Genomic DNA, 144,179 nt, shown 5'->3' on the forward strand with positions numbered 1-144,179 from the left:
CTCTATCATATCGCGCAAGCAGTGCTTGTGTGTTTGCAATGCGCCACATGTTTGCAGCTTGGGAGGCGGTGCGTTTACCAGACGCGTCCAGAAGTTTAGATTCTTTGTCTGGCGGTGGGGCATCTCCTGAGGATTGGGAGTTAGCCCGCTTTCTAGCTGTGGAGACAACTAGGGAATCTAGGGGAGCAGGGCCCTTGATGTAAGCAGGGTCTGTGGGTGCCGCCTTGTACTTCTTCTCTATTCTAGGGTTCAGTACTCTGGCTCTGACAGGGTCTTTGAACACCTCTGTAGCGCGCTTGGTGACACCCTTAAGCATGGGTAAAATGGAAGTAGATTTGTCTTGTATATCAAATGTATCCAGTAGGAAGTCTTCTTCTACTGGTTCACTGTGCATGTCCACCCCATGGTAGTGTGCTGCTCTCTGCACTAAATGATGAAACCCTAAGGAGTCCTCTGGAGGAGACGGCCTTGATGGGTATAGGTCGTCCTGAGGTACATTGGGTATATCAGGGTTATTGTAATCCTCCCATGGATCTGGGGTCCCTGGTGGAGTGGGATCCATTGGGGCGTCCGCCGGGTAATTGTCCGGGTCCCCATCATCCGGATCTGGGGATGGGGCCGGATCGTAGTGAGGTAAAGTTGGCGGAGACCTGTGAGGTGGAGGGGGTGGAGGAGGTGGAGGGGGTAGGGGAGGCGGTGGTGGGGAGGGCACTCTGAGGGGAGAAGTAGCAGAGTCCTTCCTTTTGGGTGGAGGAGGAGGAGCCGGAGCATCAAGGCGTCTTTTCTTGGTAGTTAAAGTCAAAAGTCCAGTCTTTGGATCTTTGGACAAAGTCTTTTGTAAAGGGTCTGGTGTAAACAGAGCCAATGGTGCCGAGTCGTCTGTCAGCACCGGTGATTTCGGAACCGGGGGTTTCGATGGTCTGTGTGTGCCATGCTTTTTTGAGGTCTCCGGGTGTTTCGGCGTCGAATGATGTTTCGGCGCCGGAGCGTCGGTGCCGACAGATTTGTGTTTGTGTTTGGTCGGCACCGAGTGTCCAGGCTTCGGCACCGGTGGTTTCGGAGTCGAGCTGGATTTTGCTGTCTTCGGTGCCGGATGCTGTTTTTCGGCACCGGGTGTCGGCTGGCTCGATCCCGAGCTGCCATGAGACTTTGGGGGCTTCGACACCGGGCCCGAAGGTGGGGTGATCGAAGTTTTGGTTTTGGTTTTGCCCAGGCCGGCAGGCGAGGGAGTAACCTGAGTCTCTTTGGTTTTCGGCGCGGGGGTGGGAGGGGGCATAGTACTCACGGCCCGCTGCGCTGGTGTAACGTCCTCCACGTCGGAGTCGTCGGCCTCGGAAGCGCGGACGTCTTCCTCCTGCTCGGTGTGTGTTTGCCCCGAAGCTTCGGCGTCGTCTCCGAAGATGTCCGGTGGAGCTGCAGAGGATGAGTGCGCCATGGTGCGTCGAGCTCTTCGATCTCGGATGGTCTTCTTCGATCGAAAAGACTTGCAGGCGGGGCAGTCTCTAGCCTCGTGTTCCGGAGAGAGGCAAAGGTTACACACCTGATGGAGGTCGGTGTGGGGAAATTTAGACCCACATTTTGGGCACTTTTTGAACGGAGTCCTTTCCATCGGCCGGGACCGGAGTCGCGGAGGGCCCGAAGGCCGGTGTCGATGTACGGGATGGAGAAAGTGCCGCTTCGAGAGATGAAGATGATGAAGGAACTCGAAGAATCGAGGATTTTCCGTCGAGGCTGGAACCGTAGAAGTTCGAAGCCGGAGCACGAAGTATCACATCCGAGCCCGATGGCGGAAAAAAACAATCTGAGGATGGAGCCGAAGCCCATGCGCAGTACGGACCGAAGGAGGAGTCACCAAACTCGTGACTTCCAAAGACTGTCCAAGAAGAAAAACAAACTGCAAACATCCGGGCCCAACACCAGATGGCGACCTATGCTAAGTGTACAATCTGCAGCTCATATGCCTCGAACAAAGTTTTCCAAATAGGTTAGTAATTATTCCACAAGATCATTACGAAAGTGCTCAGCAGTACTAGGTAATTTAAAAGCGGATTATTCATATATATATATATATATATATATATATATATATATATATATATCTTTTTTTTAATGGGATGTTATAGTTGGGTTCAGATTTTACATACAGAAAACCATAGAAATTGAGCAGTAATGGTTCTCAAGTGAACATAACTTGTGCCCTAACATAATTATTACTCGTGCCCCCGCCAAGTACAGTTTGCTCATCAATAATTGTACAGCAAATGTTGAAGTGCTATTATCAATGATGTCATAGAAGATGTCATGACTGATGTAATATGTGGTGTAATTAGCAGTTCATGTCGATGGTGCGAGTTCTAGTTCCCATTTTGACCTTACCATCACAGTGATGTCATTCATCTGAAATGAATGGGTTGGCAGGAAAAAGGAATTTTATCACCAATTGTTATTCTTCATCGAGCTAATCCAAAACAGCCTATCCAGTATCTGCACATATATAGCTGCAGGTTGAAGCAAATTCTTGTAAAGGATTTTGATTGTATGAAAAAAAAATAACCTCACCTCGTCACATTTTCAGACTGTTTGTATATTTGGTTGTAACCTGTCTAGGTAAATGATTCTGGGTGGGTTCCTGGGTAGACTACCAAAATCTAGAACACTTGCAGAAATGTACGCATTATAAAAGGTGAGGTAAATCTCAATCGTCCCTTTACAAAGCTCTATGTTAAGATCGAATGGTGCTAACTTTGGGTTTCAAAGCAAAGAGGAAATAAAGACACGAGTACTGATATAGAAAAAGTAATATTAGAAGTTACTCAGTTAAAATAAATTAGTGACCAGCAATGCTAGCATTGGACATACCCGTTATTAGTTTATACATGGCATACCTCAGCTGAGAATCCTCAATATGATTAATTTCACAAACACTGGTATTGCCCATGAAGCTCGACAAAACACAGGCAGCTGTTGTCCATATAGTTTGAAATTTCCGGGGGTGAATGACAACTAGAACAAGGTTGTGTTGCATACGTAGAGAGCAGTAATGAGCTGTGGACCACTCAAGGATGACCGGGTGTAGAAAGACCTAATGTTAACTAGAGAAATTTACAGTATTGTGCGACAGGGGCCTGTACAAGAAGAATTTGAGGAGGATTAGAAAGCCACAGCTGATTTGGAATTGGAACTAATTCAGGTGACTGCTGTTTGTCTACATGTTTTTGTGATGTGTACTGTATTTTATGATAGTGGTACTTGGCAACTGCTAAAAAAATTGGCCACTTTATGTTTATTTTTGCCTTTTTCCTCTGTCCTGTATGCGGTCTATAAAATCTATAAAATAGTTTTAGGAAAAATGTTTAGATGAGAAACTAAATAGTCACATCTGAGAAAAAAGGTACATTATGCAAAACCCAAAATATATAAATACAACAAATAATCGCATATTAGATGGCCTAAATAGACACAATCACAAAAAAATATATACATAACTTTGTTACCAGGATACTTATCGATACACAATGAACGTTGTCCAGTGTTTTTACAGGGTAAGCCCTATACATATTCACGCTCTAACTCAGGCAGAATACACAAACTAGTCCAGCTACCTTATTTCCAGAACCAGGTCACAGGAAATGTTCAATCCCTGCCTCCACAAAATCCATTAGACAAAACCAGGAGAAGGGAAGGAGATTTTGGTCAATTAAACACCACATCGTGGGGACAAGCCATTTGGCTAGCAAATAGAATACAGGTCAAAGGAAATTAATGCAAGTAATGTACTTAAGGAATGTGACTAGGTACAGAAAGTTAAATCATACACGTTACTTAAACACAGTTTGAATATTCTTCCTGTGGATTTGGGCGGTTGAAATCCTGTAGGGATAAAACCTGTCCAAATGATTTCAATTTTACTGGAACAGCTAAATGCTTTAATGGTGTGCAATAGGTCTCTAAATGTGTAGGAAAGTAATATTATATATGACTTAGGAACGTTTAGTCACAAGAAACCTGCTTCATGCTCTTAACATTGATAGTGCTTGACATTGTCTTACATTCCTAAATACAAAATTGTTAGATCTGTCACTTGATAGTGTAACTGAGGTACACTATATAGTTCCAGTCTCACCTCAAAAGCTCTTTTTAACATGCACACTAAATTTAACTTGAACTTTAAAACTCATTTATATGGCGCACGGATCATCCCTAAAGGGATCTCTCGGCACCTGAGAAAGAAAGACCCCATGTAAAGTAAGACCTTAGAATAGCCAGGTCGTAAGCATTTTTTTTTTTAATCGAGGCAGGTTAGGGCAGGCACGGATTTGGTCGGGGAGGCCATTTCAATGTTTGAGGGCCAGATAAGAAAAGGCACGACCACCCATTTTAACTCTCCTTATTCTTCGGCTGCAGAGCAAGCTGCGATTACTAGATCTAAGTTGACGTACAGGTTGATACAGCTCAGTTTTATTGGTCAAGTAAGCCGGTCCCGTTCCATGCAGGGACTTGAAGACCAAACATAGCAACTTGAAAATGGGTTGTTTCCTGAAGTGCTGGTTTATTCAGGGCAAGACGGGCTGCCGTATTTTGCATGACCTGTTGCTTGGAAAACAGATCCTGCCTAATTCCTACCAGCAAAGAGTTGCCCTAATCAAGGCGGCTGATTAGGAGCGACTGAATGAGGGCCTTCCAGGCGTTAAGCGGGATCCATGGGAAGATCTTTCTAAGCATCCGCATGGTCCCAAAGCAGGTACCTGCGAGAGTCTTCACCTGTTCCTCCATCAATAGCTTATTGTCTATTCTGACCCCTAAGTTCTTCGCCCAACCTCTAGGGGAGGGAGCTTCTCCTAGTTCTGATGGCCACCAGTCAGAAGCCCACAGTTCTTCTGCCTTGCCAAACAGCAGTATCTCCGTTTTGGAGGAGTTAATTTGCAGAAAGTTCTTCCTCATCCAGCTTGCTATGCTAGTCATACAGTTTATGAACTTAGCTTTAGTTACAGCAGGATCATTCTCTAAGTGCACTATCAGCTGCGTATCATCAGCGTAAGATATGGTTTCAAACCCACAATTCCCGATGATTGAGGCCAAGGGGACGACATATAGATTGAATAATGTAGGGCTCAATATAGAGCCTTGTGGGACCCCCTTATCCTCCGCAGCTGTATGTGACACATAGGAGTCCAACAGGACACATTGTGTTCTGTCGGAGAGATAGTTCTGGATCCATTTAAAGGCCAGACCTCCGACACCAATCTCTCGAAGCCTGTTCAGCAGGATACGATGAGAGATGGTGTCGAAGGCTGCCGACAGGTCCAGCAGCACTAACATAACTAGAGAGTCCTTATCCAGTGACATCCTGAGCGTGTCAGTAACCTCTAATAAGGCGGCCTCATTGCTGTAAGAAGCACGGAAGCCGGACTGAGATGGATCCAATATCTTGTTCTGTTCTAAATAACTGGAAAGATGTCAGTTGATTAAGGTCTCCATGATTTTAGAACAGCAAGGGAGAAGGGAAATAGGCCTGTAATTCTGTAGGTCCGTAGGGTCTGCTAGAGCTTTTTTAAGCAGGGGCTTAATACGTGCATTTTTTCCATTTACATGGAAAGGTGGCCGTTTCTAATGAGAAATTACAGATATCTGCCAGGGTGTCCGCTAGGACTGGGGCTAGCTCAGACATAACCATAGGTGGTACCGGGTCTAAAGCCGAACCCGATTTTGCCTGCGACAGTAGGACACCCACCCGTTTCCCCGTAATGATGGGGAACCGGGGATTGGCTCGAGGGAATTTCTCTCGTGGGTATCCTCTTCCGGGCCAAAGGAGCGATCTATTGTATCGATCTTAATAGTGAAATGGGTCGCTAAATGATCACAAAGCTCCTGTGTGGCTGGGGGGAGAGGATAATTCGCCCGTGGATTTGTGAACTCCTTCAAGATGGTAAAGAGCTCCCGTGACGAGTCCTTGGCTCCTATAATGCGGGAGCCTAAATAGGCTCTCCTAGTTGCATTGCAGCTATTTAAATAAATTCTATGGGCCTCTCGATAACACCGCTCGGATTTTCCCCATTTTCTATCATTTATCCTACATAAGGCTTTCTCCTTTATTAATGCATCTGTATACCACGGGGTAGGAGCTGCTCTAGCCTGGATTTTTACCATCTTCAATGGTGCAATCGAGTTGAGGACCTGTTATAGAGGCCTCAAATAGTTCTAAAGCCAGGTCACAGTCATTACAGTTAAACAATGCAGGGGGGGTATAGATCCTGCTAAAGGCAGAGGCTGTTACCTTTTCCCAAACTTTACGAAGTTCTTTACGGGGTTGCAGAAGACCATGCGGTTTCAAGGGGGCCCAGGAAAAATGTAATACTGAGTGATCTGTCCAGTCTACCCCTAGCGGGGGATCTACTCTTAAATCCGAGATGTTGGAGAAGATGGTATCCAGTACATGACCTGCCAGATGAGTTGGACTAGCTCCTCTAGATAAAAGCTCAAGGGACTCTATGGCTGCAAGCAAGCTGGCCGACTCTACATTAGCGAGAGCCTCCAGATGGTGATTGAAGTCCCCTACAAGTAGGAACTTGTTTGATTGCAGCATAACTGGAGCAAGCCTCTCCAATAGTGCTGTACAGAATTCTCTCTGGTTTCCTCCAAGAGGGTGATTCACTAGATCTAATGTCCATTCAATCGTATGTGCTCGCTGCACTCTGAAAATCAATAGCTCTGAATTGGGGGTAGAGACAGTGTCAAGGGTCATAATATGATATGGGGGGGGGGGGGGGGGGGGGGGGGGTGGAAGGACTACACAAGGACCCGGTTAGAAGAATTACCAAAAATGCACTTCATTATAGGATTACAAGGACATAAACTAGTTGAATTCCACCTAAGAAAAGTGAAAGAACCCTCAAAGATGCTAAAGGGATAAAAATAACCTACATTTATGGAAAGGTTTTCCATGCCAAGTTTAGAAAGCAACTTACTGAAATTTTGGAACGGCTGAAACTTTTCCTATAAAGAAAATACATTTACTCTTGAACCACAGTAAAAAAAAAAAAAACTAAAAAACATAAGATGCTGTGTTGTGAAGTAAAAACATTAGACTTTTTCAATACAAATAAATGCTTGATAGATCCATTATTGATACTGACAGAGTCCACATTTAAAGCGGAGACCTCTTCATCACTAGTCCAGATGCACTCTCTCATTTGGCTTTTCCCTTAAAATGTTTAAGCTGATCTAGGTTTCATCGCCCATCTACAAATGACCTACTACACTATTCACAAAAGTAATTAGTTCATATGGGTTTTCGGTCTTTTCAAGTATGTTGAGCTAGTATGTACATGTGAAATATAGAATTACTCTTTACCTTTTAAGGTACATGTAATATACTTTCTAAAGTACACATCTCTTGCATTTTTCTAGATCGAGAACGCTGCAACTCATGGATTGATTTGGAATAGCACACATCAATGTTATACATCTGGTTTACTTAGTTATACATATCATCTTTAAGAACTGTCTTTACATTCCTAGACAAACAAAGAACACAAATAAATAAACAGACTCATTGTACAATCTTGGTGCAGAAGGAGTAATGACAAAAGGGAAAACAATCCTAAGGTCCATGAAAAGAGAGAAGTGGCTCACCAAGACTGTTTACCTTTTCTGAATATTTAGCAAGCACAAAACTACAGCATCCACCTTTTTCTCTGGAATGAGACCAATGCACAATGTGGAAACTTTCTCCCACCTTCCAAACATTGATCCAGTCTATGGTTGTTAGCTACACGTTTCAGCATATCTTTCTCACCAGGAGCATGCCTAGAGATGTACAGTGAATCCAGGAAGTTTTCAGCAGGGACATTCCACCAACATCTGCTCTGCACTGCCCCATTTTGCACAAGCTTCACACAATATGAGGAATGGATAGGGAGCTAGGCATGCCCTATCCCAGCTTCTTCTTGCCCACTTGCACAAGTATCCTTGCCAAGGGGTTTGTGTGCAGATTTGTTTTCCCCTTCAGAGTTCAGCTTTTCTCTGTCACTTCAAGAAGAAGCCTTGAATTCCAGTCATACCCTTACAGGGCCTCACTTGTCTTCTGAAGGGTATGTGAAACAATATACATTTCATAGTAACATCCAGCAAAAGTCACATGGTTCAGTGCTTTGTTCGGTTGTGAGAGAGAGGAGGAAGATTTCTAGAGAGTGAGAGAAGGACAGCGAGAGAAAGAAATAGAAAGAGAGAGAGGTACTGAGGGCAAGAGAACGCAGGAGCAAAGTTGACTCGAGACATACTGGATGTTGGAAGATGAATTCTAATATGAAAGGAATGCTTAAGGAATTTCAACCACAAACCAATTACGGCAGGCCTTTCTATGCAAGAATGTGGCCAAGTGAAACAGATGCAGTCCAACGTGGCATCACTACTGTAGTGTGCTGCATCTTATTTAATTCAACCTTGTGGCATCTGGAGCCATAGGTACGATGTTAGCCTAATATCTGAGGTAGATAGTAAGTGCAACTATTGTTAACCTGCTGCAGTACTATACCAACGATGTAGAGAAGACAACCTTTCCAGACATAGACGACAGCATCCACCAGGGTAAAACACCAAACCTGTCACACAACCAGAGGCCCCATTACCCTGTGGAAGGGAATCGTTGCCTTAGTCGTGGAGGTGTCAAATCTACTTTCTAGGTGAACCATTTCATTCCCAGCCAACATCCAAGAAGTGCTATCATAAGCTCTGGCATAGAGGCACAGTCATACAAGTACAGTGACTCAACCAAATACCAAGCTCAAGAAGCAGACATAAACCCCCAAAGTTAGAGAAACAACCCTTAAGCCCAATTTCTCAACCAAGACAAGGATCCAGATTTGCTATGAGTAGCCAACCAACAAAGGGATGGTCTTAAAGGTACACGCACTGAATCCCAACCAACCTTGAGAGGCACTGCTAGAAGCCTCTTCTCTGGAGGGAGAGAAACAGCCCTAAAGGTACACTATTCCAGATCTGTTGAGCCTCCAGGAGCACAAATAGTTGCAATGAAGGAACCCTGCACTAGTCAAGAGGCAAAAGTGCTGTTAACTAGGTACAAGGAAATTCAGCACTATTTTAAATCATGCCATGTTTTCAAAGACACTTTCTTAAGCTTCAGTTGTGGAGGTGATGTAAAGGTACACAAAGTACACCATTTCAACCTTGGCCAGCCTCCAAAGGCACTGCCTGAAAGCCTATCCCTAGAGGCAGAGATAAAGTCCTATATTTTTACTATTATAGTCCCCAAGCCTTCAGAAGCACTATCTGAAGCCTCTGCCCCCCTCCAAGCAGTGCTGCTCTCCACAAGGTACATTACATCAACACCAAGCTAGCTTTCAGAAACACTGCAGTAACCTCTGTAAGAAGCTTCAGTCCTGCATGAGGTGCCACTGTCCTGAAGATCCCTCATGCCCCGCCACACCTCCAGAAGCACTGCAGTCCTAGAGGGAGAGAAACCGTCCAAAAGGTACACAATCCAAGCCACAAACAAGGCCCCAATTGGATTTTCAGTAGCCTTCACCCCACCAGTAGTGTTCCATTTCTTAAGGTATTCTCTCAGCCCAAGCCTAGCCTTCAAAAGCAATGGAAGAAGCCTCATCCTTGTAGGCGGTGTTACTGCCATGAAGGTATAGTTTCATGCCCTGCCAAATCCTCCAGAAAACCCACACCCGATGGGAGGGAATTGCCATAAAGGTACACTAATCCAGCATAAGCCAAGGCTCCAGAAGCATTGTCTAACCTAGACGCAGATGCCCAAGTACTAACCACAAGATATATGGAAAAGAAACACAATTTCAAACCCACCCTAATCGTCAGAAGCATTGTCAGACTGAGATTAGGGAAATTTACCCTAGTTGTAGAGGCACTACCCACATGCTACAGATACGTGTGCCACCTCGCCACACAACTTTGGCTGCACTATCTGCCAGTGGCAGAGAGAACCTACCCCAGTCTCAGAGGCAATGTCCACATGGTACACAGGCATGCCTTAAGAAGCACAGTAAGAGGTTATTGGCAGAGACTTGTTTCAGCCACGAAGGCATGAGTACAATTCTCCTGGTACGTACAGTACATACAGAACAAGTGCTATCCCAGCTTCAGCCAAGCACCCAGAAGCACGGCCAGCAGGGAACAGCATTACAATAGCCCAAAAAGCTATTAGCGAAGTACATAAGGAGTAAGGCCCATACTTGATCAAGCAGTGGACACCAGAAAATCACACGTGGATACATAGCAGTAACGTTAGCACAGTTAAGTCAAGAGATCCTACACCAAATGCATACATTGGATATATAGTTGCAGGATTAGGAAGGTAAACCCAGAACATCAGCTCTAATCCACGGGTGGCTACATAGTTGCCAAGTTAGGATGGTAAACCAAGAAAACCATTTCTAATGCAGAAGTGGGTGCACTGTTTTGAGATTAGGAAAATGTGCTACGTTCCCCATTGCAAACTCAATTAAATATGCAGCAGTCCAGTTAGGACGGTTAATCAATGAACACCTCACAAATCCATAAGTAAATACAGAGCCATAAATTTGGGAAATAAATCATCTCTATTTCTGGAGTTGATAAAGAATGGTCAAGGTAGGAAGGTAAATACTAGTTCCAACCTAAGAGCGGGTACAAAATGTCTGGTCAGAACAGTAAACTAAGGAACACCACCCCAAACCGATATGAGATATGAAGACTAGGGCAGAAAACTTATGAATCCCCACCCATGAGTAGTTATGTGGCACTAATAGCAGCAGAGTATAAAAGAGGGCAAGCGATGAATAGCGTTCCTATCAGTAAAATAAACAGAGGAATACCACACTTGTCTTACCACTTAATGCACAGAAACAATGTCAGCAGGATAGTTCACGAAAACCATAACAGACTGACAACTGGATGCACTGCAGTACCGTCAGCACTGGAAACTAAGGAACACCATTCCAGAGGTATGAATAAGTAATAAATGCTTACATGTAATGTGAGCATTGTGCACCAAGAGGAACCACTGTAGTCCTACTTGTTTCCAGTAAAGGAAAGCCAGTACACTATTCCAACCCCATTAACGGATAGATAAGGAATGCCACCATGGTACACATATAAAGACTGTCCCAGAAGCTCCGAACATGATGGTCAGCGTGATACCCCAACAATCGCCTGAGTCTATAAACTGGGGCATAGCAGTGCTGCTAACCAACTTAAATGGTAACCTCCAATTAATGTTTTCTAAGCAACAGTAACAACTTAATATTGAGAAGCCTTGTCCTGCTGTCATTAATTAAAGTTCATTCAGCAAGGTGATCTATCGATCATTCTCTCTGGCCCAACAAAGGAAACACAATGGTCTTGATCATCTGGTACACACAGAGGATCTCTTGGTCAATACCCAGGCATGAATTGCAAATGAAGGCACAGAAACCGGATTACCAGGATTAAGAACTAAATTAGAGCTGCAGTAAGGTATAGACACAGTATCATCCCTTCACACTAGTGTCATAACTAGTGGCAGGTGGCCGTTACGTACCTGAGAATATTTGAGATCATGAGAAAGAAGCCACACACACACACACACAACAATACTCTTTTGCAATAAATTAAAATTGGAAGTAAAGTGCTAAATATACTTGTGTTTAAATACATAAAACAAACACTCGTCTCAAACATCCCCAGCTACAGCCTAATGAAACTTTCTCTTGCAGAAAGCTATCCACAACAACACAGGTCCGCGCCCATGACCGATCAGCTGCTATGCCACTCAATAGTAATTCATTCAAAACAGCAGCTTCATCACACAAAATCAGAACACCCCTTCACCTATCATTAAGAAATAACTCTGGACCAATCCATGACCAACAGTCTTGGAAACAGGGAAACCTGCACCTGGACTCAATCGCCCAAATGGTATGAGAATCTATCACAAGTACATAAGCCTCCACTCTACTCTGCTATCAATCTGCCGAATACCTGCTTACATTTAGGTCACCCATATACCTTCACAGAGATGTCCAGTGTCAAATATATAGACACTCTCTTGTGAGTTTGAGTGAAGATTTGAAATCTGTCCAATTCAGTCTGTAGATCCCTTCTGGGAGTCTGTCAATTGAATCCTGCTAGTGATAAGCTCACCCTAACTCCCTTTTAAGCAGTATCCTTGAATTCCTTTTAAAAATTCTCATTTAACCAAAAGGTAATGATTTAGAGGGAGTATCTTACTGAATGAGATGAAGAACTTGGTGCTCGGATTTGTAATGAACAACACTGCAAACAATCGACAAAGCTGGTTCTAGGACAGCTAAAACCAAATAAAATACTAAGGCATGGCAAGGTGAAAAGGAAATGCACAAATTCTTCTGCCTTGACTCTCAAAGTACCTACTTGGTACATATACTGCTCATCACCCTCTGCGCGGCTTTACACCAAAGCTACCTTCCTTTCTTGATCCTAAATTTCTGCACGCACTGAAGTCTTGTGTTATGCAATCTTGCTCTGCCTGCCCCCTGGCTCTATCTGCAGTCCTCCAGAATCGTCTCCCTTTCTCCTGATTATTCTGTAGTATATTCCACCATCTCAGTCTTTACTGTCCCTCCCATTTTTTACTGTCTCCACATGGAGTTTCAGTTCTTCCCTACATTCCCCTGAGGTGTACACTTCCAGATGGAAATAGCTAAGGTGCAGTCTGTGGAGGGAGCACCAGAGGCAAGGTCTCCATTCTGAAAAGATATACAGTGAGCCCAAGAATTCCAGATTGATGTCACAGTTTCTGTTGGACTTTCAGGCAGAATTAATATATGCAAAACAAGTCCAAACTTGTAACTACAGCATTTAGGAGACCAAAAAGAAGTTCAACTGCAAAAAGCCTCTGACTGGTTAGGAGTTCTTCGGTCAGAGGCACACTGCAGATGAATGCCCTTGCTCTATGTTGCTGTTGGTTAGTCCCTGGCCTGCATAAATGAGCACACAACATGCTCGACAAAGTGTCATGGCTTTACTTTGGAACTAATCCACGTGACTGCGGATAGAGCTGAGAGCTAGAAGTGCTGGTTGATGATGATGAAGATGTTGCCGAACGTCTCCCAGTCTTAGGCCTGCAGAGAAAGAAACTGATGTCACTAATGATAAACAGAACAATACAGTCCCATAGGGACACTGACATGAGCTTACAGATGATGATCCTACCTAGACTTTGACTTCTTGTTAGCGATGCTCTCGAAAGTCGACGCGTCCACATGAAGGTCATCCTCTTCCTGTAGTGCTGCTTCCAGGGCTGCCTGCACTTTAGGGGCAACCGCCGGACCCTCATAGTCCCGAGTCGTACGACTGGGCATATCTAGCTCCAGCAGCACAATGTTCTCGGCCTAGAAAAGTAATGAACATCACTAGTTATAGGTTTACTATTTGGTCTACCAGCAATGATTGCTTAGTTCAACTATTAACACTTCTAAGGGATCAATATCACAAATCCTCATCCCTCTAACAGAATTCAATTCAATTATAAATTTTATTCGATATGTAAAAAACAATATCACAAAAGTACACGTATATTAAAAGAAATGAAGTAGAATAATAAAATACCGTGAAGGCACATATAAAAACGTTAAAAACATTCAGAAGAGTACAAGTAGGCATAATTACAATAATTTAACACCCATCATGCAGTCATTTAAGTAAGAAATACACAAGCGTTGAATCTTGTGTCATCTAAGGTTGCATTGAAGCCCTCACTCTCACGATCACTTTTAGGTAAGAGGAAACAACAGCAATGGCTAAGGGATTGTCCAATGTTTTTAATTTATAATAGGCCGCTCTACAAGATTGTAATCCCCATGATTTAAAGTAAGGATTTCAGGTAGGTTGCCCTCGGCAATTGATAAAACCTACAAAACAAAATGCAATGGATGTTAGATTGTGTTGAGAGGCCATCGCAAGGGCATTTCTCTAGGTTGCTGGACCAACAGTTTTGATTAGGGAATGTTAATAGTCTGAAGAAAGTGTCAGTGGGAAAACGAGGTACAAGCATGCGAATAAAAGGAGATGGTATTAAAAATAAATACTGCTGGGTCCCTTGTGTAGTGGTAGAATGTTGATGATCAACTACCGTGCTCTTATGTTTTTCAGATGACCATCGTCGGCTAATCAGGTGGCTTAGGACTAGTTGTTTTAGTGTAACTCTAGATATTTTATTTAAAGTGGATGGATCAGAAAAAAATTCAGGATGCCCTAAGTCAAATGACTGGTTTCTTACATATTTCAACCACTTGCTATTATCAGCCTCGTTCAGGCTAAGGCAATCTGTGATGATTTCCCTATTTAGATTGGTCTCCTGGTTGGTCCAGACTTTATGCCATAGGATGATGGGGGAAGAATTTATGATGTCCGTGATGTATGTAAGACCAAGTTCATCATGTACCACGTATGTAGATTTACCGCGTGGGACAGCCAGGAGGTAACGTAAAAAAGAGTTCTCAAGAGCGTTGAATATGGTCGGCATGCTCAATTCCCCAAATCCCAGATCCATAAATGCCAGTCGAAATGCACTTGGCCTTGTAGATCTGTAATAAGGGATTAATCGGACGTCCCCCTAGCTTTTTTGAGAAGTTAGTCAACGCACCTATAGCTTTAGAAAACAATTCCCCTAGCTTGGGCGGCAGCCAGCCAGGAGCCCCTCTTGTCGAAGATAATGCCCAGATAGGGGAACCTATCAGTGCTTTCCAACTTTCTGCCGTTTAAAAAAATGGAGCGTTGTTTCTTTCTAATCCCTGAGCCACAAGACATGGTAAAGGTTTTGGAGGCGTTAACGTTTAAGCCTCTTTGTGACATAAAGTCGGTGAATTCTCCTACTGCCCTTTGTAGCCCCATACAAGTCTGTGACATGATTGCTGCATCGTCCAAGTAGAGGAGTATCTGTATCGGTTTCCCGTTTATGGTGGGGTAGTCATGGTAAGTTTTATTAAGATTGTGACCAACAGAGTTTATATATAGAGTGTAAAAAGTAAAGGGGCTAGTATACAGCCCTGTCTTACACCTCTCCGAATATAAAACTTATCAGAGCATTCTCCGCATCTACCATATCTAACGCGGGCTGATGCTCCCCTATAGAGTTCCTTGATGAATGAAAGGATAGGGGGCTCTAGGCCGATCTCTGCGAGAGCTTCCCAGAGCAGCTCATGATCAACGCAGAACTGAGATCTACGAAAGTCACAAAGAGATTTCCCTTTTTAGCCTGAGTGAATTTGGCAATTATAAGGGCCAAGTTCAAGCCTTGTTCAATAGTGCCTTTGCCGTGTCTAAAGCCATATTGTAGATTGGAAATAATATTTCCCTCACTTATCAGGTCCTGGATTCTATTTAAAATGATTCTCCCTGCAACTTTCATCAGGGAGTCGAGCAGCGAAATTGGGCGGTAATTGGAGGGATTGTTCCTGTCACCTTTTTTAAAAAAAATCGGCACTACGACCGCCTCAGGCCAGGTGGGTATGAAACCCGTGACATTCAAGGAATTTAGGACGTTGGTAAGCAAGGGAGCCCAGAGGTCCAGCTGTGATTTAAATACATCTATTGGTACACAGTCCGGACCGGGAGCCTTCCCAGAGGGGCTTTCCTTCAATGCCACAAGTACCTCTTCACATTCGAAAAGGATGTCTAGAGGAAAAAAGACTAGAAATGTTTGACTCTTGCTGAGGGTTGAGATAACTCATCAATACACCCGCCGGTTCCTTGGGGTCTGATATATTATATAAGGTGCCAAAATGTCTAACCCAGGTTTCTTCAGGTATGGCTGAATCAATCTTGGGGGGCTGGGTGCACTGCAAGAAAGGGGCATTTACTGCCTTCCAAAAGGCAGTATTGTCCCTTTTGTTGGAAGCCTCCTGTAAGACTAGCCAGGCCTCTGTTTTCAACTGGTTTTTCCTAGCTAGTCGAGCTGCACGATAGTTTTGTCTAGCTTGCCGTATTTCTGTCTGGTTTCTTGGGTTAGTATGTAGGGCCGTTTTTAAAAGTTTCAGAGCTTTAGTACAGGTCCTATTAAACCTGCCTTGCCTACACGGTAGAACTTTCCTTGGGGCCCGTGCGAGTAATCTTTTGATCTCCAGCGTGATTATAGAGAAGGAATGACTAATTGCCTGGGGGTTTTCTGTTGTTGAAAGACATGTCTGAATATGGGCATATGTGTTTTTAACCAGTGATTGGAGGAAAACTATGGGGACTACTTTATCCCATTTTAAATGAAACCCATTTATAGTTGCCAACTTATGTGGCGGGGTATGAGGAGGATTCTTCCTTACGTTGGAGATAACATATGGATTTAATTTTAAGGTCACCACAATAGGGTAATGGTCACTGAGAGCAATATCGAGGGTCTCCCAGTTGAGTATAATCCCTGAATACCTAGAAGATAATAAGGTATAATCAATTGTAGAGTGGCAACCTCTCCCGTTATAAGTCGGTTTAAAACACTTCGGTGGGCAACACAACTCATTCGCATATGATAAGTTAAAATGATATATTAAACCATTTAATAAGTCCCCTAATTTAGTATGCGAAAAATGGGTAAGTGGGTCATCCCTGCCGATATCCAGGCCACAAGTGCCCTTGTTGCTCTGTGTGCACAGGGGGCAATTAAAATCCCCCACCCAGAAAAGCAGCATGTCTGTTTTGAGCTGATCCTCTATTTTTATTAAATCAGCCTTTAAGCTATTGAGGACCGATTCATAAAGGGGGCTTGGGATGTTATTATAAAAATTAACCAGGATGATGTTTTTAAAAGCGCCCCTTGTAAGGGCAATAATTTGATAATTTTCAGTCCAAGTATAATTTACGTGTCAGCCCACATTCGACAGAAATACATGTCGAAAGCCCCCCCTTATTTCTGCCATGTGGGCTAGGAAAAGCTGGGGTATGTAAGGTCTTATACCCCAAAAGGTGAAGCTCATTAATGGACCAAGTTTCCTGTAGGCAGATAATACTATGACGAGACACAATTTGGACCCATAAAGGATTGGTCAATTTGTCAAGAAGACCTGCCACATTCCAGGATAATAAACTGTCCCCCAGTGTGGACTTTTTTTTACAGGTATTACCATTCTTGGTGTCCTCCTGAATCTTATTAGTTTCTTGAGATAAAGGGGGGGTTAAAGAAAGCGAGATATCGCTATATGGTTGTTGGATCAAAAGAGTGTTGGCTATTAATGGACCAGATGGTCTATCAATTTCAAGAGTTGGAAGAAGACAATCAGAGGCAGAGTTTAACTTCGTCTCTAGATTGCTAGGGTTCGTGGGGTTTATCTTCTGATTAACATAATCAGGGTCTAATATGGCTTGCGAAGGTCTCGTTTTAGGGGGGGTGGTCGCCAGCCTCATTCTCAAGGTTTGAAAGTCATCCAGACCGGAAAAAGTGGCAAATCGATTTGAAACAGGAAAATTAAGATGGTGGCCCTCTGTGTTATCCGTGTGTTGTAAATAGGGTTTTGGGGGGTTTGACAAAAGGGAGCGGGGATAAAAATAACTTAGGACATGCGTCAAGATCCCCGCACCCCTTCTCACGGTGTACCAATCCACTATGTCAGGTAATACCCTGCGATCCCTGAAGTTGATGATGATAACATCTCCCTGAATGTCCTTTGGTCTGGATCCCAACCAACCTAATCTTCTCACATGGAGTATTTCGCCGTCAATATCGGGGGGAAGTGGCCTATTTTGACTTAGCCAATATACTACCTTGTTTTTAAGTTCCTGATGTCTTTCTGTTTTGCCAGGGGCAAGTTCCGGGACACCTGTAAGTATCACTACGTAAGGAGCTGCTTCCGGGGGTAGATTAGATCGATGTGATGAATCGTTCCCTTCCTATTATTCAAGGGTAACTGCATATTAGCATTATTGCGATGGGAGTCTACTGGCTTATAGGGTTGGTCGCCTCTTCTATCCCTTTCACAAGTAGTTCTCTCCTCTGTTGTAAGCGTGACAGCGTGTGTATTCTCCAAGCGGGCGGGTAGCAAGGCCGGACTGGCTGTTTGGTTGAGTGTGGGGGGCCCTGCATCAGTGGTAAGGGTAGACTTTTTCAGCAAGCAAGTATTCAATTCCCTATTTAGTGCAATGTTTATAGCAGTTGAAGCTTCTAAGGACGTTAACTGGGCTGCAATGTTTTTGACCCTCTCCACTAAAGGCAGAAGTAGTGATTTTACTAAATGCTCTATGTCGCCCATTAGGTTGGAGGGAAACGATGTTGGTGGCTGTGAACAGTCTTTTGGGGACTTCGCAGGTATTGAAGTCAGCGGAATATGGGGTGCAACTTTGGAGGTCTCAGGGTGACTATCTTTCCTCACTTTTTTCTGATGCAATCTTTTTTTAACGAAGGGCTCTGAGACGGTGGTTTTGTTTCTTACAGCCTTTCTCTTGTTGTTTTTGGCGGTTTTTGTTGGAATCGGATCCTCCGAAGAGATATCTAATGTGGATTGTGTGTTAAGGGTGTGTATGTTAATAGCCCTTGGTGTTTCAGATATGTCTGTTAAATCTTGCAGTTGCGGAGGGGAGCCAATGTCATGTGCGAGGTCGGTGCCCATGTTAGGCGTTGGGGGCTGAAAGTACATGCTGTATGTGGCCTAAAGACGAGCGCTAATGGTACAAGGGGTCCAAAGACAAACGGCGCTCTGTAATAGCCATCTCTTGCTCCAGCACTGTGGCGGCCCTAGTAATAAAATGATCTAGTGTCCCCCTAACAGAACCCCCCATCAAGGAATTCCTGGCTTTGCTAAGGCGAGAAGGCATAATGCAACTATGTTATCGATGCACTATCGCCTCATACGCAATACACAAAAATAAGCAGCTACTAATGTGTAGCAAATAAAGATAAAAAGGTATTTACATCAAATAGGTCCAACCAGGTGTCCGCATAAATAGTCCAGAACTAGCTCCCACAAGCGAATCTTCCAGAGACCTCTATAACGAAGCTAAGGGGTGGTGGCCCAGACCAGCCTCGATCGGCCGTAGCCGGTCCCACCCTTGACCCGGGCTTGTCCCGCGCACGTCCCCGCGGGACAAGGGACCAAGCAAAGCCTTAAAGCGCCTCCTGGCGCGCGAAGATGACGAGGCGGCAGCATTGCCTGAGAGGAAGCTGCGGGGCTGCTGGGAGTTGTGTTCCCAGGCCGGCGGAGCCAAGCCCGGCCGGCACAGGACTCTGGAGGAAACAACGTCCGTGCACCTCAGCGGAGCTCAGCCCAGCAACAAGCAGGTACCCCAGGCAGGAAAGAGACACCAGGGACTCAGCACCAAGCAAAGCCTTAAAGCGCCTCCTGGCGCGCGAAGATGACGAGGCGGCAGCGTCGCCTGAGAGGAAGCTGCGGGCTGCTGGGAGTTGTGGTCCCAGGCCGGCGGAGCCAAGCCCGGCCGGCACAGGACTCGGAAGGAAACGACGTCCGTGCACCTCAGCGGAGCTCAGCCCAGCAACAAGCAGGTACCCCAGGCAGGAAAGAGACACCATCCTATGCTCCTAAGACAACAAAAAAACAAGACCTCATCCTACGGGGAAAGAAAGGGCACAAACCTCATCGTTCCCGAGAGAGAAGGCAACGGGACACAAGCCATGATAAAGAGGACTCATCCCACTGAAAACAGCCAGCATGGGACCTCATCCCATGGGAAAGAGAATGCACGTGACCTCATCCTTGGGAAAGAGAATGCGCAGGAGCTTCACCTCATGAGCAAGATACGGCACAGTGCCTCCTACCATGGGAAAGAGAAAGTATGGGATCTCCTTCTCTGACAAAAGGCAGCATGGGACCTTGCTGTATGACAAGAGGTGGCACAGGACTGTAGGAGGAGGCAGGAGCTCATCCTCTGATGAGGAGACTCAGGACCTTGAGTACCTAAGAGGAGTGCAGTCAAATGGCAGCATACATAAAGGAGAAAGAAAATCGTGAACAGAGCAGTAGATCATAATTTCCCCAGTAGAAATAGAGCATATACGTCCCACCTTTAGTTCAAATTATTAAAGCAGTATCAAAAGACTCATTTCTAAATGGTGTGTGGCTACTCGATAGGGTGATGGCACCCCTCGGGGAAGTTCACAATCTCTTTGTATTGAGCTGTATATACGGTGCTGAAGGATAGTGAGCACCACCCTTCTCTCTGGTAAGTTGCCTAGGCTAACCGAACAATACTATTGCTGTCTCCAGCACACGCTCATTACAGTCCACATTAAGAGTGACAAATAAGTATTCAAATTGCATTCACTTCATTATTGTTCTTCTCATTGGATGTTCTCAAATCTTAGCCAACACGTGTTTCGTCGCATGTCTCGTGACTTCTTCAAATACCGTCAAATATCAAGCCCTTGTATTATAAAGAGATACAGAGCGGACTGGCAACAGAGGAGTATAAACACGAATTGACGGGATGCAACCACATAGAAGTTCCCCATACTCCGGGGAATCAAGGTATTGATATTTAACAGATGTCACTCATTCAAGATTTAAGGCCTTCTACTCCGGCTTTCGGGGACACAAGACATCCAAGAAGACTAGAGACTGTTATCCGGGTTGGAATTATCACCAGATGCAAGGGACTACTGACAGATTGAAGCCCTGAAGAAGTCGCGGGACATGCGACGAAACACTTTTTGGCTGAGATTTGAGAACATCCAATGAGTAGAACAATAAAGAAGTGGATACGATTTGAATACTTATTTGTGACTCTTAATGTGGACTGTAATGAGTGTGTGCTGGAGACAGCAATAGTACAGTATCAACATACATTAGAAGGGTCCTTTGATATGCTGGGGAAGGCTGTAACCTTTGTGAACAATTCAAATATGAGAAAAATACTGTCCTTGGAAAACATCTTGTAAGAAAATAATTAAGCAGAGATAAAACAAAAGCAATTTCTTTTGATGGATTTTCTTTTTTACATAAGCATTGTCTTTTTTTACATAATGACGAAAATAGTCTCTCATTTGCATTAATCATGTAATCAAAGCAGCCAAGGTGAATACTTGTCACTATATGTACTTTGGGATGTATTAGTGATATGAGTACTTCCACCCGTTCAAAAAAAACCCCAACAAACAGCATTTAAACTTGTGTGTGAATACGGTGTGACAATGGAGCATTGTTAATGGATAAAATCATGAGTGATTGAAGGGAATGGCAGTACTCTTACTTGATTTCAGATCCAAAATCAGTTAATAAAGAATCAAGGGATTAGGACCAAAGTAATCCAATAGAAGGGCAGAGCTTTGAAAATTAATTCCATTGCATAAGTGCAGGAAGGTCACATTCCTTTGAGTGGTGATGTGGACTATAATCATGAAGAAAAAGTGATGATTGCGGCACCAGTGTGAAAAGGAAACTGGAATTCGGGAATAACCTCAAGAGTTTTGTAACCATTTCCTGCAAAAAAACAAGAAGTAATGGTAAAACTCCAGAGCTGAATTATTACAGTCTATGTCATGAGCCCACAAGAGGATATACCTTAAGGGAGGGACCAATCCACACAGAAAATTCAAGGGAGGCAGCCCCACTATTTGCCACTGTTGGTGTCTGACCATTCAGGAGTGGCGAGACTATCATCCAGTGTATGCTAATCTCTGAGCAGAGCGTTAACTTGCGGCCACCAGAACTGAAGAAGCCGCCTAGATCAGTATCTGCTGACTGTGTTGCATTATCTCGATCAACATCCGCTCACCTCTCCGGGAGGAGCAGTGCAGTTGCTTGCCGGTCCAGAGTTGAGGAGCCTTCTGGATTGATTCCTACTGGCCATATTTTATTGTATCTACAGCTATAAAATAAGGAAGCAGCTTGAATCGGCATTTCTAAATGAAGTGCAACCTAGTTATCAGTTTCATGACATGGTGGATCTCTAAAGGATCTTGAGTGATGCAGTTTAGGACAGTGAAGTTCCTTTTTTGGGAATGTAGTCTCAGATTATACAGGGTGGGAGGGAGGTGTCAGGGGCACATTTGTTTTGTGATCTATTTGTGACATACCATCGAGCAAAAGTCAGGATCATAAGAGTGGAGTCAAATTGTGCTCAAGGGCATAAGATTCCTGTAAACGTCAACAGGGACTTGAAGGTTTCCATGTGTTGCAGTATCAAAAGAATCTTGGGCCTTGTGGTTAAAGGGTCTGTTGAGCTCCTAATGGACTGTGTTTTAGGAGGAGAATTATTTTGAGGGGAGAAAAATGTAACTAACTTGAAAGAATAGTCACAATTAGCTATTTGTCCTTGATGCTTTCATTACGTTTTTTTGTCAGTACATAAGAGACAATGGATTTCTAAATAATGACAAACCATTTTTTCTGTGCTGAAAAATTTCCCTATAAAGTGTTTACAGTGTTTGGCTGGGATTATATTTTTCTGATATTGGATGCATTTTCAAGTTATATAAGGAACATGTCCTCAGCCTCGTTCTTGAGAAAATATAAACATGAAACCCTTAAAGCTTTTGCTTACAATGAATGGAACTGAGGATGTTGGTAATGGAAAGAAAAGAAATGTTCGGCCCATCTTACCCGGTATCGCACTTCTGGTCGAATCATCATGGACATCCTTGCATGCTGACTCAGGGGCCTCTTGTATCCCACGGCTGACACTGGTCGCTTCATCATCTGCTGGTTACTGCAGAGCAAGAGGAACCCAATAATTATTCATGAGGTTTACTTAAATGTTTTCTGTATTTGGTTCCTCCGGTTCAAATCCATTTTCACACTACAAGCACGTCTTAAATACATCAACAGTGATTGGTTGATGTTCAGAGAACAACAGTGCTTGTGTGAATAGTGCAAATAAAATTACATCACACAGCACATCATACCATATACAACGCAAACTGAGCATCTCTGGGCCCTGGTCTTTCCAATGCTCCCTACACCTGACAGACAGTTTGAGAAGCTGACTTAGTATACGGTGCACACTTATGTAAGTGGGCATCCTGCACTAATCCAGACAATTCTTATAGCGATTTTAGTTGTCTTAGACAAGCTCTTTAAGTGGTAGCTGTGGAAAGCAGCCTTCAGGCTTAGTCCAGAAGGAGTGTAAAGCAGCTTATTTTACCAGAGCATAATCTTATTAGTTTAGATGAAAGTGCATTTATAAATATGTATTTATTATAAGACACTCACTAACGCATACAGATATCTCCTAACCAGAGATATACACAATGCACAAAATACTTTGCAATAAAAACAGGTAAGTAGAACAAATCACAGTGGTCGCCAGGGGGAGACTAAACCATATACTAAAATAGTGGTATGCAAACCACGACTTAAGTTGAGACTATACCCAGAAGATGTAGAAATGCCGGGGACCCAAGGAACCCCCCGATGTAAGTAACCAGGAACTCCACGGCGCCGTGTGCAGAGTGGGAACACAACTGCGGGCTCAATACAAGTTAATGAGTAAGTCGCTGTTGCAATTTTAAAGAAGAGGGACCCTTCCTAGTATTCCTGAAGAAACCCAGTGGAAGACAGAAGGTTGGAGAGCCACTCCACCCTTGGATACCCTAGGAACCAGGATACCTACACCAGGGAAGTCGGGTGCATAGGTGAGAAGAGGCGCCGGAAACCGCTGTCGAACTCCATGGAGGACTTCAGGAAGATGCCGCTGCTGGAGAAGGTGATAGTGTCTGGTGGAACCCAAAGGTGGATTCAAGATGAGAAGTACCTGCAAGCAGATGGGACAGAGTCTATGTCACTTGGGAGTGACCCGGAGGCCCAGAAGACGAATGCCCACCGAAGTCAGGTGTTGCAGGAGAGCTGACGGCATTGGAGCTGCAGCTGTGCGGACCAGGCGATGCTGTGGAAGACCAGGAGCCGTTTACGAGCTGTCCCACATCGGATGTTGAGAGTTGAGGGGTCGGTGTCCGTCGGGAGCACCAACAAGCCTTGGCAACTGCAAACAATGAGGAAAGTGAAAAAGGTGCAGTGTCTGGATCAGCAAAGTCCGGGGGACTCATCACAAGCAGGAGAGTTGAAGCAGGCTCGAGCAATCAGGGGAGCCTGCTGAATTCGAAGACGACCCTCAAGAGGACCCACAGGCCGAAGGCACTGGAGTAGCAAGAGGACCTCGAGCAGCTCACTAAAGATGCAGGCCTATGATGCAAGTAATGTGGTGAGGTCAAAGATATTGGTCACAGGAGAAGCTTGAGGTTGGGGCTAATTGGAGCTCGAAGATCTTGGAGGAAGGAAGCCAACAAGCCTTTGGCTCCGACAAGGGATACTGGCCTCAAACTTGGTGAGAGGACAGGGCAAGCCTTATGAGATGTGAAGAACCACCACCTGTGTTGCTGAGCCTTTCGGAGTCTGTGGGAGCTCAAGATCATCAGACAGGTCAGCCTCGCTGCGCAGCCTGCTGATGCAGGGAAGTGACTCCTTCACTTTAAGGGAGATTCCTTCAGGTGTCTTGGATGTCCACAGGCCTTGGAAGGTTCCTATTTGGAGCACAGACACAGACGTTGCAGCAGATGAGCAGGGCGACGAGACAAGGAGCAGCAGGAGCCTTCTCAGTTGCAGTCTTGATATCCAGAGTCAAGTCCAGCGAAGTCCAGAGTGCCCAGATGGTCGAAGAAGAAGTGGTGTCTTGATATGAATCTTGTCCCACGACGAATCTAGGGACCCACCTACAGGTAAGCCCTTAAGCACCCTAAGGAAAGGGTTGGGATGATTCAGGGTTCCCTCCCAGGGGAGGGGTTGAACAGTGGGGAGGATATTCCCATGTCCTTTGTCCAGTTTTGAGCCAGAGCGGGAGCCAATGGCTCCCTGAGCTAGTTTGAACTGGACTATGCAAGGAGGGCACCAAATGTGCCCCACAAGCAGACTGAGTGGCGCTGACAAGCACTCCCACAAATACACTTAACCCTGTCTGGGAGGTGGTTACACCTCCCTGTGACAGGATACCTATTGTTCTGCCTTCCCCTGCTCGAGGGCAGAATCGTGTCTCTGGTCGGCAGCAGCCATGTTGTGCTGTCCGGGTCTAGAAGACCGGTATGGGGAGCACTGAGGGCCTCTCGGAGGAGCTTTACAGTGAATGGAATCATACCTCCCACACAGTTTACGGTGTGCGGGTATGATTCCAACATGTTTGCTACCAACCATGACAGAGTTCGTTACAGCCAGTTTAGAGATGGTCATTGCATAAGGACGCATGGCCACTCTACGTATCGTAGTGGCTGATGCACTTACAACCCGGGAGAATAGACTCCGAAGGTTGTAGGGGTGTCCTGCTCATGCAGGAGCACCCTCACACTTAGAAAAAGGCCTGCTTTAGGGGTGACTTGTAGGTTTTAAGTGCAGTGACCTTAGATATAAGGAAACCTCTATCTTTTGTAACTGGTGCTAGCTCCAGCTTACACAAGCTGCAATGGCAGGCCTGTAGTTACAGTTAGAGTGATCTCCCATGGGTGGCATAATGCATGCTGCAGCCCATGGGGGACCCCTAGTGTACATATGCCCTGGGTACCTCAGTACTATATAATAGGGACTTATAAGGGTACACCAGTATCCAGTCTGGGAGGTATCCAAGTACTTACCATATCCAATTAAGGGGAGAAAGCACAGAGACTAGGGTCCTGGTTAGCAGGATCCCAGTCAGACTACTCAGAAACAGTATAGTACCAGGCAAAAAGTCGGGATAACCATAAAAGTAGATCCTACTTTCCTACACAGAGTATCTCTGGGCTTTTTGACTCCGCACACCAAATGCCACAGACAGAGTAACTCCAGTTTCAGTCTAACAATACATCAGCTGAAACACTGGCAACATGAAGAACATTTAGGTGGCTCTTACAACTCAACTTATTCCATAAGTTTATGGTCCACTTTAAACCTTTTTCCCCTAGATTCTGTACAACATGCCAGTACCAGTAATGACGCAGCTGAGAAGGCATTATGCTGCTTTTTTGGGACCGTGGCAGACCTCTCCAACATGAAAGCATATTTCTGTCAAAGACTTCCAATATAATTAAGGGTTTGAACCCAGCAGTGTTAAAAAGCTAGAATAATTTGTTACAGTGCCGACGTTTGGTGTGTTATGGGCTGGTCCTTGCTGCCAGTTTCATCTTTAATCAAGATCCACTTAACTAGATTGCATATATTGGGCCATGCCTCTACCTCTCCTCCCAACCCTTGAGATGGTTTAATCTGGCCTTCCTGCTCCAGACCCTTCTTAACCTTTCTTCCAGGTTGTCCAGACAAGGCGTATAGATAAAGGGCAGAGAGGTTAATGGCGTGTTTGGGTTGTCTCTTCCTTGTAGGGCCAGAAACCTTGGCCACTTTCGTTCTGGTCCTTTCCTGATCTGCTCTTATGCCACCCCTCCTCTTCTTACTAAAGCTAACCACATTCCTCCTGCAGGATCGAATACTAATGCGGACCAAAATAGCCCCCCTGCTAGACCAAGCCCATGTACTCTGCTTCTATACCTTGGTTGTCTAAGAGTGTCCCTGGGGAGAATGCATATGCACAGCAATGATCCCTGCACCATGACTGAAGCAGGTCTGTGAACCTCATGCATCTCACTGAACACTGTGGGCAATAAGAATCAGCCTAGTTAGTTTGAAGATTACTGATAGAACAAGTGGGATCGGACCTACTGATAAAAAGAGTGTTCCCCAGTGTGCCTGGTTGGTAATACTGGTAATACCTGGATACATAGCTGGGCATTTCTTATTTTTTGTGTTTGAGTAAGTTTATTTCTTGAAATCCCCAGTCACAAAACACGTTGCACAGCACCATTGACACACGATTTTCTTGAATTTCTACCAAGAGAATCTGCTTTCACATGTTGATAAGGAGGAAGAGAAACTGCTGTGATAAGCAGATTCCGCTCAATCAAGTATTTCCGAAATATCTGGGCTTCTACAGACTGAGCTCTTGATATTGTACCTCTCTTAAAACACTTGTGTTGGTCCACAGGGCACTTCACCACTCAGGTGCATGCTATCTCAGGACAAGAATTAGCTTCTATGTCTCCCCAAGAAACCAGTGATCAACCTGTGATCAGCCAATACCCTTCTGGCCAGAATTTCGAGGATTCACTGTATCAGAGTTTGGGGAAAGTCCTTCTCTTTTCTAGGGCCGTCAGCATGGAACAATCTCCCAATATAGCTGTGGTCAATTGATGCAATTCACTGTTCAGAAAAAATGTAAAACATGGCTCCTTAAACAGGAATAGCTGGCTTATTTGCACTCTGTATTTGTGGCCTGTGTGCAGAGTGCCAGGACCATCCTCGGAGTAACTGTGCACTATAAAAGTCATTTTTCATACATTCATTCATCCCTGCCTGTTAATGTAATGCATCACTGTATTGTCAATTTGAACAAGCAAGAATGTTGTTTTGAATCGTGGTAGAAAATACTTGAGGGGTAAATGAACTACTCTGAACTCCAGTAGGTTGTGGTAGCAAGTCTTCTTTCTTCCAACGACATTCGCTGAGCGTAAAGCAGAGTCACATGTGACCCCCAATCTAAAAGGAAAGCATCAGTTACAATGGTTTGGGACAGAGCGTTAATATGGAAACAAACACTCTTCAGGGGATTGGTGTATCGTTACCACCAAGGAGGAGTTGATGACAACCTGAGAGAGAATTAACATGTCTTCTCAAGTGCCTCAGATCTGGCTCAATTAGTCTTCCAGGCATAGTTGCAATGGTCTTATCTGTAAGCGGGGCTTGGGACAAGAAAGATGAAGAATGCCATGGAGCCCAGTAGTCATCAAATGTGACTGGCCATCAGGTATCATTTGAAGCATTTGATACTTCAGATGGATATGACAGGGTCTTTTCCGCAGCACACACTAGCCAATTGCATATCTATGATCGCTCCTAGGTAATGATTTGCCTTAACTGAGATTGTCTGAGACTTTGTATGATTCACTCTGCGGCCAAATCATTGAACTACAGATCCTGCTATGTTGTAAAGAGGCTGAGTTTCCTGAAATGTTGAATTCTTTCAAGCCATTGTCCAAGTAGTGGTAGATGAAAGTTCTCATCTTCCTGAGATGTGTAGCAACTACTGCCATGCACTTCAAGAATGTCTGTGGTGCACACTTGAGAACGAAAGCTAGGACTCTGTATGGATAGTGCACATTGGCCACCAGAAATCTTAGAAATTTGCAATGTTTTTGTTGGGCAGGAATGTGATAATGGGAATCTTAAAGATCTCAAAGAATAGCCTGTTCCACAATATTCAGCACCCATCTCGCTTTTGTCATTTTAGTCTACTCTTCCCAGATCAATGCTGGTGCTTCCACCCCGGTTGGAGTGATGAACAGAATAGGGGGGAAATGGGCATTCACTGCTTGGATGGGATGCCTGCAACAGCTAGTTTTTGATTATTGCCTCTTCCTTTTGTGAATGTTGGAGGCTGGAAGGCCTTTTGATGTTGCGATTTGTCAGTAAAGCTGACGCCATGAAGGGGCTTATACCCTCTGTTGCGGATCACTCTTGTAGTAGTGTTTGTAGTGGAATTTCCTGTACTATTTTCGGTCCACAGCCATGAGTATCACCAACTCTTCCTTCATGAGCTGCATTTTTTGGCCGCTTGTACTCCAAACAGGGCGGTTTCAGAGAGTTTAGAATTCTCTATTGCGCCTCTGGTTTCAAACCGTTAAGCAGAGCAATGAAAAGCAATATAGGTAAGCCCATGACAATAAGGTATAGTTTCTTATCTGTAACTCCAGTTCTCTTGTAGGGGTATTTCCATGATAGTCATAAGTGTTGAATAGTCCCGCCCATCTGCGTGGAACCCGGAGCACTTTATCCAATATAAATTCTTAAGTGCTGAAGTTCACCTTTCTTCGGGAAGGCCTTGAAAAGTCACTTAAGAAATTCATAATGCAGCCCAAGGACAAGGTTACAGTGGCCAGAATTCTTCATCTCGGAGTTGCAAAAGAATAGGCTGTAATGAAATATGCCCCTAGTACATGAATAATTTTGTAAGGGCACAGAAAATGAACCTTTTGCTATGATAGAAACAGAGATGAAGAATGCAAGGCTATGTAGCCCATAGGCTGCCATTTTCACGTAAGAAAAAGGAGGCTGTGCTTTTAAAAGCAGAGAGACCTGCAATATCCCATCATGCTCAGCCAGAGGCAGTTACCTCAGTTCTTTTTGAAGGCTGTACTAGAAGAGTAATAGAGCATGAAATTGTTGGTCTACTCCAATGGAGAGGTGGGGGGGTTGCTTATGACTTATGGAGATACCACTACGAGAGAAATGGAGTTACAGGTAAGTAACTAGGCCTTCTCTCATAGGGGGTTTCCATGTATAGTCATAAGCGTTGAATAGAATAGCAAGCTCATCCCCCCTTAAGCGGGGGAGTACACAGAACCACAAAGGTTTGTACACAGCTAGGCAAAAAGATTTCTGAGGGATCCTTGTCCTACTTCAGCATCTGCTCTAGCATCTGTGTCAAGGCAGGTGCGTCTAGTGAATGTGTTTATTGATCTCCAAGTAGCTGCATTGCAGATATCCGCCAACGGAATATTCCTCATCAAAGCCATAGTAGCTGCCTTACCTCTAGTGGAGTGAGCCTTTGGCCTACCAGTAAGAGATTTATTAGCTAGCTGATAACAGAGGATGCAAGAGACGATTCACCTGGAGACAGACTGTATGGAGGTAGCTAGACCTGTGTGAACTGGGCCATAATTGATAAATAGGTGTGGTGATTTGCGAATAGATTTGGTTTTATCCAGTTAGAATTTTAACACTCTTTGCAGCCAGTGAGTGGAGAGCTCTCTCCACAGAAGAAGGGTTTTGAAAGAACTTGGTTAGAGAGATAGTCTTATTTACATGAAAAACGGAGACCACTTCAGGAAGGAACCTGGGATGGGTACGCAACACTACCTTGGAAGAGTGGAAGACTGTGCATGGCTCATGAGCACAAAGGGCCTGTATCTCACTAACTCTCCTAGCTGGAGTTATTGCCACACAGAAAGCAGTTTTCCAAGTGAGATACTGAAGTGAAGCCTTATGAATAGGCTCAAAAGGAGGAAGCATGAGGTGAGAAAGCACTACATTTAGCTCCTATGGAGGAGAGGGACGTCTAATCAGAGAAAAAACCTTGTTTAACCCCTCCAGAAAAACTTTAATAACTGGAATCTTAAAGAAAGAGGTTTGTGAAGGACTTCTCCTGTATGCCGTGAGTGCAGACAGGTGGACACTGATCAAAGAGTATTGGAGGCCAGATTTAGCAAGGTGTAACAAATGCGGAAGAATGATATCCTCCTGGCAAGAAGTGGGATCGATCTGCCTGGAAGATCACCAAATGCAAAATATTCTCCATTTAAAAGACACAAGCCGATTGTGTAGATGGTCGCTTTTATTCCTTTAGAATGTCCAGACAGACCTGAGGTAGGTTTAGATGACCATACTGCACTATCTCAGGAGCCATGCTGCCAAACTTAAGGAGGAGAGTTTGGGGTGTATTGTATTGTAATTACTTTTATACAGGGCTTACTACCCCCGACGAGTCGCCGAAACGCTTTTATGGCGAGTAGCACACTATTTCGGAACCCATAAAGGATTAGTGTTGAATTAGTATAGTGAAATATGAAAGCAATTTGAGTGGTGGATAGGTTAGTCAGTTATTTGGATTCAGAAGGATAGCGGAGGGAAAAAAGGTTTGCATTTATTTAGTGCCTGCTACCCCTGATGAGGTGTTGAAGCGCTTTTTCGGCGAGTAGCACGCTACTCTGGAACCTATAAAGGATTAGTATAGTGAAATATTAGCAGACATGTTAGTCTGTTATTTGGACTGAAAGGATAGTGGAGTGATAGAAGAGGGAAGGATTTGGAGTTTTTTTAATTTTTATATTTGTTTTGGAGGTCATAGCAGTAGGAGGAGGCTTGGGATGAGTAAAAGGGATGTGGAGGAGAAGAGTCAGAGGGAAGGGTTTAGAAAGGCTTGTTTTGGGGGATCGGTATAGTAAAAGAGGTATGAGCTGATGCAAGGAGGGGTAGAGTAGGGAAGAGTCTAGAAAGGCTTATTTTGGCAATCATAGCAGTGGTATAGGGTTTAGGATGAATGAGAGGGTGGAGCTAGAGGATATACTTTTAGGGGTATAGGGTGAGAAATAGGGTAGTGCATTTAATATGCTAAATTAGAAGAAAAGTAGTAAATATATAGATCCATAAGTACATGGAAAATATATAAAAGCATAAAGGAAGTAAGTATATGTAGATTAAAGATATTGATAGAGGTAAAGGGTGAGAAACTGTAGTGCATTGAAAAGAGCAGTAGAAAGAGGTTGGAAATGTAACAGAGTGTTGAGGTAGAGGATATATTGAGAGAGGTATAGGGTGAGAAATAGGGAAGTGCATTGGATATGCTGAATTAGCAGAAAAGTGATAAATATATAGATCCAAGTACATGGTATTGAAATGAGTAAGAGTTGAAGTAGAGGGTATACTGAGAGAGGTATAGGGTGAGAAATAGGGAGGTGCATTGGATATGCTGAATTAGCAGAAAAGTAATAAATATATAGATCCATGGACATGGAAGGTATGTAGATGCATAAAGGAAGTATATATTTATTAAAGATGCATTAAATAAATTCCGGCTTTCAAATGTTGTACTTAAAAATGTATTTTATTTGTTTTAAAACAATTATTCTTCATGTTCACACAAAGTAATATGCATTTATAGGTACATATCTATAGTACAAATAAATGCTTATATACAGAGGGATATGCTGTACATTTCTGCTGCGTATGATGCTTATGTGGGGAAGAGCCAATTATTGAGTAGTTTTCTGAAGATAAGGTGGTTGTCCGTGGATCTTATGTTGGGGGGAGGGGGGGGCGTAAAGAGTTCCATAGTCTGGCTGCTTGAACAGAGAAGGATGTGCCACCCATGTTTTTTTTCTTGCATCTTTGGTGTAGTAGTTGACGTCTGAACTTCGTGAGAAGGTCCGGACTGCACGACAGCCTGAGATGTGGACGGATACACCAGTGAAGCAGGTCTGGGAACCACAGTTGTCTCGCCCATTCTGGAGTTATGAGGATCATCTTGGCTGTCGTGGTGCACAGTTTGCGCAGGACATCCAGTATCAGAGGAAAAGCGTACACACATTTTTTGGACCATTCGATCCATGACCTTGGATGGCAAAATCTGGCTGTGAAATCACGTCATTGGTTGTTTTCCGCTGTGGCGAAAAGGTCTGTAGAGGGTGTGCCCCAGAAGTTGAAGGTGTCTTGCACGACTTCTGCGTTCAGTACATGCTCGTGGTTTTCATCGAGAACCTTGCTGAGCACTTCTGCCAGGATGTTCTGCACACCTAGGCGGTGAACAGCAATCAGATTCAAGTCCCTGGCGAGAAACCAGTGCCAGATCGTTTGAGCTTCTCATGACAGGGCTCTGGACTGTGTTCCTACCTGCCTGTTCAGGTAGTACATGGTGAGGGTATTGTCTGTCTGAATAAGAAGGTGTTGGTCATGAACGAAGGATGAAACGCCTTGAGTGCCAGGTGAACTGCACAGAGTTCCAGGAGGTTGATATGTTATGTCTGTTCTTTCAAGGACCATGTTCCTTGTATTTGCAGGTGATCCATGTGGGCTCCCCACCCCAGCAGCGAGGCATTCATCACTATGATCTGTGCTGTGTCCTGCTGGTGAAAAGGCATTCCCCACAGGAGATTTTTCAGGGAACACCAACACTGGAGGGATTCCACAGCATGAGCGGATAGGCTGATCTTGTCCTCCCTGAGAACTGGTTCCACTGATCCTACCAGCACTCCTGGTGAGCATACGGAATCAGAAAAATGCATGAGGCTTTCGAGCCATGGAGAGAGCAGACTATGCGGACTGTTGGACGGGCCATCCTCTGGAGGGTGTGGCATTTCTAGAGATGGAAAAACGTTGTTCCTCTGAAGGACAAACCTTTTACTGAAGCATATCGATGGTAGCACCTAAGTAATGCAACCTCTGGACTGGTGTTGAAGTGTACTTTTGAAAATTGATGTGAAGACCCAAGCGATGAAGCAGATCGCAAGTCCATTGGAAATACTCTAGAGCTTCTTTGAAGGTGGACGCCTTGATCAGCCGGTCATCCAGATAAGGATAGACAAAGATTCTGTGTTTTTGTAGATGAGCTGTCACCACAGCCATGCATTCGGAAAATGTCCTGGGTGCCGATTTGAGGCAGAATGGTAGAACCGCGTATTGGTAGTGACTCTGCCCCAGGACGAATCTGAGAAAATTACGATGGGACTTTGCGATGGGAATGTGGAAAGAAGCGTTGTCAAGGTCTATTGTGCAAAGCCAGTCACCCCCGTTGAAGTTGAGAGTAAATTTGATGTAACAGCATCCTGAACTTTTCCTTTTGGATCCACTTGTTTGCGATTCCGAGGTCAAGAATAGGCATGAACTCGTTTGCCCTTCTTTGGCACGAGGAAGTACCTGGAGTAAATACCTTCACCTCGTTGGTTTCGAGGGACCGATTTCACCGCTTTCTTTTGGAACAGTGTGTTGACTTCCTCTTGTAGAAGCTCGAGGCGAGACGTGGACAGCCTTGGTGGAATGGATGATAGCCACGTTTGACAATATTCAAGACCCAGGTATCTGTTGTAATGCATTGCCACTCTGCCAGGTAATTTGCAATGCCTCCCCTGGAATGGGTAACGGAAGGTGCGGTGTGAGCAGATTCAAGGTTATGATGCCGCGGCTTGTCGGCCCCTCTGTTGCTTACGTGGAGACTGGTAGGGCCGATGATACTGGTGTGATCTTCCAGACTGCCATTGAGGGGTATGAACCTTCTGTGACAGGAAACTACTGTGGTCGGGTTGGAATGGACGTTGCTGGTCTATAGGTTTCTATAAACCTACAGCTTTCAAAGTATCCATCTCCATCTTCATTCTCGCCATTGGCGTGCAAGCCAGAGTGTGGAGTCTGATGGTGCGATACATTAGAGGAATGTGAGTGTCCATCGCGAGAGTGATGGCGAGTCCTTGAACGAGATCTCCTAGATGTTGGTGTAACAGGAACCTGAGGCACCCCAGGAGAGGGAATGACCGGTGTCGGTAGAGATGGAAGCTGAGGTGCCAGCTTAGGAGGAGGAGCAGGTAGTACCGGAAGCAGGGTCACTGGTGAAGCCGGTGAGTCCGGTTGAGGAGATACCAGGATGGGAGAATAGTGTACTTCTACCAGTGATGGTGATCTAGAGTGAGAATCAGATGAAGAGTAGATTCTCCTTCTTTTGGTGGGTTGTCGCGGTCTCCTCGACATCGATGAACTTCGACGTTGACCTCCGTCATCGCCAACTAGTTTTCGATGACGATCTGCTCCTATTTCAACATAGGCTCGCTCATGATGTCGACCGGCTTCTCGACATCGACCACTCTCGCCATTGCATGGCTCTCGCCGTCGATCGCCCACTTCTCAGTGACAGCGAGTCGAAATACCTCTACGTCTAAGCAGGTCTCGCCGTCTGTTGTCGGTGCAAGGTGGTTCTGGACATCGAGCGTCGACGTTTGTGTGAGCCAGTCAATGACGGTGAGCATGTTGGTGCCATACCTCCTCTCGACGTCGACTGGGACAGAGATTTTCTGTCTAAAAAATGCCTCTCAGACCTCCCACGACCACTGGAGGCTGAGGAAAGAGCTCTGGTGGAAGAGTTACCACCCCCCCGATCAGAGGTCCCACTGGCTTCTTGCTGTCTTCTTTCTTCCCTTCCGGCGAATCTTCTCCCTGTCACGCAAGGTTCGTCTGGAGAAGGTCTTGTAGATTTCACAGGAGGCAGGAAGGTGAGAGGATGGTAGACAAATAATACAGACCTCGTGGGGGTCTGTTTTTGCCATTTTTCTGCCACAGCGAGGGCATTTGTCAAAGAGAGATGGAATTTTAACTAGGAAAAAAAGTATTTATCCTGTCAGGAAAATACTTCCCTGAACAAAGAAAGACAAAAGACGTCAAGAGAAGCAAAAAAACACAGAACTTTAAATTTCTATACTGAAGAAAATATCTAGAAAGGTTGAGATCAACTCCACGGGTCCTGTCAGAAGGAGCGGGGAAAAAAAACTGAGGTAAATGCCTCTGGCTGAGCAGGATGGGATATTGGAGGTATTTCTGCTCTTAAAGGCACAACTACCTTTTTCTTCAGTTACAATGGCCGCCTATGGGCTACATTGCCTTGCACTTCTTCATCTCGGTTTCTCTCATATCAAAAGAGTTTGTGAAGGTTCTTTTTCTGTGCCCTTACAAAGTATTCAGGTACAAGAGGCATATTTAATTACAGACTATTCTTTTGCCACTCCAAGATGAAGAATGCTGGCCCCTGTAGCTTTGTCATTGGGCTGCATTATGACTAAGTGACTTTTCAAGGCTTTCCCAAAGAAGCTATATGGATAAAGTGCTCCGGGGTCCACGCAGATGAGCGGGACTATTCGTCGCTTATGACTATACAGGAAATCCCCTACGAGAGAACCATGGATGGCTAAATAGGTTAAGTCAGCAGCAGCACATATCACTTGGTTGAATACAATCACCCCATTTGTGTAGTATCTTTGAAAAGTCATCTGCGGCGTACCACAAGGATCTTCACTCAGCCCCACCCTCTTCAACATCTACATGAGCCCCCTCGCGGCCATCGCACGCCAACACAACCTCAATATCATCTCCTACGCCGACGACTCTCAGCTGATCCTCTCCCTCACCAACGACCCAGCCACCGCCAGAACCAACCTACACGAAGGGATGAAAGACGTAGCCAAGTGGATGAAGAACAGCCGCCTGAAACTCAACTCAGACAAGACGGAAGTCCTCATCCTAGGACCAGCTTCCTCCGCCTGGGCCGACTCCTGGTGGCACCCTGCCCTGGGCAGCGCACCCAAACCAACGGACAACGCACGCAACCTGGGCTTCATCCTGGACTCCTCCCTCTCGATGACTAGACAAGTCAACGCCGTCTCATCTTCATGCTTCAACATCCTACGCATGCTCCGCAAGATCTTCCGATGGATCCCCACCGAAACTAGGAAGACGGTCACCCAGGCACTCGTCACCAGCCGACTGGACTACGGAAACACCCTCTACACCGGGACCACAGCCAAACTACAGAAGAGACTCCAACGCATCCAGAACGCCTCCGCACGACTCATCCTGGACATCCCCGGCACAGCCACATCTCCAGACACCTGAGAGACCTGCACTGGCTCCCCGTCAACAAGAGAATCACCTTCCGACTCCTCACCCACGCACACAAGGCTCTCCACGACCTGGGCCCCAGGTACTTCAACAACCGCCTGACCTTCTACACTCCCACCCGCCAGCTTCGATCGACCAACCACGCCCTCGCCGCCGTTCCACGCATCCGAAGAGCCACCAAGGGAGGAAGATCCTTCTCCTACCTGGTACCCAAGACATGGAGCTCCCTCCCCATCCACCTCTGTCAGACCCAAGGCCACCTCTCCTTCAGGAAGCAACTCAAGACCTGGCTGTTTGAGCAGTAGCAGACCCCCCCCCCCCCCCCCCCCCTCCTCCCCAAGCGCCTTGAGACCCTCCGGGCGAGTAGCACGCTATATACATTTCTTGATTGATTGATTGAAAAATCTTTTCTGCATTCAACAGGTAGTTTCACCCGAAAGCATCAGAGTCTCTCAAAGAATTGACCATAATGCCAGAGTAGGGCAGTAGGACTCCCCATCTTTATGGCAGTTACAGAAGTGCAACAGACTTTCCTACCAACAGTGCCTCACTCTTCTCTTCAGAAGGTACTGAGGAGGATAGAGAAGTGAGATAAGTGCTTGCAGCAGACATTATGTTAGAATCAGGAGGTGGTGTGCCCATAGCTAGAAGGGGTCTTGTTCAGGTGGCTTATATTTTTATATGCAAGTGTGCTGGAGCAGACTTTGTTGATGCTGGAGTTAGAATCTGCTTCATGGCAGTTTCTAACAGAACTGGAAATAAGGGAACTAAGGGAAGCAACAGACTTGCATAGGAACTATAGTGCAGAGCCTCAACGATAACTGAAGTCTTAGGCTAACATGTTGGTATTGGTATGTCAATGTTTTGCAGCACCTTTTACAAAACCTTATGAAAGTCGCAATTTCACTGAATGGAGTTAATTCTGGCAGCTAGTGAATCAGACTGAGTCTGGTAATACAGACTCAATGATGAAAAAAACAAATGTTAAGAGTTTGTATGGTGAGATCTTGAGCAACAAGAAGATCTAAATAGTTGTATAGATTTTGACTGATGAGTAGAACTTGAGTGGTGAGATCTTGAATGCTGGTGAGAGGAAGAGTCATGTATCGAGGTTCCTGACTGATGAGGTCTTGAATGGTAAGGACTTCTTGAATGCCTCCTTGGAGTTCTGGATCTTATTCAGCCTAAAATGAATCAGCACCACATGTGTTTGAGCAGCAGCTGACAGAACCAGAAATACCTCTGCTCTGGAGATGGGGACCTGTAAGCCAAGGCAGAGGACAGTGTTAACATGGGCAAGATTGCTCAGAGTGGTGTGTAAGTCCTTGAATAGTTAAAGTCCAGCATACTTGATACCATGCTTCTCCTCATTGTTAGAATAGGGGGTTTCTGGTTGGCGCAGGTATGCACTTGCGACAAGCAGGGACCCTCTCCTCCAAGTCAGGGCAAAGGATTACTCTCAGAAAATAACCCCTGCTCACCCTCTAGGTAGTGTGGCGCGAGCAGTCAGGCTAAACTCCAGAATACATATAGTTAAGCATTTGCAATGTCCCACAACAATCACTAACCCACCAAACAGAGGCACAAGACTGTATTTGTAAAAAATATATTTCTTTATATATGATTCTCAAGCAGGCTTCAATTACAGTCTTTTAGGCTTTAAGGAAAAACGGTTCCAGGTACTGTCAAAATGTTCCAATGCTTTCGAAGGATGCCACAGTTCTTCTAAATGCAAGGCTTTGTTATTTACTGCCCTTCTTTTAGATCTGTGCGCTTCGTAGCGTTCTTGGTACGCTTCGTACTGCTTTACAGGAAGAGCCCCACTATACCTCACGCTTCCCGCGTGAGCAAGCGTATGGTGCGGTCAATTTCACTGAAGTACGCAGGGTACTGTTCGTTTAGGATGAAGCGCACAGTTCTCTACAACGCAACCGTACGCTGCGTGTATGCCACAGTACCTTGCTTTCTCCTTGCGGTTCGAGGTGAATCAGCAGGCGTAAAGGGGGCGTCCCACGTCGCGGTGCGGTCCTGCTTCTCTGAGGACAGCGATGCGTTGTGGGGCGGCTCTTGACCTCGATGTCCGTCTCGATTTTGAAGAGGGAGGGGGCGGCGGCTTGAGGTGATTCCAGCGGCGAGGCGCTGTCAGCAGGGCGTCGTCCTGGAGAGGCAAGCTCAGGTGCAGGCTGTCTTCACGGTGTGCTCTACAGCTCGGGGGCCACAGACTCACGTTGTTTGGACCGGACGGTCCGTTCTTGCGGTGCGAGCTCCGGCTCGAGGGGGCAGCAGTTCGCGGTGCTCAGGCCAGGTGGGGCAGGCCGTTATGATGCCAACTGCGGCACAGTCGTTCCGAGGTCACTTTGCTCGGCGGGATGGGGCGCACAGGCTCTCAGAGTGCGAGACAGATTCCCAGTCGCACTCAGGTCTCCGGGGGTCAGCGCTGAAGGGGGGAATACACTAGCAGCAGCTTCCTTCTTCAAGGGAGGGGTAGCGCCCACTGTTCCTGGGGCGCAGTTCAGGGGGCAAGTTCACAAGCAAGCCCTTGGAGATTGTTAAGATGCACAAGTGAATAAAAGTCTTTCAGACTTTTCCTCCTCTCTCCTTCTTGCAGCACGGCACCCACCACAGGCCAGTCTCACAGGCTAGAGACAGTACTCCTCCATGTAGCTTTCCCAGGTCCTGCTCTTCAGGCAGAGTTTCTTCTTGGCGTCAACAGGATCTAATTTCTTAGGAGCAGGGCTCCTTCTTTTATACACAGTCTCTTTTGTTCTTTGTGGCCAGGGGGCCTGTGCCTGGCTCAGTCCGGTTTTGGAGCACTATGTTGTGGTGACTCTGCTCTTTCCTTTCAGTGCACAGGGCAGAGACATCAGACGCTCCACAGGGGGCGGAGCCAGCATTGTGGTGGCAGAGCACAGCCCTATTCAGAGTCAAGGTGTACTTCTCCCACCCATCCTGGGGTAATCTCTCTACCCACCACCTGGCAGCCAGCCTGTCTCCTGGAATTCCCCAGCCCTGCCCCTCACTGAAACTAGACAGCACACACACACACAGCAGAGGCGGATTGAAATGGTTAGGCAAGTAAATACTAACTTTCTAAAAGTAGTATTTACAAACACAGGATATTAAAATAAACTTTACTAAAAGAAGTATTTTATTATTCTGAGTTCAGGCATACTAAACTTGACTTTCTACCATGCTCTCTGAGTCCGCTGGGATTATAGAGTGTAATAATTCCAGCAGCCCATTCTGGCCTATTTCAATAGTGAAAAACGAAAATGGCTGTAATTCACTATTAGGACATGCCTCACACATCAGGGCAGGTCCTACCTTATGCTTACAATGCACCCTGCCCTTGGGCCTACCATAGGGGTGATTAATATGTAGTTAAGGGAAGGTTTAGGGACTGGCAAGTAGGTGCACTTGCGCAGTCAGCATGACAGTACCAGACTGCACGCAGGTTCTGCAATGGCAGACCTTAGACACATTTTACTAGGCCTCTTCTGTGGGTGGCACAACCAGTGCTGCAAGCCCACCAGCAGCATTTGTATTTACAAGCCCTGGCACTCCTGGTGCACTTTACTAGGGGCTGATAGTAAACCAAATAAGCCAAACATGGAAACCAATCAATGTATACACTTTTCATAGGGAGCACTTGCACTGTGGCACTGTTTGGCAGTGGCACAGTGCCCTGAGCAGCTAACACCAACAAAACACATGAGGCACATCAGCAAAAAGTGGAAGGGAGACTCACGCCAAGGTGCCAGGTCTAACACTCATCTTTTGTACCATTCTGCAGATACCGGGAAGGACCTGCTTGGTGGCTCCGGATAGCGGCTGATTGTGTGGCACCGGAAAAATGGTCAACAGTCAGGAGACCTAAGCCTTCGTCATCCTGGTATAGCTCGGAATTGAAGGGCTTAAAAGTAAAGTTTAGAAGAGCAGAGCGTCTGTGGAGGCAAGATTATAGTAAAGATAAGAAAATAGTCTATAATCTTGCTCTCCAACAGTATAAAGAGGTAATTATTGCCGCAAAAAGATCATTCTACACTACCAAAATTGAGTAAGCTGGTAACTCTAAGGAGGTTTTTAAAACGGTTAGTCTGCTCTCTAAATCTCAGCAGGCAAGCAACTTCCAACCAGATCAAAGTATGTGCAACATTGTTAGACCTGTCAGCCCTTTGGGTGGTCCCTCCTCATCATTATTTATTTTGTCCCACTTTTGCCTCAAACCCTGTTAGTATTTTTCCTTTTTGGGAACCACCAGACTTTTTAGTGTTGATGCAGGGTCAGGGAGCCATTTTCCCTACCCCTGGAACTTCTGTCGGAGGGCCTGAAACACAAAATGGTGGCCACCCATTGTCACCTGAGACATAGCTGGAACCTACTAGTACCTTCCAGAACATTCTAGAACCCTGTGACAGTGTGAGGCAGGTTTAGAATGTTGGGAAGCCAGCTCAGAGTTTGCAGTTGGAGTAGGCAGTTGGCACCTGACTGGAGAGGAGAGAGGACAGAGAAACAGAAGGAGGAAGGAGTAAGGCAGCAGGGGTGGAAACTTGTGCCTGGAGTGGGGTCCAGAAACCCACCCTTGATACTAGTCCCTACTGACCAAGCCCAGCCTGAAGCCCTGTGTGGGATAAGGACCAGTAAATCATCTTAAGGACCTGAACAGCCGGAACAGGCCTTAAAGGAGAAGAACAGCAAGTTCCTAACCTGTTTGGTGGAATCCTCCTGAAGACCCGACGTCGAGAAGCCTGGAGACCGAGGTGGAGAAGCGGCGCTGACAGAAGGCAGACGTCGTACCCGGAGCCGCTAGAGGTCGAGTGAGGGCGCCGACGGAGGTCGTGGAGAGACACCGGAGGTCGAGTAGAAGTCACCTGAGGTCGAGGTGAGGCGTCGACGGGGGAGTTAAGTCCGCCCTCCGGAGTCGCTGGAAGCTGAAGTAAAGCGCGCAGGAGATCGGGAGTGGAGGTCGCACTCCGGAGTCGCCGGAGGTCGAGGCGAAGCGCGCAGGAGGTTGGGAGTGGAGATCGCACTCCGGAGTCGCCGGAACCCGAAGTGGAGCCGACGGAGGTCGGGAGTGGAGGTCGCACTCCGGAGTCGCCCGGAAGCGGGGGAACCGTGACCCTGTGACGCCGGAACACGACATCGAGCCAAGGCCGCCCAGCGACATCGATCCGGAGCCGCCTCACGGCACCGACCCGGCATCAGGTAAAGCAGATCGACGCGACATCGAACCGAGGCCGCCCAGCGACATCGAACCAGAACCGCCAGACGGCATCGACACGGCGTCAAGTGGAACAGATCGACGCGACATCGAACCGGAACCGTCTCACGGCGTCGACCCGGAGCAGAGCGGAGCCGATCATCGTGAAAAGGGCAGTAAGTGGTAAAAAGGGCATCTGAGGCCCTGTGGAGCCCTAAAAGACCATTCTAGGGGCTAGAGGGGTGTTAGAACCAGCCTGGGAGTGCCAGGGGTGAACTGAGACTGGTGCAGTGACCTCTGTGAGGGGTTGTGTATTTTGGGAGAGCCAGAACCTTAGGTTTCCCTCATTCTACCTCAGCTTAGGCCCCAGCCTTGACCACTCTAGGTGGGACAACCCCAGGCCACCCCAGTGACCATAAGCTGTACTTGGGCATGGTAAAATCAATCTACCTCATAAATGTGATCTGATTTGCAATTGTTTGATGGCTATATAATGTATTGAAGGTGTTTTATTTATTGTCTGACCGTATTTATTCCTGCCTTGTATTTATTGTCTGACAGTATTTATTTGCCCTATGTATTTATCGCACCTCTATTTATTCCTTGTGTATTTATGACCTAATCCTATTTATTGCACCTGCAAAGTGTTATTATTTAATTGACCTGCTATTTCTGAAGAAAATCCTTTTGTATTGTATTTGTGTCATAAACCTGCAACTAAGAGAAAATTAAGATAAACACAAAGAGATTCTTTCATAAATTTTTACGGTGTAGAGTCGTTTTTGGAACGGATGAACGCATGGTTATTGTGAGGGTGTGACGTAAGCTTAACACGGTGCCTGACCCTCGACCGCTCGAGCCAAGCTACCCCTTGTGTTGGGAAAAACCGGGTGACTGCTAACTCGGTTGCCCGGGGTTTTCTAACATAATTGGTGTTCAGCGGTGGGATCGAGCTGTGCTTGCGTCCACTCGACAATAACTGTGGGTAGTCCATAGGCCTACACCGGGAGTTTTCTCAAAGCGGACTTCCTAATTCTGAGTTTTGTTTTTTCCAAATTTACTTCAGGTGGTGGGAGGAGGTATTACAAAAGGTACCCCCCTGCATAGCTTCTGTAAACACCTGTCTTCTATTCTGAGTGGGCAAAATGGAGTTTGTGTTGGAAGATGTGGAAACTTACACTGTGGCCCAACTCAGAGAGTTTTGTCAGCGAGAGGGGGTGTATTGTCCCCCAGGTGCCAAGAAGGCTGAACTCCAGACCAGCTTGAGGGCTTGGGGGGAGGCACGACGGGAAAGTAAGGCTGAGCAGGAGGACAGGGATGGAGAGCCTGTTAGCGAGGGGGCTGGTTTGTACCAACCTGAGGTGGGGAACCTGTTAGCGGGCCCAGAACACTTTCCAGGAAGGGCAGTACTGTCTCTAGCGGTGGCTTATCTGAAGCAGAGTTAACGGACCGGAGGGAGAAAAGACAGCTCACATGGGAGTTGGCAAAGCTGGAGAAAGAGAAGGAGGGACAGAGGATGGCTCACGAGTTGAGGCTGAGGGAAATAGATCTCCAGATCCTACAAGTCGGGGCACACACTGTTCCTAATGGTGGCAGCAAAGACAAAGAAATCACCAGGGAACCCAAACCCTATCTGCTAAAAGACATAGTAGCTAGCTATAGTGCAGGGGATGATATTGCCAAGTGGCTAGCGGCCTATGAGGTCTCTTTAAGGGCCCATGGGGTGCCAGAGAAGTACTGGGGAGGGGGATTGTACAAATACATGCCTCCAGCTGGTAGGGATGCATTATTGGCCCTAGAGCAGGATGAGCAGACCCACTACCCCACCATGAAAGTGGCGCTTGTGAGAAAGTTTGGACTAACACCCAAGAAGTACAGACAGAAGTTCCGGGGTAGCCACAAACTGGGCACACAGAATTGGGTGGATTTCCTGGACTATGCAAAGAAGGCATTAGAGGGTTGGATTCAAGGCAGTGAGGTGAGGGACTACAAGGGGTTGTTTGATTTAATGTTGAAGGAACACCTGCTCGAAAAATGTTTCCCTGAACTGCGTCAACACCTGGTGGATAGCAAGCTGACCAATCCCCGGAAGCTTGCTGAGGAGGCGGACATTTGGGCTAGTACCCGGGTGTCCACAAGGGGGACTGGAGGAGATACTCAAAAGGCCGGACAGGGCGCCCCCCAGAAGAAAGAGGGAGGGGAAAAGAAAAAGGAGTTCTCTAAAGGCCCCCAAAATAACTTCCAAGGAAAGGGAACAGGATTCACCCCTAGGGCTAACCCACCCAGAAACCCTAATCCTGGCCAGAGTCAGCAGCTAAGGGTTGTCCATTGCTTCGAGTGCAGTGGCGTCGGACACTATAAGGGAGATGTGAAGTGCCCGAAAAGACCACCCCCTCCCATTGGAGGAAAGGCCCCCGGAGTAGCTAGTGTAGTGCTCGGGGAGGAGATGCCCTTAACTAAGGGAAGGGAGTGGGCGGGTGTCACTTTAGTGTCCCTGGGAGAACGGGGGATGGTTCCTAAGATCCAAGTGCCCGCAAATACCATAAAGTATGGGCAGTGGGTCACCATCAACGGCCAAAGAGGGGAGGCTCTGAGAGACACAGGAGCCAGTATGACTATGGTATGTAGTCAACTGGTGTCTCCAGAGCAGGTAATTCCCGATGTACTCCACCCAGCCGCGATTGCTGACGGCAGAACCGGCCACTATCCGGTGGCCGAGGTTCCCTTTGAATGGGAGGGGGTTGCAGGTTCACTTCGAGTTGCCGTAAGCCCTGCCGTGCCGGTCGATTGTCTACTGGGGAATGACATGGAGCACAATGCTTGGAAGGAGGTGGAATACCGGACTCATGCTGAGATGCTGGGTACACCTGACTGGGCCTGTGTTAGCACAGGGTCCGCGACTACCCGGAGAGGGAGTTTGTTTCGACTGGAGCCTGGAACAAAGGCACAGCCGGCTGCCGACCAAGGGAAGAACCGAGGACAGGAGGAGCCTGCCTCGGCATCCGCGCCCCGTGTGACTGATAGGCCACCGGAGGTGGTGGACCAGGAGTCCGCGGTGGGGGATGTTACCAAACTGGAGGACCTACCCATCCCGGCCGAGTGGCACGTGGAGGGAGGGCCGACCAGGGAGGAATTCTGCAAGGGCCAGAGGCAGTGCCCTACCCTTGAGGGACTGAGGCGACAGGCCGAAGCCCAGGCAGCAGGGAACGTTGAGGGGAACTACAACCTTTACTGGGAGGATGGCCTCCTCTACAGTGAACCCAAGGCACCCCTACATGGATCGTCACGAGCCTTAGTAGTCCCTCAACGTTACCGAGCCTTCCTACTGGAGTTGGCTCATGAGATCCCCTTGGCAGGACACCTGGGGCAAGACAAAACCTTTGCCCGTCTTGTCCCACACTTTTATTGGCCTCAAATGAAAGTGTCGTCCGACACCTACTGCCGGACATGTGTGTCTTGCCAAGCCAGTGGGAAAACAGGGGTGAAGCTGAAAGCTCCCCTGGAACCACTTCCTGTCGTTAGCACCCCCTTTGAAAGGGTGGGCATCGACATTGTGGGTCCGTTAGATCCGCCTACTACAGCTGGTCACAGGTTTATCCTGGTTCTGGTGGATCATGCCACACGGTACCCAGAGGCCATACCTCTGAGGACCATTACAGCACCTGTGGTGGCTAGGGCCCTGATGGGAATCTTTACCCGAGTGGGTTTTCCCAAGGAAGTTGTGTCCGACAGGGGGACCAACTTCATGTCAGCATACATGCGGGCCATGTGGAAGGAGTGTGGAGTGACCTACCGGTTCACCACTCCTTACCACCCCCAGACCAATGGTCTGGTGGAGAGGTTCAATAAGACCTTGAAAGGCATGATCAGAAGTCTGCCTGAAAGCCTGCGGAGGAAATGGGACGTCCTCCTACCCTGTCTATTGTTTTCCTACAGGGAAGTGCCACAGAAGGGAGTGGGCTTCAGCCCCTTCGAGCTTTTGTATGGGCACCCTGTGCGTGGACCTCTCAGCCTGGTGAGAGACGGATGGGAAAGAACTCCCAGAAAGCTTCCCCAGGACGTGGTGAGCTACATGCTGGCCTTCCGGAGCCAAATGGCTAAGTTGTGGAAGCAAGCTTCTGACAACTTGGAAGCCAGCCAAGCAGTGATGAAGGCGTGGTATGACCACAATGCTCACCCGGTGGAGTTGGAGCCTGGCCAGAAGGTGTGGGTGATCGAACCAGGAGAGCTTAGCGCCCTCCAGGATCGCTGGTCAGGACCCTTTGAGGTGTTGGAGAAGAAGGGTAAGGCTACCTACTTGGTGGACCTAAAGACCCCTCGTCAGCCCCTACGGGTGCTGCATGCCAACCGCCTCAAACCCCACCATGAGAGGCCCGAAGTCATATTGCTGATGGTGACTGACGGAGCAGAGGACATGGAAAGCGAGCCTCTCCCCGACTTATTTGCGTCTCAAGAGAAGGATGGGTTGGTGGAGGGAGTGATTCTCTCCCCGTCCCTAACTTCTGAACAGCAGGAGGACTGCCGCCAGGTCCTGGGGCAGTACTCTTCGTTGTTCTCCCTTGTACCGGGTAGGACTCACCTGTGCGTCCATGACGGGGACACAGGAGACAGCCCACCTGTGAAGTCCAAGATCTACCGGATGACAGACAAGGTGAAGGCCAGCATTCACAGTGAAGTCACTAAGATGCTGGAGCTAGGAGTGATTGAACCTTCTAGCAGCCCCTGGTCCAGTCCGGTGGTATTAGTACCAAAAGCTGTACCATCGGGTGCCCAACCGGAACTGAGGTTCTGTGTGGACTACCGGGGACTGAATTCAGTAACCAAGACTGATGCTCATCCGATCCCGAGGGCGGATGAACTGATTGACCGGCTGGGAGCTGCCCAATATTTGAGTACCTTTGACCTTACATCCGGGTACTGGCAGATCTCTCTGACTGATGGAGCTAAGGAAAGGTCAGCCTTCTCCACGCCCAAGGGCCACTACCAGTTCTGCGTGATGCCCTTTGGGCTCAAGAACGCCCCTGCCACGTTTCAGCGTCTGGTGAACCAGATCCTCGCCGGAATGGAGAGTTTCTCTGCTGCTTATCTGGACGACATTGCCGTCTTCAGTAACAGCTGGGAGGATCACTTGCGTCACCTGCAAGCTGTTCTCCAGGCCCTGAAACAAGCTGGATTAACGATCAAGGCCAGTAAATGCCAGATCGGGCAGGGGTCGGTAGTGTACCTTGGACACTTGGTGGGTAGGGGAGCGGTGCAACCCCTCCAGGCGAAAATCGAGGCTATCATGGCCTGGGAACCCCCCAAGACTCAGACTGAGGTCCGAGCTTTTCTGGGCCTCACCGGATATTACCGCCGCTTCGTGAAGGGGTATGGGACCATTGTGGCCCCCCTCACGGAGCTTACGTCCAAGAAACAACCTCGACGGGTAGTCTGGACGGAGGCTTGCCAGCAGGCCTTTGTGAGACTGAAGCAAGCCATGTGCGAGGCCCCGGTCTTACGGGCCCCAGATTTTTCCAAGGAGTTCATTGTCCAGACGGATGCATCAGAACATGGCATTGGGGCAGTGTTATCGCAACTCAATGAAGAGGGTCTGGATCAACCCGTGGTCTTCCTATCCCGGAGACTACTTCCCAGGGAACAGAAGTGGAGTGCAATAGAGCGTGAAGCCTTTGCAGTGGTATGGGCTCTGAAGAAGTTGCGGCCATACCTGTTTGGCTCGCACTTCCTAGTTCAGACCGACCACAGACCCCTTCGTTGGCTGATGCAGATGAAGGGGGAGAATCCCAAGTTGCTAAGGTGGTCTATCTCCCTACAGGGAATGGACTTTCAGGTGGAACATCGGCCTGGAGTGGACCACGCCAATGCAGACGGTCTCTCAAGGTATTTCAGCCTTAGTGATGAGAACTCCCAAGGGGTTGGGTAGCTCTCCCCACTTTCAGCTGGGGGGGGGGGACGCGTGTTAGACCTGTCAGCCCTTTGGGTGGTCCCTCCTCATCATTATTTATTTTGTCCCACTTTTGCCTCAAACCCTGTTAGTATTTTTCCTTTTTGGGAACCACCAGACTTTTTAGTGTTGATGCAGGGTCAGGGAGCCATTTTCCCTACCCCTGGAACTTCTGTCTGAGGGCCTGAAACACAAAATGGTGGCCACCCATTGTCACCTGAGACATAGCTGGAACCTACTAGTACCTTCCAGAACATTCTAGAACCCTGTGACAGTGTGAGGCAGGTTTAGAATGTTGGGAAGCCAGCTCAGAGTTGGCAGTTGGAGTAGGCAGTTGGCACCTGACTGGAGAGGAGAGAGGACAGAGAAACAGAAGGAGGAAGGAGTAAGGCAGCAGGGGTGGAAACTTGTGCCTGGAGTGGGGTCCAGAAACCCACCCTTGATACTAGTCCCTACTGACCAAGCCCAGCCTGAAGCCCTGAGTGGGATAAGGACCAGAAAATCATCTTAAGGACCTGAACAGCCGGAACAGGCCTTAAAGGAGAAGAACAGCAAGTTCCTAACTTGTTTGGTGGAATCCTCCTGGAGACCCGACGTCGAGAAGCCTGGAGACCTGGAGGTGGAGAAGCGGCGCTGACAGAAGGCAGACGTCGTACCCGGAGCCGCTAGAGGTCGAGTGAGGGCGCCGACGGAGGTCGTGGAGAGACACCGGAGGTCGAGTAGAAGTCACCTGAGGTCGAGGTGAGGAGTCGACGGGGGAGTGAAGTCCGCCCTCCGGAGTCGCCGGAAGCTGAAGTAAAGCGCGCAGGAGGTCGGGAGTGGAGGTCGCACTCCGGAGTCGCCGGAACCCGAAGTGGAGCCGACGGAGGTCGGGAGTGGAGGTCGCACTCCGGAGTCGCCCGGAAGCGGGGGAACCGTGACCCTGTGACGCCGGAACACGACATCGAGCCAAGGCCGCCCAGCGACATCGATCCGGAGCCGCCTCACGGCACCGACCCGGCGTCAGGTAAAGCAGATCGACGCGACATCGAACCGAGGCCGCCCAGCGACATCGAACCGGAACCGCCAGACGGCATCGACACGGCGTCAAGTGGAACAGATCGACGCGACATCGAACCGGAACCGTCTCACGGCGTCGACCCGGAGCCGAGCGGAGCCGATCATCGTGAAAAGGGCAGTAAGTGGTAAAAAGGGCATCTGAGGCCCTGTGGAGCCCTAAAAGACCATTCTAGGGGCTAGAGGGGTGTTAGAACCAGCCTGGGAGTGCCAGGGGTGAACTGAGACTGGTGCAGTGACCTCTGTGAGGGGTTGTGTATTTTGGCAGAGCCAGAACCTTAGGTTTCCCTCATTCTACCTCAGCTTAGGCCCCAGCCTTGACCACTCTAGGTGGGACATCCCCAGGCCACCCCAGTGACCATAAGCTGTACTTGGGCATGGTAAAATCAATCTACCTCATAAATGTGATCTGATTTGCAATTGTTTGATGGCTATATAATGTATTGAAGGTGTTTTATTTATTGTCTGACCGTATTTATTCCTGCCTTGTATTTATTGTCTGACAGTATTTATTTGCCCTATGTATTTATCGCACCTCTATTTATTCCTTGTGTATTTTTGACCTAATCCTATTTATTGCACCTGCAAAGTGTTATTATTTAATTGACCTGCTATTTCTGAAGAAAATCCTTTTGTATTGTATTTGTGTCATAAACCTGCAACTAAGAGAAAATTAAGATAAACACAAAGAGATTCTTTCATAAATTTTTACGGTGTAGAGTCGTTTTTGGAACGGATGAACGCATGGCTATTGTGAGGGTGTGACGTACGCTTAACGCGGTGCCTGACCCCCGACCGCTCGAGCCAAGCTACCCCTTGTGTTGGGAAAAACCGGGTGACTGCTAACTCGGTTGCCCGGGGTTTTCTAACAAACATACTAGCCAAATGTTTCCAGAACAAGGTTCAAATAATATACGATATCCTCCTGAATGTTCGAATGGGCCCATATAAGCCAGATCTACCACACGTGGAGGCAGACCTACTAAATGTGAGGCTAACTAGTTTACCAGCAATCACAAAAGAGGAGGTTCATAAACTCCTCCTCTCTATAAAATCTGGCTCACCTAATGATCCCTGCCCTGCCACGGTGATGCATCTGGCCGCTAGTATAATCGGAGACGAACTGACCCCGCTAATAAATCAAGTGTTGGAGTCAGGTAGCTAACCAGTTTGCTGGAAGAACGCCACGATTAGGCCTATTCTGAAAAGCCTACCTTAGATCCTATGATCCCAGCTCATAATCTCGATAGCCAAACAGCCTGAAGATACAGCTATCAGGTTTCATACGTGTCTTGAAGAGATTACGACTTGGATGAACCATAGCTTCCTAAAAATTAATACTGATAAGACGGAGGTCATTGAGTTTGGTCAGGGGCGACCCCTGTGGAATGATTCCTGGTGGCCAATGAGAGCAGGAGAATGCCCCAGTCCGGTCTCTTAAGTTAGAAACCTTGGAGTTATTTTCGATTGCCAACTAAATTTCTCCGCTCAGGTAAATAGCCTTACCTCTTCCTGCTTCTTCTTAATCAAAACTTTGAAAAAGATCTTTCCTTTCATTGGGCAGGAAATACAAAAGACAGTGGTAGTGGCTCTCCTACTATCCAAGCTGGATTACTGAAATGGCTTGCTGCTGGGGATTAACAAACTCCAGATGAGTAGGTTGCAGTCATTGCAGAATGCCGCCGCGAGGTTACTATTAAACATACCGAGAGGTCAACCAACCTCTGCTGGAATCAGAGCTTGGTTATGCCTGGTCCACAAAGCATTTTATGGTGGGGAGCTAAAGATATTCAAAAAATGTTTAGGCCCTATACCCCAGTCCGTTCCTTAAGATCTAGCACGTTGGGTCTTCTCCACATTGATAGGATTAGGAGAGTGAGATGGGGTGGAAGAACCTTTTCTAACTGTGCAGCAAAGCTGTGGAATAAATTGCCAACAGCCATGCGATTTCAATCAAATAGACAATCCTTTAGGAAAGAACTAAAGACCTGGCTCTTCGCCCTAACATAGGCTCATGATACAGGCTGCTACACTTCCATTTACACCAGCGCCAAGACGCCTCGGCATTCGAGCGCTTTATAAACACATATCCTATCCTATCCTATCCTGAGTTATCCCTCAACATTGATGCGCTCACCAACATTTACCTCAGACTTAAACAGGTCTTCATCAATGGGGAGTATGTAGTCAGTGGCTCTACCTTTGACATTATGGGTCTTGAGGTTGAACAGATGGGTTTTGTTTCGCACTCTTGGATCTTTGTCTAGATTTCCCCTCAAGAGATCCTGAGAGGAGCGGTGGTATAGGGAGCTTCCCCTCACCACATCCATCTACTTGTTAAGATACTGCCTCTTCACATGTACTTTGGTCTTTGAGTAGTCCATGCAACCCAATCTTTTCTCGGTCATTCAGCGTCCTCCTGGACGTCTTCAAACAGAGTTAGTAGGAGTTTGCATGTCCAATGACATCATTGATGACATCAGTATCCGTACCTTAAAAGGGTAGGGGGGATTTTACTCTGCCCCAACCTTATATTTGCCTCAAATATAATTCTGGATTACTTTTACTAGAGAAAAGTCTCAGGTTTTTTTAAACATATGTGTACATGCCTGTTTAAAAGGTACTCAATGTAACTAAAAATAACAGACTAAAGCTCTAATTGTAACTGCTGCATCCTATTTTTTTTTACCAACTAAAAGGGAATTGCATCTTCTCCATCCGATATTCATTCACACAACATGCAGTGGCAAGCTCATGTAATTTATTTTAATGAAACTCCAACATAATACAGGAAGAATAACAAGCATTTACAATGCAATGGTCTCGCCATTTGCATAAGTTGGAGCTATTGGTATTGTAAAAGACAAACTTTTTTTTATTTATGGGTTGGTTTTGAAAACAGATAAATAAATGGCATAGTCATTTACAATGCCAATAGCTTTAGCAAAGGCGAGACCTATTGCATTCATTCATTCTCTCTCTCTCTCTCTCTCTCTCTCTCTCTCTCTCTCTCTCTCTCCCTCCCCCTCCCTCCCTCCCTCCCTCCCTCCTTTGGTGAATATGTAGTGTTGGAAGGGGTCCACAGGGGGCACAGCGGTGGGGAAACGAGTGGGACAGAGGGCAAAAGGGGCACAAAAGGGAAAAAAACGAGTGGCGCAGAAGGGCACAGAAAAACGAGAGGAACAGAGGGCAGAAAGGCACAAAAAACGAGGAAAAACGAGTGGCACAGAGGGCAGAAGGGCACAAAAAAACGAGTGGCACAGAGGGCACAAACAACGAGAGGAGCAGAGGGCAGAAAGGCACAAAAGAAAAAAAAGAGGGAAACGAGTGAAACAGAGGACAGAAAGGCACAAAACAAGAGTGGAAAACGAGTGGCACAGAGGGCAGAAAGGCACAAAAACGAGTGGCACAGAGGGCAGAAGGGCACAAAAAAACGAGTGGAACAGAGGGTACAAACAACGAGAGGAGCAGAGGGCAGAAAGGCACAAAAACGAGAGGGGCAGAAAGGAACAAAAAAAAAGAGGGAAAACGAGTGTAACAGTGATCAGAAAGGCACAAAAACAAGGGAAAAACGAGTGGCACAGAGGGCAGAAAGGCACAAAAACGAGTGGCACAGAGGGCAGAAGGGCACAAAAACGAGAGGAGCAGAGGGCAGAAAGGAACAAAAAGAGAGGGAAAACGAGTGGAACAGAGGACAGAAATGCACACAAAAAAAGAGGGAAAAACGAGTGGCACAGAGGGCAGAAAGGCACAAAAACGAGTGACACAGAGGGCAGAAGGGCACAAAAGAGCCACACACCGACCCACACACACACACAATCCTTTGGTGAATATGTAGTGTTGGAAGGGGTCCACAGCGGCGGGGAAACCAGTGGGACAGAGGGCAAAAGGGGCACGAAAGGGGGAAAAACGAGGGGAACAAAAAAAACGAGGGGAACAGAGGGCAGAAAGGCACAAAACACGAGGGAAAAACGAGCGGTGCAGAGGGCAGAAGGTCACAAAAATACGAGTGGAACAGAGGGCAGAAAAAACGAGAGGAGCAGAGGGCAGAAAGGCACAAAATAAGAGGGAAACGAGTGGAACAGAGGACAGAAAGGCACAAAACAAAAGAGAAACGAATGGAACAGAGTACTGAAAGGCACAAAAATGAGTGGCGCAGAAGGGCACAAAAGACGAGAGGAGCAGAGGGCAGAAAGGCACAAATAACCTGCCTCGGTGAGGAATCTAGCTGGGCGTGCGGGGGATGGTCCTCTCGTTCTCCAGATGAAGCTGAAGCGCCAGTTACAGGACATGCAGCCGGACCCCTACTCCGCGGCCCTGTAGAAAACAGCGCGTGCAAGAGATGCCATGAGCGAAAGACTCGCCACGGCGTGTGCGCAACACTCACCCAGTCTGTCTGTGATTGGCTGCCCATGTAGCACGTGACCAGGGGGAATCACGCGCTTTCTGGGAACCCGCCAGGTAGGACAACAAAACAAACCCAAGGAAAGAAGCATGGAGGGTCCGGGGCAGCGGAAGCAGCAGCGGAGGGGGTGAAGAGCATCACCGGAGGGTAGACCAACAGCAAGTGAGTGCAAGGGAAACAGGAAATGATATTTTGGGAGGGTGAAAGGGACCTGCCGCCAACGAGACTATTGTTGCCGGGAGACAGACCTGGGCACGAGCAGATTCTGGTCCGGGCACACTGTGAAGCGCGTTCACGGACCAGAATCGGCTCGTGCCCAAGTCTGTCTCCCTTGAGAGGCATCACGGCAACAATAGTTTCTCGTTGGCGGCAGCGCTTCGCGCTGCAACGCCAGCGAGACCTAAAAAGGGAGGGCAAAATATTAGAAGATTCATTGTAAAGGTTTTGCAGAGACATTGGACCCAATTGGGCATTTGGCATTGACGTATCACCTAGTCAGAAATGTATTAAAATTGTACACTGAACTATAAATAGCTGCTTTGAAGATTCCAGATATTATGATACTCCTAATAGAGGATGCGTTAGCTGATTTCACTTGATTTGCATGAGCTCTAGGTCATCCAGAAAAGACTACAATTGGCTTCTGGTAACAGAGAATGATAGAGGGGTCAACCCAAAAAGCAATGGTCTGGTTGGAATTTGCCATGAGCAGTCCGTAATTTGGCCAATAGTCGGTTACATTTCCTAATGTCCTTGGTTTTGTTAAGATAGTATGTCAGTGCTCTTTCAACATCTACTATATGAAAAACTTTATTCTGGCATGGAATTGTTTGTAGAAAAAGTAGTCAAAAATGTAGGTTAACATGGATATCTAAAATTGTTTTACAGCAGAAGGTTGCATGGCTTCTTTACCCAACCTCACTTGACACTTTGGTATATAGTTAATTGTAACAGCGCCCAAATCAAACAAACCCTAGGTGCAGAGATAATAGCTACTAGAAACATCACCTTTCATGGAAGGCGTAATAATATGGCTTTGTGTGGGATAAAAGAAGTGGAGGGCTTATTAGTTTAGACAGTACTATGGTAAATGCCCATTTAACAGTAAAAAAACAAGCATTGGAAATGCAATAGGTCTCGCCTTTGTTTAAGTTAAAGCCATTTGCTTTGCTAATGGTATTGTATTTTAGCTATGTGTTATTGAGTGTTTGTATGTGATATGTTGTGCCTTTATGTTGGTTGAATTGTAATTGTTATGTGTGTGGTATTTTAAATGCATAGTGTTAGAAGGAGAAGAGCAGTGTTTAAGATTTGGGACAGAGAGTGAGTAGAAGAATAGCATGAGGGTTAATGAAGTATAGTGATGAGGAGAATAGCATGAAGCAGAAGAAAGTGTAGTGGGGAGAGTAGTATGAGGGAGAAGGAAAAAAGCGTGGAGGAGATTAGCGTGATTTTGAAGTAAGGAAAGTGTGGAGAGCAGTATGAGGCAGAAGGAGAGAGGAGTAGAAGAGTAGTAGGAGAGATATGAAAGGAGTGTGAGAAGTAGAAGAGTAGTGTGAAGTAGCAGGAAGGTAAGATGCTTAGTATTAGGCATAAGGAAGTAGATGGGTGTAGAAGAGCAGTGTGAGGGAGATTGTAGGAGAAGGAGGAGAAGAGCAGTGTGATGCAGAAGGACAGAGTGATGAGAATAAGAGCAGTGTTAGTGAGAAGGATGGATTTACAGAGCACAAACTTTGTTTCAAGGCTACAGAGAGTTGTACAGGAGCAAGGAATGGTGCACTGCACCCTGTGCCCGCTGTATAGCACCAAGAGACCACTTTGATGTTGAGGGCTAGCGCTTAAAAAATACCTTAAAATAGCATCAAGTGACCTCGGATGTGACATGGATGTGCCCTTGCCTTGGTTTAGCTGCAGCAACCCAAATGGCTAGGATTGGAAATGGAAAACGAAACACACCCAGTTACAATATTGAGAAGTCAAAAACTAGTCACTGATGTGGGTCGGGGGGGGGGGGGGGGGGGGATATAATGACCTGTCAGGGTCCTGTGAGGTCTCGGTCAGTGCGTATATGTCAGATAATAGCCCTAACCAACACTGTACAGTGTGGTCTGCGTAGGGGCACGTGTTCAAGTGCGTCCCCCCAAACAGGAAGACAACTCTCTTCTATAGAACGTGTAATTGCAGTCACAGCGTAGCTGCTTTGTAGAAGCTCCCTAACTTAATTTAAGTAACACCGACTGCACTGATGAGGGCCAGGCCTGCGATGACATCACCACCAAGCTGCAATTGGGAAAGTTACTTACTTTCCAAACCAGGAAGCCTTATTTATAAAATAACAACTTCCAAAAGACAGTCTGAAACACAAACTAAAAGCGCAGGTTCAAAACAGAGGCGACTAGGAAAACTTGCCAAAGATTAGAGGGTCCAGGTTGTATTTTAAGGCCACTGATTTTAGTATTAATAAAATAAACTGGTAATTGGCATCTAATCCAAAAAGAGGATTTATTAAAAGTACTGAAACGCCGCTGCAATTTTAAAAACTCCCTTGTACTGAAATAATGTTTTAAATAAAACGCTATAAACGTATTAAAAGTACCAACACATGCTTACATAGTTGTACTATTTGCCCGCTCTGCTGCCTTCCTTTTCTTTCCCAGTAACAGGCATGCAGGGCAGTCCATTCAATGCCCTCATCCGCTCAGAGCGTCGAGGAGGATGGGCCAGATGGCGCTGCCGAGGGGAGGTACGTGAAGTGCTGCAGGCTGCTGCTGCTGGGCCAGACAAGTGTGGCTGCCGCGCCGCTGCTGCATCCCTCCCTCACTTTTTGGCCGGGCCGCAGTGGCTTCTTCTAAAAACACTACCAGGCCTGCCAAGTATCACGCATCAGGTGCGACGCTAAGGCATTTCAGTGTGGTGTTCCACATCACCGCACTAAAATGCATTGTCACGCATTTCTGCCACTCTGAAACTATGGCTAGGAGGGTGCCAGCGCGCGCCACCGGCGCCTGCCAGCTGCTCCCCGCAGACTTGCTGCAGGCACTGGGCAGTAAATTAATAGTTAATCTTGTCTGCTCTCAGCTCTGGAGTGGCTGAGAGTGCTACAATTTATTGTTACAAATTAAATCTGCTCTGCAGCTGACTCGTGCTGGCAACATAATTATATTTCCAGCGCCGCGCTGCTTTCAGACACACCACACGCACCAGACACACTAAGTGACACTCACACTCTGGGAATTGCAGAGCCCTGGGAGCGGTGCCTGCCCAAGCAGGCTCAGCAGTGGTTGCTAACGCTGTGGCATACCAGGGGGCCCAATCTCCGGATGTGACCGTAGTGCGAAACGTTCTGGGCTGGAGGAAGAGGAAGTGAGGTCAAAAGTGGCGGGGGACTCAAACTGAGAGTAGAGTCCTCCGTGCGCTGCGCCGCAATTTAAATTCAATAAATCCCGGCAATGTTGCCGGACCGAGCAGTGAGCGAGTGACTGATTTAGTCACTCATGACCGACAGGACAGATGGCCGCGCATCAGAGGCATCGCAGACATCGCGGACGCAAAGTGTGGCCGGGCGGGGGACGACTCAGTGAGTCACTCTGCTGGGAGAAGAAGAGTGCATGATGCAGTGTGCTGTGTGGCTGCGGGTCCCTGTGCGGTTCACACCGCGGCTGCTGGACGGACTGGGACGCAGAGACAGCAGTAGTCCGAACTCTAATGAATAAGTGTTTACTTTGGCCAACGTTATGCGCTGCGCGCCAGGCAGACTTTAGTGTACACAGTTTAATTAGTGCATGTGACATTAGCGCCGCCGCGGAGCGGCACGCACAGTCTGATCATCTCTGATAAATTATTTCAGTCTGACAGACAATCAATTTAGTTTAAAATCTATGGGCAGGACTGCTCTGTCTCATCATCCTTCTGAGTGAGCCTGGCTTATCTGCAGATCTGATTTAATCACACTAAATCTGCAGGCCCGGCCGCAGGGCTGCTCTGTCTCCGATCCTTATCATGGGCGCCCTGACTAATTGGGTTTATCTTCACAGACTACGGGTCAGTGCGTGACAGTTTTACCAGCAGGCTCTCGCTGCTCTCTCGGCACTGGGGCCCGGCGGGCAAGGGAGGCGTCATCATTCCTCAGAGGCCCCCTGTCCACTGTCATCAGTTATAACATGATTACTTCACAGCGCGGAGCGTACCACTTGTTGCAGATGATTGAGATGAGATGATCTGATAATTGAGACACAATATCTGCAGGCACAGGGCTGCTCTGTCTCGTCATCCTTCAGGTTTACATCTGCAAGAGATCTCAGATTTCATTTAATTCTGCAGACAGTAATCTCAGCAGGCCGCAGGGCTGCTCTGTCTGGTCATCCTTCTTGGATGCCAGAGTACTTCACTTGAGACTGAGGTATTATCTTTAGACTACGGGTGCTGGTGCGTGTTTTGCCACTAGTGTCCTTCCATTTCTGGTGCTCTGCAGCAGTTTCAAGAAGTTCTAGGAGTTTCTTGTTGCTCAAATGGCTGTAATTTCTGATATTTATACGTTTCCCCAGTCTTCATTGCATAATTTTTGCTCGCGAGAAAGTGTCACTCATAGTCGATGGAATGTCACTCATAATTTCACTGAAATTTAAAAAAATGTCACACATGGCAATCTGAAACCTTGGCAGCTATGCACTACTGTGTATGATAAGTTACGGAAAGACAGTGGTATTAAAATATAAACATAGTGCTCCGATTCCTTCACATTTAAATGTGTTCTGTGTAGAACAAAACAGATGCGTTTGTACTAATCCCTGTAATTTATTTGCTCTACTGTTTTTTTACACGTTTGACCGATAATCTATAGTGAATAAACCAGATTTAGTTTACCCAGCAAGTTTACCAAAATATCTTCTTATATGCTAGCAGTTACATTTATTATGTGATTTGTACACTTAGCCAAGACTGTGTTATTCAACGTTCTGAACATTGTGTTGAAATATAGCTCTTGGATTACAGTGCTTGTTCTTTCCTGTCCAACAATAGGTCGTAGGAGATAACTCCATGGCAGATTATCGGTGCATGTGACCGGAAATCCCTTGTTCCACGCTAGATCGGCGTAATCCAGCACAAACCTATTCTATGCTATACCATTTATAGCAAATCAGTCTAATCAGACCAATCCAAACACAACTAATCTAGTGTGTGTGTGTGTGTGTGATGCAGTTCAATAAGTGTTATTAACTACGTATATACTGCACACTAAAGTTAACATTGTCCATTGTTGACACTTTTTAAGGCTTTATATATTGTGCAATGTATTTGATCAATCTTTCGTTGGCTCGATTGTTCTCCTCCTCCTAGTGTAAACTAGTTTAGCTCTTTCAGCGAACTTGCTGGGTTGCTCATCTCGAGCTAAATATAAATGTAGACATATTCTCAGCCTCTTCCCGTTGATGGCAACCAGCTTCTTGTTCATGGATTGCTCGGGACCCTTCGCTTTTAAAGAGCGGACTGCTGTGGCAATGATTTCATGAAGGGAATGCGGGTTTTGCTCCAGGGCGGGGCGAGGGGTCTCTGCTAGTTTTGCAGTACTAGAGTGAACTGGTCACTGGTGTCAGATGTTATAGACTCATTCATTTCCTGCCAGGGGCAGCGGCCTTTTAAGTCTCCCTGAAGGTAAAGCATTACTGGCAGCTGGGAACTTTCAATGGGGAGGGGCACAAATTTTTCACTGAGGCGGAGTGTGGCGAGGTAGGCGCTAGAGGCTTCAGACGGCCTAAAAGGCACGTGTGATTCAATAAGCAATGCCGCGAGAAGCGTTTTTTCCCAGCTGAGATTCCCGTTTTAGTCTAGTATAAATGTAAACGCGAGAGTTGTTCTCTATTTTCTTTTTTTTTAGACTGTTGTGACCGGACTTCTTAAGAGTAAAAATTATGCAGTCATTTCCCCTCCAGTCGTATTAGTCAGAGCTGATGTCTCTTGGAGTTGCAGGGTGAGTACGGGTGTGTATCTGCCCCGTTCAAGGGCGGTGCCTATTTTAAGCCCCTCCTGACATTTTGAATAAGCCGGCAGGAGGTCACACATCTCAGTTTATGTTTTTGGAGCAGATGAGAGATTATTAATATAAACGAAGATGAAGCGTTTGTAACACGACCAGTTGTGTGGCTGTGCACTGAAAAGGGCGTGTCGCTGGGTCCTATGAATTTAGCAAACACTTTATTTTTATTTATTTATTTATTTATTATTTATTTGAGTTTTATATAGCGCTGGCTAGACCCGGAGGTATCAGAGCGCTTTACATAAGGTTCCACAAAGTTACAAAATTACATCAGTTATTAGAAAAACATTTCAAGAGCGGAAAGACGAGACAAAAGGAGCTTAGAAGGGAGAGGAGGTAGGGTAAAGGGGTAGGAGGGAAATAGGATGGAGAGACGAGGGAGAGTCTGCCCAAAGTCCGGCTGGGTAGGTGATGGCCGAGGGGGAAGTCCACAGCCCATCTCGTCTATAGCTATCATGTAGCTCCACCGGGCATCGACCAAATAGCTAGGTCTCAACGGAAGAACAAGAAGAAGGGGAGGAGAAAATGGAGCGAAGAGGGGGAAAGGGGGTAGGGTAAATGGGTGGGAGGGAGAATGCGAAGGCGAGACGAAGGAAAATCTGCCCAAAGTCCGGCTGGGTAGGTGACAGCCAAGGAGGCCATTACCCCAGAAGAGCAGCCCCTGCTCACCGAAAGAGAGAGAACAGAGGCAGGACACCTAAACGCTTCCTATGTAGAATCACAAGTTAAAACAAAAAAAACAAAAAAAAAAAAAAAAAGAAACATGTGCCCCCCCCCCCCCACCCCCCCCCCCGGGGGCGTAACCAGCTACGTGCCCAAAAATGTTTTCTGCATCACATATGGGGGGGGGGGAATGTCTTTCTCTCTCCTCATCTTTCTCGGGAGATGCAAATCGTCTCCAAGCTGGAAGCGCCCTGCAGCGAGACACTGGCAGCCCCTCCGGGTGCGCACAGATTAATTATTTATGTGAAGTAACGGCGACACGTTGGGGTCGGAAGACTAGGTAGAGAGCCCGCCCGAGGCACATTTTCCAAAAAGCTGTCGGCATTGTGAAAAGAAATAGTGTGTGTTGACTAATGGAGGAGACTGTCACGCCGCCCATAAAAGACCCAGTCCACGCGGGCGGGGAAAAAAGTGGACAGGGTGGTAACCAGGAGGGAATAAAAAGCCTCTGGGACAATCATAACACCCCGTTTAGTATAATTGGTGACACAAAATGACGGGCACCAATGGAAAACACGGGCGGAGCACAAAGCGAACTTCTGGAACCGTATTGATTCCAAGAACCTCTCGTATGGCGAGAGCAGCGCATGTGTGCTGCTAACACCAGGCGAGACCTAAAAACCTTCTTAAAATCTACCAAAAAGGTCCTTAATAACTTGTACAGAGAAGAATGAAGTCTGCATGCACATCAGTATAAGCAGTTATCGGCGCTTGATGCTGGTTTATGGATGCACTGCCAATTTTGCTAAGAGACAAAACAGTACACTTTGTTTTCTTGGCACTTCATTTGACTGAGGTTCTTCTCGACACACCACATACAGAATATATACAGTTTAAAAGGAACAGAATGACCTGGTAAACGGTCACTTTGTTTCTTGCCCGTATATATGTGCAGACTAGTTTGAGGCCAAGTGCAAAGCTTCAAGCGTTCATCTAATGCATTTTAGAACGTGTCCCTGCATCGCCGCATTAAACCTGTCACGCATTTATAGCTCCTATAGATTGGTTGAGGTGCTTTGCTCTCAGTGTAGCATGTGCACTGTGTAAGAAAGTGGGTTTCTGTTGCAGTAACCCCCCCCCCCTTTTTGCCTGATAACTGATGCACTTTTCCTTGTTGTGCCCTGGGCTCCTGCCAATCAGGTGCCCAGGGCCTGTGTTCCTTCCCTAAAAACTGCCTAACAGCCAAAACCCAATTGGCATCTCTGGTCAGTTGTCAGACCCTGGTAAATGGTACCCTAGGTGCCCAGGGCCTGGTGACCAAAGAAGGCCCCTAAGGGCAGCAGCACTTATTGTGCCACCCTTAGAGGCCCTGTACCCTGACACACGCACACTGCCTTTGCAGGCTGAGTGTCTGGGTGCAGAACAAAACAAATAGTCGACATTGCACACATCCCTGTGTGCCATGCCCACAACACACACTGCCCTGGCATACCTCAGTCACCCCTCTAGGTGGGTGCCCTATGCCAGAGGTGTGGGCACGGGTGCATGAGGCCTGTGCCCCTACAGTACCCAGGTCCATTACTGGGAAGTGTAAGTGCAGTGCTGCCATTAAGAGTATATGGTGCTGGGAGGTCGTCAACACGAACTCCTCAGCACCATGATGGCTGCACTGAAGACTGAGAAGTTTGGTATCAAACTTCTCAGCACAGTAAACCCACACTGATGCCAGTGTGGGATTGTTAGACCTGTCAGCCCTTTGGGTGGTCCCTCCTCTTCATTATTTATTTTGTCCCACTTCTGCCTCAAACCCGGTTATAATTTTGCCTTTTTGGGAACCACCAGACTTTTTAGTGTTGATGCAGGGTCAGGGAGCCATTTTCTCTACCCCTGGAACTTCTGTCTGAGGGCCTGAGACACAAAATGGTGGCCACCCATTGTCACCTGTGACATAACCAGAACCCACTGGAGATTTCTAGAACCTTCTGTAACATTCTGGAACCCTGTGACAGTGGGAGGCAGTTTAGAATGTTGGGAGGCCATCTCAGAGTGGCAGTTGGCATCTGACTAGAGAGGAGAGAGGACAGAGATAGAAGGAGGTCGGAGTAAGGCAGCAGGGGTGGAAACCAGTGCTTGGAGTGGGGTCCAGAAACCCACCCTTGATGCTAGTCCCTACTGACCAAGCCCAGCCTAGAGCCCTGTGTGGGACAAAGACCAGAAGAACCATCTTAAGGAACTGGACATTTGGAACAGGCCTTAAAGAAGAACAGCAAGCTACTGACCTGTTCAGCAATGTCCTCCTGGAGTCCTGACGTCGAGAAGCCTAGAGACCTGGGGCCTGAGGTGGAGAAGCGGCGCTGACAGAAGGCAGACGTCGTACCCGGAGCCGCCAGAGGTCGAGTGAGGGCGCCGACGGAGGTCGTGGAGAGGCACCGGAGGTCGAGTAAAGAGTCACCCGAGGTCGAGTGAGGGCGCCGACGGAGGTCGTGGAGAGGTGCCGGAGGTCGAGTCGGGAGTCACCTGAGGTCGAGGTGAAGCGCGCCGGAGGTCGGGAGTGGAGATCGCACTCCGGAGACACCAGGAAGTGGGGAGTCTGAGTCCCTGCGACGCCGGAAGGAGACATCGAGACGAGGCCGTCCAGCGACATCGAGTCGAGACCGCCCAGCGACATCGAGCCGAGGCCGCCCAGCGACATCGAGCCGAGACCGCCCAGCGACATCGAGCCGAGACCGCCCAGCGACATCGAGTCGAGACCGCCCAGCGACATCGAGTCGAGGCCGCCCAGCGACATCGAGTCGAGGCCGCCCAGCGACATCGAGTCGAGACCGCCCAGCGACATCGAGTCGAGGCCGCCCAGCGACATCGAGCCGAGGCCGCCCAGCGACATCGAGCCGAGACCGCCCAGCGACATCGAGCCGAGACCGCCCAGCGACATCGAGTCGAGACCGCCCAGCGACATCGATCCGGAGCTGCCTCACGGCGTCGACACGGTGCCGAGCGGAGCCGATCATCGTGAAAAGGGCAGTAAGTGGTAGAGGGGGTGTTTAAGGCCCCGTGGAGCACAAAAAGACCATTCTAGGGGCTAGAGGGGTGTTAGAACCAGCCTGGGAGTGCCAGGGGTGAACTAAGACTGGTGCAGTGACATCTGTGAGGGGCTGTGTAGTTTGGAGGGCCAGATCTTTAGGTTACCCTTGTTCTGCCTCAGCTTAGGTCCCAGCCTCGACCAATCTAGGTGGGACACCCCCATGCCATCCAGGTGTCCTTAAGTTGTGTATGGGCAAAGTAAGACCAAGTGACCTCATGAAAATGTTTTGAACTATAACTGTCATTGATAGTTTTACCTTATTTATTGGAGGTGCTTTATTTATTGTCATCCACTAATTTATCCTGCACTATATTTATTGTCTGACTGTATTTATTTGCCATGTGTATTTATTGCACAACTATTTATTCTATGCTTAATGAGGTCCTGAACCTATTTCTTGAAATTCCAAAGTAGCATTATTTATTTGACCTGCTCTTGTAAGGGAAAATCTTATTGTATTGTATTTATGTAATGAAACCTGCAACTAAGAGAAAATAAGATAAAGACATATATATTTTCAACTTGACTTGCATTATTTTTACGGTGTAGTGTCGTTTTTGGAACGGATGAACGCATGGTTATTGTGAGGGTGTGACGTACGCTTAACACGGTGCCTGACCCCCAACCGCTCGAGCCAAGCTACCACTGTGCTGGGAACCTGGTGACTGCTAACCCGGTTGCCCGGTTTCCAACAGGGATTTACTGTAAGATGCACGACAGAGGGCATCTTAGAGATGCCCCTGAACCTAACATACAATCCACGTCTTGTCTGAGGGGCTGCCTAGGCTGCCACACAGCAGACAGGTTGCTGGACCCCTGGGTAGAGAGCCATCTGCTCTCCTGGGCCTACAACAATGCACATCCTGGGTGAGGTGCGAAGTCTCCTCTCCCAGGATGGGCAGGGGAAGCTTCAAAGGCATTCCGCCTTTGTGAGCTTCTCCAGACCACTTGCTGTACCCAGCAACTGACCCCTACCGGTTCTCAACCCCCTCTCTGGCGGGAAGAGTGGCCGGAAACCCCAAGGAAGTACAGGGGGTGTGCCAGCCTCTGCCAACCCCACCCCTCAGGTGGGGGAGGCGAGGTGAAGCACGTCCCCGGGCTCTCGTCATCTTGAAGATGGGGAGCCCTGCCCAATTAGGACTAGGCCACTGCCCCCCTCCCACAGGAGAGTGGCAGGATAGGGGGTGTACCCACCCCAGGGCAGGGACCCCCTTACCTACCTGTAACGCCCCTAAATTTAGTATTTAGGGGCACCCTGAACCTTCCTTCCTCAGATCCAGATTCAACAACAAGCAAGAAGATCAAGAAACCAGAAGACCCGCCGCGCAGCTGCTTACACATGAAGCCGGCTTCTTCAAACTGAGCCTATCCCCTACGGAGACCTGGAATGGAGCTCTGATCTATCGCCCTCCAGGCCCAAGGACCAATTTTGTTAATGAACTAATAGAATTGATCGCGCCTCACACATTAGCAGCCAGTAGTTTTATCCTGCTCGGAGATTTTAACTTTCACGGAGAGGCCTCAGATAACCCAGACACCGACAATCTACTAACAAGTCTAAAACAAATTGGCCTTTCCCTCCTTTCAACCGCCCCCACGCATAGAGAAGGACATGCTCTTGATCTGATCTTCTCTTCGGTGGCAGGGCTCTTTGCTCTCCCCCCCTCCCCCTAACATGGACGGACCATTTCTTGGTCCCTTTCACTCTTCGGCAACAGAATCCCACTAATTCAATCAAAATTGAACCTCGCTCTTCTCAATGTCGAAGACCATGGAATAACTTATCATTAGAAGCCTTTTCAGCCGCTTATAACGCCCTACCCCCGGCCCCCCCAACCCCAGACGCAGACACGTCAGAGCTGTTGGAATCCTTTTTAACCAAACTCACCACAGTATTCGACACGCTAATTCCTATAAAAAAAGTTTGGTCCTCCCAAACAACGAAAATCTGCCCCGTGGTACACTGAAGAACTTAGGCTAGAAAAATCGAGATGCAAAGGTTTGGAGAGGTCCTGGCGAAGGAGTCACTCTCCTGCAGACCGCAAGAAGTACAAACTCTCTCTGACAAATTACCACCAGAACATAAAATCAGCTAGAAAAGCATTTATTCTAAAACAAATTGACCTTGCGTCCAATTCCGCTAAAACTCCGTTTACAATTGTTAAAGACTTCGTTAATGCCCAGGCGTGTAAACTGCCTCAAATTGAGTCACAATCCTTATGCGACTCATTAGCATCCTATTTTGAGGAAAAAATTAACCTGATCTACTCCAACCTTGCCCCCACACAATCTAACTCCAATTCTCTTCCTACAAGCTATACTGAATCAGAATCTCAGCCTACAAGTAGGCTCAGACAATTTACACCATTAACGCATTCAGATGTATACTCCCTTCTCACATCGGCAAAGTCTGGGTCACCCGTTGATCTTTGCCCTCCTAGGGTTATGGCCCTTATTGCACCATGTTGTGCCTCGGAAGTCAGAACGATTTTTAATAGCTCCATCGAATCAGGCAGTATCCCTCCGAGTTGGAAGGAAGCCTTCGTCCGCCCCTTATTGAAACCCACAGCAGATCCCATGACGTTCGCAAACTACCGACCTGTATCTCTACTCCCGCTGCTGGCAAAATCCTTAGAAGCAGCCATAAACAAACAGCTGAGTCATTATCTTGAAGTGAATGAACATCTAGATCCTTCGCAATCCGGCTTCAGACCGGGTTTCAGCACTGAAACGGCAATCCTTGCAGTCACAGATTCCTTGAGGCTAGAAATGGATGCAGGAGGATCAGCCATTCTGGTTCTCCTAGATCTCTCCGCTGCATTTGACACGGTATCACATTCCAAGCTGATAGAAAGACTGAGACACTGTGGCATTCAAGGACAAGCTTTGAATTGGCTCCAAAACTACCTGGTAGAAAGAAACCAAACAACCATGCTAGGGCCATTCAGATCAAGCAAACATGGGCTTGATAAAGGGGTCCCTCAAGGGTCTTGCCTAATCCCTACTCTGTTTAATCTCGATATGTCTCCGCTGGCCAAAATTGTTGAAGCCTGTGGATTCGAGATTATATCATACGCGGACGTCACACAACTTATTTTCAAAATCAACCCCAACGCACCTACGGGAAACCTACGTTTCGCAGCAGGAATGTCTGCCATTTCTAAATGGATGACAGAGAACCTCTTCCAGTTGAACCCTAGTAAGATGGAGATCCTGCTAGTAGGCAAAGCCTCTCTCTCAATCTACAGAATGGTGGCCTGAGGACCTGGGCCCGGCCCCGATCCCGAAGGAAAGCTTGAAGAACTTGGGGTTCATACTCGACAAAGCACTTTCTATGAAAGACCATATTGCCACAATCACTAGCTCTTGCTACTACAGCCTGCGATTGTTGAGAAAGATGCTTCCGTATCTACCCACTAAGCACCGAAAAACGTTAGTCCAGGCTATGGTAATAAGCCGCCTTGATTACGGAAACGCAATGCTGGCCGACTCAACTCTTCCTTGTTAAGGAAATTACAAGTCATCCAGAACACGGCGGCCCGAATGATCCTTCATCGCCCGGCCGGCTCACCGTCAGCCCCCATCTTAGCAGAACTACATTGGCTTCCTATTAGGAAGCGGTCCCAATTCAAGACCGGTTATCTCACGTACAAAGCCCTAAAAGGCTTGGGCCCGAAATATTTGGCTAATAAACTAATCAATAAGACCCCGATCTTCAATTTACGCTCCAACGCCATGGAATTGCTGAAAACCCCTAGAATTCGCCGGGCCCGTTCAGGGGCTAAGTCGTTCTCTTGTCTTGCACCGCGGTACTGGAATTCGCTTTCAATCGCCATCCGGAAATGCCCATCCTTTGCTGCATTCAAGAAAAAACTGAAAACCTTTCTATTCCTTGCCCCGTAATGATAACGTGGATGCCCTCCTCCTCCTGGTTTTCCGTCCTCAGTAACGATCAAAGCAAGCGCCGAGATGCCCCCGGGTGATTCGCGCGCTATAGAAAATTTCGTAACATAACAAAAGGACGACATCAACTGACTTGGCCCCAGCCCTGCCGGCCTGTTGATCCTTGAACCTGCTCCTGTGGAACTCCGGTGCCTTCAGTGGTCAGCAACCTCAAAAACCCCGGAGGACCTGACCACCTTGAGACTCAACCAAGACAGACTCCCACGAGCAGTGGCTCTGCTCAAAGCAAATTGCTAACCCCTGGCATCAGCCCGGAACCGCGAACCCTGCACACTCTGCACCCGCAAAAGCCTGGCCAGTGCCGGAGTGAACAAAGACCCCGAGGACGTCCCCCCGGCGACTGTGACCCCGAATCCGGCACCCAAGGACTCACCTCGACGCTCCCGACGACGCCTGCAGCCTCAGAACCAGGTACCCCCCCAACCGCGATCAACAGAGGGTAAGATTTCCTGACATCAAAAGGCACCCCTGCACCCGGCGCCCTGCGGCCCCCTGTGCCCAACTCCTGGGTACCTACCTATCCTCCAACTACCCAACTTACCTCTCGAAGTGGTGGTGGCACCTGAAGAATCTTCGTCCCCAAGCTTGCAGCCTTTGTTCGACCTGGAGCTTTCCCATTGAAACCCATTGAGCGCCCGAAGGCTCAAAAGCACCCTGCACCCAGCCGCCCGAGTGGCCCTGGCAGTGTAACCTCTACAACTATCTACTTCCCCATTTGCCCTGAGCAAGTGACCAGGAGCCCAGCTCCCACAGCCGCGTGACCTGCTAGTCAGCAGCCACCAACCAAGGCCCCCCTGCCTCCCATAGGATAACATTGGGCCTAACTCACACTGCACACGGCTGCCCCTGTGCCGCTGGGGGTGAAACAACTGTACCTACCTGACCCTGGGAGACACCAGAGTCTGTGACCAGAACCTTAACTCTGCCAGTCGAGTACTTACCCAATACTCACCTGCTATTAGGAGAGATCCCAGTGCTGGATCTTGGTGCCCAGCACTGACCCTGAAAAACATTCACAACCGTACTTACCAGTAACACAATTTTATTCCATAGGAAATCATTGACTGTTTTTCTGTGAAATTTGTTCTGTGTCGATTTTTGCAAACTTCAAATATTCTTTAAAAATCGTACCAATTGTGAAAACGTAATTACTTACCTGTTTTAGACAGATGTTCCAGTACTGAGCCTAGGAGCCCAGCACTGGATTACAAAAGTAACGATAACATACTTTACCTGTAACTTGAATTTTCTTCCATGGGGAACCATTGACTGTTTTTCTATTAAATTTATTCTAAGTGTCGGTTTTGCAAACTTATAAATATTCCTTAAAAATCGCCTGTATAACTTAAACGCAGTTTCTCAACTGCTTACAGGTGGTACACTAGTGCTGGATCTAGGATCCAACACTGACCTAGAGAAATTAACCATAACCCCACTTACCTGCTTAGTGAATTACCTTCCATAGGATAACATTGGTAATTTGATCAGAAAAAGCTTCTGTCAATTTTTAAAATAGCAAAATATTGCTTAAAAATCACAACAGCAACTTAAACGAATTTACTCACTTGTTTCCAAGAACTGTCCCAGGACTAAATCTAGGATCCAGTCCCGGAGTTAGAAAAGTAATCTTGAAAGTAATCAATTGCATATAACTTAAAATTCCCATTGAGCTCAATGTATTATTGTATTTAAAATTGTGTTGCCTATTGCAACACACTCTAACTATTACCTGCACAAGTCAATGGCCTATTGCAAAGTATTCAACTAAAGCATCTCATTCTGAGAAAGTACATTTTAATACCTATTGTTGGTTCTAAAATAAAACAAACATTTTTTTATATACCATTGGCCTTGAGTTCAGTTCTTGAGTGCGTGAGACAATATGCTGACCGAGTGTGTACAACAAATGCTTTACACTGTTCTCTGATACTGCCTTACTGCTCGACCAAGCTACCACTTTAGATAGTAAGGTTATATCTAACTTTAGCCTCTGCCAAACCTCTGGGGACTGTGGACTCTGTAAACACTGTACCTATTTGGGAACAGTATATACAGAGCCACTTTCTCACACACTGCCAGTGTTAAACTTACTAATCTTTGTCTTTTTCAGGCATTGCACCGGGCCCTGAGAAGAGGTGACAGGTTGCAGTGGAAACTGACTCTCTGGGCTGGGCGTGTTACAATTTACTGTACTCTCTGGCTCCTCGTTGCGATTGGTCCCACTGCACATGCAGTGGTCATGGGTGTGGACTCTTACCTGCCCAGACAGAATGGTGCCATAAGACCCCGGAAACGTGATCACCCCAATGGTTCGGAACAGTACTATTAGCTGCATGCAGTACCACTAAGAGTACTATTTGGAGGTACGCTCTACAGGACTCAGGACCAGCCGGAGCCCAGCCAAGATCCAACACTACCAGGCCTGAGAAGTTGGAGGGGCTCAGTGCTATCTATTCTAAGCCCTCTTTCCTGCAGGTCGGATGATTGCTCAGACAGAGCAGTCATAGCCGGTACACCTAACTGCAGCAGGGACTGTGGGCCAATGCAGTACCTTGAGAGGAAATCCGCAACAGGGTTAATCCCGTTTACATATCACGTTTAAAATAATATTACATTCCCTAGCATGCTGGCCGCAGCATTCACCATTCTATGTGTGGCCCACCTGTGATATTGTCCGACACTTAAATCCACAATATGCTTCTAAAAAGGAGTCTTCCTGCATATTCCCTGGCCTGTACTTCTAATACATGACCCTAAATTACAAAATAAAGTTATATGAAAACATCCAAGGAAGCGTCAGTCGGGGGAGGTGGGGAGATTACATGAAAAATGGGAACACTGCTTTCCGAAGAGAGGGGGTAGAGATTCTTAGTTGCTACACCATGTACGATTTAGTGGAGTATATCCAATTTACCCCAACCAAGCTTGAGTTAAGGAACTATGAATGATGCTAATATTACACATAAGGTTGGCGTTTAACCAACAGGCACTTGTTTTTGAGGTGCTTAAGGACTGTAGTGCACTAACTTTACACCAGTGCAAAAACAATGTAGCACATTAATTTGCACCACTTGTGTTTTTGTGTGTAGTGATGAATCTGGCAAAAAGTGTGTGCACAAGGGCTAATATGACAATAAAAACACTGCATATGATGGTTTTCTCTAATCACTTTTCATCATGTTGGCGCTAGAGGAATATTCTTTCTCTGACATAGATAAAAGCAAAACATATTTTCACCATTTCTATCTCAGACAAGTACTAAAAATTGTACCAATGCCTTTGCACTTGTATGTTCTTTTTCAGACCAGCGTACATTTTCTGGGTTGGCACTTATTTTAAAAGTGAAACAAACGAACAAGCAGCCCTGACTATATGTATTCGCTCTTCTTATGAGTATTAAAACTGGTATTTCAGGATGTAAAACTGAATACTCACAGACAGGCAGGATGAACAGCTGAGTCAGCCCACCATCACAGGGCTGGAGAAACAACAGGCATGGGATCAGGCAGCAGGCACGTAGGTAACCTGCCTGGAAGAGTTTGTGGCTGCCCTGGAACGACTGGCAGAACTAGTGGCTGAGCTGTTGTCCTGGCCAGCCCATCGCACCTAATGACTGTCCAAGGGGACACTTGGTACATCTGCAAAAAAGTACTAAGACCCAGGTGTGACTGGCAGAGCTGGTGCCTCCTCTGGGGCTGCCTGGGACAGATCGTGATATATCTCCAGGGACTGCTTGGCACAGGTGTGCCCTTCTTGTGGAGGACTGGCAGAACTGATGACTCTCCCACTATTTTTTGGCAGCACTGCGGTCTCACCCACAGATTTCTGGTGGAGCTGGTGTCTCTTTCAGCACAGTTTATGCCACTCCAAACGATGCACCCAGAAGGGCCGCATTCTCTTGCAGCTTTGCCTGGAGGGGGAATTTCCATTCTCCAGAGCTGCCTGCACAAAACTGAAGCCTGATGAGCGGATACTCCTTACAGGTTAAAGATGGATTGATCAAGGCACACCTAGAGTGTCCATTTTCTTCTGTTCAACTGAGAGTTTCTGTAGTTTTAGCCCACAACGTATCTGACTCTTATATTGAGACTACTGGAAAAAGATTAATATCCCTGCTGCAAAGAACATGAACCACACATATCTGCAGAACTTTATATTATATGAGGATAGCTGTGAGTCACTGCTTTTCTCACAGATGAGATCCATTTTGTCAACTTGTGGAACTTCTGTTGCACACTGCACCTGCCGTTCACCTGAGGGGTGAAGGGCGCTTTGTTTATAATGGGTTTAAAATCAACTGGCAGTGGGTTGACTGGTTTGTGTGTCCAGGAGTTTTCATGCAGCAATACAAATGTCAAGTTAACTCTGGTGAATAAAGGAGTGTTGCAGGAAGATCAGAGTTTTGTCTAGCGTTTTCACAAGAGAACATAAACCACGCTTACATTTGCAAAACTATTTTATGAGGATTAGCTGCGACTTCTTTCCATTTCTGGTGCTTTGCAGAACTTTTAAGACCTTCTGAAAGTATCTCGTTGCTCAAATGGGTGTCATTTCTGATATTTACATGTTTTAGTAGCATTCATTGCTTGATTGTGCCCGCTAGAAAGTGTCACACAGTCAGTGAATGTCACTCATAATTACACTAAAATTATGAAAATGTCACACATAAGCAATCTGAAACTTAGGCAGCTATGAGCGGGGTCCTTAGAGACAGAGGCTGTTGAAGCATATCATCCGATACAATTGACACATCTGTCTTTTTCTTGGAGGCGATTGTGCCCTGGAGTAATTAGGGAGACATTTGAGCACAAGACCCTACTGCTGCCAGAAATGCCTTGGGTGGAATAAAAAAAAGAAGTGTCTCTTTGGAAAAAGGTTTAAAGGACTGCATGCTGTTAAGGGCCAAGAGACTATGTAAGACACGATTATCACAAGTTCAGAACTAGGCGTGTTCATTTAGCCTTTGATTCTTTGGAGGACAATACAATAAGTCCCACAAGTAGAGCAACAATACACATCTGTTATTCGGTACTAAGAAGCTCCAAGGGGTGAACGATAGTTTGGGGCAGAATCTGTGTCCCAAAGTCTGAGGGACATGACACTGCGGAGTTTTTGGCATCCTGGGAGGTGAAAGCTAAGGATTTACTTAGGTAATACTTGGTGTACTGTCCAATGAAAGATATCAGTGAGCAGCGAGCTCCCAAATGCGGGTTAGCCCAATCCAATGACACCTATGATCCTCTTCAAGGTTACAAGTAGCTGGTATAGTACAAGAAGTAGATGTCTGCAGTTTTCATTGCCTGGCAACTATTCATGTTGGCAGGCATTCACTCTCCAGTCAGTTTGCATTCTGCTTCAATTCATTGACAGTTTTTGTTTTCATCATGCCTTTCCATGTAGTTTCCTCTTAGGCAGATTATGTTGTTACTGTGACTATTTCAGTCTGTCTTCTCTTTACCAGTTCTGCTTCCCTGCAACCCTAGATTCACCCTGAAGATGTTACTACCCTATCGGTACATAGACCCGAATTAGATTACTATGAAGGATTCAGTCTCGATAAATTGATGAATAGATTACAAAGGAAAATTTTATCCTTCTCAAAGGATAGAAGGAAAACAATACATTAAAAGGGCAGCTCACACGATGGAAATCTACAATAAAAAATAAAAAAGGGAGCAGACCGATGAGATTTGACTCTTTAAAGGTTTGGCGTATAATATCCACTTCTTGCGGGAGCAGCATTAAGCCCAAAACGAGTCCCAACTCAAGCACAGACTGGACTTCTTATATTTCGAAACTCTGTGCAACAAACTCCTCTGACATAGTGAATTTCTCTTCCCCGGTTGCATTTACTCTGAAGGCAGGTGATTTAGTGGGTCATTTGAGGGCTCAGATTAAGGGTATTATATATCGAGCAAGAGCTTCAGAAGCTAGGGGGTCCAGATCGAATCCAATGTCGATTATAAAGCTGGAAAAAGACCTTTGGTTTGGCTATTTTGCACCCCTCTTTAATTATTGTGATCAGTCTAGAACAATTCCCTCTTAGTGGCAGGCAGCATTATTTTACCACTATATAAGAAGGGGCCAGGTACTTTTCCTTGCGATTATAGGCAAATAATGCTGTTTTTTCTATTGGATTTTTTTTTGCTAAGAGCCTGTTCAATCATTTACAAGACTGGTTGGATGCCAATAACATTATTAAGTGGGAGCAGGCAGGTTTCAAACCAAACAGTTCTACCTTAGATAAAAAAGATCACAACCCTACAAGTGATTTTGTAAAAATGCGTGATCTCTCAGAATATGCCTCTATGTGCGCATATATTGAATTTTCCACAGTTTTTGACTGTGTAGATAGACCTACTCTGTGGCGTAACCTCAGGAATTTAAAAATGCCTGATCATTTGCTCAATCTTATAACAGCACTTCATTCTTCTACCTGCTGCCATGTATTACTTTCGGGTGACTGTGGGCTATCACCAGAAATTTAACCGAATAATGGTTTTTAACAAGGATGTCTTTCAGCTCCTTTACTAGTTTCCTTACATATTTATGATTTATCTATGGCTTTGTATGAACCCTGTCCCCCGCCTCCCCTCAAATTAGGTCACCGTAATATAGATTCTCTGCTTTATGCGGATGGTATTGTGATCCTGGACCTAACTCCCACAGGTTTACAGAAAAGCCTGGATTGTGTACTTAGGTATGCTGAAAGTCATTATTTAAAGATCAACATCAATAAAAGTAACGTTATGGTCTTTAAAGAAACGCGATGTAGGTTGCAAAGAAAATGTTAATGTTTTTAATAAGAGAAGAGCTGGGTAAAAATGTCTCCCCTAACCTCTCTGGAAAAGCGATGACCCAGACAAATGCACTTTTATCGCTTTATAGAGCTTTAGGACAAAGACATTTTATGAATTTAATTTCCATATACAGTGCAAAGATACCCCCTACTTTGCTCTACGCTATTGAAGTCATTGATTTGAAATATTGGATTTTTTTGCATACAATGGGGGAGCATATATTTCAAAAAATTTGTAATTTAAATAATCTTGCACCAGCAAACGTTTTACGCCTCGAACAGGGTCTTTTGAGTATTTACATTCGGGGGCAGGCCAGTGTCCTCCGCTGGGGTCATAGGCTTCTGCTTAGTAAAGAACTTTCTTTTAGAGGCCTAGTTTGTTTAGAAGCATTAGGCCAAAACTTTATTCAAGCACTTCGCCACTTTAATCTGAGAAGGTCTGAGCTAATGACAATGTCTAGTCCTGCATTTGAAATATTTCTAAAGCAAAGTATGAAGACTAGTTCAATGAAACAAGATATGATGATGTAGTGAAAAAGGGAGGATGATGGTAATAATAGCCACTTGTCCTAAGGTGCAATTAAAACCGTTGAATTTGGAGAAGGGAGTTTACTGGTTTCTCCTAATGTTTCGCATGAAGATCTGGCCAATAAAAACCATTACCGGTGACTTAGGAGAACATTATTTGTGATTTATGCCGGGACTTCATACAAACTTTAGAACATGTACTCTATGTTTGCTCCCACTATGTTTTATTCGTGGCAGTTTATTGAAACCTTTATTTCTGAAATATGATGTTCGATCCTCACAAGAAGCACTGCATTAACTACTTGAGCCGGTGAATAAAATTATGCGCTTTAAAATATTGCTCTTTTCAAGAGTTTTTTTAAAAATATATCTTTGTGCATTTTTTTTAAAGTGGATATCATTGTACATCTGTATCTTATAATAAATTGATTGGTATACTGTAATTGATTGATTGCTGATGTATAACCTCTATGTGATAACTTAAACTTTCATTCACCTGCCACACACACAAGAATTGCATGTTTTCCATTGTCTGAATGTGTTGATGGCTTCTGTTTTGAGGAAGCAGTCTGGAGTTGCACAGCCATAAATCTGGGTTTCTCCCTTTCCTGCCTCAACTCGCCCCTCCTCTTTGTTCCCAGGACCTAGCTCAAGGTGCTAGAATATCCTGAACAGTACCTATAATGTGAGGCTTCAGAACTCTGCAGGACCGCCTGCTAGGATTCACCCATCCGTTGGTCTTGAAACATATAACCCTTATAAAGGAACAGTTATCTGAGAGAAAAGGTTTTCAAGCCTGGCTGTTGGCACAGTCATTTCAGAACCTGCTGGGAGGGAATGAGAAGAGGCTAACAGAGCACAAGCTAAGAACTGGTATTGGAAGTCAGATCTAGTAGGGTTATAAAGAAACAAGTTTACAAAGAGTGCAGCCATCTAAAAAGGAACACTGTAATGTATGAATTTATACAGCAAAGTGATTAATATATAACAATGCGTAAGGACAGTAACTTACTCAAGCCGAGTTATAGGGTGCAATTTCCACTGGTCTCCTTCTTCATCATAGAACGACCGGTTTGTGATCTTGTTCTTCTCCTCCAGAGGAATAAAGTTCTCAATGATAAGGTGCCTAAAGAAAGAGAAAAGGGGGAATCAATGTGGTTTGTGTCCTCCATCAACCCATTTTATACTCTTCTACAGTACATAATATAGTCTCCCAAACTGACATTAGACCCCAATTCCTTTAATAAAAAAAAAAGATCAGCCCCACTCCAATTGCCAAAGCTTTAAGCGCACATACACCTACTTGAGCTTTAGTTCCCGGGTGAGCTCGTTCTGCGTTTGCTCCAGCTCCTGGCGCTCCTTGATGTGTTCTTCCTGGAGGTCATGGATTTCTGCCTTCACTGCCTGCAGCTTGGAGAATAGCTGGACCGAGCAGAAGACGAAATATAACAGAGTAAGGCACTAACAAAGGAGGCTGAGATACAGAGAAGATATGAGTTCAAGGGGCTTGGAACAGATATACCTGCCAATGCCCCTGATATTTAAAGCAAACATTTGGTTCATTACATGCGCCAATTCCGCCTTCCAAGTAAATGAGTCATACCTTTTTCAGCTTTTTAGTTTTGATGTCCACTTCCTGCTGCAGTGAGCTGTAGGTTTCCTTTAGCTCCAAGGTCTCCTCATCTCGGCTTTCCATCTGCTGCTGCATCTCTCGTTCTCTACGTTTCTACGGAACACAAGTTTGGTCAGATTCAAGTATGACCATTACAATGCTTTGCAAGCCAAGACTCCTTACAAGAAGCCATGGGATCGTACAATTATTTTATTTAACATACAACTAGGATCCTTAACTATCATTTGAAGACCAATTGCTCAACAAGGCGTTTTCTTGGCTTGCTCTACCATTTTCATTATCTTACTTGGATCCCTAACATACAACAATTACACAATTGCCACAGGTTATGGCCAAAAACAAAGGATTTCCTTCTTACCTGCTCTGCAATTTCATGCCTTTTCTGTTCTAGAATTTTCTGTTGCTCGTTTGTGTGATCCACTATGTTCTTTCCTCCAACAAGAAGCTTGCTCTCCATGGCCTGGAAAATAAGTAGCCAAAAAGAGAAGCAAATGTAATCTCTAAATATCCACAAAATTTTACTGATCATAGGTACACACACACACACACACACACAAAAGAAAGTAGAGCGCCAAGGCTGAGTTACTACACAACACTTATCAGAACTGTTGTCTCTTGTGTCGATCAAGTCAAAGAACAATTATGGAGTCAGACTGAGCACAAGACCATACCCCAGGATACTTTTTGTAGCCATTACATCTTACAGTAAACCTGCTGTATCCAGTGAAGCATCACCATTTATCCAATTTCCCACCCTATTTCATCAGCAACCCAAACTATTGCTCATACAGACTATGCTCTGCAGGGCTCACCATTTTGAAACTTTTTATACTGCATCGATACTGAAAACACTGCATAACAGTAAAAGCAAAAGAAAAGACAGAAGATTTGGTCAGAGACAGTTCCAGCAACTTTAGTCAGTAATCTTTGACAGAACCAAACATTATGGGCAGTTTTGAAGCGGTGACCGGCCACACCACAAACCGCCCCTTCCTCTAGGACCCACAACCCTTCCCAGAGTCTCCCTTCATAGGTCGGTGGAAATGTAGTCTGGCTTCAGTCCATATCACGGTAACCCCTCTAGTGTTCCCAAACCTTCTAGACCTTACATGGGCATCCGCATGCTGTATAAAATTATTCTTCTGCCCTCATACATCAGTCCATGTTAGAGATCCAGTCTTCTTGGCGCCGCCGGATTACCCCCCATAATCCAATTATCTCTATTTTGGCTATGACTAAGGCTATGTTGCAGAACAATAATGTATATCTAGACAGTATCTGCTCAATTTTCTCCTTCAGTGCCGACGTGTGTGTGTGTGTGTGTGACCGGATGTCTGTGTGTGCCGGATGCGTGCGCTTATGTAGCTCCGTCCGATCAATCTTCCTCCTTTTTCGCTAACTGTACTGATGCACTTGCCTGAGTTGCTCATGTTTCCTCTTGTTATGAAACAAATTCATCTTGTTTACTGTTGCATCGCTATTGCACAAGTCAATTTCATGCACGTCAAGGCGACAGCACCATTTTCAAAATGCTTAATAAAAAGAAGTTAAAAAAAAAAAAAAGGTTGTCAGGTTCTGATCGCCTCATATTCCCAGGGAGACCAGTGCTGGAAAAGGTCAACATTCTCTCAAGCCACCTGCATATTCACTTCTCCAACTTGCATTCAGAAGGAGCGTAAACACTAGCAATCCCATATAGTGTGGATCAATGTTCCCACTTGACAGCCTCTCAAGCCCTCTAGCTGTCAATCCTCCCCATACGTAGCAGCCTAGTTCTAGTGAAATATGCTCTGTGGGGAATCTTAAACTGCATTAGGTGGAACCCGGCCCTGATGGCCATCTCACGTGGGTTTCAGCACGCTTTGTCCCAGCACCCCTCCTCTATGGTATCTAGATCCTTTGCGCACTATTACTTTAGGGCCTACGGCAGAAGTGTGGTGTTAGCAATTAATGTTTTGTAAATCTGGGATACTGCATGTGTCCTCAGCAGGACTGCGAGCAGGATATATTTTATAAGGATCTCCTCAGCTGCATCTTGCGGGCTGGCCCTATACCTCGCGAGTGCGTGGCACACTTGTACACTGAAGTATTGGCTGTCAGCGACTTCATATTGTCCCCAGAGTTCTCTGAACATGAGTAATCACTTGGAGCCCCACATGTCCCCAACCTTCGAAATACCTAGTAGCTCTCATGATCTCTGTCCCTCCAAGAATTGAACTCCATCAACTCATCCGAGTCCCAAAGGGGAGGCTCCAGTGTCGCCCTCCCATCCCATGAGGTGGGTCGCTGTCCTCCATGTAGCAATAACTAATGTTGTTGGGGATAGAGGTCTGGCCAGTTTACTCGCACTGTACAAACTGTGAACATACATCTCCCCCTCCCACCGATTCATTTCTCTTTGCTGGCACTGCAGGCTCTTGCTTGAACGGACCCAGTAGTAAAGCAGTAGGTCCAGGAGTGCTATACTTTTGTCGTATTTGCCCTCTGTCAGGGCCACCAACGCCCTTCTGGGAACCCCGCCCTCTCCATTCCAGAGCAGTGAACGTGTCACAGTGTCCACCAAACTAAAGAAGGTCTTGGGGACCTCAAATGTCATGGTCTGTAAACCACAGAACAACTTGGGAAACATCACCATTTTCTAAAGAGCGGCCCTGCCCAGCAGCTAATTAGAGAGGCTCCCGCCAATGTTTCGTGTCTCTACCGTATACCTCCAGGATACGCCACAGGTTCCACCTGTAGAACTCGTCGGGTGTTACGTGGATGCCCAGATACCGGAACCCTCTCTGCACCCACACTAGGGGGAACCTGCCAGACTTCTAGGGGGGCTGTCCCCCAGGCATAGTGCTCAGGCACAGCTTCGGTCACTTCATTGGCTTCCCGTGGAATCACGACTCAAATTCAAAATGCTGTCTATCGTGCAACAGGCCCTTTATGGTTTAGGCCCCTTGTATTTGCAGGACAGATTCTCCTTTTACATGCCTAGGAGACAGTTGAGGTCGTCCTCTTTGCTGTTGATGCAGGTCCCCAAATTTAAGCGTCAACGGTTGGGGGGCAACTCGTTTGCCCGTAAAGCCTGCCTTGCCTGGAATTCACTTCCTCTGACTTTGAGGGCTATCTGTGATCCTCGTCTGTTTAGGAAGTCCCTGAAGACTCTGCTGTTTTAATGGACTTCTGTGTTTTTAGGCCGCCTTTCTGTTGTTAGCGCCGGGACACTTCCGAGTAGCTGTGCGCTGAATAAATTAAAATAACATAACCTCCCAATCAGATTGCAATTGCCACAGGGTGACCAATACCACCCCAGACTTGTGCCAGTTGATGCGGATAACTAAGTGTGTCCTGAAGATCTCTAGAACTCGAGGTATAGATTTCCAGGGGTCGGCCAGGTAGAGCAGTATATCATCTGCGTAAAGGGAGATCATATCTCCAGTTTGGGTCCCATCAAAAGCCCCTCATCTGAGCATCTATCCTCACCCAGAATGCCAATGGCTTCAGCACAAACTGCTGGTTCACCCTACCCCAAATGTAGCATGCTGTTATCCTGCCCTCTGGCCACAGGGTTTGTAAATAGTATCCATAACCAGAGAATTATTCTGCAAGATTGTGACTAGATATGCCCAGTCCATTGAATCAAAGGCTTATTCAGCATCTAGGGACAGGATGACCACCGCCTCTTGCATTAAGAGGTGTCTAGTTAAGCAGCTGAAAAGTAGTCATAGATTGTGGCGTGTCGACTTTAGGGCCATAAGAAAACAAGTTATTTACTTGTAACTGTAGTTCTCCAGTATTGGAAGCTTTCATAGATTCACATGCCTGAATCATTCCCCGTCGTCGAGACGGGAGTTTCCAGTATATATAAAAAAGCAATGCTTAGATGGATAGCAAACTGAAAAGAGGCCTAGGCCCATTTCCCTTTTGCAACCCATAACTTTCGTTATGTAAAAGAGACCAAATTTGTCCCTGACCAATCAGAGCCTCTCACCCTCTAGAACATTCCTGAGAGAACCTTTTGTCCCTCAGATTTTCCTGCACTTGTGTCGTAGACACCGTTTGTGCTAAATCCGAGGTGAGCCTCTCAGGGGAGGAGGGTGGGTCGCATGTGAATCTATGAAAGCTTCCAATACTGGAGAACTACAGTTAGAAAACAAGTTTCTTACCTGTAACTGTAGTTCTCCAGTATTGGAAGCTTTCATAGATTCACAAGCCTGAATCAGAATAGCGAGCAGTAAATCATGGGATATATATATATATATTATCTACTGGCGGTCGCCAGTAGATAGTTATAGTTAGGACCGTGTTTCCATAGGAAATCCGCAACATTCTATTTGGAATAACTTTGGCGCCGGTTGACGAATCCTCGCGATTTTTTCAAAACTAATGGGGCGCTACGCTCCGCTCCTACCCTGAAAGTCTCGGGGGGATTCGTCAAGCGGGGGCTGAGAAAAAGGGGGGTCCCAAAACGCGTTTTCCCCATGCATTTTCCCATAGGACCTTTAGTCCGAGCTACAGCCCGAACGGCTGAACAGAATTACTTGAAATTGGGCAGAGAGGTAGTCCTCAGGTCAGGGATGTGCCTTTTGCAGGTCTGGTGTAAATCTGTTCAGTAGGTCCTGAGAAAATAGCATTTAAATCAATATATATATCTATAGGCGCGCTCCGTGCGCTTACGGTAAGCTTACCGTACGCGTACGGTGCCGTGCGCGAGCTCAATTCTGATTGGTGGTTACATGACTGTAAACATTCGAATCGGTCGAAATCAGAAAGTATCGGCCGCCATTTTCTGTCTCTCGCACTGAAAAACAAAGGTTGATAACATGAAAAGGGGGCAACAAAGAGAGTTGCAGACCCCCTAGCGTTCGTCAGGGGGTTCACGAAGGACCAAAAAGTATGAAAAATAAATTTAATAATAATTTTTTTTTTTTTTAAATCGCGGAGTGCGCGTACGGTAAGCTTACCGTACGCGTACGGTAAAAAAAAAAAAAAAAAAAAAAAAAGAACAATCACATTTAATATATAAATCTAAGGACCCCCCCAAGGGAGAAAAAAACAATTGATATTTTGTCAAAAATGGCGAGGTGTGCACGGTACGAAATGCGGGCAAAAATTAAAAAATTCATAACTTAGCATTTAAAAAAACGTACAAATTCACTGAAAAAACCATAGGTTTCACACACGTTATAGTTAGGAATTAGCATTTAAAAAACCTTGCAAATTCACTTAAAAAACCATAGGTTTCACACAAGTTATAGTTAGCTGTACATTTCACTCGTAAAAAACCAATGAAATTCCACGTTATAGTTAGATCAGGTAACTATAACTTGCGCGACCGCAATGCACAATGTGTCATTTCAGATGTCATCATTGATGTCATGAGTGATGTCACTGACCAGGTCATAAGTGATGTAATATGCGACGTCATCAGCAGTTTATTGTGGGCGCGCAAGTTATAGTTACCTGATCTAACTATAACGTGGAATTTCATTGGTTTTTTACGAGTGAAATGTACAGCTAACTATAACTTGTGTGAAACCTATGGTTTTTTAAGTGAATTTGCAAGGTTTTTTAAATGCTAATTCCTAACTATAACGTGTGTGAAACCTATGGTTTTTTCAGTGAATATATATATATATATATATATATATATATATATATATATATATATATATATATATTGTATATATATTTATATATTCACTGAAAAAACCGTAGGTTTCATGTACATTATAGTTAGGAATTGGCATTCAAAAAACCTTAGAAGTTCACTGAAAAAACCATAGGTTTTAGGGGCGTTATAGTTCGCTGGACATTTCCCTCGTACAAACGTACAAAACCCTAGAAATTCCCCCGTTATAGTTAGTTCAGCTAACTATAACTCGCGTCCCCGCAATGCACTGCTGATGACGTCACATATTACATCACTCATGAAATGGTCAGTGACATCACTGATGACATCACTGATGACATCTCAAATTACATTACTGATGACATCACTGATGACATCATCCAGTGAGTCTGTGTTTCTGTAAAGTTTTAATATGTTTAATATATATAGGGAAAGGCCTGTTGAAGAATGAGTGAGTGTACAAGTGTGTGAATGGATGATTTTCTAGGTGCGTGACTAACTCTATAAGTGAGTCATTAAATGTATCTTACTGCAGACTAGTGACTAAACTGTGTGAATGTCTGTATCTGTCTGTCTGTTGGTGTATAAGTGGCTGCATGGTTTTGTGAATAGCTATACGAGTGTCTATATGGGTTATTGATTGGTTGTCTGAGTATCTGTATGGGTGCCTGAGTGTTTGTGTGGGTAGGGTCTGTGTGACTCTGTGAATAGATGTGTGAGTGGGTGATTCTATGGGTGCATGGTTTTAAGATTGCATCTGTGATGGACTGTATAGTTGGGTCAGTGTATGTATGGGTGTGTTAGTGATTGAATTTATATCTCAGTTGTACATGCGTCAGTAACTACATATGTGAAATGCAGTGTATATGAATGTAAGAGTATATAACTGGCTATATTTGAGAGTTTGTGATTGTGAGAGTGGCTGTATGGATGAGTGTGTGCTTGTATCAGTAATTGTATGAGAGTGTAAGAATGTGGTAGTATTTTTATGAGTAAGTGAACTTGTGTGTGTATAACTGTATAGGTGAGTAAATTGGAGTGTGATTAATTATTTGCATGACTGACTAGGTGTGTGAGTAAGTCTATGGATGATTGGTGGTGTCTGAGTGTCTATATAGATGTATCATTGCATATGATAGTCCTGTACTGAGTGACTATAATTATGTGTGACTGTACAGGTGAGTGAGTGGAGGTGTGTGTAGACCTAAGAGTCAATGAGTGGGTATGTAGTTATTGGTATTGGAGTATCTATGGTTTTGAGAATGGCCGTCTGAAATTTTGAGTCGGTGCATCAAAGGTTATATTAGGGTGTGAGAAGATGCACTAATTTATCACATGGATGACGTCATCAGTGATGTCATTTGAGATGTCATCAGTGATGTCACTGACCATGTCATGAGTGATGTAATATGTGACGTCATCAGCAGTGCATTGCGGGGGCGCGAGTTATAGCTAGCTGAACTAACTATAACGGGGGAATTTCTAGGGTTTTGTAAGAGGGAAATGTCCAGCTAACTATAACGCCCCTGAAACCTAAGGTTTTTTCAGTGAATTTCTAAGGTTTTTTAAATGCCAATTCCTAACTATAACGTGCATGAAACCTATGGTTTTTTCAGTGAATATATATCTCCATATCCAAGAAAGAAGTGACTCAAACAGATAAATTCACCAAAGAACAAAAATATATTTCCACTACAACGTTTCAGCTTCCGCCTTCCTCAGGTAGTACAAGATAGTTTGCTCTGTGGCTGCACAGATGACAGCTGACTTTTCAAAAAGCATCATGAGTGAAGATTCCATTTGGAATGTGGAATCAATGCAGTCCTGAGAGCTCTTGAGATATGCAATAATCAGGTTGTGTTGTCAGTAATGTTCGGTCCATCTGGACGCAGTGATTTTAAACGGTACATCTAGAAGTTTTCCTGGAGTCCAGTAATTCTTCCTTTAAAACATGTTCCACGGGGAAAATCTTCAAAATCGGATAGTGAATGATCCACAAGGTTAAAATGATTGGCTACAGGTTGGTCAATATTCTTATTAATTATTGCCGATTTGTGGTTCCTGAATTGTGTACGGAGGTCATTCACTGTTTGGCCTACATATTGTTTTTTTACAGCTTTGCCGTGGGCACTGAATCACATAAATAATGCATGTTGAGCCACACGCAAGATGCTGACTTATTGCATAGGTCCTTCTCGTAACAGAACTAGTTACAGATGATGTTTGTAAAAGATATTCATACGTGATGCAGCTTTTAGAGTCACAGCAATGAACCCCTGCATTTGTTACAGCTTGCTTGAGTTCAGCTCTCACAATAAGAGGTCGTAAATTTGGAGCTCTGCGGTAAGCAATGACTGGCGGTTTTGTAAAAACCTTTTGCAATTTTTCACAAGTGGACAGTAAGGGAAATGTTTTTTGCATTATATTTCTGTAGTTGGGAGCGTATGGAGGATAGTCAACTACAAATGGAGTTCTGTCACTTTTGTTTCTGCCGTTGGTATTCCAAATAAGTGCTTCTCTGGGTAACTGCAAAGACTTGTCAATTTGTTGCTGTATGATATGTAGAGGATAGCCTCGCCTTTTAAATAATGTGGCAAGCTCCTGTAGATGGTCTTTACAGGTTTCCTCATTGCTGCAGATGCGTCTTATTCTGAGTGCTTGGCTGTAGATGATGCTCAGTTTAGTGTGGTGTGGTGACATGAAGTCCAGTTTAGACACAAATGAGCATCTGTATGCTTGTGGTACAGATCAGTTATTTTGTGTTCATGAACGGTGAGTAGCACATCCAGAAAAGGGAGCGGAGGCATCTGTTTAGTATTGCTGCTGGTAAATTTGATGGTATTATGGATATTGTTGATATAAGCTGTAAATTGTTCCAATGTTCTACTTCCTGCATTTCATATTATAAATAGGTCATCAATGTATCTTAGCCATACCAGTGGTTTGATGCTAGAAGTAGCAAGTATACAGTTCTCTAGATTTTCCATGAAGATATTTGCATAGGATGGAGCCATCCGAGTGCCCATGGAAGTCCCTTGTATCTGCAGATAGTGTTTACCATTGAATGTAAAATTGTTGAATTTAAGGATAACTCTTGCAAAGTTGGTAAGCACATTTAAGGCCGATATATATATATATATATATATATATATATATAGATATAGATATAGATATAGATATAGATATATTGAATTTTTCCAAACTTCCATATAATACAATACATAACAATAAAATGTGCATATGTAACCAATAAAGGAAGGAGGGATGGTAAAGAAGGCTCACAGTTACTGGAAAAGGTTTCTCAGTACTGCTTGTCCCACTGCCACATCCTTCTCTGCAGCTGCATCGAGGCAGTAATGTCTGGTGAAGGTGTGCATACTCTTCCAGTTAGCAGCTCTGCAGATATCCTGGATGGGTACTCCCGCAAACAAAGCAGTGGAGGTGGACACTGCTCTTGTAGAATGAGCACGAACCTGTGCATTCAACAGCTTCCCCGCCGCCTGATGACAATATTGTATTGCACTTGAAATCCATCGGGCATTTCCCCTCTTTGATAAAGGAAAACCCCTTCTGGGTGCACTATAAGAAACAAACAGTTGAGAAGACTAGCGGAAAGGCCTTATCTTTTGCAAGTAGAACTTCAGACAGTGCTGAACATCTAGTGAGTGAAGAGCTTTCTCCCCTGCCGTTGATGGTTGAGGGAAAAATCTCTTAACTATCAGCGGTTCATTCAGATGAAAGTTTGCTGGCACTTTTGGAATGAATTTAGGATTTGTCCCGAGAACAATCCTGTCCTCCATAAACTATAAGAACGGTTCTTGTATAGTGAGAGCCTGTATCTCCCCGACCTTTCTGGCTGAAGTGAGAGCTATGAGAAGACCTACCTTCCAGGATAGAAATTTTAGGTCCGCCCTGTGAATTGGTTTGAAGGGCTAATTCATCAATTGAGATAGAACTGCCAGAGAGGTGGAGGAGGTTTTATGGGAGGAAAAGTTTGAAATAACCCTTTCATGAACTGTTTGATGATTCTTTCGGACCACAACGATGGTCCTGAGGAAGTTCTTCTATATCGAGATATAGCAGCGAGATACACTATAATAGAAGCATGGGCTAAACCAGATTTTGCCAACCTTAGAATATAAGGGATAATTTCATGAGCTGCTGAGTTGAAAGGATGAATCTTACACACTTGGCACCACAAACAGAACCTCTTCCATTTCATCTTATATGTCCTGTTTTTACTTTCCGCTCTGGCATTTGATAATATATTTCTGCATTCTGATGAAATAGCTAGGTGTTGAAATTCAAAGTGTTCAGGAGCCAGGCCACTAAGCGTAGCGATTTCGGATCTGGATGAAGCACTTGTCCATGGGACATCGTCAAGAGTGATGGTATTGGTTGCAGACAAATCGGCTGAACCTCCAACAGTAGGAGCAACTCCGTGAACCAGTGTTGTCTGGGCCACCACTGAGCTATCAATATTATTTTGCACGGTTCCTTCTTTACCTTTGTAAGTACGCGTGGCAGGAGGGGAATCGGAGGAAAGGCGTAGGTAAAGACGCCTGACCATGTCATCAAAAACGCATTCCCCCCAAGATCCCCGTTGGCAACGCCGACTTGTGAAGAACCAGCATTTTTTGTTCTGAGCGGTTGTAAATAGGTCCACTGCTGGTACTCCCCACTTGACAAAAATGCTTTGCAAGATATCCTGGTTGATCTCCCACTCGTGGCAGGTTGACTTTAGTCTGCTCAGAGTGTCCGCCTTGATATTCGGATCCCCTGGAAGATGTTTCGTTTTTAGAGACACTCCGTATTGAACAGCCCATTCCCATATTTTTTGTGCTTCCTGCGACAGGGAGAGTGCTCTTGTACCCCCCTGTTTTTTGAGATAATGCGTCGCTGTTGTGTTGTCTGTCCTGATCAGTACAACTGATCCTTGCAACCTTGGCAGGAAAGCTAGCAATGCCAAGCCCACGGCTCTGAGCTCTAGCAAGTTGATGTGAAGTTGTTGTTCTTGCAACTTCCACCGACCGCTGACCTGAAGGTCGTGAAGGAATGCTCCCCACCCCTCCAGGGATGCATCGGTGGAAATCACCATTGGAGCCGGTACGGTAAGGAAGGAAAGACCCACTGAAATATTTCTTTTTTGGGTCCACCACACTACTGCCTGAACAATGGCCGGTGCGATCTTCACCATGTCTTCGAAGGATCCCTCTGCTTGATGCCATTGCTGATCCAGTTGTTCCTGTAAAGGGCGCATTTTCAAATCGGCAAAAAGGAACGAGAGGAATGCAAGAGGACATTGTTCCCAGGAGTGAATTGTAACGGCGTACTGAGATATACTTTTTTCTTGCAAACACCTGGGAAAGAGATATTAGCCCGCTTCGTTGGAGAAGTGAACAGTAGCGGAGGTGCTGTTTTCCACTGCGGGGTCAAACGCTGAAGGCTGCAATTGACCGCAAACATCTTTGGGGGCATTCAGGCAAAGACGCACGGGACTCCCAGGACCAGGAGTCCGTGCACCAGCGCACCTGTGCTGAGACCCGCCCCATCCCCACTGGCCTATAAGAACAGCCTCCGGTCTACGCAGCGCGGAACGCAGCGCGGGACGGAGCTGGACAAAGGGCGGACAAAGGGCGGACAGTCTGTGACAGTCCGGGACAGGACGCGACAGGGCTGGGGCTTAGACTCTGATCCCCACATGTTGTTGGACTTTGTGCCCCGTATACAGTGAGGTCCTATTATTTTAACTTTGTGTATATATATAGTGTTTATTTAAAACCCTGTGCCAATAGCTGGCGGTTTGTCAATTGTGTTTAATTCGGAAAAGCTTTAATCGGTTCTTTTACTGATCATTGTTCATTGTTAACTATGTCAAAGCAAAAGGCCCCTCCAATGCCTCACACCTTGGATAACTACTTATTGAAGTTTGTGAGCAAAATTAATAGTCAGAGGCGAGAGTCGTTAGGGCTAAGTAGTTCCTCCCCTCCACCTATTATGCAACCCCCATCTGTTTCATTGGTATTGGACGACAGTAGTAGTGTCTATAATAATCTTGATGTTTCTGTTAGGGAAATGCCTGAGCAGAATACCTCCACCCTAGTTGACCTAGATGATTCTACAGAACCCACAGTGCAGCACCTACCGAGCCCTGTGCCTAGAGTGGTCAGAGCATGCAGGAAAGCTCAGACCAAACGCGGGGGTTTACGTCCTGTAAGAAAAAGAGCAGTTAGCCCCCTTAAGAACCTAGATAAGGACGAGGATATTACGGCAAGTAATGATGCTGTTAAATTGGATGCTGAACAAATTAAAAACTTAGTAAGAACTATTGATTTAAAGATTAAGGGTATTATTAAACCTCTTATGGCAAAAATCGATCAGCTAACTGCAGAGGTTAATAGATTAGGTGGTCTACTTAAAAAGTCTGTGGAGGAAGTGGGTAGCGTACCAGCTCCATTAACAAGTAATTGTGATACTCAGGTTGCCCCATCTGGGGGAGGTATAGGTATTAGTGGGAATGTTGTACAGAATCCCCCGTCTGCCCAGTTCCAAGCCCGTAATGATTGTCAGGCTGTAGCAACACCCGATAGAAGTGAGGGCTGGACTGAGGTAAGGCGAAGGTGCGCCACTAATTTACCCCCTGATTGCGCACCATATGTGGTAGTTTTAACTAATGTCCCCCCTGCCGAGAATGGGAATTACCAGGAAACACACGAGTCTTTAAAAAATAAAACGGTTTCATGGTTGCATAGACATTGTGGATTCCCAACTGTATTCTCTGACCAAGTTTTGACTACTAAAAGGGTTAATTGGATAGGGAGCTCTAAGAAAAGTTTTAGGGGAGACGGTGTTATTATAAACTTTAAACATCCTCAACATGCTGCCACTGTATTACTGAGAGCTGCCTCACTACCGATTACTGATAATAATGTGTGTGCCCGCTCGCTTGCTTTCTTCTATAGTCACCTTAATATTGCCCCTTGTGAGAGTAGAAGAAGTAGATTTTGTCCAGCTACACATAGGCCATACCCTGACATTTTAATGCAAAATAGATTCCAGACTTTAAATTCTCTGGATGCAAATGATTGACTTAATCAGGCAGGACAGTGTCTTCCCCAGGAGACTATTAGCCCTTATGTGGTTGCCTGTAAAGATAATATTGTGGCTCAAGAGATCACCATTATAACAGATACTAAATCGGTGGCGGATGTAAGGGCACTGTCCGAATGTGGGGACACATGTAATTTAAATCAGAATGAGAATGGGGGAAGAAATAACGGCCTGATGCACGATAGCGATCGTGTAAGGGGTAAAGGCATTACAATCGTTTGTTGGAATGTGGCAGGGTTGAAATCGAAGGAGAGGGACCCGGTTAACGTTTATGAATGCCCATGATATCCTATGTCTCCAGGAAACATGGTGTAAAGATGAAGTTAATTATGAGGGATTCGTCTCCTATAATTTACCGGCATTGGGAGGAGGTATAGGTAGAGCTAAAGGGGGCCTCCTTACTCTTGTAACGATTTGTCGCCCCATTGTGGTTAAAAAGTATATACCTGTAGGTGATCTTGTGCAGATCCTTTGGCTTGTCGAGGACAAAGACCATAATATACTATTGATTAACTATTACAACAATATTTTTGATGGTACCCGGGTCAAAGTAGTAACTGACTTAGCCGGTGCTATTGAAAACTTATGTTTGGAAGAGAATGTTGGATTTGACTTTATTTGGGTAGGGGATTTTAATACTACATTGTGCGAATTGTCTACACAAAAGGTCTGTGGGGTTACTAATAATGCTGGCTGGGATGTTCTGCATTTCGGGCATAGCAGTTATGGGGAAGCATTGCACAAGCTCATGGGCTGTTATGACCTGGAAATAGTGGAGTGTTGTAAAGATGTTAATGGTTTATCCATTCCCACCTTTAAAAATTGGCATACCAGCTCTGTCATTGACCATGTGATCATATCTTCTAACATTATCTCTTACTGTGACCCACCCAGAATTGAAGTAACTACATTAAGTGACCATAACCGCATCATTCTGGACACCTCTCTTTGGGTATGTAGTTCGATGGATGTAGGAATTACAATTACTAATGTAGAACCACACAGGATTAATGGTGTAAGGCTAAGATGGACAGGTGAAAGGGCTGATGAATTAATTAGCTCCATAATTAAGGAGAGCCTGCTGGACATAGTTTCTATTTTAGAAAATAGTTCCGATTCTGAGAAGGTTTTATATTGTTTTAATAAAATTAATAAAGCTATTGATGCCAAGTTCACTGGGCGTAATAGCGGGCAACGTAGGAATGGACCGGGTTGGTTCAATCACCATTGTACTTCCACATTAACTGCCCTCAAGCTGGCATTAGCAGTGAAGCCCAGGGACAAAAAGTTGATAATTAAACTGAGAATGGAATATAAATGTGTGCTCAAACAGAGGAAGCGTGAACTACAGCAACAGGCTTGGGACTCCCTTAACCAAGCAGAAGAGTTATCGAATTGCACCTTATTTTGGGCCACGGTTAATTCGTCCTAAGGGATGAAAAAATACCCGAGCTGACTTCTAATGTATCAAGTGAGGGATGGATTGCCCATTTCTCTAGCATTTTTGACTCTAACAGTGTCACTGATGCCAGCCCTAATAAGTGGGCTGTTTTGCCCCTGGACATTTCTGTGAGTGAGGTTGAACATGGCATACGTGTTAGTAAAGGAGGGAAGCCCAGGGCCCTGATGGGGTACCTATAGATGTTTACAAGGCTGCACCAGATGTTTGGGGTCCTCTTTTGGTTACTGTTTTTAATACAGCTGTGTGTGCAGAGGCCCCTGTAACCTGGGGCGAATCGATTATTGTGCCAATTTATAAAAAGGGAAGCAGGTCTGACGCTAAGAATTATCGCCCGATCTCTCTCCTTGACTCATCAGTCAAGGTCATGAGCAGAGTCATGCTCGTGAGATTAGAGGAATGGGTTGAGCAGGATGGCATACGGGCCGAGAGCCTGTATGGATTTAGGAAGGGCCGGGGTACGCTCGACCAGTGCATCAATCTTGATTTACTGATCGGGAAATATACTGAAGCCAAACCATGCACCTTGCATCTCTGCTTTGCAGACCGGAGCAGTGCTTTCGACATGGTAGATCATTCTATTCTGTGGCCAACCTTGCTAAAGCTAGGAGCACCAGAAGGCATAATTTTCTTTCTCGCTAGGCTATATGAGAAATTGAAAACCAGTGTACGCTTTGGAACTAGAGGAGAATGTACCCCAAAATTTTGTGTTAAACGAGGAATTAGGCTGGGGTGTGTTTTAGCTCCCCTCCTATTTATTTTATTTATTAATGGAATTGATGCTATTTAAAAAAAAGTTAATGCTGATGCCCCCCAGATCAATGGTGTTCCGGTGCCGGTGTTATTATACGCCGATGACGCTGTTTTACTTTCTAGAACCCCTATTGGACTACAGCGGCTAATGGATAGTTTTTCCTCCTTTATCAAAGATAGAAAATTAGTAATTAATAAGGGGAAAACGTACACTATGACTTGTGGGGCTAAAGCTAAAATGTTAAATGCCTTTTTTATAGATAGTGAAAACGTGCAACAGGTGGACAAATTTTGTTACCTAGGTATTACCTTCTCTAACGACAGGAAGTGGAATAATGAATTTAATAATATCCGGAACAAAATTGTAAAGAATGCCCACGGTATATACAGATTTGCTGCAAAGGTTGGGGACCGCCGTACCAGGGATATGCTCAAGATTTACCAAGCTAGATGTGTGACTATAGCACTGTATGGGGCAGGACTATGGGGCTATAGCTGTGTTCACAACTTACAGTTAGAGGAAAATATGTTTTTAAAAAAACTCCTGTTTTTGCCCGCCTCTGCTTCAACTGAACTAAGCCACCGAGAACTAGCTATCAATTACCTAACTGATCTGTTATCGCTTAGGCCACTGATGATTTGGCGGTCTTTTTGGCTTGGCGACGAGAAGTTATTTAATAGATCTATTGTTGAGGATTGTTTACGTTTGGACAAATATCGAGATATTCCCTGGGTTAAATATGTGGTCTGTTTTTCAGACATTTTTAACTTGAATATTTTAAATGATCCCAGCGCAGCATCAAAGATCTCCAAATCGGAAATGAAAAGTATATTTCTGACATACGTGGAAAGGAAGCGAGCAATCGCAACCGGATCATTGTCCACTGTCATTTTTTATAATAGATATAATTTAGCGGAGGGTTTTCCATCTTACCCAACTATGGTGACTAGGCATTCACACAAATTCGTGCTAACCAGACTAAGATTTGGGATGGCACATTGTTTAGTAGCCCATCCAAATATTAAGAAATATCCGATTGGGCCATGTAGGTGTGATGATGTATCCACACAGAGCACTGTGCACTTTCTGCTGTTTTGCAAACTGTATACGAGCTTTCGTATAGCATTTTTGAAACCCCTGTTTGTTAAATACGGAGTATATACAGTTAAACATGCTATGGCTTTAATTTTTAACTTGCAATCGGCAGATACTTGTTTTTATACTGCTACATTTTTAAATCAGTGCATCAACTCCAGGAAAAGTATGAGTTTTAATGAATTTTGACTATCAATTCCATATGTTTATGTAAATGATATGAATTGACTCATGAATTATTGATTGTAATTATTAGTTGTAAATTTTTTTGCTGTAATGTCCTTTAAAATGTATTGTTGTTTTTTATGTTTGTGCTTTTATGGTCATTTATATGTGCCGAATAAAGCTTAAAGAAGAAGAAGAGATATTAGCCCCAGTTGCCTCTATGGAGGGAAATGCCTTGTTTACTGTGGTGACCAGAATCGCTCCCAAGAACGTGATGCTCCTTGAAGGCTGAAGGGATGATTTCTCCGCATTCAGAGTCAGACCCAATTTTGCAAACAATTGTACGTACGCATGCCGCTGTGGACGCTTGAGCTGATGTTAGTGATGGCGCTTTGACTAACCAGTCGTCCAGGTAAGGAAACACCTGGTGTTTTTGTTTCCTTAGGAAAGCTGCCACTGGCGCCAGACATTTTGTAAAAATTCTCGGGCTGATTTTAGGCCAAACGGCAGTACCTTGAACTGGTAATGGTCTCCAGCTACTGCAAACCGAAGATACTGCCTGTGGGAAGGATGAATGGGGATGTGAAAATATGCATCCTGTAGGTCTAGGGTGGCCATATGATCCCCTGGGTTTAAGAGCAGCAGAATGTCTTGGAGAGAAACCATCCGGAAAGATTGCTTCTTGAGATAAGTATTCAGACATCTCAGGTCTAGAATAGGACGCCATTGGAGAAGATTTTTCCGGACTAGGAAAAAAACAGGAATAAAACCCCCTTCCTTTCTGGGAGATCGGTACCGGTTCTATTGCTCCCTTTCAGAGCATTGTCCGAATCTCTCGACGCATCTGAAGTAGATGTTTGACCTCTTGACGTGTCGGTGGAGTACAAGGGGGGCAACTGAAGGAACTCTAGAGTATGTCCGAATTGTATTATATTGAGGACCCACCTGTCCGTTGTTATTTTTTGCCAATGATGGAGATGGGAAGAAATTCTTCCAGCCAGGGGAACTTGTGGAGGGAAAGAAATACATGTAGCCGGATCCTGAAGGTTGTCATTGTCTTCTGGCACTGTCCTTTCCTTGACGACCTCCTCTTCCTCTAGGAGCAGATTTTGTATAGCCCCCTGCCTGTCATTGACCATACTATTGACGATATGGAATAAGAGGGGTATCTGCCCTGCTGGTAACCTCCTCTATACGATGCTTGGCCTCTACCTCGGGCCCCCCGAAAGGGCACTTTGCGGTACTGTATTGTTCCTAGGGTCTTTGCGGTGTCTGTATCCTTCTTGATACTTTGAAGTGCCTCATCCACCCGTTTTTCAAACAAATCCTCCCCATCGAAGGGAAGATCTAGAATTTTATTTTGGACCTCTGGTCTAAAAGCCGTAGCTCTCAACTATCCCTGAAGACGTAGTACAGCCGCTCCCCCAAGCGATCTGAAGGCCGTGGTTGCGATAGCCATCGCGCAGTCAATGACTTCAGCCAAAGCTCTTTCTCCCTCTTGAAGGATCTTTTTTACCTCCTGCCTACTATCCTACGGGAAGATGGTCTATGTAAGGTGTCAGGTCACAACACATCTGCCTATCGTACCTGTCCAGAATGGCAAGGGCATTGGCAGCTTTAACTAGAAGAGCAGACATGGATGAAAATCTTTTTCCTGCATTATCTAAACGCCTACCCTCTCTGTCAGGAGGCGCCAATATAGGGAGCTGAGGGATTTTTAGATTTCTGCTGTGCCGCTTGGGATATAACCAAATCTGGCTTGGGATGTCCAAGTAAACAAGCGGGAGTGTCTAAAGGAGCTTTATATTTATTCTCTAATCTGGCGAGCACAGGTGTGACTGTCGCCGGTGTCTTGATGACTTTTAAGCCCTCTTGCCACACATGGCTAACAATCGGGATAGCCCGAACTGACTTGCGGTATGGTTCTGTAAAATCGTACAAGAAAAAACTCCATTTGTGTCGTCGACATCGGAAACTGAAACCTCTTTGCAGCCCTCTCCATCAGATAAAGGAAACCGTCGATGTCCTCCGGCGGAGAATCAATAGGCACTGGTGAGGGAGATGAAGGCGATGGAATCCGATAACCATCCTACTCTTTGTTAGGGTCTGTTATCTCTCCCTCCTCTTGGTCATCATCGTCAGTGGTGACAGGATCCTGTTGGTGTGCTGGTTGAGGAGACCTAGGTGCAGGGTCTGACAGTAACTCCCTACTTCTAATCGGAGTAGCAGGAGTGGAGCGTGGATAAGAAGCAGGTTTTTCCTGGGAGGCTGGAGTTGGTGGAAACCTCTTTCTATAATCCGCCAGCATAAACTGCAGATCCATCATCATGGAAGATGGCATGCCAACCATCTCTTCCTGGTAGCCCTGGCAATAATGTTGTTGTGGAGGATATTGATACTCCCCGTATCCCTCCTCAAAGTCATCCTCTTGACATTAAACATGTAATTGCGAGGGGCTACTTACGTATCCAAAGGGTCCCTCATCTTACTCTTCTTCAGAATCCTGCTCTTCCAGCAGGTGTGATGGCACCAGAGGAGTAATTTTGCTTGGGGAGGTGAACTCTGGTGTAATCCTCCTCTTCCTGACAATTTCCAACTTACCTGGTGTTTTTTCTCTTGTCGACGAGGTAATCGCCGAGATCGCCGACGACACCAACGTCGTCCATGCCGCCGTCAATACCAAGCGTACTGCTGTATCCACCGTCGACTATATAGTTACCTTCTTCGATGTTGCAGTCGACGATCCCGTCGTCGGCGGCGACCCGGTTGTCACTAACTTCACCTCAATCTTCGTCGTCAATGATGATTTCTTCGTCGACAATCCCGTCGACGATGCAGATGTCTTGGATTTTACCTCAGGAGGCAGAAGACGGCTTTCTGAAGGGCTCCTTGACCTGAGGGGGTGATTTTGATGGCTCAGAACTCGCCCTTTTCTGTAATTTTTCCCTTGAAGTATGTCCCTAGCTCTCCTTTTCTCTAGGTTGAGGAGATTATGAAGGACTGCGCCCAGAAGACCCTTGAGTGGTCTTTTTGAGGGCATTCTCAGGACGTTCCTCTGAGGAATGAGTATGAGGAGATTCTTTTGATATCTCCTAGATGTAGTGGAGGATGCCTCATCACTGTCACTGGACATAACCTCCTTTCGGGCCTTTAGCTTTTAAAGCCATATCAAAAGGCGCCCTTCACGATCCGTGTATACAATAAGGAGCTCTAGAGGGAAAATAGCCCAGGTCGCCCTCCACTCAAATAATCTAACACAACAAAGACCTGGGTATCAGAAGGTATTTTGAGCCATACAGGTTGGTTCCAACCTTGTGGGTCTTTGGTAACGCCCCGAGTCAGAAGATCTTTTGTGGGGTAGTTGCCAACTAGTTGGCTACCTTCACTTTCTTAAAAACCAGAAAAAGATGAATGGTTTTACTCTCAGCAGTCTCTCCGATGATCGTAAAGGTGTCTAAACTTAAATGTGGTACACCTAGGGTTTCTCAATACAGTAAACTCATGAGTAAACCGTGAAAAGAACACATAAATGTGAAAAAATGTGAAAGAGACGTGATGGCACCTCACGTGCGCAACCCCAATTGAGCTTGCTGGCTGGTACTCGTCAGCATTGCCCACTCTTCTCATCATCGGCAGCCATCACGCTCAAAAATAATAATAAAGAAGAAGTGTCCAGAAAGAAAAACAAATTGTGTGACTAAATAGTGAGCGTTAAAAAGTGAAATAGGTCCACCCACTACAGGTTCAAACTTTATTCCTCCTTAGGAGTGCACCTACTTCAATATTTAAAAAGGTTGCTAAAAATGCATACCCTCCTTAGATGCCAACATGTTTCATCGCCTAAATTCTTTCAGGCGATTTCGTCAGGGCAACGACAATTGCTTGGCACACGATAAGGACACTTCTTAAAATCACGTACGGAGACTGCCAAAAGTAAAAGACATACACACATAACACTTAACTATGGTGTTCAACCCTGCTTCTTAGAAACACCCGTGTTCTATCAGGTATGTCTCGTGAATGCATCATTCCCTTACCCTCGTGGAGCCTTGGCCTCGCGTACCAGCTCTATGAATGAGGTATCCAATAGGCTCCCTATGTGAGTCCTCGGGGTTCTGTGTGGCATTCCCCCGTAATGCCAACCTGTTAATAGTTTTCAACAATAATACAAAGTTATTTTATATTCCATTTCAACCTATTGTGTGGTCACCCTCGCCATACTAGTATCGCACTGTCTACAGCTTTTCAGAAAGGCTTTAAAAATCAAAGGGTGCTGCTATCCTATCCTATAGGTCGTACCATCCAAGAGCACTCAGGGATAATCTCCCGGTGGGTCAATTTCTTCGGTACCGTAGGAACTGTACCTCGACCACCACATTCTTGGACCAGTCCAAGGAACTCTGCGCCAAGCTTGAAATGAGACAATACCCACGGAAGACTATCAGACAAGCCAGAAAAAGGGCGATGAATACCCCTCGCAGTGTCTTGCTGCAGAAGAACGAAAAAAGTAAAGAAGATTGCCTTCCGGTAGTCATGACTTTCGACCCGTTGGCCACAAAGATCCGACAGTCTATCCGTAAACATTGGGGGATACTGTCCACTGAGGGCTTTAAGATGCCCCCACCCAGGTTTGCCTTTAAGAGATCTAGCAACCTGGGTGACAAATTGGTGCATTCACGGGTAAAAGTAGAACAGAGGTCAACCGAGTCAACGATTCCTCCTGGCCACCACCCATGTGGGTCGTGTTCAGTGTGTGTTCTCACGAAGAAAACCCAAAGTGTAGTTCTTAAATCAGGTAAAATCTGGTACTTAAAGTACTTTAGTAACTGTAACACAACCAATGTCGTTTATAGACTGACCTGCCAGTGTAACCTCCAATATATAGGACTAACTACCAGGAAGGTGAAAATCAGGATGCAAGAACACCTCAGCACCATTAGAGCAGGCAAACTAACGACAAAGCTGGTACAACACTGCCACCACGCTAAGCACTCTTTCACCTGGGTTGTCTTGGAGAGGATGATGGGCCCGTCTCAAAATGTGGAGGAAATCTTGGCTTCAAAGGAAGCGAGATGGATTTTCCAAGAGAAAACTGACCGGGAGGGATTGAACGACCAAATTGAATGGGGCAAGGCGAGATACTGAGTACTTTGAACACAGCTACATCTATATTAGAAGAGCTAGGCTCGCTCCCATCATTTCCCTCTTTTGTTTTCCCTCTAGGTGTTCTGTTAGAAGCATCCTGAGTGGGCCCCTGAACTCTGTGAAACTTCTTTTGGGGTCCGTGCAGCAACACCTTGCTGGACTAGGTCCTTGTCTGGACTTAATGTTAAACGTACCGTGTTACAACGCGTCGGGGGATCCCGCCAATTAGTAAACCGATGCGGCATCCACCACGGCGCTACTCACAAGAGGAAGGGAGATGGGGGCAAAATTCCCCCCCTTTTTTTCCCCTGTTTTTTCCCCTGTGTGTTTTTTTCCCCCCCTTGTCGAAACTCACTGATGTTTATATTAACATCATTAGTGGTGGGTTGGAGATAACACTAAGACACCACCCCTGTGTAATCTAAATTAAATACACATAATAACTCTGTAAACACATGCAAGTCCGGCCACTCCAAGATGGCGACTGCATTCACATCGTGAAGAGGAGGGTCCGAGCAGGGGATATGCCATCCAACCACTCCCACACCTAAATTCACTGAAGTCACAATATTGTGTATGGGGATTGGAGATTACACTAGGACACTACCCCTGAGCAGTCTGTGCTCAATTAAAGAAATTTGTTGTCACATGGTCGGATGTTAGTTACCCACCAGTGCCCCCAATCCATCATGGCGCTTGCTTTTACCTCGTTACGAGGAGGTTTATAGTGATTGAGGGTTCACACCACATTAACTCCTTCTAGGCCTGTATTGAGAAATCAGGGCGAGATTTTAATGGTAGTGAGAGACTGGGAGAGAGACACTAATTCCTAGGTCCGGGCTATCTAAGCGCTTACTTGGAGCTATAGAAACATTACCCCATTTAAAGATGGCGTTTAGCCTAGCGTCGCGCCGAACGGAATACGTAAGGGGCGTGAGCATAAATGGGCCGCAGGATCACAACACTTGTGACCGGCGGAGAGAAGGAGCTCCGTGAGGCTTTAGGTGGTAAGGAGGTGTGATGGAAGAGGGGAGGGCTGCAGTATGTTATATCGAAGTCAGTCTTTGAGGTCTAGAAACCACCCCTTGATTGCATGAAAAACTGGGCTCTGCTTTAGTTATAACACTACTGTTGTAGCGAGGACAAATTGGTTTGTGCCTTCCGTTAAGAGAGGATGTCTGAAACAGCGATGGTACATTAGCAGCACCCTTTGATTTTTAAAGCCTTTCTGAAAAGCTGTAGACAGTGCGATACTAGTATGGCGAGGGTGACCACACAATAGGTTGAAATGGAATATAAAATAACTTTGTATTATTGTTGAAAACTATTAACAGGTTGGCATTACGGGGGAATGCCACACAGAACCCCGAGGACTCACATAGGGAGCCTATTGGATACCTCATTCATAGAGCTGGTACGCGAGGCCAAGGCTCCACGAGGGTAAGGGAATGATGCATTCACGAGACATACCTGATAGAACACGGGTGTTTCTAAGAAGCAGGGTTGAACACCATAGTTAAGTGTTATGTGTGTATGTCTTTTACTTTTGGCAGTCTCCGTACGTGATTTTAAGAAGTGTCCTTATCGTGTGCCAAGCAATTGTCGTTGCCCTGACGAAATCGCCTGAAAGAATTTAGGCGATGAAACATGTTGGCATCTAAGGAGGGTATGCATTTTTAGCAACCTTTTTAAATATTGAAGTAGGTGCACTCCTAAGGAGGAATAAAGTTTGAACCTGTAGTGGGTGGACCTATTTCACTTTTTAACGCTCACTATTTAGTCACACAATTTGTTTTTCTTTCTGGACACTTCTTCTTTATTATTATTATTTTTGAGCGTGATGGCTGCCGATGATGAGAAGAGTGGGCAATGCTGACGAGTACCAGCCAGCAAGCTCAATTGGGGTTGCGCACGTGAGGTGCCATCACGTCTCTTTCACATTTTTTCACATTTATGTGTTCTTTTCACGGTTTACTCATGAGTTTACTGTATTGAGAAACCCTAGGTGTACCACATTTAAGTTTAGACACCTTTACGATCATCGGAGAGACTGCTGAGAGTAAAACCATTCATCTTTTTCTGGTTTTTAAGAAAGTGAAGGTAGCCAACTAGTTGGCAACTACCCCACAAAAGATCTTCTGACTCGGGGCGTTACCAAAGACCCACAAGGTTGGAACCAACCTGTATGGCTCAAAATACCTTCCGATACCCAGGTCTTTGTTGTGTTAGAGTGTTAGCCCTTAACGATCCCTCAGGGTTTTACTAGAAAAGGTACAACATACCTTACAGTCTTTAGCTTGAAGATCCTGATAAAGACAGTAAATACAATCAGCATGAGGGTCATCTGTGTAGAGCCTCTTCTTGGAACAGGTGGCACAGGCTCTGAATAAACATTTTTTCTCCTTTCCAGACATTCTCAGAAGAAGGCAACCAAGACGAGTATATATTTAAGTGAAATTATAAGAACAAAGTTCTCAAATCAAGCTGAAAAATGTATAATTTGAGCAGAGCTCAAAGGAGACTCCCTAGCACAACGTGCGGTAGAAAATCTGAGGGGCAAAAGGTTCTCTCAGGAGTGTTCTAGAGGGTGAGAGGCTCTGATTGGTCAGGGACAAATTTGGTCTGTTTTACATAACGAAAGTTATGGGTTGCAAAAGGGAAATGGGCCTAGGCCTCTTTTCAGTTTGCTATCCAACTTAGCATTGCTTTTTTATAAACCAGAGACTCCAGTCTCGACGACAGGGAATGATTCAGGCATGTGAATCTATGAAAGCTCCAATACTGGAGTAAAACCCATTTATCAATGACTTGTAGAAGACAGTTTGCAAGGATCTTTACCAAATCTTAATCAATATGTTGAGCAACTTAATGGGTCTCTATAAGGAACACTGCTTTGCAGGCTTACACTGTTTATGCAAGAGCACCATGATCGCAGATCGTAAATCCCACAGAAGTGCGATTTTTACTGAATGGCAATCAAAGATTTTATTTTGACTTCCCTGCAACACTGGAGGGCTCATTTTGGCTTTGGTAGGCTTTGAACAGTTGCAAAATGGGTTTAAACAAACAGCAGTCTGGATCTTATCCTTTTAAGACTCATCCATTACGGTCTATGTTGTTGATCCTTCCACAACGCCTACTGGATCCACCCACTCCCAATCCTGATGGGACCTTCTGATCATGTTAGACCATTCCACCGTTCACCATGCTCTCTCCCACTATGATCCATTGTGATACATCACAATAGCGCACCCCATTCCACAGTGGCCCCCACAAACAGTTTTATTGAACCTCTAGTATTCCAGCAGCCCATTGTGTATCCTTTCCCACTCCACCCTCTCTTTTTCCACATGGGCTATCCTTTATGACCCATCACAAATGATTTCACACAGCCCTTTTCTGTCACCCGTCCCCCTTCCATTTTCCCCCTCTGAAAACCATCCTGTCAGGCTTCCCACAACCTAACCTGTTGCGCGTCCTCCCAATTTCCAATTTTGATGGACCATCTCATGTCCTATCCTTCATTAATCATCTTTTTATGCCCCTTGAGGACTCCCCTGTAACTTTGGGATATATCATCAACATAAACCAAAAGTGGCACTCCATTCCTTTTATTGCACCCAAACATCCTGATTAAGTGCCTTTCGTTTTTGTCCACATCAATGTACACTATACTATTCCCACTAATGCTTGCACTTCAACAACAAAATTAGAAGTTCATGAAAAAAATACCATGCAAAACAGTATTTTAGCACAGTAAATTATGTAACACCACAACCTCGACCTGGTAAGATGCAAAGCTTAATAAACATACTTGTAGAATGAATGTAGATCCATTTACACTTTTATAAATTCTGCTTCTTTTTAGCGAATGTCAGTTTTTGATTATTCAAAAATCCAGTCTTAAGTAGAACAGGTGTAGCTATTTATTTATTTACTGTGTATATAAAATCAGGTGAAGTGAGACAGACCCCCCTCCCCTCAGATCTCCACTGAGTTATTCCAAGTTTACGAATCCCTTCACCATACATACAGTGAAGAGTCGCCATATTAAGAAGTAAACATTTTGCTTGTGCATAATTGTATTCCCATTAAACAGCCCACCCCTTTATGTTTTTATTTCCAAAATTATATTGAAATCATATGGCATGAATGTCTAAAATTATTCCCTAGTACCAGAAAACATGCTTACAGAAAGGAGCTGTATGCCTATATCCGGAGTTAATTCTTATGTCCAAGGAGCAAAGGTGTATAATAAAAGAAAGCAACACAACTTCGCCAAATAAAAATGTGGGAGTTGCACCATATGATACAAGACGCCTTTTAGTGGAACAATTGGAATACTGGGCCTTGAACGCCAAACTGAAACCTCCAGACTTACAATTCCACCTAGACACACTTCCATCCATGCAAATATGCAAACTTTATGTTGCAACTAATGCTGGGGAAGATAGAATGCTCTGCATGCAACCAATCTTGTGAGGTATATTTGCTTCGGACAAGAAAAGTGAAAGCACAACTCCCAGAGGGCAAATTCTTAGGGCAAAAAAAAGAGATTACCTGAAGGTATCACACATTAGAAAGAAGTACTAGCAATTAGTACATGATGGTGCAATTCAATTCGAGTGATACAACAGCGCATACCAAATTTCAAAGCACTGTTCTATGTTATTTCCCCACAGCTTTGCAAAATTTGAAAAGGATATGTTTATGGTAGGGAAATATCACAACTAACAGCACATCTATTTGACTAATCCCCGCCCAATGCTCGATTACCTTTTATTACCCACCTTGACTTTGGCACCCAGCATTTCAGTGGCTTCCTTCTCTCGCTTTAGATCATTCATTTTCTTCTCCTTCTCCTTAAGCAGTTTCATCTTCTCCTCTGCCACCAAGCTGTGATCCTCGACAATTGCTTTCTTTTCCTTCTCCAGGCGCTCCTGTTGCTCCCTCCAGTAGTCCTCTTTATCATCTACTCCATCCTCACCATCATCCTCCCCATCATCCTCATCATCTTCTCCATCGCCTCCCTCATCTCCCCCTCTTCTCCTGCCCCTTCGCCTAAGTTTGCCCACTGTACGCTTCTCTAGCTGGGCTTTCAGCCGAGCAATTTCTTCCTGGAATTCCCGAAGCAGGGCATCCTTGGGATCTTCATTTACTCTAGGCTTGTTTTTGATGTTTTTGGCACGGTTGGCATAGCGAAGGGTGGTTAGAGTTTCTTCCACATTGTATGATGCAGGGCCAATATTCGCCACCATCACAGTTTTAGCATTGCCACCCAAAGAGTCCTGCAGCAGTCTTGTAAGTTTTGAGTCTCGATAGGGAATATGAGTACTTTTACCATCCACCAATGCAGAGATAACATTCCCCAAGGCAGAAAGAGAGAGGTTAATCTTAGTAGCTTCTTTAAGCCTTTCCCCCTGAGCACCTGTCTTGGACTGGCGCTCACTTCCAGCAAGATCAACTAGGTTTAACTTCCCCACACGGATGTGATTCTCTCCATCGAGACCCACCTCACTGCACTCTACCGTGATCATGAAAATGGCATGGGAGCGAGAGCTATGCTCATTCATATTAGTGGCTCCAACTGAACGGTTCTGGTTTCCTACGTTCATTACATGCTCAATCTCTTTCACACTTTTAGTTACAAATGAGGACAGATCTTTCACATAGACCCCCGTGTCGGGTCGCTCTTTCAGCTCCAGACGCTTGCTCTGATCCTTTGACAATAGGTCCCGTATTTCTTCCTGGTAAATTTCTAAATAAGATGCCCTGACGAGGTACTGCTGATTCTGAGACCGTGAGATGTGAGTGAATATGTGTTCAAAGGAGTTGGGTATGACCCCTCTTTTCTCAGGGTCATTACGCACCCCTTCCATGGTGAATGTCTTACCTGTTCCAGTCTGCCCATATGCAAAGATAGTGCCGTTAAAGCCTTGCAGGACAGAGTCCACCAGTGGCCTGAAAGTTTCATCATAGAGTTCAACTTGCTTTGAGTTGCAATCATAGACTGCGTCGAAGGTGAATGTCTTGGGTTGCTCATTCGTGGCACCTCTAGAGTTCTTCACTGCCACCTGGCCAAACTTGACGTTCACCTCTACGACCTTTTCATACCCGCCAGTCAATTCCTTGCTATTCATAGGACGACACCTTACAACCACTCGGACAGTTTCTAAACTCTTTAACTTGGACATGATGCTGTGGGGGGAGGGGGGACAGTGCAGGCTTCACTGATATGCAACAGGCCAGTACAGCAAGAGGTCCTAGAAAACAAATGGAAATCGGTTTGAGGTCAGCTTGACGCATAACAGACTAAGTGCATACAGACATTTTATCAACTGAACAAAAAATATACCATAAGGAAACACTTAAATCTAGGGCTCGTCTTCTTACTTACTGAGAAGACACGTGATGTTTTGTGGCTCGGGTGTATTTCTCACTCAAATCAGATTAGTTAGATACATGGTTAGCAGCAAGATGCCAAGCTAGGCCAAAGCCTTTTAAACAAATGTTAGGCAGTAAATACTGTAATTTCCAGCTCTCCCATGAACGCCTTTAGAGGCCACTGAACGTCCATTTTCAGCGCCTATTGTAGAATATGAAAAATACATGATGTGGATTGGTATTTAAACAAGATATCGGAGAAAAAATATTGTGTGGACAAAATATTGTGTGTAAAATATACAGTTGATATGTACATTGATAGCAAGGTGCTGATTGAATTAATCTATGTAAAACTCCAACTGAGAGTACATAGTGACAAATCAATCGGCTAGTAAAACTGTTGACGTTTTGACCCCGTAATAAAAAATTTGTCAGGGTCATCATCAGGGCAAACAAGACAATTGAAGCAACCTGCAAAAAAGAAACAAGGCAAGCTAAATCAGTATATACCCGGTTGTTACTACGCCTATGCACATCTTCCTCCCTGATGTCACTATCCACTTTCACTACATCTGATTTGGAGCACCTGCTATTTGCTTTATCATCTGATATGGTGAATTTAATTATCTGTTTACATTTATACGGTTTGAACTTAAATGTGATCCCTAACTTACCCCCACAGGGTAAAATTGTTTTGTTTTGCATTCACGGACCCAGGTTCCCAGGGCTGCCCCTTTATTTTTTGTCACCGCCACATAACCGCACCTGCAGAATTCCGTCTGCATATTGTGAAGACCTTAAACTTTTTGCTTTTTCTCCATCTAGATTAACTGAATTTGGATCCCTTTAAAACTTCATCTGAAATGGATGAGTGCTAAGGAAAATACAAACTTTCCCTTTCATGTATTTGCCTTGCTTGTAAAATGAGTAAGCCGTAACACAGATTAGAAACACTGGGGTATAAACTAGAACCCCATTTTTATTTAAAGGACATGTTGTAAACCGTACTGGCAAAGTTAATAGGTCTCGTCTTTGAGACCTATTGGCTTTGGCACTGGGTTTAGCCGAACAAGAGAGAAAACAAACATTTGCAATGCAGTAGGTCTCGCATTAGTGAGAGACAGAGCTATTAGCGTTCTAATTGATAATGTTTTTTACGTATGTGTTTTGTTTTAGTTTAGTAGATGAATGTGAAGTGGAATTATGTGGGTTGTATTGGAATTGTTAGTTGTGCAATTGTGTGTAGTGTATTTGTGTTGTGGAATTATGTGGCATGGTGAATAGATTATTTATTTATTTGGAGATCTTGTATAGCGCGCAGATACCCCAACGGGGTGTCCCCGGCGCTTGTGTGAAGGCAGAGGGAGTGCCAGAGCTGAGAAGGTATTAACAGAAGAGAAAGGTTTTCAAAGCTCTCCGGAAGGGAAGTTCCTCCCGAATGGTCCTAATGGACAAGGGTAAGTTGTTCCAGTGGGAGGAAGCACAGACTTGGAATGTTTTCCCCCCAGATCGAGCTTTTTTGACTCTAGGGGTAGAAAGAAGATGTTTAGAGCTTGAGCGAAGAAGTCGGATGTTGCTGTAAGGGCGAAGGCAAGAGGATAGATGAGCGGAACCTTTACCATTAATCGCGCGATGAGCGAGAGTAAGAGCCTTGAATTCCGCCAGTTTATGAACTGGGAGCCAATGCAGCCTGAGTCGATGGGGTGTGATATGTTCACGAAGTGGAAGACCACAGACCAGGCGGACAGCGGCATTTTGGACTGTTTGAAGACAACGCTGAAGGCCCCAAGATAGACCTAAATACAATCCGTTAGCATAATCAAGATGGGAAGTGATTAAAGCTTGCACAATCGTTTTCCTAGTTTGGCTAGGGAGGAAATTGATACATTTTTCATCATCCTCATCTTAGAAAAACAGGCGGCAGATACCGACTGGATTTGCTTCTGAAAAGAGAGGTTGCTATCCCAGATTACTCCTAGATTTTTGACTGAGTCTTTAGGCAAGGGGAGGGAGCTCAGATCAAGAGGCCACCACAGGTTAGGGTCCAACGGCGAAAGCTGATGGAAAAATATAACCTCGGTTTTGCCAGCATTAAGCCGGAGGGAGTTATTATCCATCCAGCTGGCGATGTTCCGGAGGCAGGTTTTCAACGGGTCAAAGGTAGACTGGGAGGGGGAATCAAATGAAAACAGAAGCTGTATATCATCCGCATAAGAAGTGGCCTGGATTCCAGATTGAGAAATTATCTCGGCCAGCGGGGAAAAATACACATTAAACAAGAGGGCTCAGTGAAGAACCCTGAGGGACGTCCCATCTGAGGAGACGACTGTCTGAGGTAAAAGGGGGAGTGAATACAGCCGGTGTCCGGTTGGACAAAAAGGAGGCAAACCATTCCAAGGCCTTGCCCTGGATGCCTTTTGCCTGCAGACGGTCGAGGAGGACGGGATGGGAGACGGTGTCGAATGCTGCCGACAAGTCAAGCAGCACCAACACCGCTCTAGAACCCTCATCTAGCTTCCATCTGATGGCGTCAGCCATCTCTATAAGGGCAGATTCGGTACTATGACCCGACCTGAAGCCATGCTCCACCTCAGGTATTTGCTTTACCACTCTCCTTTTCCTTCCTCTACCCCTCCCCACTCTTGCCCTTCGTGACGTCTTGACTACTAGGCAAGATTAACTTATTGTAAGTAATTTTTTACCTTGCTTCTCCTTTTACAACTTCCTTCATTCATTCATACTGTTTCCTCTTTTGCATAGCACTGTGATGAATATTACAACCCAGTCCTGATGATGATCCTACTTCGGATCGAAACGCCGTCGACCTTTCAGCTTAACTGATGGCCTTATGGTTCTTTAAATTAATGTATAAATTATTTTGCATTGTTAAAAATTTAATTCAGAACCCTGTAATTTTTGTTTCATTTCTCACTTTCACTTCACGTTGCGCCGTCTCCTGCTGATCTCACTTCACTTGCGTCGCCGTCCTCGTGTCACTTACACTTTGAGCACCAAGTACAAGTTCGGGTTGTCCATATTAATTTTGCGTTATATTTGTTTCCAATTTACTCTAATTTAATTGTATACATGTCCTTATGTAAATAATCTGATTTAATACAGTATGTCTTTTTCCTAAATCACTCCTCCTTTGAGTCTTCCTTATCTCTTCTGTAATGTTTTTTTCATGCGATACATTTGTCTGTGTTGAATAATACCAGTTGAGAGTTGTTGTGTTTCCTTGTCAGATGTGGAAGGCGCCGCTCGTTTCCAAGAAACCAGCCAGTTGTCGTTGTACAAGTTTCTCCAGCACTTTAGCTGGGGCGGGGAGCAGGGAGATGGGACGATAGATAGCTGGTTCAGAGGGATCTGCAGTTGCTTTTTAGGTCTCGGCTGCGAAGGCTGCGCTTGCGCAGTCTCGCTCCGAGATTTAACCCCTTCAGTGCCCATGACGAGCTGGACTCGTCATGGGCTGCGGTGGCGCTGTGCCCATGACGAGTCCAGCTCGTCATGAACTCCGCCCGCTAATGGAAGGCGCGGCACTGGGCGGGGAAAGGGGCGGGCATGCAAGGGGTTAATGACTTGGAGAAGAGGGGCTTGAACCCGCCCCTCTTCTCCCCTGTTCTCCATTGGCTGGCCTCTTGAATGCTGGCCAGCCATTGGAGAAGAGGTCAGTCATTCAGATTAGGCCCCGTCCTTTTCGGATCGGGGCGTGTTTTTTGCGAGAAGTCTCAGGGAGGAGACAACAGCAAAACACGCCCCCGAATCCGAAAACGACGCTGCCTTTCTCCGAGGCTTTTCTGCTCTGCCTCGGAGAAAGGCGGTGGTGTCTTCCGGTGCCCTCGTTTTTTTTAGGACTCGCACTGGTCTTGGCTCCGGTGCGCGGCTTGTTTCGGATCCTCACTTCAATGATTTGAATCTATGGTAAACTGTTTTGCTCTCCACACGCATATACAAATTAGTTTACACGGTTCCCAGATGGGTTGATATTTCTAACATGCTTCAACGCTGCATCTTCCTCCCCAGTCAAACAGGCATCAACATGTCGACCCGATTGTTTACCAGTGAGCTTTGTAATGAAAAGAACAGAACTGCTTGTACCTTCAGCTCTGTAATCCTAAAACATAATACAATAGGAAAATACACACATAACCCTCCTCTTTTTTTAAATCAGTAGGAGAGAGACTACATCTTGCAGCTGGTGAAATTCACTACTCAGCATTTTACTCCAGCCTTCCACCGTGTGCGGTAACATCCGGCGGGAATGTACCAGGGCAGCCCTTCACCTCTAACATGAAATAAATATCAAAATCAAAACTTGGCAATTGCAACACTTTGGGGGAAAAATGGCTCTGCCTCGAGGGAACAGTAAACATTTCACCGCTTTGACCCTACAGGATTGTCTCTTCATGAATCTTCCAAAAAGTGCTTGGAAAAAGCTGCGTTTTCTAGTTCCCGGGTATAAGGTCGGAGCTGAAGACACGGGGAGAGCCTTTTTTCTGGCCTCATTTTGAACAAGTTAGGACTATTGGCTTTGTCAATGGTTGTTAGTTAGCTGCCACGAGCACAAGTGTGCAGACCAAGAGACAGAGGACGCGAGGCGCGCGGAGATTTCCCACACAAGCACAGCCGCATATTAACACACGCCGCAGGACGGCTCTTCTCAGAAATGGCAGCATCGAGGCATTCTGAGAATACACGTCTGAGACGGGAGGGCGGGGGGCGCACACGGGTGAGCGGGTGAAGGGAGGGTGCGAGCCCGCGATGCTCTCTTACAGACCCCACAGAACTGGTTACGAAACCAACAGCTGAGACTGTGAAGGCACAGCATTAAAAGTGACTGGATAGGCTGAGGCTGTTCTTGCTGTGGGTGGCATGGGGAGGGCGGTGTGGCGAGGGTTCTTCCTGTGGGTGGCATGGGGAGGGCGGTGTGGCAGGGTAGGGAGGGCTTTGGTGGGCCACAGGGGAAAGAGAACACATCTTGGAACAGGGCAGAGGCAGCATACGAGGGTAGGGCTGGCAGTCGCCAACTGCCCCTAGGATGAGAAGTAAAACTGCATACTTGACCACATTGATTGTGCATATTAAGAGGGCATTTCAATCGAAATTGGGACAGTGTGAGAAGCATCACCGGACGCCCATTATTACCCTACCGTTCTCCTGCTGAATGAACGTGGTTCTTTTACTACACCTCTCCTTCATGCAGCATTTTGTTTTTACCACAAACCATGTAATTTCAATAAATAATTCATTTGTGGATTTATATAGTGCGGCTTGTCACCCGCGAGGGTATCCATGCACCATCAATGGGCTTGGGGAGATTAAATGATTTACCCAGATTGACATAACATTGATGACAGCACAGGCACTCTGAAGATTATTCCAGCACCACTGTCCCCACCCCGCCACCCCCTTCACATGGTGTCCATCAGCCACTTCCGTTCTGGTACACAACTGCACCAACGCATGCTTGTTTGTAATGCCTGAAGTGAAAAGCGCGGGATGGCTGAAAGTCACACACCGGACATGGGGCCAGCGGGAAAGATGTGGAAATTAAGGATACCGAGCGACTGGGTATATTCAAGGGCGTGCTGCTGCAGTCCAGGGCTTTTCTTTTACAAATCACCGTTTCCAAGTTTGTGCAGTCACTTGTATCCAGTGAACTGATCTAGGACTACAACTCCCAGAATGCAATTCAAAAGTTTTTAAATGCAAACCCAGGACAACAGCCTTGCACCCTTAATGACAGTTCATAGCAGAGGACATGACACGCATAAAAACCATGTTACAGTTTTGTAAATACAGGGATTATGTGTACACAGAAACTGCCCAAATCACTGGTACAGAACAGGGTCAATTCCCTCTGCCCTGCCAAGCTTCCCATGCATGCATGATGAACTGTTCCAACCCAAGTTTTTTTCTCTGCATTGTGGGGATCATTATAACAAGCATTTACAATGCAACGGTCTCGGCATTGTTAAAGTTAGAGCTATTGGAATTGCTCATGACATTATTTTTGTTTATGTTTTTAAAACATGTAAAGAAACAGCATTGTTATTTACAATGTCAATAGCTTAATCTGTGTGTGGGTGCAAATGCAATAGGTCTCGCATTGGAGAGTGATTAAGCTATTGACATTGTAAATAACAATGCTGTTTCTTTAAATGTTTTAAAAACAAAAACATAAACAAAAATAATGTCATGAGCAATGCCAATAGCTCTAACTTTACCAATGCCGAGACCATTGCATTGTAAATGCTTGTTTAATGATGGGAACCAATCTAGCGTGTTTCCAGGAGTCGGGATAGATTCCTGTCTGAAGGGAGTCATTCCAAATTTTGTTTAAAAAAGGATTAAGCAAAGGAGCTAGGGATTTATACTGTTTTGCCGGCCAGGGGTCCAAAGGGGAACCAGATTTACATTTAAGTAATTCTGCCAGCGAGTGTTTGGGTGATCACCTCAAAGTTAGAGAAGACCTTGTCCGGGTTGGCACTGACTGGACGTGATTTCAGATGAGAAGGGTTGATCTTGCAGGGGAAGGAACTCTGAATAGTAGCGATCTTGTCTTCAAAATAAGTGGAAAGATTGTCGCAGAGGGACTGGGATACCGATGGTTGACGCTTGAGGGCCAGGGGGTCAGTAAAGGCTCTGACAGTGTCAAAAATGACTCTAGAAGATCCTTGTGCCCGAGTGATTTTCTCCTCAAGGTGGGATCTTTTATGATCAATGATTTTCTTCCTATACTCCTTGAGGGAAGTTTTATATTTTGATTTACTGTCAGGAGAATAAGCCCGTCTCCAATTTCTCTCAAGCCGATTTGCAAATCCGGAGTTCATCCGAGTACCATGGTGCAGAGGGAGTAGCACGGGGGGATTTGATGGGTCTAATAGGGGCTAAGAGATCCAAAGCCGAGGTGATCCAATGGTTAAAACTGGCCACTCGAGAGTCCAAATCTTTAGATAGTGGCGAGAGCTGCAGAAAATAGACAAAGAAAGAATGAGAGGGATAGGTAGTTTGTGTAGGAAGCGGTTATTGAACTTGAGACACGAGCAGACATACGTTTGTAAGAAAGATAGAAAGACAGAGAGAGCAGGGCATGGATGCATAAGGAGGGTTGGTTTTGTGTACACACAGAAGGTACCCTAGGAAGATGAGGAGAGTGTGGGTTTGAGGGATGGAAACTTTGAAAAGCTACAGGATAGGTACTGTGTTTGAAGCCCTGACGTTAACCATATGAGAGAGGCTGGAAATGTGTGTGAGAGAGCGAGAGAGGGTGAGAAAGAGTACGAGACAGAGAGATAAAGGGACAAGTAGATGGGACACCTGGGGGGAGGCGAGAGGTAGACTAGTGTATAGCAGGAGGAGGTAGAGAAAGGTAGCATGTGTGAGTAGGCAGGATAGAGTGAAACTAGATAGTGCGAGGGAGGGATGAGAGAGGGCAGTGGTATTGCGAGATGAGAGTGGCTAGTGGGAGTGTGAGAGAGAGATGGGGAAGTGGGTATGTAGGGGGGCAATGACAGTGTCTACGTGGGACAAACAGACTAAGTTTTGCATTTGTCACCCCGAGTGCGACGGGTATGCTCAGACGCGAGTCCCGTGCTCTCCATGCCACTGGAATCAAGCTATCCTGGCTGAAGAGGGGTGAAACCCTCTTACCGGTCCTAGGATGCTTGTTCCAGTCCAGGGAGGACCTGGCTTGGTTGTCCAGGCTGGACTCTTCCCATGGGGCACAGGGTCAAGACTGATTTGCATATGGCTGGGTTCAAACTGGAATGGCATGGTGAGCAAAAAAAACTATGGATTTAGGCCCAGATCTCTGTACTGGGGTGAATGTATGACATTGTTTTGCATTCTGTCCATCAACTGTTGTTTTTGCGTAAGTTTCCTCAGTGCTACTCATAGAATGCAGCAGATAGGATATACATGCTTAATTGGTAGTGGATTAGTTGTTGTTGCACAAGTACATAAAAATGCCTGTTTAAGAATATAATTAAAAGACAAATCAAAGTTTCCATAAAAGCAAGATGCTAAAACATTAGACCATTTCATTTAAAAAAAACATACTTGTGTCACGTTTTACCTCTGTTTAGCAGATAGGTGACCATTTACTGTACATATCAAGTACTCTAACAAGCACCTACAACTGCACAGGTTAAAAGTAGGGATTGTTGATCAATCAAAAAAGACGTGCCGAATAGGTTAAAGCTGCATGCCTTGGCATATGGTGTATATAATGACGAGTGCGTTAAGGGAAAATCTGATTTCTTTAAATGTAACAGCACTGTATTTTTCAGCTTCACGTGAGCTTGTTTGTGCGCGTTTGGTAAACCACTAATTGTACAAACACACGCATGCGTGTGCCTAAAATTCAAAAGCTTGCAGAGTTCACACTGAAAGGCTTGCTGAATTCACAGACAAGCCTCCACAAACAAATGTTAGGTTTTTAAAATGAGAACCTCCTATTTATCATGAGTTATGTGAATACCGTTTGGCATTGCCCGCTACAAGCAGCACAACCTCCTCGTGAGAGTTGAGGCACCATTTGCAACGGTTTAAACAAGAGATGAACGTGCTGGTGATAGATGGTGGCAGTGGCAGCCCTCTCCCCCTCACAGCAGCCTGCTCGAGTTCAGCGGACAAGAGTACGTGAGAGGAGCGGAAAGCTAGCTACGGAAAGAAAACATTAGGAAACCACAATAAACCACTGTTTTTAAGAAGCTTCCCATAAGCGAGCTGCCTAGGCTCAACGTAAACATGACCCATGCAGTACGATTTGTGATAGAACTGTTAATTTCTTCAATACTAGAGAACATTGAAGAGAGCGACATTCCATATGAAAAATCAGCAATGATTTAATGCTGTGCTAAACGCACATTGTGCGCCCCATGTGTATTTTTTTTTATTATGATGCTAGGGGGCCTGTTTATTTAATAAAGACGTTCATTGTAGTAAGAAAACAAAAAACTTTAGGATTATTTCTAAAGTAGCGAACAGCAGATGGGTGAATGTTAAAATGGGGAGAAGCACAGGTTCGACCAATGAGATTGGGTGTTGCACAGCCCTCCCCTCCCTGCAGGGCTTTAGCAGCTGCAGAAACCAGTGGCTGGCAAACAACCGGTGCTCCGGAGCGGCCCAGACTAAGAGATAGATGTGCCCTGAGGCCACTGTAGAGTGGTTAGCAGCGCTTTACAACAACCCAGCATAAAACAATTTAAACTTAAATAAAGGGATGGGGAGATGAATGGTTGAATTGGCGCCCTCTTTAAAGCACTGCATATCTTCTGAAAAAACAGGATTAAGGTATAGAAAACCCAGTAAAATAGCAAGAGGCGCAATCAGAGCGATAGACAAAATATGTCGACAGTCAGGCAAACAAGTATACAGCAAGAAGAATGACTTATTTTAAAACGCAGTACATGATACGTGTAGCCCTTAAATTGTATATATTATTTTTATAAAGCGCTGACGCTACCCGGGACGGCTTCAATGCGCAGCCAGGTCTACACATAAATCACTGAATTTTCAGCCTGTTACTCTGCTCCTCCACTCAGACTGAGTCCTGGTGAGGTGCCTCAGTTCAACGCCTTGAGGGCGTACACGCAGTGCATCAGAAATCAGTGGAGAAAAGTGGCAGGTTCCTTCAGAAAAGCGGAGACCCCCGTTTGCAGTCGAGAGATATACAGTAAAAAAGAAAGGTGCGTAGCCGCCATGAAGATCAAACGCGCCGTGCTGCACCGCAATAAAATATATATATATATATTTTTTTTAAGGGATTTGGGTGAGCCTCGCTATAAGAAAGTTGCGCGGCCAACATTATTCAAGCTCAAATGTAGCATGCCAGTCCGCTTAAAAAAGTTTGGTGAGCTGCGTGTAAGAAAAAAAACAAATGCAGTGGCCGCCATGGTTAAAGGTGAAGCATGGCGTGACCCGCTGCTTTGCTTGGATAATGTAATTAGCAAAATAATGCTCACAAACTGTAAATAACAGATCCTGAGTAACAACACAGGAAACAGAGGCAGTCTTTATGGAAGGGTACAACAAGCATGCATGTTCACAAAAGGACTCGAGCACATTTTTTTCTTTGTTGTTTACTGATCTGAGTTGGATTGTAGGTAAACAAAAAGAGGAAGAAAAAGCAGCAGGTGTGGGATAGCAACACTGAGGAGGTGCTGGAATCACAGAGGGTGGAGAAACATGAGGGTCAAAGCCACACAGAGGAATGGGTGGTGGAAGTAACACAGAAGGATAGGGTGGGGGTGCAACGTGGAGTTGGGTGGGAAGGCACAAAGGGGAGAAAGTCTTGCGGTTGGGTGAGAAGCACACAAGGATGAGTGGAACACTGAGGTGGGGCATGGAGAAGCCCAGGGACAAAGAAAGAGCAACACAGGCACAGTGGGGGTGGCTTGGGGGTAGGAATTAGTACAACAGGGGAATAACTAAAACACACATACTCTTGTGGAGTGCTTAAACAAAAATAATACATTAGCACCTGAAAAGTGAGCAGTGGAAGGACACATCCATGCTCCAGGGATGGGACAAATGCATGAAGAGGAAGCAAAGCCCACACAAGTTAACAAATAAGAAATAAGCAAAAGAAAGACGGTAAAGCCAATCAATGGCTCAAAGCCCACTGTAAGCTGACAATACATCTCGCAACAAACAGTGCATGTGCCGTCTTGAGACCTACAAGTGACAGATGCGTGTGAGCTGCCAAATCATGCACTGCATTGTGTAATCTTTAAAGAGAAATATGGGTGAAATGTTAATTTCCCCCCCATATGCCCAATTTCTATCATTCTACTGGGCCCAGGCAGCAGGTGGGCAAACAGATACCTACAAACAGGCATGCCAGAGAATCTCGAATACTAAAATAAACCAGAAAAGAATATCTTCTGCTTTATGAAAACTAAAAACAAATAGTGAGGGTATATCTTATACAACTAACAAGGCAGACCTGCTTCGTAGAGGCTCCATTATTGTACCAGTCTCTGCACCATCCTGTTCCACGGAGTGCCACACCCTGGCATAAAAACCATTGTACTTCTTCAACAACTTGCCTGCAGTCAATACAATCCCTTGACTGGGTAGCCTGGTCTTTGGGGTCTAGAGGAGAGGGGGAGGAACAGGTGGCTGGATGAAAGCAGGGCCTGGGATTAACTCTATGGCTCAGCACCCTCAGCACTTTTGGGAGAGGTACAACTGGGGATACAATTTGGCCTGAGGAGGCAGCGGCGGATGCAGCCAGGAGCATATGGGGAGCTGCCACAGCAGACTTTACCATGCTGTGTGCACCATGGGAGCCGGAGCTCAGTGCCTGGCAGCCTATGGAGTAGCCACAGATGAAAAGAGCATTGTGCCAGCCCAGTGGTATTGCCGGCTGCTTGTGTTCCCCACTGATAAATGGCTGGCGCCACTTGTCATGGGGAGCAGGTGCAACCTAGGAGAAGAAGCATTGAGGGCGTCGACCAGTCACGGGTAAGGGCACTGGCCAAGAGACACGGCAGCAGACCGAGCTGCAGGGGACCGCCTTAGGGGTACAGGCTCTGGGGTGATCGTTATACAGTTAAGAGGATGACTGAGGCAGAAGTTCAAGTATCCAAACTAGATGACATGGTCAGTGAGTTAAAAACCATGGAGCCTCAACTTTCTGCCACTTTAAAAGACCTGACTAACAGGACTGCAGACGCAGATGTTGCAAAATAACCTGCGTTTTGTGGGCTTTCCTGAAAGGGCAGTACTTCACAAATATTTCTGATACAATGGGGAGGCAGATCTTTCCAACAAATAGGCTGTCTGCTTGCTTTGTGATCGAGAGGGCAAATAGGACACTTGTCACTGGGCATCCTCCAAATGCCCCAGAATGGCCACTCATAGTTCGCTTCCTGAGTTGAAGACCAAGACACAATCCTGGGAGCGACTAGGGAGCTAGAGTCGACCTCTGTTGATGCCCATAAAGTGATCATTCCAAAACTACACTGACATATGCAGCAACAATGCAAATCATTTGAAAAGCTAAACAGAAGGTCTGGGTCATGTGTATGTCTTTCTGCCCAGGAAAGCTTAGTCATTTTCTTTTTTGAGATGCTGTGCAGACCTGGAACTTGGTGGAGAAAAGGAAAGACGTCCATAACCATCAGAAAGTAGATCACTTGTAGGATCACTACAGTGACTAACAGTAGACACATACCCAGGGAACAACGACACAAACCGAGTCGGAGGCTGTGCCCCCAGCAAACTTGTGAACAACATGGACCTCACAAAACGGTGAACCAGCAGAGCTATTGTAGTGACAGTTCGGTCCCAGACATAGAGCACAAACGAGAGACTGGGAGACCTGAGGGCCCGTGGACTCTCGTAGCAGGTAATGGAACATTGCTTCCCAGAAGAAACAACAAAAAGACAGCTCTAGATGCACAATTGATGATACATAGTGACGACCGGTCCAGTGGAGCAGAAGTGGCTAAGGTACACACTCAGATGAGTCACATATTAAGTTAATGGAGCAGATACACTTACTAACGGCACACAGTTAGTGAGGGAGGAGGGTTTGTTATTGATCTTCTGTATTAAGAAGATGAGAGGTGGGGAATGACTTGCTCGGACACTAACATGTCGCTAGTCTGGCTGGGTTTGTGTGACAGATACCTCATATTAAGAAGTAAAGGGAGGACACTGAGGTTTGTATGATTTATTCATCGAAGTATTACTTCTTATTTTCCTCAAAACAGTGAGGATTGTTCCTTAATAGAGAACACTCAGTCTAGGCAGATACTGGAACATGAGTCTCCAGAGAAACTATTTAAACCAATGCTACACCTTATCAATCTCTGGGCATACACATTAATGTGCTGGGATGGCCTCACACATCACCAGGTGTCACCTACCATTAGACATTCACCGAGAACCTTTTTCCCCTCTATAGTAAGAATTGAGGTCTATAGTGTATAAAGGGGAAGGAGACTTGACATTTAGTAAGGTCTTTCTGAATTGCCAGTTTGTTTCATATCTCCAGCAAGGTCTTAGCTCTTACCAAGAGGTATAGATTCTAGATGTAGAATCTTTCTCAAGCCATAGAATATCCCAAGGCGTGAATCCCCCTAGTGCATATTCCATATGCAGCTAGTGCTCTTCAGTCTCTTTAACCAACCTTTCAACCACAGAATGGTTAAACTGTCACACTGCTGCAGCAGGGGATGATTCTGGTTCTATAATAAAGACCATAACATGTATCTGCAGAAACGAATTAGTATTGAGCCCTTTTGAACTTAATATGTTTATGTCTGTATTTGTTCTGATGTCTGCCAAAGGTTAGACAACTAAGGCAAAGAGGACTTGTTTCTCTGTACAGCTGCAGTTTATCTTTTGATGCCCCATTTACCCTAACTCGAGTGGAGTTTTGTAGTTTGCAGCCGTCCAGTTCTGTGTTCTCCCACCTAGGTCTATTTTAGATAGAACAGCCTTCAAAACTCGCAGTTCACGCTATCAAATGCTTGTCAGCATTCTGCGTCAAAGATGGCTAGGATACTCTCACAGCGGACCTTTCTACCAAATCCACACACTCAGGCAAGCAGTGCGCATTAAATGTGGCAGCAAGGGCTGGGTGCAGTAGTGTTTTTATGTAAATAACAGGGACCCCCTGAATATAAGGAAATGAAATATAATTCCTAGGACAGGGTATAACACAATGCAATAATAGCTTCCTAGGCAATTGACGTTATTAATAGGTTGATATTTAATTCATCAAACAACAGTTAAAATTAAAACTAAACAGATCAGTGGCCATATCATATGGCCACTGATCTGTTTTAATTTTAACTGTTGTTTGATGAATATTATTACACTGAATGTCTACATTATGTATAAATGCACTGTTGAATCGCTTTTTTTATTGCTTTGGTCTTTGGTTCTGTGAGAATCATATTAACAATTAACACTAATGTGATTTTTTTTTAAAAACTGTTTTGGCTATACTATTTGGACACGTCTTAAATATCAACCTATTAATAACGTCAATTGCCTAGGAAGCTATTATTGCACTGGGTGCAGTAGTGTGCAGAGAACAGAACTGGTGGTTGATCACGATGAAGAAAAAAAAACGAAATAAAGAAAAGGCAAACTCCAACAAGTATTGGCCAATAGCTCTGGCTTAGATCTTAGCATTTCTTCTGTCACTAGTAAGTTTAGGCACCTTATAAGTTATCATACAGTGTCACTTATCCTTGCACCCATCCATACATCCAATCATTCTTGCAGTCATACAATTAGTCATGCACAATAAAGCACACACAAACTGGACAAGCATATGCAAGATAAAAGAACAAAAGTAGAAGAAAAGAAAACCTGAAGCCACCTAAAGATGGCACTCTTAGGTTTGCAATAAAATTAAATATAGAAGCAGGCAGTTGTCTTGCAATGGTACTGTACATGGACCATTGTTGTTTAATGTTCCAACCTGGCAACCACACTTCAACACAATGTGTTGGCAGTCTTGCAGAAGTAAAATAATAGTACACAATAACATACCTACATAACGTGTATTTGTAAAGCACACGTCACCCAGATGGGTATCTTGGTGCTCATCAACAGATTATTATTGTTACCCAACTCAACGGTACTCGTTTTATCAACCTCAGAAGGATGAACAGCTGAGTGGACCCGCCGGGATTTGAACCTGTGACCATGAGGACGAACACAGGCCCCTACAGTGGACGCATTACTCCAATAAACCATCACACCCGGAATACAATTCCAAGATGGTCAGCAAACATTGCACCGAGCGGCATTCTGTATTACCCATAGAGTATCTTTGCTGTACTGATTCAAGATAGCCATAGTAATATTTCAAAACATGGCAGACCTCTTGGTATAGTAGATCACTGATACATGATGGACCATATTATTCCAAGATGACCACCTAATTTAATGACAAGGATCACATGGCAAGGATACACAGGGCACTTAAAAGGAGAGAACGAACAGACCTTCCTCAACATGCAGGAAGACACAGGGAGACACAACGAGCGGACACGTACTCTTGATGAAGTAAGGTCTTTTATCTCCTAATTTTATCTCCAATTTCCCATTTCTCTACGCCGATTAGCTGAATTGCTCTGCTAATGCAGAAAGTAAATTTTACAACAAAATGACTTAAAATTAATTTTCTCGTCCCAGTATGCAACTACAGAGTCCATCCTCCCCCGATACCCCTTTGATATCTGTTGAAAAAACAAGTCATGTATGCAATAGTTCTAGTCTGTTTTTCCTTCTAAATGGAATTCCGTTTTCCCCAAGTTGAACTTGAGGCAGTTGTTCTTCATCCAGGTGGCGACCACTTTCATCCCGACGTTGAAGTTGGTCTTGGCGACTGTGGGTTAATTGGTGAAAGAGAATCAGCTGTCGATTGTCCGTTTAGGAGATTATGTTGAGTCTGTAGTTCCCGATGATGGCTGCGAGCGGGCCATGTAAATGTTGAAGAGAGTGGGCCTCGGAGGAGCCCCGAGCCACACTGAACTAACCAGCTCAGCAACCTCTCCAGGTGTCCCTAATGGGTCACCCCTTTTCTGTAACCCAGAAGGTCCAGAATGTGAGGTACTGTCTAGGGGTTCTCCCCCACTGCACCCAGTTTGGTCTTAGCACTTACTATTTTGGACCTAGGCCCTTTTAGTCTCTCAACCAGTTTGTAGGAGCAGTGCAATCCCTCCCATGGCAGTAGGATCTCATTGGTAGCTGGCCCTCTTCCCGTGGTTAGCGGTATATCTCTGCTCACAGCTAGATTCACTCCAGTGAGAACTTGGCACTTCGTGAGTGAGAAGACAACATGCATGCAAGGGATTGTTCTTTGATGTACTGATCACTAATTTCTACACAGAGTGATTTGAGGCGACGCCCTCGATTCTTTATAAGGCATTCAAGTATAATGTCTCAGATTACTTGGTCTTCAGGACTGGTCTCGACCCAATGGCACACTTTGGCATGCCATGGTGATGCAGTCCACTTGTAGAGCACACAGGCTACCAGCAGGACCCTATACTAGCTTGGTCGGGCCTACTACTTGGGCTCACAACTCCAGGTGCCATGGAGCTACAACAGGGATAAATGACAAAAATCGTGGTGCCTGGTCCAGCAGCACTGCGATTCCTTCAACTAGTCTGTTGGACAGACCTACGCCAGGGTCAATTCAAGCAGTCCCTTTCACGATCAGGTCTCCCAGCAGGGTTGGCACTTCTTTCCTACTCTCACAGACAGGATTGTCTTATCACCCAGGACAGTCCAGTACTTCCTCCTTCAGACTGGAGTCTAGGCGATGTTCCCTCACTGCTGGAGAGTTTGCTGTTAGTGCAACACCAACCCTTGGCTATTTAGTAGTCCCTGAGTAGCCTGCGGAGTACCACATCCTCCGCAGAAGAGGCCACAGCAACAAACACTGATCGTCTTGGGCTCCAATCTTTATACCAATTTGGAAACGGGATGTGCATTCCAAGTGTCCTGGCAAGGCCACTTTACAGACCTGGTCTTTGCAATAATGCGCTGTGCAGCAAGACAGTTTTCAGATGGATTGCCCACCACAGAAGTACAAAGAGGTGTGAGCAGGCAGTATCCACTTATTTATGACCTTTCCTTATAGCAATCAGGAAGAATATGTGCCCTTCAAAGAACACCTTTCCCTAACAGATACTGCAGGCCTTGTTTTACACAACCTGCCATCTTACCTAATGGCAGTTGCAGTCTGATTTATTTACAGCCCAATGTGTCAGTAAGGGTACTGGCAATTCTAAAGAAAGCTTGTCTCTTCTTTCCACATTATAGCGTGTGGACCTCCCATCTAGCAGAGATGCCAGCAATACACATATGCAGTCTGGGGAAAGCAACCTCTCCTCGATCATGTGCTCTGGTACAGGGTGTGGACTTCTACAATAAAACTCGCAGGCCTGTATTGCTCATTCACAGCACACTATCAACCCACGCACACATGCACAATGCCTAGGATGTCAGCATTTAGGATTCATCGCAAGCATCGAAACTTTCGATGAATGGGCCTATAAGCACGTATTCATTTTTTTTAAAAACTTACCGTCCGTAAATTTCACGGACAGCCCTTCATTTCGTCCGTCTGTCCGTTGTCCGTGAAGGTTTCTTTAACGGACGCCATTTGTCCGTAATTTTACCTGCTGTTGTGTGACAACCAATCATGTGCCTTTCTATCACCAACCGTTGCTCCAATCGTTGCTATGGGGAACAAACAAAGCGATCTAGGATTGGCTTGAAAGCCATCAGCCAATCCTAGAGCTTGTTGGTAAACTGCAGGAGTGTTCTCATTGGCCCTGATGCTTCCGGGCCAATGAGAACAGCTACGGTACTTCTAGACATGCAGAGCACGTTTTGAGTCTTTAACTTTTGCATTTTTCGGGACCCGGACTGTACCCTTGAGCTGTGGACTCCTGTATGCGTGTAGGCGTGGCGTTGGCCTAGTTGTGTGCCGCTACTGCCAGAGGAGGAAGAGAGATCCGGACCAGAATCACCAGTCTGCTGCGGACACGCCGTTTCCCAGCAAACACCTTCTAATTTTTTTTATGTGCATCTTTTATATAGCGCGAACTCGACCCGAAGGTATTGGAGCGCTGTACACGAGCACCGTATTTACATTAAATATACAGGCCTGGGGAGATTAAGTGATTTGACCAGAATCACAAGATGTGGACTCGAGGCTCGAGCCCCGGTAAGTTCAGTTGCTTCAGCTTGCTGCTTTCTTTGCCTCATGAAGCGTGATGTGTGTTTATTTTCAGTGTATGTTCACTATGCCTCACTCTCTCTGGCATATACTTAGAAAAACCATGGTGTAAATTGAGCCACCTGCGTCATGCCAACATTTCAGAAGAGCAAAGTAGGAGATTTAAAAAAAAATAAAAAATGGGGAGAATGGGGCCTTGAATCGGGTTACTGTCATGTATGGGCTTTGGAAGTGTGCTGCTGCAGGATCAGACATTTGAAACGCAAATGCATGTTTTTTAGGTCTCGCCTGAGCCAGCGCTTTAGCGCTGCTCTGGCGAGAGCTATAGAAAGCGGGATTTGGAAGTGCAAACTAGTGCTTTTCAGGCCGCCCAGTGCATGTGCGCCGGGCACGCGCACCATTTGCCACTCTGCTGATCACTTTCGCTGCCGCTTTGATGTTCTCAGTGAGCCCCGCGGCCACTGAGAACATCAAAGCGGCCGCAAAAGTGCTCACCATATGCCAGCCTTCCCTGTTTTGCTTTAGCACTCACTGCCCCCATGTTACCCGTGTGGCTCACTTTATCTTTCATGGCCACGCGGCGTTAATTTCACGGCTGCGCGGCCAATGCTTGTTTAACTTTACATTTCCTTTGAGTAAAGTAAAATCGCCAAACCTTTCATCATCAATCACTCTGAGCAGACGACAACACTTAACAAACTCCACACAACTGCTTAGTTGACTAATAATTTACAACAATCTGTGCAAAAAAATTCGCTGTTGACACATGTTGTTAGCATATATAACTGGCTGAGCTTTGATAAACTAGCACAGTGCTTTCTCCCTTATAGATCCAGGCCTCGCGCGGCAGCATGTGTTTAATGCAACTTGAAATCTGTATTTCGTGCCCTCTGCATTCATAAGGTACAAAGGCAGCCTTGTTTTTCGCAAGCACATTACAAATTGACTCATGCGAAACATCATGAAAGTAGAGGCGTTCGGTTGCCATCAAATGCACAATCCATCCGCGTCTTCATTATAAATTGAAAGCAGGACTTTCAGACTGAAGCAGATGCTGGATTTGTAAACTTTTTTCTTCAGCGCTTAATTTGTATAATACTATACAATACCTTTTATTGTTGTTGTTGTTTTTTGCCAACATCTCTCCAGATGTACACACTGTTGGCAGAAAAGAGGAGACAGCCCAGTTGCAGCTCTTTGAGAGGCACCTGGTTTCTTTCATCTCCTCCGGGTGATTTACGGTCTTTCCTCTTGATCTGTGAAAAGGCTGTGAGTGACCAGTTTATTGCCATGTGTTTGCCTGTTCCTTTCCCAGCCTGTGTAATCCGTGCTTGGGTACGCCCCAGACATGCTCAAAAACAGCCTCTGGAAGGGCAGGTTTATTGTTGTGGGCCCTGTGAAATTTAGATAAAACAACTCAATTTACAAACATCGGCGAGGCAGGGCAACTTATACCGACTCTGTACCTCCTTGTCCCTCCTGATTGCCATAATGCTAATAAACTTCCATTGTTTTATTTCACTTTTTCAGTTCGACATGTCTCTGCATTTTTGTTTCGAAACTGGCTTGCGACCGCCCTTTAATTTGTGAATGCTCAGGGGTGGGTAATTCGTATCGCCCGACGCCCGAGACATTAAGATTTATTGCAAGGGCAAGAAGTTTTAATTACTGTTTTGTCCGCAGGGCAAGTAGACAGTAAATTATGGACTGAGACCAAACTATCCTCTGACCACTTCAAATTGACAGTCCGCGCCTCGTCCACAGTGTAATCACCTAACCCAGACACACATGGCACAATTAATAGCAGGATGCAGAGGAGCCTATTTCCGATTATGTAGCCCGCCTGGGCAGTCGAGAGAAGCCAGGTGAAATGAGTGATGAATGGCTTGGCTTGCCACAGGTACCGATTGTAATAAATTGTGAGGTATGATGCGGCAGTGAATGTTTAACGCTTTTAGTACATTGGACACAGCTTTTGGATCTAATACTCAGGAAATCACCGTAACGAGAGTGTGTACATGGATTTTAAGAATTCGAGCTCTGCCTCTTGATCACTGTGCATGCGGGCTAAACCACGCAACTGTACACAAAACATCTGATACCGATTTAAATTAAGTGCAGTGTGTTCACAAAGTAAAGCACAGCATGAACTTTGTGTAGCACAGAATTTTCCAAACCCGCAAATTCAAGAGAGAATGGTCTGTATGTAGTGTTTCCTTAGAGCACGGGGCGAACATGGAGCTTTTGCAGCTCTAGAACACTCCCAGCAATGGCAGGTAGGAGACAAGCTTCTTTGCGCCTTGCCTTTACCCGACTTTTTTTTTTTAAACTTAATTCACCCTTCTGATCCTGCCCTTTCTTGGCTCCACCCTTGGGCCTCTCGTGCTGAACCCAGGTCGCTCTCCTCTGTTCCCCTCCCCTCCCCTCTTCTCCCCTCCTCTCCCCTCGCATCCGAGGTTTGCAGTAAAGTGCTTGGATTTCTTTTGTCATGCAATTCTTGGGCCCCTCTCCTCTCACATTGCTTGCTGTCTGGGCTTGCTGTCTCGGCCTCTTACTGTCTCAACGAAACCTACATTAAAGCGCCTTACTTTCCCTGTGGGGCTCTCGTGCAGCCCACAGATCCACCCCTGTTGCTTTCATTTTCACGAGCCTCTAATTTGTTAACCAGTGTCTGCACTACGCTCTTTTCTTCCCCCTATGGCTCTGCATTTATTCCTTCACCAGCACCGAGGAACCGGAGGCCAGAAAAAGAAAACAGAAGGGGTAAGGCAGAGTTTGCCAGAAGGCAGGTTTGCAGTGATATATTTACCACAAACTAAAAGCCTAAACCTTACTGTCTGATACGATGTCACCAAAATCTTGCACCTGAAACTGAGAGGCTTTATATGCTGTTCTGTGCAGTGCCAGGCATGACTTTAACGCCGCACTGGGGCGCTAGACTAGGGGTGATTTCTTTAAGTCAGTAGAAATGCCATCCATTAACATCTGCTACGTGATGCAACCTCAGGCCCTGACACGGACTATAGCCAGGGCCACTGGAATTATGTGATTGAGCGTTCGCAGTGTTTGCCACATAATCCATCATCTGCTGCATAATCCCCAGATTTTAACAAAACAAAATTCGTTTCTAGCTCAAATGATTAAAAAGTTACTACAAATGCGACTTTGCATTTTGCCGAGAAGTGGAAGCCGCTTTGCAAAGCTGGACTGGTCACCTTTCTGTTGATTATTGCTGTATTTGGAGGTTCACCTCATACTAATGAGTTGCAACCAAGTTACCAGGTTTGAAAATGATGAAATAATGAACTAATACTATTACAAAATGTGCCATATTATGTCACATAATTTGCCTTTTCTTGCTGCATAATTTACTCAACCCTGCCACATAATTTCGTCCTCTCTTGCCACATAATTCCAGTGGCCCTGACTATAGCTCTGGTCTGATTGACAGCAGGCATGCCCGGAGGCGTTCAAATAGCCCACATTTTACCTAATTTACAACAATAACAGGCAAGTCTCTGAAAGCTCTTTTTGTCCCTACAACCCCTTGCAAACCCTATTAAGGTTAGAGTTAAAAACAGTGCGCCTGTGCTGCTAAGCAACTTACTGCAGTTTTAGGTAGCTCTTATTAAAATGAGTTAACCTTTATGTGAACACTACTAATCTTGCAAGATTAGGAAATGGAGGACCAGAAAAAAAAACACTTGCCCAGGATCACACAATGTGGCTAAGTGGTGGTGAGTCTAGGTTAGAGGCTCAGCACTCTCATTTGGAAGCTAAGCCACATTCCTACAATAAACTGGTGCACTGCACGCTAAGATAAGGCAGGTATGTGGAATCGTTACCTGAAATGTACCGGGAGAAGTAAATAACAAAGGAGCATGTATGGCTGGATAGTGTGTTTATGCAGTCCATTGAAATGGGCTTCTTAAAAGTGTACAGAGTAAAGTGAACATAATAATGTATATGTGTCCAAATAAATCCTGCTTAGAGTAGATAGGTTGGTGAGGCCCTCTGCTGCTTCACAACAGCAAGACTTGTAGCTTTCAGGCTGTAAATGCCTCTCTGGGCCTAGAAGTCTCTCCTTTGTGTCGTGCTGGCTTGCTCTACCCTTGCCCTGTATTCTATATTACAGCTACATCTTGCAAGGGAGCGGTGCTTGAAATGGCACCACAGAGATAAGGTCTGTACCCCGAGGCAGTGGGGAATGATTGTTTTTTATGCTATTTGAAAGTAATCACATGCAAAGCAAGTGAATAGACTGCATGTAGAATGTCCCGTTAAAAGCTGCGAAATTTAGAACGAGCTAACGTTACAAACCTCTCAGGAGATGCAGCAGAACAAAGTGAATTTGTTCTTTTGCTGTGTGCTTTAGTTTATAGCAGAAATTACAAAATGCCAACAACAGAACCTTCCCTACTTAACACACCAACCACATCAACTTGTGTTTATGACACTTTCTTTTCCTGTTTACTATCTCAGCACGCTGTCATTTTTCGAATTCCCTGTTCAGCTTGTCTTTTTCTTGCTGTCTCAACCTTCTGCCATTGGTCTTGTGCCCAGTCTAATCCTCATGTTATATCTATTTCTCCATCTAAGTCGCCTTCCTTCTCTTCCTTTTGGATCTAAATCCTCAAACATCTCTAGACAAGTTTTACTCTTCTTTCTTTTGCTCCCAGTTGGATGCTCACCTCTGTCCCCTCTCAAACTCCTGATGTAAAACCACCATCCCCCACTTCCCTTCCCTACTGTTCTCCATTCTGAAAGTAAAAACGATTCACAAACTATTGCGGATGGTCACCTCTCTGATGTCTGCACCCACACCCTGTCAAAATGCCCCCACAGTTTGATAAATCAGTCTCTAGTCTACGGCTGAGATGGAGAATGTTTTGACAACAAAACCGTTTCTACTTCTGGCTTTTTTTTAATAGACCCCTGGTTATTTTTGCTAGGAGATTTGTCCTGCAAGATACATTCCTCGTGTTGTTCCTTTTACACCACAGTATACTTTATTTAAAAAGCAAGTCACCTGGCATGTTATTTTTAGATCATGTGCCGTTCAGTAAATGAACTGTCCTTGTATCAGTTCCATATAGCAAGCTGGGGCAGGGTAATTCGCCCCTGTCCTCGACTGTTAGTTTATGGTCTCCTTCAGGACTGTCTGCCACTGTTTTATAAGCCTGTATAACAAATTGAGTCTTGGGCTTGGTTGAAGATATTAATGACCAGTGAACCAGTATTGCAGTGGACTTTCGAGCTGCTGCAGATTCTTTCTTTGGAATGCTTAGAAAAACGTCTTTGGTGCAGTAAAGATTCAGGCTTAGTGATTTTTCACATGCTCCAAAGGGCACTTCATTTCCTAATAATGCTCCTAGGACTGCCTGTGTAATGTTGGTAAGACTTCTACAGCATAGGCCTAAGTGTGCCTCCCCACCCCAATCTCCCGGTTATGTTTCACAGTGTCACAGATTGAGTCATACAAATGAAAACCTTACACACTTTCAGAGATGATTGTTTGATCTAAGTGGGGCTGTAATCTGAAGACCCATCCCTTTGGAAAAAAGGAATGGTCTCCTACCCTTCCCAGAAAAGCTAGACATGTCATGCTTTCCTGAGCAGGACACCGTAATCTAGACATAATCACAGATCACATTCATATCCACCCATGACTATTGCATGAATCTCAAATGCATTATGGGTAGAAGCTTGGGTCGATATGTGACTGCGTTTATTATTCTTTGTAAATACCTAATGCAAAAATGTTATCCTGTAAATATGTAATACTTACCTGCACATTACCAAGGTGTATATTCTACTGGGAATTTCTGATTCGAATATGCAACCTTTGTTGACACTGTTCTCCCAAATGGAAGCTTCAATGTATTGAATGTCTAAAATGCATGGTCACCTAATTTACACATTTGCCTGTCCATCTTATTGATTTAGCGAAGAGGTAAGGCAAGTAGATTTTTTTGCAGGACAAGTAGATTTTTATAAAATTTTGTCCCCTAGACAAGTAGATTTTTTAAACAATTCCACACCCCTGAATGCTACAAACTCCGTTGCAGGAATACAGTTGGGGAATGCCTCTCCCACATGACACAAGGAAAGGAAGTCTGACTACAAAGTCAGAGGATTTCACAGTGTGACTTGTTCTAAAAAGCCACTATCACAAAACTTTGTTTTCAAATGCTTGTATGAGCTCAAGGGCACTTTAAGGAGAACCATATGATCACATATTAACAGTTTTTTGTTAGCGCAGAAGGCATTGCTCACCTCTGCAGAGCGATAAATAGGGCATATTCTGTCAGAGTGACATGAGAAGCCACAGCTGAACAATCCTGTGTATAGCGCAAACTACAATCTTCCCCCCCCCCCCCCCCCCCCCACCCCCAACAACCCATCTCACCACTTGAACAACCTCATGTATCACTCGATGTGTTCGTGGACATACATGAAAAGATTTGTTTCCAGCTTAAATATGCAGCCCTTGTTTTTTTTTCTTCTCACTATTTAGTGAAAAAAAATGCGTCTGCAATTTTTGTGCTTCTGAATTCTTTCCCTCCCACTTCCTCAAAAGAGACCCCTCCTCGTTCTTCAACTTGATGACCATTGGGACAATGCTGATTCCTTCTGGGCATGGCATGACGGCCACTTCAAAAGGCTGTGCTCATTATTTCTGCATGGCAAGGTGGCTGCTGCAGGCCCTCGCACCCTGTTGTACCAGTAAATGTATGTCCTTGGGAGCGAGCTGCTTCTCATGCGCTTTGTGAATGGCAAAAATAGTAATTGTATAGCTATTCAATATCTGGCGGCACACCACCCAGGATTATATGCTGCATAGCTAAGCACTTATAAGGTCCCAAAGGCGAGACCTATTGGCTATGCCAATGCTTGTTTTTCTTACCTTTCAGAAGCATGGAGCGCAATGGCAGGCAGAGAGAGGGTGATGCAAGTGTTGTGCACTGGCCTGGCAGGTTTCTGGCAGTGCATAACCCCCCTCCCGTGTGTGGCAGCCCGGGCTGAGACAGCTTCACGGGCACACATACAGCTGCCAGAGTACTTCACGGGTCTTTAAAAGACCATTTGCTTGTTTTTGCTTGCAGGAATCGGGAGACTAGCCTTGAAATCGGTAGTCTCCCGCCTGAATCGGGAGGGTTGGCATGTCTGCACCTGGGCCCACCCCCGAAAAGGCTCATTCTGGCTTGCTTGCCATGCCTGCCTCTTCACACATGTGCCCGCCATCTATACAGCATCCATTTCGAAGCCCGCGAATCACCACAGGCTCGAGGACAAGAGACAACAAGTGGCCCCACAATAGAACGTTGGATGTACACACATAATCAAGGGAGATGCAACTGAAACTCACTCAACAAAATTCATCCTGTGAGTTGAACTTCAAAACACAAACAGTCCGATTCGTATTCGCCTACTGTTATGTTGTTATTATTACTGTTGGTGGTATGCACCACTGCTAATATGTTTTTCTTTAAGATGTGTGTGAGAGCGTTCTTGGAATGCCGCTAGGTAAGGGGCATTCGAGTTCTCTGGGTCAGTTGCGGTTGTACCTTGAGACTGAGAGGAGTATATCCTGGCGCTCGCCTGTTTCTTTATAATTAATTATCTGCAATAAATAATACATTAAGTCACCCTGCGACCTGTCATCACTTCAATTGGCAACGATTTGGGAGCTAAACAATAACCTACTTGAAGGAATGTTCGCGACTTTTCAAACGATGTTGAGACGACAAGCAAGGTTCGCAAAAAGACTTTTCTAAGAACTTTTCGTCGGGTGACTGAAAGAATAGACTTTACGGATACAAAGCAGCACGTTGTGTTTCCAGTCTCACTTGTGGAAGTGGATTGGGGCAATTGAAGGGTCCGCGTTGGCTGCATCTTTCAAGCAGCGTGAACATTCCGAAGACGAGCATCGCGCGGAACTTCTGACGTAAGCTGAGTGTGTTTGCTACGTCAGGAGCATGCACAGTACCAGAGAACGCGGAAACATCATCGCGCAAGGGCACGTTGCGTAGCGGCCATTTTGTTTGATAAAAATAACAAAGAAATCCACAATAGGTACGTACATTCACCAGCCCTCTGCTTGGTTGGAGAAGTTTACCACGGGAGGCCGGTAATGAAAAGGAATGTATAACGGAAGACTGTAGAAACAGGTGAGACTGTCGGGTCATACTAGCATCGTTACGTGGAACGATTGGATATTGTATTGAGTAAAGATACACACAAACATAATATTAGTGATAAGAGAATTCAAGCATTTTTTGGGGGGAGAGTATTTCCTACAGCTGTTAATTTATTAATGGATGAAGGGGATCACGAAGCAAATATCGTAGAGTGAAATATGGCCCAACAAAGTTTTTCAATCGGTACTCCACACCCTTTTTGGGCTACAGGACCAGAACCTAGTATTAAATGGATGGAATGGAAGGGAAGGAATACTTCATTAATTACATTTGTGCAATAGATGAGGCAGGGAAGATGAAACCTGAACAAAAGAAGAGAATTCTCCTTCACTCTTTAGGACCTGTTGGACTGAAAACTCGTTTGAGAATGTCTAAAATTTTGGATGCCAATTCAGATGCCTTCGAAAACACTCCGCTTGGAATGCCGCTAGGTAAGGGGCATTCGAGTTCTCTGGGTCAGTTGTGGTTGTACCTTGAGACTGAGAGGAGTATATCCTGGCGCTCGCCTGTTTCTTTATTATAATTAATTATCTGCAATAAATAATACATTAAGTCACCCTGGGACCTGTCATCACTTCACCTACGTTTGAAACCCAGCTCTGAACCACTCGATGCCTCCTCCTCGAGACTCAACACCCTCTGTCCCTCGTGGGAGGCTAGTCCTCTACAACCGACCAATGAAACAAGCACCGGAACCCGGACCCTCCAGAACATATGTTGCCGATCCAGGGCACACACTGTAAATTCTCCCGACAACATTTTCCAAAGCTCGCATGTGCAGAATTCCACTGTCTGGACCATGCATTGTCCGGAACCTGGCGCAGCACAAGCTGCAACCATATCTCTAAGTCCCAACAACGTTTCTACCACGTAGTCTCCTATTCGCCTAAATGCTCATCCCATGAAGGTCGCAAGCAGACATCAGCAGTCCTAAACATTCCATTGTGACAAGCCGGGAGGGACAAGCTTCTCACACAAGACTAAAACAAAGACTACGACCCTCAAAAACACCCCCTCAACCCAGCACACATTGCCTCCATGTTACGGCCATATCAAGAACGTGCTGCACTGCAAAGAAGGAAAACTATCCAAATGCAATTCCTCTGGACGTATCCGAGGTCACAACACTGTCCAAGACGCACAGCCAATGCTATGGTCGAGTCGTTATCCCAAAACTTTATGTATTTTTTGGTATCTTGTGGCAACTCTAAACTACTCCGGCCACTATGGAATGGCACCAACCTCTTCCCTCTAGGCGGCCCTCCCCGAGTGTTTGGTGCTGCCCATGCTGCGACAACCCCGAACCAACACCTTCCCTGCGGCACTCTGAGAGACACATGAACCGCCTAGGCTCACAGGATGTTGAGCCACTCGGATATTCTAACTCCTCTCCCCTGCTCCAAAGCAGGCAGGTCCGAGCCATCTGCCCAGGATCACCGCATGGCAAGCCGACCTCCAGTCGGCCGCCCTGCCCATAGGGCCACATCGCTCCCCCTTTTGATCTCCGCCCCTGCCCCCTGTGGTCCCCACTGACCACTCGCAAACCTACACGAGCTTCTAGCATCCCGAGAGGCCAGCCTCCTCCACGAGTGCCACCCCCTACCCCCAAGCCTCTCTTCCCCCCCCCCCCCCCCCCCCCCGGTTAACTGAGCAACAAACATTTCCCGCCCCCCATCCTCATTGGTGCCCCCGTTGCCATCCACAGGCCCTTCACCTCCCTGCAACATTCTCCTCCCTGCCCCACGTATATCCCGCGTGTCGCTGCATGTTGGCGGCCAAAGTCTCCGCACCTATCCTTCACCAACGAATGGCCCAAATCCCTGCTGTGAACCCCCCCACCCGCCCCCCAGAACAACACATATCCCCATCCAATTCCCTGATTTGACTCCTAACCAGGCGTGGGACACGTTGTTGCCTAGCTTAATGAAGCCCTCATTTTCACTTATACTTCCACCAGTATATGCAGTGCTATAAACCCCTTTTTATACGCATTGTGGTATACTTTTGTACTTTAATTGTACATTAAACACAGTTTGTCGTCGCGTTACTTCTTCTGGTGGTGTTTGCTACCGCCTGTATGTATTTACATTCCTTGCCTTCACGTTTTGTTTTAAGTTTCTGCCTACGTTCGTAGTGACACCTTACCTTTTGCCCGTATCACCACTATAGCATTCTCACAAACTCAAATAAACTAGGTTGCTATCTGCGTGTCTTTAATACTGGCGGCCCAGCCACAAACAACTCCCTGCTCCCATTCCCGGCAAAGGTCATCGAGAAAACCGTCAACAAGCAGCTGACCCACTACCTCAAGGAGAACAACATCCTGGACCCGTCCCAGTCCGGGTTCCGCAGCAACCACAGCACCGAAACTGCCCTCATCGCCGCCACCCATGACATCAGGGCCCTGCTAGACAACGGCAAAACCGCAGCCCTCATTCTTCTAGACCTATCGGCCGTCTTCGACACGGTCTGCCACCGCACCCTTCGCACACGCCTCCACAACACAGGGATCCGAGAAAAGGCTCTGGAATGGACCACCTCCTTCCTCCTCGGCAGAACCCAGAGTGTCTGCCTCTCTTCCCCCTCCCCCCCCCTTCCATTCCGAAGCCTCCAAGATCCTCTGCGGCGTACCCCAAGGATCCTCTCTCACCCCGACGTTGTTCAACATCTGTATGGCCCGCTCGCCCACGTCGCCAGACTGCACAACCTCAACATGAGTACTCTGAAATCCGTGACTGTCCCAGGAAATCCGGGACGTCTGGTCACCCTACCACAAACAACGTTCATGCCACCACCACGTCCCTCTTCAAGTGTGTCCTTCCTTACCACTCATACTGAAGCCCTTTGTAATAGCAAATGTAATTAAAAAAATATATGAACTTTTGCTTGGTTTCCTCGCTACTTGGTTACATTTATAAAGCACCTTGTGCCTAAATGAAGCTTCAGGATGCTTTAAAATGTAGGTCTGTTGCGATAGGGAGAAGTACAAGGAAAGCAGGGAGCTCACCAGGTAAGAATCGAATGAATGTTTGTGTAAGGAGAATTTCAGCAGCTTTCTTCATTAAGAGGCTTCATTACGAAATAATATAAACGCGTATACACATCCAGAGAGGATGTGTCCTTGTAAAGGTAACTGGTGTCTGTGTAAAGCGTTCCAAAATACAACTGCCCAGAATCATAGATTGTTGTTTAGCCAATGCCGAGTCTCTATAGGGAGGATGTGGCATAATGGCCAGAGCCACCGACTTTTGCGCTTGAGAACCAGGTTCAAGTTTCGGCATCGGCTCAACATTCTGCGATTCTGGGTCAATCCCTGAATCTCCCTGTGCCTACCATAAACAAATGCGTTCTCATGTAAAGCAGTCCATTACCTTCTGTTGAGTTAGCGCTATGAAAAAAATAAGGGTTAACAGATCTTTTCTCACTCCCCCAGGTTTGTATAAACTGTGGCGGATATCACCCCCTGGCAGTGTCCCCCCCCCACAACCCCCGAAGAATCTCGACCCACAGACCATGCGCTCATGGGACTATTTGTATAACACCTTTTTTGAAAGGATAAATCAAAACAGCCAATTAGCCTATGCTTGGACCAGTGAGTAACTAAAAACACTATCTTTTGTGAATAATTGTAGAAGTTATTTATACAATAAACATGACCTTCGCCTATTGACTCACTTTTTGCCAGTAGAGACCTCCAAGATCCTGCTGTACCTCTGTCCGCCCCAGTACTTACGGGTTGTATCATGGCCAATCTCATGGCTGAAAACTTTCTGGGAGTGGGCTGACTCGAAATATAGACGGTGACCTAGGATTGGAGAATATTTGGCACCTCAACGAATCTTAATGGGCTGTGTGAAATTCCGATGTGCTTATTAGCTGTGTCGTTCACGCGTGCCTCTGAGGTGCAGAGACAGTATCTGTCTGACCAGTCTTACTATATAGCTGACAGGTGGCTTCTGAGTGAGCGTGACTAGGCAGGCTAGTGGCCTAAAACGGGCCAGTCACAGAACTCACGCCAAACTTTTAGCTGTGGGCTGAGAACTGGTTGCGGCTGGGAGAGGCCGAGCTGCCTCCACTTCCATAAGGTGGTAATAGCAGCATACTTGGCAACTTTCTTAGAGTGCCAAGATCTTGTTCCCAGGTTGAAGTTAGCCTCAGTTTCTGCTAGAAGCCTAGCCGTAGGTTGACCGTAAAATCTTAAACAGCTAGCATAATTTTCGCAGTCAGCATATTAAACGAGTGGTGTGCGCGACGCGAGCGCTGGAAACCAAACACCCTCCTATCCAGATCACTTCCTGTTTTTCCTCGGGGAGTGGGAGACTTTAGGCGCATGCGTCAGATGTAAGGCAACGCGCGCATGTTAATGCGCACTACATTAAAAACAAGCATTTGCAATGCAATAGAACTCGCATTTACGCGAGTCCTATTGCATTTGAAACTGTAGTGTGAGCGGAATAAAAGGCACGTACGGGAGGGGGGCAGAGAAATCGCAGACTGCGGGAGAGGGCGTGGGTGGGGGGACACAGGGAAGAAAATAGTGTTTTGAGTAAAAGGGCCTGTAGCCCTGGAAGGATACAAATGACTGACATGGCTGTCAGGGGGCAGTACTAAAACTTAAAACCAATCGGAAGGCAGCATTTATAACCTAAGCCAATGAAGAAGATGGGCTGAAGAGTGGGCGGAGCTTCCATGAAGCTTCCACACTATAGTGTATACTGCATGCCTCGCAAAGCGATGGCAGCGCGTTCGCGCTTCAACGCTAGGCGAGACCTAAAAAGCACTGCCTGTACCTGCACTAAGTCACAAAAAGAAATTGCACATGCCCAGGATCAGACAATGTATGCAGAACTCGGGCAGGTTTTATAAATACAGGGGGCAGTGTTCATTTACGAGTATTTTAAGATATTGACTCCTTATCCCACGTTTAAGTTTGTTTAAACATTTCAGTTTTACAAATGCTGTGATTCTCCTATGCCTCAGTCTCCGGTGACCAGATCAGCCTAAAGACGTCTGACTCTCCGGTCACAGTATTATGTTTAGGCCTAATTATATTGCGTGGTAGTAGCTTGCAAAAGTTGTCACCTCAACCAAAAATAACTCCACACATTGAGTGCCTAACGTAACACAACTCAGCACCATAGTCAGTGCAATGTAATGAGTTTAATATAGCATAGCATGGCTGTATCAAACTCATTACATTGTGCTCACTATAGTGCTAAGTTGCATTACTTGAGGCACTCCGTATGTGGAGTTATTTTTGGTTGAGGTGACACGTTGAACTTCGGCCTTGGGCACTCAACAGTGCACACAAGCAAGTGCAGAAAGGGACTGATGGACCCTAAACAGCCAGGCCCTATTATATACTAGGGACTTATAGGTAGGTTTAATACCCCTACCCTATCTTCTACTAGGGATTTATAGGGTATGTCATGCCAAATGTAAGTGCACCCTTTTATATAGTTTACCCTAATGCATGTGTGTTTTCACTTGAGCTTTCAACTTAACACTGGGTCTGGTTAGGCGGAGCCTTTAAGACTTATTGGGCTTTATAGAAGTCCTTCTATTCCACTATGGCCAGGATGGGTGAGGGGGCAGTCCAGTGAGTGAGAGGAAAGTAAGCGGCTGATATGTTTTATTTTCTTCCTTGAATACAGTATGAGTGTGTTGGGTATTTTACAAAGTACTTTTTTTTTTTTTTTTTTAAATTTTTTTTAAATTGACTTTTAGGTTACATGTACATGGAAGACGATGTACTCCTGTATGCATCAGACCACACATCTATAATGAAAATACATATCAGGTGCATGAAGGTAGAGCGTTATAGCGGTCCATAGGATGCTCGTCGCACCATGATGTTTGTGAGTCCAGTGAACTGCTCATTCCATGAACATAACAGGCTGCAGTACAGTGAAAGTATAGTTACATTAATCCAACGCATAAAGTCTTTCAAATGAATCGGTACGGACTTCTGAACAGATATCGAGTAAGTGAAACAGTAAAAGTCTAACAACCTCAACATAGACCGGTACTGATGTGGATATCCTCTCCACCCCTCTGTTCCCCCCCCCCCCCCTCCACAGTCTGCTATACAGCAGCCTAGCTGTTGCTGCCCAACCATGGCGCTAGCTGCGTTCACCCGTGGTGCCTGTTCAGGTAATTTTCATACATGGAACACTATGGCCACACACTAGCATGGCCCCCACTACCTACCCTGGGTGTGTATCCCGCCCCTCGGGTTGTCCCCCTGGGCATGCCTCCCCGGTTCGCTGGAGTGCTTGGAGCAATCCCTCCCACTGTGCAGCTATGGGCGTCTTCCTCAACCCCAGTGTCTCTTCCCGGCGGATGGCGGTTCCCTCCGCTCCGGCCCACGAGGAGAGCAAACACCTCCATGCCTGTGGATGTGGTGGATCTTGCGCTTTCCACCTCTTTGTCAGGAGTCGCTTCGCGACCGCAAGCCCCAGGTCAAGAAACCGGGATGTCACTTTGGTGGTCGGGTTTCTACGGAAGTGGTGCAGCAGGTAAACTGTCCAGTCAAAGGGTGTGTCGCGACCTGTGCTTACGCGCAATGACTCACTGATTGTGTGCCAGTATATCTGCAGCAACTCCACAGCATGTCTGGTCGGCGCATCTAGGGCACACTGTGTCCATGCAGTGAAAGTACCTGTTGAGTGCCTCAGGTGTGAGGTATGCCCTATGCACGATGAACAACTGTATTTGTCGGAGTCTCATATTTCTGGGTATGCGTACTTGTCTCTTCACTACTCGTTCCCACTCCTTATCCGCTAGCTGTCTCCCCAGGTCTAGTTCCCTTTTGCGTCGGAGAGGTTCTAGGGTGATCGCCGAGTGTGTGCGTAGTGACGCTGCGAACCAACAGATTAGGCGCCTGCCTCGCCCCATAACGTGCAGATACTGTATGGTTAGGTGCAGGCTGGGTTCTGTGGACATGTCTCCCCATTTAGCGGTCAGGGTCATGATTAATGAGCGGCGAGTTAAGAATTGCCCTGGTGGTAGTCCCCCATCTTCAACCAAGGAATCGTACAAGAAAAGCGCGCCATCTTGATACAGGTCGCCCACAGTCTGTATATACGCGTCCCGCCAGTGTGCGAGGGAGGTAAGCGATCCAGTCGTGCTAGGGGAGCCCTCCAGTGGTATTGCCTGTGCGTAGGGGACCAAAGCTCCAGTGAGGAATAGGCTCCTACGATAACATCGATATGCCACAGCGAGAAGGAGCGGAGTCGGCGTCGCAGACTTGGTGGCTGGGTGGAACAGCACCAGTAGCTGCTCCAAAGAACGTGGTGGCAGTGTGGATGCGGTGTCCTCCCGACCCTTATCCGCCAGCAGTGGGCTATCCACTGCAGCTGAGCAGCTAAATAGTAGTGCTCAAAGCAGGGCGCAGCCAGACCCCCTTGGTCCGTGGGGAGATAGTTTCGCTAGTGACGTCCTGTGCCTGCTGTTCCCCCAGACGAGGTCTCTAAGTAGTTGAGATAGTTTAGCAAAAAAGGCAGCGGGGACATATAAGGGCAGGTTAGAAAAGTAATACAGTAACCAGGAAAGGATCACCATTTTGGATAGCGCTACTGTACCAGTGACTGAGCGGCAATGTGCCCCAGAAGCGCACCTGTGACTTGATGGCTGTGAAGGCCCTGCCCAGGTTGCCATGAAACAGGTCTTCCGACTGGCGGTAAATCTGGAGTCCCAAGAATTGAAATGTATCTCCTCTCCACTGTACCCTTGTACGATTAAGGATGTATCCCGGATCCTGCCTCCCCTCACCGAACGCATAAAGACAGGACTTGCTGGCGTTCACCCGAAGACCCGAGATGACGGCAAAGTCTTGTAGAGTGCGGGCAAAGATGGAGTATCGACGTGTGGGGGTGTGCATGCCTCGTATGTTCCACATGAGCATGTTACCGCGTGCCATGGCTAGAGTGGATGGTCGCTGGGGAAGCCAGGGATGGGGTGTGCTTTAGGGAGCATGAAATTTGGTTAAGTGTGTATGCACTGGTCTGAGGTAACAATAACCGTGTATGAACAGTTAAAAACATAACGGCTGGGGCGAACTTTGCGTGTGCGTCCGTCCAAACTTGCGCTACCTTGTGTAGGTAGAAACTAGGTCAGGGTGTGACCCGGAGGGGTATGTGTGTAGGTAACGGTTTGCTGTTGCTGTCCCCTTCATATCCTGTGTGTGCAGTGCGCCACTGAGAAGTGTTGCCAATGTAGCCTGTGGGGTCAGTGAGATACAGGTGAAGAGCAAGAGGGCTCTCACGCGCAAACCAGTCGTTCACAAAGGGACCCAAGGGGCATCTGGCTATAAGCCGGGTGACTCCACAGGAGCGCCCAGTGGGCACGTACAGGTGATGACATTGCTGGCCCTCCTCCGCCCTTCACCGGTCATGAGCAGAGTCATAGTAACAAACAGTGAGATACTTGCGTGAGCGGTGCGCCGCATAGTACAGCATAATCGTGTTCAGTCCAGGATACCATTTGCAGTTTGCGGGGTAACCTCTGGCCTGCAGAAGTCGTCGGAGGTTTCAGTTGACGGTGACGGGGAGCCGCTCACTACCACCGCGTGTTGCGCGCAGGATGCCAGGCAATCTGTGGGATTTGGGCTGGCGATTGCTGTAAGTGCTTCAAGTGCATTTTGACGTTCCAGTCTCATTTTCTCCGGGGTTGGGGCTACTGTTCTCAGCGTTCTCGCGTGTGGTCCTGCGCCGCCTGTCTCTTGCCCGGTGGGGTGCCGTATCCTGGATCAGTCGGCCTCGTTCCCGCCCACAGCCTGGATTCCTCGAGCCAGTCCCATGCATCCGCAGGCGAATCAAAGAAGCAGGTGTTACCTTTCTCAGCCACACGCAGCCTGACGGGGAACAAGAGCGAGTATGGCAGCGCTAGTTCCCCGAGTTGGTGTTTCACTGCCATATAGTTATTTCTGCGGTGTTGCACAAGAGCAGTGTAGTCGGGGAAGAACATGACCTGGCTACTGCCCACGGTGAGGGTGTCCATCTTCCGAACCCCTCGTAGCACCGCATCCCTGTCTCTATAGTTGAGGAGTTTGAACAAAAATGGGCGCTGTCTGGCACCCCGGTCGGGGCTTCTGTGTGGGTACCCGGTGGGCTCTTTCCACCGCAAATTGAGTCGACGGTGCTCCCTGTGGCATAGTTGCGCGTAGCCAGTTCTCCACGTACTGCTCTGAGTTCCACCCCTCCTCTCCTTCGGGCAGTCCCACAGCGCGGATATTGTTGCGGCGAGAGCGCCCTTCCGCGTCCTCTGCCCTGTCCTCTAGTGTGTGTATGCGATCCAACATATCTTGCAGAGCAGCGGCATGGCTGTGAGTGACTGGTTGCAGTTCCTTGAGCGTTTGGCCTTGGGCGGTGACTGTGTCCGCCAATTTGCGGTGATCCGCGTGTAGGAGTGTGAGGTCCGAGTTTTGTCAATCTGGTTTTCCAGAGAAGTCCTGGTGTGGTGTAAGGCAGCCCCTATTTTCTCCACTGCTGCAAGGACCGAGTCCATTTTGGCTGCGAGTGCTGTGGACGTCCGCTCTGCTTCGCTCTCACTTCGCAAGTGCGCAGGGTTGCGAGTATTCATGCGCAGCAGTCCCTGCTGCATCTTAGCACGTATACGGCCCATCACCAGTTGTTGTGCCATGGGCATTCGCAGCCAGCGTCCAGCGGAACGGGCATGTCTACGGTGTGGCCGCGTCAGCCGCTTAGAAGAAAGGCCAATTGGCTGATAGGCGTGCGCTTCTCGAATGATGCGCTCAGGAGGAGGCCGCAAGTGGTACCCCAGCATGGGAGGCCGTCGGTGCACCGGGGTTGCGTCTGCTTCGTGGACGGGTCTCCCACCTGTGATGGTCAGCAGCAGCCCTTAGCAGCAGGTCTACACCCGCAGAGGTCCTCTGCCGGGCGTTGTAGTGACAGTACACTCGCCTTCCCCGCACAAGTGCGTTTCAGTTGTTGGGTTTGGGCGCCTACAGTCCGCCAGTTGTGCCTCTCCCCACGGAGACAGCGAGTGAGCCCACGACTGTGCGTCTATGGGCTGGCGTCAGCCGCGAACCATGAGGGGACGGCTTGTGTGGGCCAACAGGGGGCCAGTCCATTTCCAAGCCGAGGGCCGGATGTGTGTAGTGAGTCTCTCACTGAGGGGTAGTGTTGCACCCTATGCAACAGCCTGTCCACTCTGATTGTGCACACCGCAGCCGCCCCCACAAGCGGAGCGGCAACCACCAGGTTATGTCTGTTGGGCGCAGAGCAGGGCCAAGAAGTCAGTGTAGCTACCGTAGATGCCCCCCGCTGCAGGCCGACGGTCCGCGCAACACAGATGGCAGATCTCGGCTCCTCCGTGCGAGGGTTTACAGCAGATCTTGCTGCGGCTCAGCGCCCCTCCCACACGCTCCAGCCGGGCTCCGCTGGTGCCCAGGAAACGCTGCCCAGGCGTGGAGTCAGCACCGACAGGGCCGCGCTACACAGTACCGTGCAGGCCCCGGAGCGCGTCTCTCACCGCATAGGTCACTTAAGCGGGCTCCACTAGGCACCACTTCCCCAGCGCTCACCAGATGTCCAGGGCAGGTTCGCTAGAGGGGCCACCCATTGCAGGCGCTCCGGTATGCTGTCCGCGGCCCCCTCAGCAAGCCCCCGCTCCCTGTCCACTACTGTCGAGGCCGCAGCGCTTCACGCCGTGGGTGGTCCGCGGGGCAAGGCAGCCTCGGTGCAGGTCTCGTCTCCTCCCGGGGAGTCAGCCAGCACACCGCAGCACCAGCCTCCCTCTCCACTCGCTCCCCACCGGGTACACCGCCACGGGGCGTGGATCCGCAGACGCCCAGTGTTCTATAGGCCTCACAGTGCCTCAGTATCCCAAGCGGACTCCACCGGATGGCTCACCGCCGGCGGTAGGGGCGCAGCTACGTCCGCCTCGGACTCAGGGCCCAGAAACACAGGAGAAGCCCCGCGCGCCCTCCTCTCCGGGGGGTCCACAGCACAGCAGCAGTCTCGGCGTGGGCAGCCGCCACCTTACAGGGGTCGCCGCGCACGGCCTCACCACGCGGGAGCAGCGCCCGTTCTCCTGCCCGTAGCCGCGACAACGGCGTTGAAGGGGGCTCAAGAGGATATGGTCTGGCTGCAGCAGCTCTACCGCAGTCTGATTTCACGCATTACCAGCGTGGATGGCGCACAGGTAGGATGATTGTTCCGGATAATAGTGGATATCGGCTGGAGCGTTAGAAATCCGCGTCCGCCATGTTGGCTGGCTAGTCACGCCCCCGGTATTTTACAGAGTACTTTAAAGGAAAAAAACGCAATGTCTGATTGAGTCAGGCTAAGGTGCTGCAGAGGTATTCTTCACATCAGATAGCGAGCTATTTTCGGATGCAACAGCTATATCGCTAGAAAACTTCATGTTAGAGCCACCCAAGAAATCAGCAAAAAAAGTGCTTTGTGAAGTACAGACCAGAATGGGAACTTTCACACCGCAACATCCGCAAGGTGTCAGAAGATGTGTACAAGGCCAGGTGCAACCTCTGCAATAAAGACTTTTCCATTGCCCATAGAGGAGAGCATGATCTCAAAACCCATGAGGCTGAGCACAGCATAAGAAAAAGGCCTCCGGCAGGGCGAAGATGGCCACAATTTCATCTTACCTGCAGCCAAGCTTCCAGCCAGAAGTGTCCAAAGTAAGTCACTGCTTGCTTCATCATAATGTGACATAGGTTTTATGTAATTCTTGCACACTCTTCTTGCTTTGTCACACTCTAAGATTCCCAAACTGAATAGGCGAGCCATCTAACAATTTTCTGTTACTTTCTTTAAATGCGCAGCAGTGTTTACCAAGTCAGGTTGCCTTTACCGCGCTTTTCTCACTCTGTTTATATGAAGAGCACATCATAATTGTTTTTGGGTTACCAGCTGACACTTTAGTTTAAATTTGCAGTGCTAAGCCCCACTGTGGCCACTGTTTTCTTCACCAATGGAGATTTTCTTTGCGTGCTTATACCTTTGTGTATTCGTTTTTTTACATTTTAGGTCACAGCTGCAGAGGTGACTCGGGTGTACCATGCTGTGAAGCATCACATCTCCTACCGCTCCCTGAATTGTGGCATCAAGCTAAGCAAAGTAATGTATCCTGACGCATCCATAGCGATGAAAGCATCTTGTGGCATCGAGCATCACTGTGAATGTGCCTGCACCTCCTATCGGTGAAACAAGCACAAGAAGACTTAAAAGATGGATATTTTTCTGTTTGCAGTGACGCCTCAAACAAAGGTAACATTAAACTCTACCCACTTTAGTTGCAGCACTTAAATTTCACCTCTGCTGTGGCCTACACTCTGCTGGATTTCTACGACGATGCAGCAGGGACTGCTACAGCTATTGCACAGCAGATCACAACAAAATTAAATGACCGTGGTTTGAAAATGGAGCACGTCGCCGCATACTGTGGGGACAACGCAAGTGTCAACTATGGACTACATCATTCTGTGTTCCAGCTTTTGAAGGGAGCAAATGGAGACATTCTGCCTGCAAACTGTTCTGCCCATATCCTGCATAACTGTGCTAAATAAGCTATTAATGAACTTTCAATGGAAGTAGAATCCTTTGTTTTAAAAGTCTACAGCCATTTCTCTTCTTCCGCAAAGCGGATAGCGGAGTTGAAAGGGTTTTTCGCTTTTGTGGACCTAGAGTGGCAGCCTTTGTTTCGGCATGTTCCAACACGGTGGCTCACATTGTTCCCAGCCATTGCGTGACTGTTGAAGTGCTGGGCAGCACTAAAATCCTATTTCCTTTCCCTTGGGCCAGAAAAAACACCCAGAGCAATATGGGATTTTCTAGGACTTTAAAGTGGGGAGGCTACTATGTCACTTATTTTGACTTGTACTTATGTTTGTTGTCTATTTACTCACATACTATTGCACAACTTAATTTGTAGTGTCAGTAAAACTTGCCCTTTGCAATGGCAGCGTTGTGATTGGTGCAGACGGCGCCCAGCCGGGCGCCCAGCCGGGCGCCTGTAGTGAGGCCATTTTCTCTATGTAGGCTGCATGCAGTTTGTGCATGACTGGTTTGGTCAGCCCCAGAGGACGGACCGATCAACCACAACCAAACAGTCAAGGCCCACAACAGTGGGCAAGCCACTCCTCCCTAACCCGCCCGCCCCAACCAGGCATACCCTCCCGCCACCAACCAGGTATCCTATTCTGCTTTCTCGCAGCGCAAGAAAGCAGTGGGGCGACGCCATTCCGCCCAAATAGAGGAGCCGCCCCTGTTAAATAAGCTAACTTATGGGGTCTCTGACAGAAGGCCACAAGCTATGGGGAAACAGTACGCTAAACGCTGCACGCGATGTGCTCCCCAGGTGAACACCAAATCATTGCAAGTCAATCTAAATATCGATACCTTTGTTGTTTACTTTCAATTCCAATTGAAGGTTTTTCTTGTTAAACTCAGATTTCGACAACATCTGCATGGAAGAAAAATTAGAAAACGAAGAAGCGCAAAAATATGTTGAATTTACACTTGTAAATCCGTATCTTGAGCCACAGAATAAAGATTTTGTATATGGGATTACCGTTGATGTTTGAGTGATTGACAGCCCATGCACACTAAGACAATTGGAGCTTACTGTCATCCGAGTGTGAACTGATAATTTGATAACAATAGAAACATCAAAATGAAATTACGTTTTAGCAGGTTTGCTGAACAATATAAAACTGCACAGTCCACAAAGGTATACCAGAAAGAGGGGAAATTCTAGTAAAGTCAAGGAATTCACTTGCTAGTTAATAAGAGTGGTTGGATGGAGAGGTCCACGTGATGTTTTGGATAGCTCCTATCTGATCTGACCCAAGTCCACGAAATAAGTCAAAATACTCTGTAAACCACATGATGAAACTTTAAATTATAAACAGTGAAGACAGCGCATATGCCCTTTACACAGTTTTACTTCCACCCCATTCGTTGCTCACTATCTCGAGGTCTCAAACACTCTGAACTGGCCAAAGGGAAACATGTAGACACCATTAATAAATGCATCTTCACACACAGTTCTTACTCTGTCGGATTCTCTATTCTTTTACTGTTGCCGCCTGAACAAATTACTGTTCAGTTTTAATTACTTTCACAGCCATAGAGTTTCTCACGGTCATGGCTCGCGATTCTAGTTAGGATTGTAGCAGGTGGTGCTGAAGTGCTTGCTTGCCGCACGGCCTTTGTAGTTATTTGTATCACCGCTTCACCACCTTCAACCATCAAATGTTTACCTGTGCGGGAATTCGACTTCCCCTGGCTACCTTCTAAAGAAAAAGAACTAAAAGAAAACGACAAAAAAAGAAGTTACTTTTTCCTTGCTTATCTCCGATCACAATTTCACCCAAAAAACATTCAGTCGCATAAGGCTTGGCTTGTGTGTCATGTTTGCATACGTCATAACCTGTCATATCCTTGCTGCTCTAGGCTACCAATATAAAACATGGCACTATGCCACACACTGTCTTGTGGCACAGACTTGCGCTTCTCTGCAGTCCTGGTTACTCAGTCTGAGCACATTCTGCAGTGCTGTACAAACAGTCTCACATATATAGTTAAGCAGTTATGTATAAAACAGACTAGAGGGGAGAGGTGACCTTTGTTTGCATAGACAGTAGTGTTGTGTTAGAATCTAAAACATCAACGCATTTGCAATAAACTAAATAAAGCAAAAGCCTCAAATTGTCTTTCTTGGCAGGTATCTGATAAAATCTAATTATAATGCATATCAAACAGAAACAAATATAGATCGGTTGTATAGCTTATTCAAGCAAGTGGATAAGGGGCGTTGAAGCAGTGGGTCTTTCAGTTCTAATCAGAAAGACAGCTTCTCCCAGTACATTACCAACTCTCTGCGATCTCAGGCAGTGACGTTTCTATATTAAAAGCTGTGCCTGTACGAGGACATAGCTAAAGCCTTTACATATTCTACATTACACGGATGATTTGGCAGGCGTATACCTCCACACTGCAGTCACGTCCTATATTGAGATGAATGACTCCAGCCTGAGGTACACAGGCAGCCCCATAAGCAGATACGGTGACCACCTGTCGGCTACTTACACGAAT

The 144,179-nt window shown here is 46.1% G+C and overlaps 1 protein-coding gene and 1 pseudogene across 2 annotated transcripts in view; one reads left to right on the forward strand and one right to left on the reverse strand.

Moving 5' to 3' along the window:
* Window positions 1–7,455: 7,455 nt before the first annotated feature.
* Window positions 7,456–120,346, reverse strand: KIF3B (kinesin family member 3B). Its single transcript, XM_085619494.1, has 9 exons — window positions 120,242–120,346; window positions 101,580–103,052; window positions 75,800–75,901; window positions 75,412–75,534; window positions 75,112–75,230; window positions 74,821–74,934; window positions 22,515–22,620; window positions 13,192–13,370; window positions 7,456–13,100 (listed from the first exon to the last, which is right to left on the reverse strand). The coding sequence occupies exons 2-9, from the start codon at window positions 102,981–102,983 to the stop codon at window positions 13,001–13,003; spliced, it is 2,247 nt and encodes a 748-aa protein (XP_085475620.1). The 5' UTR covers window positions 102,984–103,052; window positions 120,242–120,346; the 3' UTR covers window positions 7,456–13,000.
* Window positions 120,347–140,199: 19,853 nt separating this feature from the next.
* The window catches only part of LOC146812498 (uncharacterized), a 5,382-nt pseudogene continuing 1,402 nt past the window's right edge, over window positions 140,200–144,179 (forward strand). The window contains exons 1-3 of the transcript XR_014966172.1: window positions 140,200–140,265; window positions 140,402–140,761; window positions 141,111–144,179. The exon at window positions 141,111–144,179 is cut by the window's right edge and continues 1,402 nt beyond it. The product of XR_014966172.1 is annotated as an uncharacterized LOC146812498 (transcript). The remainder of the gene's footprint in view (window positions 140,266–140,401; window positions 140,762–141,110) is intronic.

Source organism: Triturus cristatus, chromosome 7 (assembly GCF_964204655.1).
Source record: "Triturus cristatus chromosome 7, aTriCri1.1, whole genome shotgun sequence".
Classification (NCBI taxonomy): Eukaryota; Metazoa; Chordata; class Amphibia; order Caudata; family Salamandridae; genus Triturus; species Triturus cristatus.

What these genes read in the sequence shown, in the direction of transcription:
- KIF3B (XM_085619494.1), bottom strand. Translation starts at nt 102,983, where the DNA reads ATGTCCAAGTTAAAGAGTTTAGAAACTGTCCGAGTGGTTGTAAGGTGT. An exon ending in GGCATGAAATTGCAGAGCAG is followed by an intron (nt 75,535 to 75,799) that starts GTAAGAAGGAAA and finishes TGTGTTCCGTAG; the next exon opens with AAACGTAGAGAACGAGAGAT. An exon ending in AACAAGAAGTCAAAGTCTAG is followed by an intron (nt 13,101 to 13,191) that starts GTAGGATCATCA and finishes CTTTCTCTGCAG; the next exon opens with GCCTAAGACTGGGAGACGTT.